Source organism: Ambystoma mexicanum, chromosome 5p, assembly GCF_040938575.1.
Source record: "Ambystoma mexicanum isolate Mex_15411 chromosome 5p, UKY_AmexF1_1, whole genome shotgun sequence".
Taxonomy (NCBI): domain Eukaryota; kingdom Metazoa; phylum Chordata; class Amphibia; order Caudata; family Ambystomatidae; genus Ambystoma; species Ambystoma mexicanum.
In genome coordinates this window covers 375517643-375661821 of record NC_090930.1, presented here as the reverse complement: position 1 = coordinate 375661821, position 144179 = coordinate 375517643, and positions in this window count along the sequence as shown.

Below are 144179 nucleotides of genomic sequence, written 5' to 3'. Positions count from 1 at the left end.
CATCCCCGGGCCATTCGTTATAACCTTTTCCCACTGTGTCATGTACCCACACAATATGGCAATTCGATATGTTATCACGATATTGGGGCAATTTTCTGCACATGTGATTAAATGGGGCATCTATTCAATAGGACGTCATTGTCCCTGCTTAATTCTTTTTATTGAAAAGTGATTACTCCTCTCCTCAATCGACTGCATTATTTACTTGCACTGTGCAGCTCACTGACTATTTACAAGTTATTTCGGCTCTGGCTCTTCTGGTTTTTCACAGCCACAAAAAACAAATAATGCTATCACATCTCACAACACAAAAATAGACTGTTGCTACTTAGAAAGCACATGCTTGCATGTCCCTCAAAGGAATTCTTCCCCAAAGAAAAATAAAATGACACAACTTTACCAATTGTCTGCACTGTGTGCAGCTCTTGTGTAACAAGGTCTGCCACTTACTATGAAACCCTCTGTTCTAACGCAGATGTGCCACCGTCCACCTGCTCCCTATTGGAACGACAGACTTAACATCTATGCCTACTACGGTCAATCGCCCATCAACCCTAATATCCTATAGACCATAAAAATAAGCCCATAAGTCCATTGCGCTTTCGTGCATGGTACACTCACATATCCTTTTAAGAGATTCTTCTCTACTCTCAACCTAGGAGTCTTCCTTTAAAGGCCAGCACTTCGTAAAAGGGAAGGGAGTGCTGGAATAGGTGGATGTTCAGGAACTCGGCATCCATGGACCTCCTCACACTAAAGCTCATTGTACTGTCCAACGGACACTGACCCACACTTTGCCGGAGCACAGCTGGAATTCCCGCACCTGGTTGATAGGCTGAGATATCTTGCTGGGGCGTCCAAAAATTAGTCATGTGTCCCCTCGAAAATTGCAAAAGAAGTCAAAATAGGAGTGCACGTCGGTGCAAGAAGTAACACTGTCGTATTCAGGGCCCCAGACACAGCTGGTAGAGCAAACAGATTGCGGAACAGATCTGCGTAAAAAGGCACTGTCAAAGAAACACCTCTAAATCGGGAACTTTTATACAATGTAGAGTAATTAACATTTGTGATCGAGCAATATGAAAAGTTCTCTCCACAAAAAGCTGATTGTATTTGCACTTTGAACCCTTATAGAAAATCATACATTGTGCTCAATTATTGGATTCATGAACCTTTGGACACCACCCTCATTTACACTGTGTGACATCATAATTCACCCCCAATTCCCACAGCACAATGTTAATTCATTTAAACATTTGAGACGATCAGAAGAGTTGTTATCAACTGTGCTGGTCACCTCATTGTGGTTCAAAAGAAGCTCTACCAAACATGTCACCATCAGATCCTTGAACCACGGACGCACTGTTACACAAATGTTGCATATCGGGGATACTATTGCTTTTGCCAGAGAAACTGTACTAAGTGGCAATTGGAAATTGCTGTTGTTCTTTCCGGCTCCATTAGAAAATCGCATTTTACAAATAATTTTGAATTATAAAATGGTCTTGCATTCATTATTCATTGGTGGACCCGTGAACTCTAATCTATGACCTCGAAAAATAACAGCCACTGCATACTTCGTTCAGCACTGGCCTAGAATCACAGACTCTGCACTACATCACCAGCCACAGCGTTATTTTCTACACACCAAAGGCTAACACACATTTTCTGCAACAGCAAACTTTTAAGGCCTACTTATAGCGTTTTGTTCTACCACTTAGTTTGATTGTACTTACCTGTGACCCTATATTTTTATTATGGGTTTTATTACAGAAGCATCAGAAGAAGCCCCCCTACCATTTTACAGTGCTACTCCAGCTGCTTAGACGTGCGTTCTTTTGTACCGCATTGAACTTGCATCTTTATTACATTATGTAGCAAAGATTTTGCGTGTCTAAACCATGTGAGCGACCGTGCTCCTTCCAAGGTCAACAAATGACTGAAAGCATCTTTGTACCTTGTGAGAGAAAACCAACATAACTTTTTGTGAAGCAATAGACAATAAAAAAATTCAATAAATTAACATAAAATGAAATAAATGTCTACTGTACCACAGAATACTGTGCAGTATCAATAAAAATGACTGAAAATTATAGACTTAAAATAATGAGAATACTTTAAATTGAATAGGAAAACAGTTAAATAACTGGAGCAGATAAACAAAACGTGATTAATGATGCAATGAGATGAAAAAAAAATTAACAAGCAAAAACATGTCTATCATGAACAATGTTCTGAAATTAAGTGTAAAATGTCAAAAAACGCACTTAGAATTCAGCTCTCTGACTGAGCACTGCCAAATGTAAACCGTTTGTCATGAAATTAAAGGTTTCAAATGCAAAAATAAAGCGGATATTGCATACTGGATGTGGATTTTAAGAAAGGATGTCTGTAGATGAAGCATGCAAGGCCAAGCATCAGTCTCTGCTATTGAATAGTTCCGAGAATGGTAACCCAATTGCATCTTTTGCATGACCACCAGTAGCAGGACATTCAATATTTCCACACAATGATATACCATGACAACTCGCAAAATCACACTCTGTACAAGCGGCTTGAATTCCAGTTTGAGCTTCATCTCGAAATGGTTTGAATCATTTGAACCAATTCAAGCCGGACTGTTTAGATTCTCTGGAACCTGATTGGAGTCACTTGGCTCATCATACTAGCAATAGTTTCAGTGAGATGGGATTATTACAGAGGACGTTTCCATGATTAATAGAATCGCACAAGCGCTGTTGGCACATACACGGCTATGCGGATAGCTTCTTACTGCTGTACTTCCAATATGTGTTCATAACTATCACAAAATGATTCCGTTTTTTTGAATTAGACAGCTCACATTTAAAATAATCCTGGCAGACGGATATGTATTGCTTGAGTTGTCATTATCAGACAATGACATCATATTGTCATATCCTAAACAATATTTAAAAAGAGCCCCATCGAAGAAGCATGGCTTTTTTGTTAAAATGAACCAGTATACATCCTACATCTGCAGCTTTAGCTCGACTGCCTACAGAATGTAGACCACATTTTCCATTATAATATGTTTCTGTATCTGCTTTTTCCTGGCGTTTCATGAATTCTGAAAATGTAAATGTTGCCACATGTATCAAAAAAATGTAGATATATCTACTCTGAAACTACTTCACACATAGTCGTAGGATGCTTTTTAACAAAATAAATTCATTTTGTCAAACAATACCATTATAAAATGTAAGTAAGTTAGAATGCCAGCATTGTTTAATCTTATTTCGCAAACACGATTCTGATTCTCCTGTTTGGTTCCTGCCTGTCTGAGGAAGTTTATTTCATGCTTCAAGGACATGTTTTCGACTGCAAGGTTACCTGGAAAAGCAAGTCTGGGTGGCCCTGTCTATCCCACTATTAAATCTGAAGTAAAATATACCCTGTCGTCCGTGAGATTAATAGTTCTGTTTTCCTGTTTTCACTATATGTGCAGAGAGTTCCCATTACTAAAACAATCTGTGAAGATCTAGGGCTCAACGGATTATCCGGTCCCAGTGCTCTGCGGCACCTTTTTAACATATGCTGAGAAAACCATGGTACAATGTATTTTCGAAATTTAGTTAAGAGTTAGGGTTGTTTGCAAACATGTCATTTCATAAAACTGCGGGCATTAATTTCAGTCTATTGAATGCAATGAAACCAATGGCATGTGTCGGTTGTAATAATAATAATAATGGTGATAATAATATTACGAATAATAATAGCACCAATAATAATAATTTCATGATTCGTGTTAATGGCAGTTTTGCTTCTATTGATCAAGGTTCTTATTTCATACCAGATCTCAGGACACGTAGTATGATAACTTATACCTCTAAGTATCCTGTTCTTAATCTGCTACACATTTCTTAACATAAACTAGTATGGCTGACACCATGTTTCATCCATGACCTTGTCCTCAAAATCTCGGAAACCATACTGTTGGAGAAAATGAGTGACTGGGGATGCCACTGCCAGTGTTTCGTAATTGTAGACACTTACCAGGGAGCAGCGCGCTTTGGTTCAAAACAGCTAATTTCAGAATACAAACCATCCAAATAGGGAATGGAAATAGCGTATACAAAAATAGCGCAGACATATTGCAGCAAGGGATTGACATCAGGGTGGATACTGCATTCCCCACACCACCTCTTTCAATCCTCCCCAACTCCAGATATTCCAACCTCTTCAGGTTTTGATGCACATTTTTGAGTAGGCGATGTTTTCTGGTGTTCTATTTTGAATGCACTTTTATAAGATGTGTTTTCTGGAAATTGTACGGAACAAGTCAGAATTGTGGATGATAATCATGTCATCAAGAATGCTACTGGAGATGAAGGCGTGCAGCATCCTTCCTCTCATCCACGTGCTATGAGAAATAGCATGGCCTTCCAAAATATGCAATGTAATTGCCAGGTTGAAATGAAGGTGGTGTCTGTACCTTTGCAATTGTATAGTTATGAATTCAATCCTTTCCACAGTACACACCTAGCTTTCAGGCAGCTGAAGTATATCATGACAGAAGATCTATAAAATATGTTGAGGTTCCACACTCTTCAGGTAAAACAAATTATATGTCACTCTACTTCAACCCACTCACTGACATTACTTTATACCACTCACACACTCCTTCTCATCCCATTCAGACACGCTACCTAAGTCCACACACCATCCTAACTTTAAAGTGCCTCTCCAACCCAACTCATTCCACTACCCCACTCACAAACCTACCTCACCCCACAAACCCATCCTACATTACCACACACACCAACCCTACTTCACAATAGTCTCTAACCTTAAGTTACCTAAATACACCGCCAATCGCAGTACCTCACACTACTCAGCCTTACCCATTATACCTCACCCCACTCAACCTTATCTACCTCATCTCACTCACCTACCCAATTTAATCTGATTCAACCACTTTACCTCAGCTTTCAGCCAACCTACCTTTCCAATAAATACAGGGTATTCTCCATGCCAGCCAACCTCACCCACCCCACATGAGCCACCCCAGCTCACCACACTCTATCCTCAGCACCTACCTCACCCAACCCTAAATCACAGTACACCTGCTTCCTCCCGTTAAAAATGTGACCAGGATGGCATTTAGTAGGAACAAAGACTGTTAAAGCAAGCCCACAATGACGCACACAAAGTACATGTGTTAGTGGTGTCTCCAAGAATGGCCCAGGACTCCAGATTTAGTTTGAATGCATATTGGAGACAGTCTTATTTAAAGGCAGTCTTATTTAAGCATAAGTCATCATTATGTAAGCACTATTTCTATATGTGAGACATAATTACCAGGTGTAAATCTGACATGACAAAGTCGCAAACAACGTTTTTGCATCATTCTTTATTTGGGGACAGGGGCTCATTGAGTTCAAACTCTCATGAAATATGCTTGCTTTAATCCAATTGAGTTGATCAGTGCACCACTCAAGTGTTGCTTTATGTATGTGCTCGAGCCCATCACCAATGCAGCACTATGGAAAGCATATCAAAGGGTTGGTGGCAGGTACAGGCCCCAGATACCTATGTTAGGATGAGAAACTGCATTTCAAATGTGGTCCCCAAATGTTTGCAACTCAATGAGGCCTCAAGGAATATGTAAATGTGACTGTATACTATCCTCTGAATGGTTATACCATTATGACTTGTTATGTTACTCACATTTTATACTGCACTAGACAGCCAAGAACACATATTACAAACAAGAATCACTTAATAAGACAGTTGGCAAGCGTTTAATTTCAAGAGTAAAAGCACAAGTGCAGCTCAGTATGATAAAATGTGAAACACTTGTGTACAGGCGCGTTACAAATGCCATATCATATCATATCAAAGCAACAAGTTGTTTACAGAGTGCCATTGAAGGAGGGAAAGGCGAAGTGACAGTCAACATTGCCAAAGACAGTTGATGGCTGTCAGTATATCACTGCTGCTGGGGTCCAGGGGAAGGAGAAGAATGTGAGGTATATGGGGAAGGTTGGTGGATGCTCTTGTGTTATAGGCCGAGGCCGAGGAGAGGTAGGTTGGGTGCAGGAAGGAAAGATTGCTGGAAGCCACTGGTATTGAAGGCCAATAGGAGGTATGTTTTCATCAATGTTTGAGAGTGCTGCTGGCCAAGAGGGCTAAAGGGAAGAGGGGTGGGCTGATCAGCAGAGAACACAGGATAGGGGCACAGATTTCACCTTTTATTCCACAAGAATGATTTCAATATTCTGGGCATCTTTATACCTTGTGTGTTAACCCTCAGAAGAACAGGAAGGCATAGTGTGTTGGCCCAGCCTCCAAATTCAATTGCTTTCACCACTGGCCATACTGCTCAATGGTGTCTAAATGTTTGGACAATATGCAGACCACGTCACCCGGGCAGTGCTTATGGATTTTAATACTCACTTGATCAACCTCTGCTAAAATGGTTTTCAGAGTGTAATCTGGCAATGGGTACCTACACTCTTCTTCCTCGAAGAAACAAAGTGGGGATGCGCTGCATGTGGGGAGTCAAATATGAAAAAAGGGGGGCAAAGGATCTGGTGGGATCTCCGTGGGTGTGGTTGAGGAGAAGGTGTAGGGTAAAACATTGAGGCAGATGAAGAGTCGGTGGAGTATAATGGTTGGACAGATGAGTATTTGGCAGGAATTCAAGTGTGGAGGTAAGAGAGGAGAAGGCAGGGAATACAAGAGTCGGAATGGCGGAGGGGAAGTAAAGTGAAACTAGGGTCTAGGGTGAAATAAAAGAAGTGTTCAGATGTAGGTTCAGAGCCCACAATGTTAGCGCAGGTATGATATATGATGTGACATTTATAACGCGCCTATACACAAGTGTTTCGAGGCACGACAAGGCAAGGGAGGGAAAACAGATGGAAGACAGAGACAACAATCCTACTAGGCCAGGTGACATTGTGATCGCGCAAGTGCAATGGAGGGGGGACGGGGAAAGTGCAGGGGGAAAAAAGGGGAAGGCAGTGCAGTACATAGGATAGCAGTAAAATAAATAAAACCAATACATGTGCAACCAGCAGGTGGTAAGTGCAGACATCAGGTGTTGTCAAGTGCTATTAGGGGCTGTAGGGATACAGAAACAGCCCCCAAGTGCAAGGGTTGCTAGGGGGGGCAGTGCAGGAGTGCAACTGGCGGGAGGGGACCAGCGCCCATGATCAGAGGGTAACCAGGTACCCAGTGCATTTTCAGTAAGAAGATCAGCAGGGGCGAGGGGGAGAGAAAGCAGAAGCAAAGAGGAAGGTCTTGAGGTGCGGCAGGAGAACCGGAGATGGTTCTCCTCAAGTTTCAGAAAGGCAGGGAGGCTGTTCCAGAGGGAGGCCCCAGCAGAAGAAAGAGATCTACCACCAACTCGCTGCTTGGAGAATCGACTAACTCTGAGGGAGTTGGAGGCGGATGAGCGAAGAGCTCGAGAAGGAAGATATTTAGGAAGAGAGAGTTGTAGGTATTGAGGCGCAAGGCCCCAGAAGGCCTTGTGAACAATGCAGAAGATTTTGAACTTAATCATCGCAGCCACTGGGAGCCAGTGCAGAGATTTCAGTCCTGGAAAGATACGATCTCTGGGCCTGAGGCCAAAGACAAGTCTTGTAGTCCTGTTTTGGATGATTTTCAGAGGGTACAGAGTAGAGGAAGGCAGATTTAGAAAGAGGCTGTTGCAGTAGTTCAGCCTGGAGAGCACCAGAGCTCTGGTTAGCCTCACAGGTGGGAGCAGGAAGAGAGCCAAGCTAGGCCAGTCAGCGAGTGACAGATAAGGAAGGGTCAGGTGTGCCGATGAGGTGAAACTCAGTCTTACTGGCATTAAGGCAGATATCATTGGCGGCACACAACTCCTGGATAGCAGACAGACAGTCAGAGATGAGAGAAATGGAAGAGGTGGCAGAGGGGAACCTGAAAATTACTTGAGTGTCATCTGCATAGCACTGAAAGTTGGGGCAGAGGGCAGCAATGCAGTGGGCAAGAAGTTCCAGGTATTGGTTGAACAGCCAGGGAGAGAGGTTAGACACCTGGGGAAAACCACAGGTAGAGATAAAGATAGAGGAGCAGAGGACCCTAGTTGGACTTGGGTGGGTCGAGATGGTTGAGCAGGATGGCATGGTGACAGTGTCAAAGGCAGAAGGGGGATCAAGCAAGATGAGGACACAGGGGGTATTGGAATCGAGGTTGAAGAGCAGGTCTTCATGGATGTTCAGGAGATTTCCGTGCTTCTGGCAGCTCTGAAGCCAGATTGATGGTCATGGAGACAACCAACAGATTCAGTATGAAGATTAAGCTGGGAGATGGCCAGCTTTTCCAGGAGTTTTCCTGACAAAGGTCCCCTAACAAGGTATCAGAATGCAGGCAGTGACGTGATGACCATGGGGAAAGTAGCAGTGCTGGCAACTTTAGGTTAGTAGCTGAGATGTGGCACAATATAATACTTAATAGTAAATGTTTTTTTTCTTTTTCATAACACAGGTAATTGTTGCACAGTAGCTTTGGTTGCACAGTAGCATTGCTTATTGCCAGTACGGTAGCACATAACATTGTATTTCTTGCATGCACTGTATGTCACAGCGAGAAAACACCACATTATCCTTTATGTAGCACATTGACCGACTTCTGGGCACGACATGCAGCATGCTGCAGAGCACCAATTGTACCACAGTTTTCCTGTACAACGGTGGCAGGAAATATACAGTGCATGGCACCACATTCCAGCATGCATCACACAACATAGAAAACACACGGCACAATGTGTGACACACCTACCCACAATCCAGCTGAAGACACCACATCTTCGAGTTACATGGCAGCTGGACAGAAGTTGCATAGCACACACCCAATAACACTTCATCATTTCACACAACTCACAGCGTTCTATATTTTCTCAGATGAGAAGCATGTGCACTTTTTGTTTTTGTTAGTTTTAAAATGCCTATTGTGAAGAACATGACACAGCATTATTGTGTCATGCCTGTATGGGTGCCATTTTCATTAGGCCTCAGTGAGAGGCATAGAGCTGCTATTATAGTGTATTAGGCCATACTTATTAGCTGAGAGCACTTGATTGAATTTCGTCTTGTCCTGAAAAAAGGCTGAGAGTTCAAGGGCAGTTGGGGAGAGGTGTGAGAATGTTGACAGATTCTTATTGCAAGGGAAGCATTTCTCAAGGGATGAGTGTCTATTCCAAAACAGCAAATGCTGCCTCATGAGTGGGAACTGGTCCTACCCCTCACTGCAAACCTTCACAAACGTTATGTATTCTTTCGCTGAGGCAGCCACAATAGGAAATGGGCTGAATAATATGGAGACATTAGCAGAAATGATGGCCAATGAGCGATGTTCAGGAGTGGACTGGTCACATGTTTTATAGAAGGCCATTCATTGCAGGGAGGGTACTAGAAGATGGTGCACCAGGGCTGACAACATGTAACAGGATAGGGAGTTACGTAGGGAGCAGGTGCAGATGGTGGGCATGGGAAATTAATAGAGGAGGTGTGTGCCAGGTTGGTTCATTGCTCTTTGGTCCATCTCAGTGGGACGTTGAGCCCCAATTGTCAGAGGTGGCATCCTCCAATTAAAATGAAGCCCTCTATCAATCCGTTTTCTAGAGAAGGGATCAGTTCATTTTCTGGCCTGCCAAGGGATGTGTGATCATGTTGGGTGGGTGGTGCTCTTTTGTGATGAAATGGTAACTGCCAATAGTTTTTTAACTATGTATAGGATTGTTTAGGGGACCACTCACAACCAGCTAATGATAATGTTAGGATGATACCTTTGTTACATTTCTTCTGCGATATTGATGATCAATTTGTGGCCATAAAATGTTCAGCCCACAAGGGGCGTGTCGAAGTAGGCTATATTCAGTTCATCTTCCTGACTGTGATGTACAAATACATTTTGTGTTTTCTCATGCATATGGTTGAGTTTCTGTTGATTGATTTTCACCTGCTTTTGGACTTGCGTTGGGAGCACTCCTAGCTCATCAAAGGTAGGGGTTCAACAATGGTAGCAGATGAGTAAAATGCTGGTGTACAATGGTTGATGGTTGAGGAGAAGGCGTTGAGGTTGCAGACGTTTGGGCACCAACATCACCCTCCTGATGTTCTTCTACAAATTCACATTCAGATGTGGGAGCATGCATACCATTACTTTCCACAATAATGTCCAAACTGTCACTGATTTTATGTACTCTGTAAGCAAGATGTAGCAAAAGGCTCCTGCCTCCTGGAGCTGAGTGTTCTTGTGTTGCCGAGTTGCCTTGCTGTGCTAGAAAACTTTTTGGTGTGGAGAAGAGGATTTTTTTTTCTGTGTATCTTGGGAGGCATGTCTCTCCCCTACCGGCATCCTCAGAACACTCAAAACAGCTCACACTCGCGGAGCGAGCAGAGTGAGCCAAGTGTTCTTGTGTTCGTGTGGCGTGTGAGTGGTGTTGGCCGCTCACCGGAACCCAGATGAAACTTACGCCAACCCCTTGTTATTTATTTTTGTTTTTTTGCAAAAGAACTTAAAAGAATATAACGTGCCTGTCCTCCTGTACCCCTACATCTGTGTCACTATGGAGAAAAGGATGAGGAGGAGGAGCGTGATCCACAGTCGCCCGCACACAAGCGGCCCTGGATTTTGAGCTGCCTGAACGGTAAGGACTTCACCACATTGTAATACTAGTCAACAGCATAGGAGATTTAACACACTGTAAATGTAATTCCACTCGCTTACATTTCAATAACCCTCACCTATTTAGAAGGGTCTAATACTCTTAGACATTGCAGGCACTGCTGGGGTGACTTCGGGCAATCCTTGCCTTTGAGCCTCATGCTGACAATCAACAAACTGCAAACGTCCTGCCAAACTATTTGCGCATATCACATCCTTAACAGTTCTGAATAGCGCAACATTCTGAGACCCTGCAGACACTTGTGAGGTAACTGTTGGCAACCAAAGCCTTTGAACCCCACAACGTCAAGTGAAGACAGAGAACAAAAGAGGACCTACTCAAACATAAAGATAAAAGGGTGGAACCCTTTACCTCCTCAAATGCTTGAACCTCTGTGGAACCACCTAAGACAAAAAAAAGTACTGAATGAGACATAGAGGCGCCCTAAGGTGATGTGCTTTATTAAACCTACATGAAGAATACGGCCGCCGCAATTGAACTGTCCGGACCCTGCACACGCCAAAGTGTAAAATCCTTCACGACGGCACACCATCCCCAAATTCCAGTGCCACCTGTATCCACGGCCGCCCAGTAGACAACCACGACTGACAGCACCAAGAATGCCAGATGGATGTCCAGAACAAAAATCGGCCATAGAAACTGAGGACCTCCACCTTGCCTCAATCCCAGATATAAGGAAATGGACATAGAGGACATGAGTAATGATGTTTTTTGGGACATGTCTACCCACTCACACTTGGAAGTAATACATTCCCCAAACAATGTGGAAGAAAACACCACATTTCAGGCACCAGATAATCACCTATCACTTTTAAACATGCCTGAAAATTCAACAAGACGACAGTAAAGGGAAATGAGGAACACAAAGAACAGTGATCACAACTAAAAACCCCTCAGGATCCACTGAACTTTGCTATCCACAGAAATTGTGTCCCAACTCTCCCGATATCACAAAACGAACCAAATGTGGCACCTTCAATCCAGAAAAATAAAGCGATCCAAGCCAAATTATAGCAAACCAATTATGATAATCTCAAAAGACTCTCGTCGGCCTTGGAATACCCCATATCTATGGGAAAAGAAATAACCAGAAAGACTGTTGTTGGACATGAAAGAAATAAAAGACATAATGTTGAATCAAGAAATACAAAATCGTATCTTCGATCTATCTGAACCTCCAAGACATCGAAACATAATGGCAAATATGACATCAATGCCATCCGCTGACAGAAGTAAACAAGCACCCCGATCTCAGAACTGCCATGGTCTAACAACACCATATATAAAGACGGAATCAAACACATCACGTCAGCAGGAGTCTGAACTGGGAAACATGAGTCCTTATTGTACCGTGCCAAATGCAAAATGTACCTGTGAGTAATCCACTCATCTGCTCAAATCAATTCCAACATCTATGTTAGTGCTCCAAAACATAATGATCACCGCATCAACTCATGCACTAATTCCATTTTTGAATTATATGAAACATTGGCTGACACTATCAAGACCAACCGACCCTTCTAGCAATGATCCACACTAAGCAAATTCAAGTTGAAACTGTTATAACTAAAACAGAATTGAGACTCGACATAGAGACAGCAACATCAAGCCATTGGCAAATGAGACTTGCAGATATTGCTAGATGCGACAGAGCAGAAAAGGCTCAAATAACAGTGACAATGTTGGAAATACTATCAGATAAACAGAAGAAAACTGCAAAATCTGGTCACAAGGAGAAGGCTGATACAAGCCAACCAACTGAAGATCACCAGTCCATTGAGACCAACTGTAACAGAAATAACAGAACAGTGCTAAAAAAACTCAGGATGCAAGTGACGAAACTATGAAGGCACAAGATATTACGGAGGCTCTGGCTCCCCTGAACAGCAAACCATACGAATATGACTCACATAATCAAATCCAGAACCCACTATGCCAAGAACAGTTTTGTGCCCAAGAAGTTCCAACGTTGCAATTGGACTGTTTAAAACAGATAGAAACATTTGCCATACATGAATGACAGAAAAATTACCAAAGAATAAAGCAGTCTGCCATCGATACTAAATTGAAGGTACCTCAGCAAAGTAAAAAGAAACAGAATGGGAAAAGAGGTTCAAGAGGTTCAAGAGTTTTTCTGCAAGATCTAACAATGACAAACAAACCAAGCACCACGACTGCAACATCTCACAAAGCCTGTGACAATAACAATCAACCATCCACAAATGAAAGGAACCACACAATTGTCTTGACATCAGAAGGCTGTGCGGACCGAGACAGACTCCTAGACATGTATGTTTACCCAGATGATAAATCAGAAACAAGGATAAATGGCAATCAAATGCTGGACAGACTGGCAAAAGACCAAACATCAGACTCTAACTCAAATGATGAGCGGACTTCGGAGAAACCGGTCATACATAAAATATCAGAGTCCACAATAATCAGCAATGGAAAAGAAGACAAAATGCCTTTAATGATCATCAATTCTGACATCCACAACAATCCAACCTTAAATCCTTCATCGGAAACCATATCAGATGACGAACTGAGAATACATATGAACAAGACTACAGCTATATTACAGACGATTCAATTCAAAATCAGTCAATGCAGCAATTGAATAACAAAATCCTCTAGAAAGTTCAATGAACAATCCACAAAGCACTGCAGATGAAAGGATACAACTACCGATTTTTATAGATCCTTGAATTACTTTGCAAAAGAATGTGATCTCTTTAGAACATACAATACCAAAGGTTGACGTCCTCGTACTCAATAGAACTAACATTATACAATTATTTCAAGCAATTTCGCAGTTAAAAAGGATACACTCTACAGATATCAATCTTGTGGAATTCACTCATGTTGAAAAAAAAAACAAGCAAATCCTTATGCATCTCACGACAGTCTATCTTTTAACAAGGGTTATGGATCAGACAGACCTTTTGAAGAAATTGAGATTCACATGTGTTGTTGTCAATAGGAGAGAAAAGAAAGGGCTCCCAAAAAGAAGGGACGAAAGCTTGCCACACAAGGAAGCGCATAGTTGTAGATCAAACCCATGAAACTCTAATTAACCATCCAATCAGGCGTGAATATGATGAATTTGATACTCAGGGCTCATTTAGTGATGAATATTCAGAATAACAATGAAATAAAAAAGGAAACCCAAATATATTCCTCTGTAGTTGGAATACTAGGGGTTGAGGTCATATGTTCCATAATGAACATAACGATCTGCAGGAACATCAAATTATATGCTTACAAAATCATGGTTATCTATTGCCCCTGTTTTTGAAGGGTACAAAGTATTCCTGAACCCCACAATAGTACAACAGAAAGGTTGTCCGGCCTCTGGACTTTTGACTTTGATCAAATTAGACGGCACATTTGAAACAATTTAATCAATGAATCCTAATCATTGGCGCAAATCACCATTGTCCAATACAAAATTGAGAATCAAACTTTTACTGGAACCCTGTCGTGATTGCACCGACCAACTTCATTGACATTGTTCTGTCTGCTATAGATGATGGTGTCCAGTCATTAATTTGAAAACAAACGGATCGAATGCAATACATTTGAGTCAAAAGGACTGAAAAAAAAAACAAATGCCTTTTTATAATGTATTTTTTTTTTTGGTTTTGGTATAGGTAAAAATAAACACCCAAAAAAATAAAAAGTGCATCTGATTTTTTTTTTCCGGTCCTTTTGTTTCGAGAGTATTGTTATTCAAACCTTTGTGTTCGTATCTTTGAGCCTAAACCATGGATGATACCCAATTACAATACAAAGAAATAGAAATGTTATTTGTGGAGACCTTAATATCCATCTTTATGCTCAGGACAGTGAGGAGCTGGACCAGATGAAACAAACCCCATGTGCCCGAATTTGGGCAGAAGAGATTGCCAAAAGACAAATCGTGCTTATAAACGAACATCACACAGAGCACCAACGTCCAAAACCAACATGGAGAGGAACTCATTTACTTGCAATACTGGATTACATCTATGCATCTGACGGTATTGTTCACAGTGATCAAAACAAAATATCAATCCAATGGAATGCGATAATAGCTCATCCATACAAAATTGAGCTGCCAAATTTGGAACTAAACAGTGGAATAACATGTCTAAGAATCTCTGAAGTAGCAAGTGATACAAAGGCGATAAAATAGACTATTAATGGATGCTGAAGCCATTCATGTACCCCAAGAAACACAAAAATCACATGTTGACACAACATAACCATGCATATTATATGCTTATTGCTTCGAAGAAAATAGAACTTCATAAGAACATGAGGAAAGAGGAAAAATCCTACTCAGTCCTTATTGAACATCAAAAAACTAAAGCAACAAAACTATAATTGGCTTAAAAGCACTAAAGGAAACAATGCTTAAAGCACTCAGGAGTTAAAATAGCAGAAATGTATGGACATAGTTAAATGAAAACACTGATCGAAATGAAAACAATTATCCAAAATGTCCCCGAAACTACATAGACAAACCACTTTTCAACAAGAGATGAAAAGCGAATTGAACAAAAACAACTGATCAAAACCGTGCAATGGACAATAACATGGGACCACACAGATATTCTTAAACATATCCAAAATCTCAATCCTTCAAGAGACCCTGGGCCCGACAGGCTCAGTAATGCACAACTCAAGAAAAGCCCCTTACCATGGGCAAACTTATGCATGGAAATGTTTACATTAATTAGCATCACTAACATGATTCCGGCCACTTGGAAAACAGCAGTTGTACCCATTTACAAACAATGAGTGGAAACTATCGCCCAAGAGCGTTATTAGACCCCCAGGGGAAAGTCTTTGCCTCCTTACTTCTGAAGAAATTCGTAGCATGGGCAAAATTGACCAGAAGTTTCGACGAGAGACAAACAGGTTTTGTTAAAAACGTAGGGACAAATATCAATCTAATCCTCTTAAGTCTCCTAAAACTGGAAGCGTATAAAGATAGAACAGTGACCCATGCAGTATTTATCTACCTCGATCTTACATTCGATGCCATCAGCAGAGCTAAATTATGGGAGAAACTAGAAAATTGGAGTTGTCCTGCGAACATCCTACCACCTACAAAAGCTCTTTATACCAATATGTCTGTCAAGATAAGGCTATCTCAAGCAGGTCACTTGACTAAAGAAATCCCAACAGCTAATGGCCTGAAGCAAGGTTGATTCTCGCAGCAGCTTTATTCAGTCTCTATATTTCCGATTTAATGGACCCCCAAAAGACTGTTCTTGCTAATACCCCCAAACTAAATAACACCCAATTTGCACATATACTCTATGCTGACAATTAAGTAATTGTCGACAAAACGCAAGTGGGACTGAAAAGAAGAATTAACACTTTAGCTTCATATATTGCTACAAACAATCTCAAAATTATTGTAAAAAAATCCAGAGTCATAACTCTGATCCATAACTCAAACCCTAAACAAAAACGCCTAACAATACTTCTTGAAGGGAAAAAACAGGAAGTAGTAAATACAATGAAATACCTAGGGGTAACGATAAACCAGTCAGAAACTGAAAAACAGTGGGTGGACGCCCTGAAAGAAAAAGCACAATTTCTCTCTCGGCAAGGATCTATATTGCATCGTAAATATGGTGTCTACTCGTTAAAACCGTTAATAGCATTCTATAAACAGAAGATTATGGCTATCATGACATATGGCCCTGAGACTATGCTAAATGCACCACAAGATATGTGGACGAGCCTAGAGAGGATAACATGGAGGAAAATACTATCTTTGCCTCCAACATACCCAGCACCATGAATACGTCACAAACTGGCACTACAATCGCTAGAAGCAGAAGAATCCTGGAAGTCCATAGCTCTATATAGAAAGACTCTTTTACAAGACCATATTCCATCTATCGACATACTTCGGCAAAAGGAAATATCAATAAAAGAAGTAGTCCTGAACCTATGGAAAGATGCCTGTCGGAACATACTGGAACGTGAAGACATTAGCACGGAGATGTTAATACGTCTGCCACAGAAAGCGAAATTAAGAATGCAAAAGGAATGATTGGAGCCAAACAATCCAACAGAATTCATAATAAAAACTGTCAATAACACTCAAGATTGATGTCAGAGTACTGAACAAACTCCCACGGTAGCTTCAGCAATTTCCAGAATGAACCATGAACCATAAGGGACACCTTCCTGAGAATGCGACTTAACATACTTCCAACTAGAGAGTTCTTGACAAAGATGAAACAGTTGCTGGAATCGCAAGCCTACTGTAGATTCTGTAAACATGAAAACCAGATAGAGACTCTATATCACATTATCATGCAATGCACTGCGCTAGTCGAGAAAAGAAATGTGTTCAGAGACATGGAGCCTCAATCAAAAATACAATACAATACCATCCGAACGAACGATGAGCCTTTATACTGGGAGGAAATGACAACCCCCTAATCTGGGGTGGACTGGCCTATAGGGAACTCTGGAGATTTCCCGGTGGGCCTCTGCACCCTGGGCCTCTTTTGTGTGGTAGTTCCAAATGTTCTCATAGGGAAAACATTGGGCTTGCTGAAAATGTGTCATATGAGGCCCCTTTGAACATTATTTCCAGGGCCTTTTTTGGTGCCCAGTAATTATTTCCAGGGCCTCTTTTAGTTCCCAGTCCACCCCTGCCCCTAATCTTCCGAGTCATTCAATTCTGGAACTCAATAATGGACTGAAATTAATTGGAAGCGTAACTAACCTCAAGGAAATGTATATATGAACTTAAAATATCCCTCCTTGTATTTAATCTTTAATGGACGAAAATGAACTAGGATCGAAAACGAACCCACAAGACAAAAGAAAGGGAATGTTAATGTAAAGTTACATTATTTTGTTGTCTTGTCTTTGTAATTTTGGAATTAAAATTTGAGTGAAAAAGCTTGTAGAAAACTGAAAAATGCAATATTTAAAAAAAAAAAAATACAATAAAAAAAGGCTCCTGCAAAGATATACCTCAGAGAGCACCCACTGCATTATGGGTGCATCCTGACACGGGTGCTGCTGGCACAGACAGATATTTGGTTGCATCCACATGTCTTTGGCCAAGAAAGGCTGGATTCCTCCTGTTGCAGTCCAGCACATTCTTCCGTGACTCATTTTCAAATTGCGAGTCTTCTCGTTGGCGAGGGGTGTCCCTTAAGAAAAACTAGAGTATATTAGTTCAGTCACATCACCTCATAACAAAATACATTGAAATTAGTTATAGAAGAAAGGACAAAAAGAGAGAGAAAGAGAGTGATGGAGAGAGCCAGAGGGACAGAGCGAGAGAGTTTAATAGAGAGAGAGGGATAGGGAGAGAGGGAAAGTCCCCTTGGGATGAAGGGAGGGGGAGGGAGACAGGGCATGCAAATGGAATTGTCAGTGGTATAATATAAAATAACATAATGAATGCATGATGCGTCCATGTTCAGTAGTATCCCAATACCTTGAGCAGCAGCAGTGTATCAGACTCTTGAATCAGCATGTAAGCTTACATTGGCCATTGTCCAGTATGCAGAGATGTATTCATGTTAATGTAGGCTTTGCCGCCTCTGAGTGTAATCGAAAGTGAGATGCACTAGAAGAGGGGACGAGATGGTTAGGCCAAAGGGAAGAATGCCTGTACATTAACTTCATTCTACTAATCTGTTTCCAGAATGAACTGAACTGTATGATGTAGTAGATCTACATGTGCATCACTTTTCTAATACTCAGAGACTGGTGGGCCACTTCTTTTGCTTTGGTTCTGGGGGAACCCAGATGTGTCATTGGTACAGCAAGTACAGGCAGTGGGTGTCTGTTTTCTATTTGGTTCTTGTTTATTGGGACAGAGGGAAGGGATTTCATTCCATTCCACCATGGCCATCATATCTAAAGAAATGCCTAATATGTAGGTGATGATGCAGGTTTGCAGCTGAGCAATGACCTTCAGCAAGTCTTTAATAAGAAAATAAGAAGTGTAATGGGCCGATTATACTCAGCCTTCTTACACATTTCAATGTTCCCACCGATCTTATCAAACAGGAACCACACCCATTAAAAAGAGGATTCTGACGCTGGTCCTGTATCTTCCTTAAACCAGCCCCTGACCTTTACTATGACACTAACCAAAACCTCTCTCATTGTACATTCATGCATGAGAGTGATGGATCGAACTAGCACCATAGGGGAGGCAAAAGATACGAAGTTACAACATAACACACCTCCCTCTTTTGACAAGACAAGGGGTGTACTCCCTGGAAATAATACAAACTGACAAGGGGTGTCCACGCTCACACCAAGGAACACAGGCATAGTGACAGTGACAGAAAACATAAGTGGCAACACCAATGCTGACCCGATAGCAACATTCACTGAAATAACACCAACATGTCCTGCTCTGCTGGCCAGGCAGACAATGCAACCTGCAGTTAAGCGTACAATTAGCCAAGCACACATACCAATCTGCTAATGAAAAGAAAATGCAGCAAAAAGATGACAAGTGGTTGTCGTGTAACAATTGTGCAGATGTAATGCTCAGCAGGTATCAATAGAATTGCTGTTAATGAATGTGCACGTCAACTTCAAAATACACATACGCAAAAATCCATATAACACTGAGTTGAATTTTTCAAATGGGGCTGGCATTATACAATCAATATACATCAACAGAGGCCTTCACAATGTAAAAACTGTAAATGCCCATTAAAATTCACGCATCTCAACAATAATTATTAAATAACACACGGCAATATAACAGTGGTTGTAGATGGAATTGGAACCTGAACTACAACCATCTGTACAACTTGAAGGGTTATGGAGCGGTATCTCACGTCATTCATAGGTATCGGAAGCCACAATCGTATTTGCTGCTATGCCCTGACTTCTAAGTTAGGCAGTTCATCTTGAGGCTACGGTCAAATCAGCTGCCGGTACTAGCTGTCACCGGATCTCGCCAGGGGGTGGCTTTGGAACACAGGACCATTTGTATATGCAAGAGCCCTGGTGCCCTGGAGTCAACAAGACATGTTTTGACTTTATGTCCTAAATTAGGACGGCATTACATGACCTCCTTTGGGAAATGGGTTAACAGATACGAGGCTATAACTGGTGAACCTTTCTGGGACTCATGCCTAAACTCTGAATCTTTGGCACTCCAGCACCCATATGCAGGCTGTGGACATATATCAAGCTCCTTCTACTCCCTGATTCAAATGTCTAAAGATTGAGTTGAGTTGTCTGTATGTCTGTTTAGCATTTCGGTTTTTTCCCATTCAGCATTATGTCACATGGCCTATCAATCATAACATCTTATGATATATCTTATGATATGTGTGTCTTCTTTTATGTTCTTATGCACTTATATTGTTTTATGTGCTTTATGTTTATATTTGTGTAAAATCCTAATTTTGGATTATACCACAATAAAGTAATTATTATTGTATAACAGTGGTTGAGAAAGGTGTGATCCCGGTGCAAAAACGGTGGAATTCTTAAGGTAAAAACCACACCACAGCATAAGAAAATCATCATATTCCGAAAAAATAACGCATCATGTAAGAAAGAGTGAAAGTAAATGGTGATGTCAATTTTAGAGCATTAAAGTGTTAGAATGGCACTTAAGGATCCCAGCATGAAAGTGTGATGTGCGTGTGTAAGAGAAGAACAGAATTGAATTTTGCAAATTTTCAAAGCAACAGACTCGAGAGAAGGAGGCGTCCCAAGCTACACCAGCAAAGTTCAAGATTGTATTGCCGGAGGTGTCCCGTCCGACAACAGTCTGGTTCAGCACACATGCACACCAGCACTTTAGAAGAACATTATGTAATTAGCAAACCACAGCAATTAGAAAGAAATGGCAGGAATTATACAGCAATTAGAAAGAAATTGCAGGAATACTAACACTGATCATTGAAATGATAAATCATCTCCCTAGCAGAACAGAAATGAGTGTCACCAAATTATAATGCCTGTAAGATGTGAACACTGTTTCACCATAACAATGGATGATAAGGCATGCTACCAGAACACAGACTTTGTAATGTCTATACCTTGTAGGAGCTGAAATTCTTCGAAATGTTAAAACTGACCCTCATCAACGCCCCAAACAGCCTGAAATTCCTCAAAGACAAGGGTGTTACAATGTGTAAATAAATAAATAAATGTGTGACCTTGAAGGCAGCTCCGTAATAACACTATAATACAATGAGAAATTCACAAAGCAGCAAATGGAGGGACAGAAGGGTGGGGACAACAATTATTTATTAACCGCAGCTATCAATTTTAAGCAACGTTGTCCGAGTGGTATTAGCAGACATTTCAAAGAAACAATAAGCCAATTTGCAACTTGCACCATACCACCATGTCCTGGTCAGCTTGCAGCAAGAATAGGACAACTACACTCAACTACACCAAAATAAAATCCCAACTAAAACTGGCCATCAATTATGAATTGGGCCCAGCATAAAATGACATTAAGGTATCCAAGAAGGCAAGAATTCTCAAAGTAAGAACTGTCAAAGCCCATGAAATATCACGCATCTCAGAAATAAGTATGACATAAGACACTGCCATAAAACAGTGAGTGAGAAAGGCGTTTGTCAAGAAATTTTGGTTCCTCCTATGACGAGCATCTTCACGGCCAGTTCAGGCTGAAGGTAAGGGAAGCCAGAACCACAGAAGTAATCTGTACAAAGGATTACCCTAGTTTGAAAGAGACATAAAGCATAGAACAAATCGTCAACGACATGTTGGCATGCGTAAAGGAATTGGATGCTAAAGAGAATTAATCATCTGTCAGTATCAACACTCTTACAACAGAGAATCATAAGAAATCATCAAAAAAGAAGTATGTGCATACATTCACAAATAAGGGAGATGAAGGGTTGGTTAAGACAGCCCAGACGAGGTCTGCTAGTGGAAAAACACCTTCCACATCTTACAGGAAGTGTTTTAGATGTGGTAGTTCATCACAGCTTGCCAACAATCTCATGTGCCCTTTTCATACAGCGAAATCTAAACACTGTGGGAGAAAGGGGCATTCTACCAAATGTTGTTGGAGCACCTCTCCAAAAGGTTTTAGAGAAATCCATGATGACTCTGATTATGAATGCATTGAGGATAGCATGTATGGTAATGAGGCCTCAGGTGCATCCTCTAAGTAGTTGGAGTTATAATTCTGATTGATTCATGTTCTGATTACACTATTATTAACATGGACACTTGGCAATGCACACTTTGAAAAATCAGCTTTAGGCCCTCACATATTAATGCCAGTGCATACGGTGGTTTCAGAATTTTAATGATAGCGTGTTTCCTGGCTACACTAGTTTGTGAGGGCAAAAGCAAAAAGGCCAGAGTATATGTGGCTGACAAAGGAGGTTGTCTCCTAGGGTGGTACCAACAGAGCGACATGGGGTGGTGGGAGCCGGTGGGCTCATCAAGTTGAGCAGGAAATCTTGATGAGCCCACCTGCTGCCACCACCCAGGATGAATCATTCTATCTTCCTAGGCTGGAACACAAGCCTTCAAATGAACACACTAAACATTCAAAGCATTCAGGGAACATTCAGTGACATCACGGCAAGACAACATCAGACATGCTCAGGCAAAGCTGCAGGATCAAACAGTGGAACAATGTTTCCCCTTCTTTTCGACCAGATGATTATTTTCTCCAGCCCACATTGATTTATAATCTTGGCCTGCCACCATTATCAACCAACATTCCTCCCCATATAAGACATAAGCCTCACTCCTTTCCTAATGTTTCCTAGCACATCACGTGCTGAGAGAACTTAGGACACCCTCAGTCATACTTGTAATGTGTCTGTTTTACCTCATCTGCCCACATTGACAAGGGGATTGATGCCTGCTTCCCATTTTCATTAGATGCAATTTCAAAATATATAATTTATAAATTGTGTTTGATGAAAATACGCTTGAAATTCTGCAAAGTGGGATTTGGGAATTTCATCATTTTGTAACTTTGCAGTCTTTCAACCTAGCCCCCTCCAAGCACATTTTGAAAATATAAGTGCACACCCCCACTCCCTATGGGTGTATCTATTTTCATTTCCGGCTCAAGGTACACTCAGGGGGTACGGCCGCACACGAGAGCCCTCCCCGGCAAAGCAAATATAGGGCGTCATGCCTCCAGTAACATAGTGTCATGCAAATTTAAGGATCGGTCTAGTCTGACCAGCGCCTATTAAAGAATCATGCTAAGCCAGGTCCGTCCCTGAAACACACTTTACTAGAACAGCAGAGGCTTAGTTCTGTTGTTTGGCAGCTACGTCAGAACAATTATCAGCCAAACAACATATCTGAGCCCCCTTGTGTTCTGCTTTTAGGATGGGAGTGTGGGGCAGGCGGTGGGGGTTGTGCACCAACAAATCTCCCACAGGGCGCTGTCAGACCTGTGGCCAGCACTGTCTATTTAGTAGCTGTGTACACCTTCTGCCTGTTTTTTTTAATACATTCTCTGCATGCAAGAGCATGAGTTTCTCAATATCACCCTTTCCCTCAGATTTGCAAAGAAGTTAAGAGGCAACAGCAACTTGCTGAATTGGCAGGAGCAGACTGTACTGGTAAGAGGCTAGAACAAGTGAATGCAGCAGCAACAAGATGGGTCCTTGTTAGATTCACTGTTGCTACTATGTATCATCATCCTTGCAGGTTCAGCTCAGAGTTGCCTCTTTTCCTTTTCTTCTCTTCCCAGTTCAGTTCTCTTTTTCTGCAAACTGGTGCCTGCAGGGGATTTACTGTTGTATTTCTATAAAGAATACAGACAGACCCCTGCTCATCTCTCCTAATAAGAGTCTTCTAAGTTGGTTTTGGAGTGCACTAATAAAAACCTGAAAACATATGGGACATATAACCTGTCCGATTTCCTCTTGCATACGCTTTCTGTTTTTATTAGTATCATTGCAATGTATCATCTAATGATATGTATAACTATTGTGATTTCATGAAGTTTGTTACTCTTCACTAATTATTATGTTTTTCATGAATTCAGCATTTCAATACCAAGAGTAACTTAGGCGTTGTTTGAATCAAATAATTTCACTGACTGTACTATTGAAACATTCTCTGTAATATAATAATATTGTTCCAAACATGTTTCTCAAAAGATGTACTTTGTTATGTTGTTATGTGTTTTAGGAACTGGGGGTTGCTGAATTATGCCCTGCCAAACTTTCCTCCCCTCTCCCTATCTGCAACTCACCCAGACCAGATTTGTGAGACTGAAATCACTGCACTGGCTCCCAGTGGCTGTGAGGATTAAGTTCAAAACACTCTGCATTGTCCACAAGGGCTTCCGGGGTCAGTCATTTCCCCAAGTAGCGAGTTGGTGGTAGATCTTTTTCTTCGGCTGGGGCCTCCCTCTGGAACAGCCTCCCTGCCTCCCTGAAACTTGAGGAGAATCATCTCTGTTTCCGGAAGCACCTCAAAACCTTTCTCTTTGTTTCTCCATTTTCTCTTCATCTCCCCTGCTGACTTCCTGGCTGATACTGAAACTGCACTGGTTACCTAGCCACCCTGTGATCTCGGGCCCAGGTCCTCTCCCCCGCCAGTCGCATACCTGCACTGCCTTCCTGGCAACCCTCACAATTGGGGACTGTTTCTGTATCCTTAAACTCCCTCTACCAGCACTTGACACCTGATGTCTGCACTTACCCTTGCACTTGCCACCTGCTGGCTATACTTTACCTGTTGTTATTTATTCTATTTTCCCATGTACCACACTGTACCACCCACACTTTACTCCTTCCCCCTTCCCATGCACTTGCGCAATCTGAATGACACCTGGCCTAGTATGATCGTTGTCTGTCTTCCCTCTGTTCCCCCTCCCTTGCCTTGTCATGCCTTGAAACACTTGTTTATAGGTGAGTTATAAATGCCATATCATATCATATCATAAAGGGTGGTAAATCTCTTACCAAGTTATGTACTTATGTTTTCTTTTTTAAATAACTTCTTTGATAAATTGCCATCTGGCAAGGGTGTAGATGCCCTGGCATTTATGATTTTTTATTGAACTAATACAATTATACAGGTATTTCCAACTCAGTAAGGCAAAACTGCTAAACATATCTTCCATTAATAAGCTCCATTCCAAAAGCATAGTCTACAACTGTGCTCTGCTGGATCGGTATCTGATCTGCAGTGTCTATTCTCCAGTGCCACAGAGCAGATCAGGGTTCACAGTTTCACCATTTGACTGCTGATGTGACGGTCAATTCTCTACAGCACAGGGGCTGGAGTTACAATATTAACCTCTTTTCCAAAAAAGGCATAACTATGAGAATGTTATACTGGTGGCACATTCCACTGTACATATACACATGAGTTTGAGGTATGATGGCTAGAATCTGTTACAATTATGCAAGTCACAACATGTGTCAGCGTGGTGAGCCCAGCTCAACTCTGGAAGTATGTCTTTGCGGCTCAAAGAAAAACTGTACAGCTGGAGACTGACTCCCTTTGTTCTTTGTGACAGCAGGTAACACCCTCCAACCAGAGGCAGCCACTCCACAGGAGCAGTCGTGGGAACAGGAATCAAAGGACACACTCATTCACAAAAAGAGTAGCCTCACACCAGGTTCTGCATACCAAAAGGGTATTTGGCTCTATTGAGAAGTGGATGGGACAGGTTTAATGTAGACAGTGTAGACACAGTGAGCTCAGTCCAGTTGGTGTAAGGTTCCATCAGCTTGCTTCTCTCTATCTCTGTCTGTCCTTCCTGTTCCCTTCACTTCCTTTAGCACGAAGTACTGTGATATCATAAAGCAAGGACCATGTGTCTCAAGATCATTGATTGGCCCCTTTAAACTGCATTTACTGTATTTCAATCACCTGTGGACCTTTGGTTTTAAATAAAGGGGACACACTCATTGACAAAATGAGTAGTCTCACACCAGGTTCTGCATACCAAAAGGGTATTTGACTCTATTGAGAAGTGGATGGGGCAGGTTTAGTGTAGACAGTGTAGACACAGGGAGCTCAGTCCAGTTGGTGGAAGGTTCCATCATTGTGTTTCTCTCTATCTCTGTCTGTCCTTCCTGTTCCCTTCACTTCCTTTAGCACAAAGCACTGTGATATCATAAAGCAAGGACCATGTGTCTCAAGAACATCTATTGGCCCCTTTAAACAGGGCTTACTGTTATCCAATCACCTATGGACCTTTGCTTTTAAATAATGGGGTCTACTACTCCTTCTTGCAATCATCTCTGGACATCAAACCTTCAAGTAGATTTTGTTAAAACCTGTTGGGTGAGCAGTGCTTTTCAAAGTCCTCCTGTTGTCAGGTGAAGACAGGTGGTCCAAGACAGAGAACACTCTGTCCCCTAGCAATGCCCAGGGCACATTGCAGTTGACTTTATGTTGCAGCCATTCCTCAACCACTGCAAGCTACACTGCTGTCCAGGACTTCACCATGCCGAATGACCTCTGAAGGTGTGTGCCAACCTTGCATGTGCTTGGGAACCTAGGATCAAGGTCTACTCTTCCGCCTGAGACTCTGGAGTGGGGATTACAGGTCCTGAGAGCCAAGAAATCCAAGATTCCTACTATTGACCCACTGCAAGCCATAATTCATTCTACACTGTTTTTGAACCAACAGCACACTCCAGAGCTTCCTTTGGCACTCAACGACTTTCGAACCTCAGTTCTGCACATTGTAACCAGTTAACAGCTGCACCAGGCAAGTTCCCCACTGCAATAGGCAAGCTAAAACATGTCTCTAACGAAGAAGCAGTGCTGCACCAGCATCATTCAAACCGCTGTTCAGACTACCTGTCTCTTCATGCCACTCCAGTAGGCGATCAAACTGACCCTGGTGATCTCCCTGAACCGCTTCCTTCGAGCACCCACATCAAACTGATGTGTATGTGTATCTTGTCACTCCCGCAGTGAAATCTCGACTGCCAAACCAAACATTCTACCCTTCATAATCCGCATTGCAACCTTCAAACCACAGCATCCTACCATTCGACCCTGCCTCACCATCTGCATGCTGCTGGTCTACAGCGACTGCAACATTTTGAACCAAATTGAACTTCAGAATAGCACAGAGAAACCCAGTTTGCCTTTCTTAAACCGTCAAGACACTGGAAAGGTATTATTGCATGATAACTGTCCCCGACCCCTAGGTCAATTTCATTGTGGTTACTGCCTTTTCTAACCCGTCTCATTACCCATACTGCTGCATCTTTCTATCCTGCTTATTGTGTGTTCTTTCTGCGAGGTTGGGTTTTTGTAGTTTTTTATATTCAGTTATTGCTATGCATGGTGTGATTAAAGTATATATCATTTTAAAGAACCTACATTATATATTATTTTATTTTGGACTGATATACTTCCCTGTTTTGGTTGCTACTTTTTCACATTCACACCCCTGTTGCAAATATAGCCTTCAATTGGCCCACGTTACCACAAAAGGCAGAGGCGGTATATCTCATAGCTCTTTCTCTTTACCTTTATGATTGGGTTCACTCTTGGTTTGTAGAAGTGTGAAAAATTAATAGCGCTTTAGCCTCTACCCATCTTTGTACTCCTGCAGGTCAGAAGCCAAATCGTCACATCATATTTGCATGTTCATCTTAGAGATCCCCTTTCCACTTTTATCCCTTCCATAGTTTAAGATTCATTATCTGCCCACTGTCATCGTCAAAAATGGAAATTCTCATTTTCCATTTTTTGAAGAAGATTGGCCTCTACTGGGGCAGTGGACGCTCCTCAGTAGGGGGCACCAGGGTGCTGCCCTATTTTCAGAGTCATCTGCGTGTTGTAAAATACATTCAATTGTTCCATAATGCGGATCCAGTATTTGCATTTGCAAAGAATCTATTAATTTTCAGATTCTTTAAAAGTGCAGCGGCTGACGGCTTTCCCAATGTTCTTGACGGCACACTCCATGGAACCGGTCCTGTAACATAGATGTCCAGGCACTGATTCATGGGCAGTCTGTGAAAATCATTAGGGAGAACTGTTCTGACGTCACAGGCTCCATCTCCTTCCATGGGCACCGGACAATCTGGTGCATAAAAAAGAGGAAGCCTCTTTATCGTTTTATCTACCTACTGTTCTCAGGCCAGGGGCAGGGGAAGAATGCTGAACACCTCTTTTAACATGATTTCTATACAGTAAAAGCTTGGGGTAAATGGTGTCGCCTATCCCTGGGCCTGTTGCAGGGACAAACGAATTGCTGGAGGAGGTTTGTGCAGGAACCAGGAGTGATAAGATGTCATCATTCTGGGAGGTCAAGTGGTCGAATGTAAAACAAATATATATGTATGTGTATTTATGTTTTTTTTGACCGAGCGTACGTGAGAACGTTTAGCGACTGAGATACAATCTGTGCACGGGTGCAGTATGTGTGTGTGTGCTTGTTTCATTGTGACTATATTTATGCCTTTTACTGCTGAATGACTTAACTAAGTGACATTGAACGAAGCAGTCATGTGCCAGCCACCAACACGGCAGGCCAATAAAAAGAGTTGATTTTCCTTTGCTTAACTTGTGACGTTGAATGTATGAGAATGGATGGGGAGCTCTAACGGTAACTTCATGTAGGGCTGCCAGAAGGCAAACACTGTATTTAAGAGGACCAGGTGGCAAAGAGGGATAGGATAATATGTTGAAGATCACAAAACTTTGATGCATTGAGAAATCCTGGATACAAATTCGGTTTGCTGGCTGTGGAACAGCTACTTAGCTACACGTTTGCATTCATTCACCAAAGTGTCCACAGAGCACAGACCACTTTTGCCATATTGACCTTGTCCCTGCATTTTGAGCCCAGAGATCCCTCTTTCACTTGGCTCCACTTCCCAGTTTGGGACTGCCTTACGGAAATTGTTGCCTGCAGAGGTATTTACTGATGGATTTTCATGAATCATGCAGAGAGACTCCAGCTCTGCCCTTGTAGTGCAATATTATGGAGATAAAAACATCAGGGCCATATATCCTTGGAGCCTTCTTCTTCATATGCTTTCTGTTTTTATTCATATCACTGCAATTTATCACCTAACAATGTCGTGTTTGTCCTTTATTTTTAGTATCCTTTTTTAGCAACCTATCCTGAACATTCAGGAGAGAAATCACCCTTTCACTTGTGTCCTCTCCAGAGCTTAGTTTTCATTATCTGTCACGCGATATTACATGTGAGACCTTACCAGAGTACAAACAATTATAAAACCAGAACTGCGAAAAACGGGCTTCTATAACGTGTTTTTCCCAAAGCTGAGCTAACTCGTGTCATAGTGTAAGCTTTTCAGAATAATTATCTGCAGCATTGCTTGTGACAGATGCAATTTAGCTGCCAATCCGTTCTCATTTTATGACCATAAGAACAATGCACACGCAGCTCTTAGGTTGCAAGGGGATCACTACAGATAGCGCATTTCGCCACTGAGCTACCTAACCATCTTTGAATTAAATTGAAATAGCAGTGCATTTACAGGGACATACATACTAACCCCTTTTCAGGATCGTTTTGCCACGGACGGTTTATCTGTGAGCTGTGTTGGTTTGGTTGGAAAAAAGCTAGGTGGCAAGAACAAGGCTGCATCTGCCAGCAAGGATTGCTGCCAGTGAAACGCCTTAGCCCTCCATCACCTGCCAGAGAGAAAAAATGCTGTACTAATCACTGCAAAATCATAGACTTTCTCCACTGAGAAAACAAATCAATGAGACAGTGAGTGTGTTCAGAGGCGTATCCAGTTGCTTAGTTGTCATCACAGTTAGTATTCATTTGTACTACTAATAATGTGATGTAATCGGATTTTAATGATGCATATATTATTATTCAAACTAATAATACGGTGCCAGACATATTGAAGAAGCTTTTGCATATCTCAGAAAAGGCCTCATACTACACAAAAAGCTTCTGTTAACGGGTTTGCACTAAACCATAATGGTAAGTAGCTTAAGATGGTGGGAGGCCATTTTGTCTATCTCTGACAATCCCTAAGGCATTCAATGGCTCAGTGATTTGTCAGGAAAAGCAGGACTGCCTGCTTACCGGTTGAAGCCTGAATGTAATTCGGGAAAAAATGTAAAAAAACGTTTACTTTCTGATTTTGAGTATGCTGATAAGGCACGCTTTGAATGTATGATTAGACAACATACTGGTAATTACCATTTCATATGATATTGTATTGTAGGTGGGGCTGATCCAGGTTACTACATTTCACTGGAGTATGAATATTATGATTGAACAGATAGCTGCAGATTCTGGCTCATTCTAGATATGCCCCTGCCTACAATACTAGTTTTAATTTCCAGGTCTGGTGCTGCGAGTATTCTAACTAATTAGAAGATGGCAGAATATCTTATAAATCATGAAGTGGATAGAGCAGTCTTGTTTGCTCCAAGAGGTAGTACTATAAATCCTACCAGAACTGTCAATAGTGTGTGAAATGTTTGTGAGGCGTCAAAGGCTTTGAAAGAGAGAAATTAATAAGTACTGGAAGAAGGCTTCTATGATCAATCATCTAGAGAACAATACAATACAATTCAAAGGGGACTGAGAGTACTGATCTTTCCTGACTTCAGACCAAGACCTTGACCAGAAATGTGAAGACAAGTTCACACATAGTTCTCAAACAATGATGCATTTACTAAGAGAACATGCCGAAAGAGAACACTCCATCATACAAACCCAAATAGATACATTGATGTATTATATATTGAAAGACTATCAGGACAAACTGAAATTAAGAAAATTCTGCCAATATTTCAGGGATGATCGCGATTATCAGGACAATCAAGTCTATACTTTTCAAGCGAAGTACAATGAGAATCGTACAAGTCTAATGAGAAGTAGCACACCATCTTCTTCACCAGGAAGTTCAGATGTAGAGTCAGAAGGATTGGATGTTAGTACAAAGTACTAGCAACAAAGGTAGACCTTAGGGAACAACCAATGCCAGGATAGTATTTTTGAGACGAAATCAGAAGATGCAAAAAAAGAATAAACAGACAATTTTAAAACATTTCAGATTTCAAGATCCTCTAGATCACAGTATTCAAACTCAAATAACTTCTTCAGAGGAAGAAGAGGAGGCAGATTTAGGGACAAGTAGTGGTCAGGATCAAACAAGAAGACTGACCCGATTAAGCACAAGGATGCAATCAAAAAAGGGACAGAACAGAACCATGTGATTAATTTGTCTGACAGAATTTTAACTGATATTGAACTATCTGTATTAAACAGGGGACTATAATTTGCACCAATGGTGGGGACCAACCTAATTTAATTTCAAATAGATCTCTATGCATTCACAAGAAAATTGAAGTTGCAAAAATATTTCCTTCATAAAATTAAGACTTTCAAGCCAACTGAGACATGCATGCATGCCCGAGAGTAGCCTGGCAATATCAGATATTGGAAACACTCATCTGTTATTATCCATAGCAACAGACACTTAGAAAACACGGAAAGAAAATGTGTGAAGACCTGGGTGTACACCATAGGAATCTTGGTATCAAGGAATTAAAAGTGAAATCGAAGTTCAATCCGCAATCACCAACAGAAAACGTTCTACAAAGCAGTGATATCAGATATACACTGAAATATGAATAGAGACAGGAATACGCATGTAACTAAAGGTCAGAATTTGACTAAGCAGAAAGGCAGTCCTTAGTGCTATTAGCAAAAGATGATCAAATTGTAATAAAAGAAGCAGATAAAGGTGGGAATGTAGTTATTGTTAACAGACAGGACTACATACATATGGCGGAACAACACTTACTAACACCAGGATGTTATACCAAGCTTATGGGAAACCCTACAAAGCAAGTAGTAAAAGAACTGTGAGAATTAAATAAGGAATGGCACAAGAAGAGTTTGTTGACTGATTATGAGAAACTCTTCCTTGTGGGACTTAACCCACAAGGAATTATGCCAGCAATGTAGTTCTTACCGAAAGTACACAAGAAATAGGAGGAGCTGCCAGAGGTTTGCCCTGTTATGAGCGGTATAGGTTGGGCCAGTGAAGACCTTTAAGAGTACATTGACAATGCTATTAAAGATCAAGTTCATATTCTTCCATCATATCTAAGAGATTAGACACAGATATTGCAAATCTTAGAGGACCTTTAATGGCAATTACAATATTTACTAGCAACCTTTGATGTGAGATCCTAATATACTTCAATTGAACAGACAATGTCTATTCAAACCATAGATTTCACAATTAAGGATTGTTCAGCATCTAACAGAGAGAACATAGATATGATTAAGAAATGTCTCCAATTTACTTTGGAACACAACAAGTTTTTATTTAATGACATAGCCATGGGGCTAAATACACCCCAATGCTAGCAAACTTGCGCATGGGCTATTTTGACAGTACATATATACCTAGCAGTAATGAACACACACTTGAGATTAAGCTTTGGAAGTGTTCCATCGATTATGTGTTTTTAATATGGAATGGCACTAAGGAGAGCTTTGAAAGATTTATGGATTATATGAACAACAATTTACAATATGGACCTTTCAGATTTAAAAATATATGTTGGCAATCAAAAATTGGAAAGCTGACAGAAAAAAAAACAATGATTTCATCAATGACATTTGTGATGTCATCTTTGATGTCCTGGGTGTTAGTCTTAGCAGTGCACAGTGGTGGCGCAAGTTATGGTCGCTTAGCTTACCATAAGTGGTGATTTTTTTTGGGTTTTACTTAGAACCATAACGTCCCTTTATTAAAGTTTTTTTCACTCAATTTCGTAGGTTTTTAGTAGCACAACTTAACCATAATGTCCCTTTAACAAAGTTTTTCTTTACTGAATTTCATAGGTTTTTAGTAGCACAACTTAACCATAACGTTCCTGTAACAAAGTTTTTTCACTGAATATAGATATATAGATAATGTAAATTTGATAAATGTTTACTAGGATGCCCTTAGTTTATATACATATAACATAGAACATAATGAACCCCCCTACCTGCGCTAGTGGGTATGATATCGGCAGACCATGCACTTGTTCGCGGACGGACTCGGACACATCAACACTATCCAAAAACTCAGGGGGTATCTTACATTGTTATAGCATTAAAAAAACACTAAACATGTTAAAAAAGCAGCACATAAATACATTACATTCAATAATAAATAAGAAGTGAAACTGTGTATGGAAGACACTAACAGTCCAATTACATTGCATATGCAACATGGTGGTGGAATATACCAAATTACAATAAATATGCCTCTAACAGAATTACCTCACATAAATTGCACAGCAAAAATCAATAGTACACCTATGCAGCAGTAACAGCAAAACTTTCTGTATTATGTACACTAAAACTAATATTTTTTCTTTTTACACAGAAATGTCCAGTACTTTGGAATGGCTGGAAGAACATTTTCCTCGGGATCAAATGAGTGAAGACAGTGATACTAATGGTAGACACTACACTTCTCTATATAAGACAATTAATAACAATTACTTTACGTGTACTTAACAATTTTATTTTTTTAACAGACCGTACAGACATTAAAAATAATATACCAAGAGAGATGTTAGAAAATCCTCTGCAGCAAATGGAGCTAAAAATGTATCTGTAAATGAAAAATGTCATTCTTTTAAAAATGTTTGTGGGCCATATAAATGAAAAATTAAATATCACTGTCCCACATGTACTTGTTCCCCCTCTCCTTGTCCCAGCCAGCTATCCCAAAACCCTCCCCAGCAAGAAAAATGTTATGATGAGACTTCAATCCCTTCCTCCCCTACCATCCATCATGCCCAAACCCCTATTTCCCCTGTATTTGTTTCAGTTTCTGCTTCCTGCCTCTTTCATATTTTTTATACTTTTATACAATAATAAAATATTAAGTGTGTTGTTAGTATATTCTTCTGTGTCTTATTTTTTAAAAGGCAATTAGGGTGTCTGCGGACAGTGCGGATGTCCGGGATGTCCTCAATCAACCAATTAAAAAAATGGGGGTGTTGCAACTGTCCGCCACACGTATGTTGCACTTTTAATTAGTTTGGGGACTGGAACACTCTTCATAGCACACCCGCCTGCATGCATAAAGCCGACCCCACACATTTGGTGTCCTATGGACAGTCATCTGATTTGCCAATGTGTCCTTGACATCATCATGTGACCGCACCCGCGCTAAGCATAACGACCACTGTTCGAGCCCCGGGACAACTAAAAAGTGTTTTTTTCAACAATCTAAGGTATTTTGCTGGGAATGTTCATTGCACATTTCCCACACTATGACTCTGGCAATCTGCATATTTTTTTGAATTTTTGGAACCCTTTCTTGGTGCTCCAAATGTCCACAGACAACCACCGTCTCCACAGACACATCAAAAAATCTGAGCGTGGGGAATTAAAATGTAAGTACTGTGCCCCATTTCCCCTTTGAGGTTGGCTCTGAAAAGAGCCTTTTTTGGGGGGGTTTTGCAGATGCTTCAGAACACCTTTTATTTTGTACTTTATTGTTTTTTCCCCTTATTTTCCTCCAAAATTTGTCACATTAGATTCTCCAAAGCAACCCTTATGTTCCAAAACAGCATGGCATTTCCCATAAAAGATAAAGACATGATATCTTCTTTAAAGTAATCAACATTACCAGAGTCAATGTTCTCATTTTTTCAAAAGAACATGCCAGCTCTAGTCATAAAAGCAAACATGCCTTGGTTGATTAAGCACTTACCAACATTTTGCTGAAGACAAAAAACAGAACTATTGACCCATATTGCCCTAGGCATCAAACCAGAAAAAAATATCTTGGCATTTGGAAGTAGTTTCATTACTGCCAGAACCAAGTTTTGCAGAACTTCCAACAAAGTAGGGGCACTGACATAACCCAAATGCAAAGCACCACAGTGCAGGACAACCATATGTGGACTGTTAACCCTAGCCATATCTTGGCAAACTCCTACCATTGCCTGTACATTGAAAGCAGGTACAGCGTGCTCCACACCACCTACACTCCTTTTACATCAAAATTCTTTCCCACATTCCTACATTTTGCACACTGCTCCAAACCATTCACAAACATATATTCAAGCACCACCACCCTGACTTTCTCCACCTCCGCCATCTTCACTACAGACAGCCTCTCTCAATATGAAGCAGAACCTCAACACCTGATTGGCTAATCCTCAAAATACACTCCAATTTCATGCTCAGAAGCCCCAGATGTGGCATGTCCTGTCTATGAACAGCCGCGCTGTCCGCGGAGCACGTAAGTAACACTGGGGTAGTCCTTCTACCCTTTTCACTTCACTCTCTGCACCATTGTATAATTATGGAAAAAGGCTTTCTAGTGTTTTATTAAATGGCACTCAGCCAGGATGAGTACAAGGATCTTTATTTCTGCACACAGATAGCCAATATCATTTGAAAGGCTCCCAGCTGAAACAACACCACTGCCTCTACAACTCTTCTTCTAATCTAGACAGCTCTCTCATTCCAGCTGGTTGCCCATTTTGTGCTATATTTCACAACAGTATTCAACTATGCACAAGTGCAGTCATATCTATCACATCTACAACTATGTACAGTGTTGTAAAGCAAGCCTTAAAACATCTCCCCCTTCCCTTCAGTCTGCAACACAAGAACACGGTCCTTCCTTGCAACCCTTACTTTATTTCAGACTCTCCCATCCCCAAGCAACACAGAATCACTCAGTACTTTAGTCATCACCTACTCAGTAATAAACTGCTAACCCAATCAAATCCTTCTGATTTATTTCCCACACCTTCACAAATACATACATTGCATACTTTCCAATACAGTTCCGGCCATTTACCCCGTAAAAATAACAAACAAAGCATACTATTATTTCTTCTATTTCCAACATCCAATAACACTGCCTTACAAAGCTCTGTGCGCTTACAATTGTACTGATTTATAAAGCACATTCAACTAAGAGATTCTAGATAAAATATACAGAATGCAAATAGGTAAATAAAAGTGCATGTACATGCTGTGCACAGTTATCAGAAAGCACTACTATTGCAAAACAAAGAAATCCATGGGCCTCATTACGAGTAGGGCGGTAAAACCACTACCGGCATGGCAGAACGAGCAGATCTGTGCTCGTATGATGCCGTAATAGCGGGTGATTACGAGTGCGCAAGCACGTGCGAACCCCCATGCCAGTAATGGCCATACCGGCATGCCACAAAAGGCCCTCCAATCCCCAGATAGATGCATCACGGGCCACGTCGATACTGCCATCGCCTAGGAGGAACCCCTATATACCGACCCGATAATACCAACATGCTAATACCGGGCTCGTAAAACCTGCTCTGTGGCAATACTCTGAGGATGTCCAAGGCTACCCGGAAGACCACCCCCCGGCAGCGGAAACAGCGTTTCTCCGACGCAGAGCTGAATATGTTGGCGGACACTCTCGCTGCACATGCAGACATCATTAAAGCAAATGATATGAAGCGTGAGGCCCAGCTCAAGAAAAAGGAAATCTGGCAGGAGGTAGCCCGCAAGGTGTCGGCTGTGGGGACCACCCCACGTACTGTCCGGGACTGCCATAAGAGGTGGGACGACCTCCACTTGAGGGTCAGATCATGTCAAGCAACAGGAGGGCGGCCATGGCGACAGGCGGGGGTCCCCACTCACCTGCAAAGATGATGCCCTGGGAGGAGACTGCTAGCAGCTTCATCGACCCTGAGTCGATTGAGGGATTTGGGAAGATGGAGATGGGTGCAGCATTATCCCCAGAAGGAGGTGAGTAACCCTGCAGATCCCTGTAGGGGAAACCATGACGTAGCATAAGTGATGTGGAAGAGAGACTAGGCAAGGCTATGCATGTCCCTACACCCACATCAACATATCCAAGTCCAGATTGCTGCCCAAACCCTGCCACACAGAAATGCATGCTGAGTGCCAATCCCATAACCAACACACGGCCAACACACCTGGACCGTGCCCATGTAACACATCACACAAACCGCAAATCAACGGCATGCCACCTGCCATGCAGTGAATGCCAATATGCCCCCTCAGAACACCAAGTGCTACACACCTGTAAGACATGAATGCATGAATGAATTAATATTGAACAGCACGATTGTATGCCTCTGGCATGTGACACCACCAATGATGACCTGCATCTCTTCTACCCCCAAGCAGCAATGAGGAAGATGCCAGTCAGGAGAACACCCCAAGGTCATCCGTGTCACACCAAAAGAAAAGGGCCACCACCACCCCCATGGCAGACAAGCAGGCCACACCCACAGGCAGTGTGCCTGTCTAAGTGGAAACACATCCACCAACACCTGCTGGCAGTGTGCCGGACACACATCAGACCCAACAGCCCACACCCACACCAGTCGGAGGGGGGTCCCTTCCTGTGCCGGCCACCACCGAGGGTGTCTTGGATGGCAATGTGGACCTTGGGGGAGTCACAGTAGTGACTAGTACACCCACCCCAAGCCCCCTGCCCACACCCCGCCCCATATGGAGCCCTCAAACACCTACAGCAGTGATGATCCCTGCCTCCATGACTCTGACCTGAAGGATTCGGACCTGTGCCCCTTCGAGGAGGACAGCACCCAGGACGCAGGCCCCGTGAGTGCACCACCCACCAGTGCACCACCCACCACTCCAGCTCCCACCACTCCAGCTCCCACCCCTCCAGCTCCCACCAACACCCTGGAGTCACGCTTGTCGAGGGTGGAGGCGCGACAGGAGGCCATCTTGGAACTCCTGTGGCAATATATTGCCGATGGTGAGGAGACAAGGAGGGGTCTTGCAATTGCCATTGTGGGGTCCACAGCGGCCATCACAGCGAACACAGCTGCCATGAATGTGTCAGCTACGCTCATGAGGGACTGTCTGGGGGCAGTAACCCAAGTCTTCACTTCCATCCTGCTCCATAGCAGCGGCCACGCCTTGGAGCAGGCGTGGAACCTGCCACGGACGCATCCTCAGTCCCTGCAAGCCCTGTGCGCCAGACCCAGAGGAGTGCACGGACTCTGAGATGCCACCCCAGACAGCAAAAAGTCCCAGAAGTAGTGTGGCCAGACAATGGGAGTGGGACACATGGTTGTGGGTGAAGGGGAGCATTTCATGGAGTACATTTGGGGTCTTTTGGGGTTTGTTGGGTGGGTTTTGGAGTTCACTGGGGGTTGGGGGGAGTGGTCACATTTTTCCCTGCATGAAGAAATACACCTGTTGTGTGCCAAGAAAATTCAATGGCTGGAGATTGTTCATTTTGTGTATATCCATTTAATGTGTGACGGTGTTCAGTGGCCAACTCCCAACAATCCCAGTATGAATGTCCACATGGACCCAGTGTGTCACTGACACATGTCTATCATAGTCCCTGTGGTTCAGAAGTATTCGTGATTCAGTGCTTGGCATACTGCATGGCCATCCCGTGCATCACGTACTGGCAGGGGGGCTACTTCACCTCCGTCTCCATCCTCATCATCCTCACCCGGTGCATGCATGTCAATGTCAGGTGGCAGTGGTACATTTCTCAGGACGCACATTTTGTGCAACATGACACAGGCCATGGTGATCTTTGCCACTTTCTCAGAACTATACAGGAGCGCCCCACCAGACCTGCTAGGCAGCGGAAACGCGCCTTCGACAGGCCAAAGGTCAGCTCAATCACAACACGGTTACGGCTGTGCACCCCCCTTTCCCACCCAGGTGGAGTATGCATCCCCCCTTTCCCACCCAGGTGGAGTATGCAACCCCCCTTTCCCACCCAGGCGGGGTATGCATCCCCATTTCCCACCCAGGTGGAGTATGCATCCCCCTTTCCCACCCAGGTGGAGTATGCATCCCTACACATCAGTACCCCAAAGCACTGCCATGGGCCAGTTGGGAAACTCACCAAGCAGCCAGGCACGTGGTCCAGCATGTCGCTCCATGTAACGGAGTAGCATGGAGTTGCACACATCATGTGTTGATCCGGGAAATCGGGTGCAGCAATGTGTGATGATCTTGCTGGAGTCACATACCATTTGCACATTGATGGAGTGGTATTGATTGCGATTGCGGTACACCGCCTCTATGGCATTGGGGACTACCAATTCCATATGGGTTCAGTCCAGGGCACCAATACTATTGGGCATGCCTGCCAAGCCTACTTTGGTGTCGGCTATCTCCTGGGCAGTCCGTGGTAGGGATATGTGGGTGCTTGCGTGCTTCAGGAGGGCATCCAGCACTTGGTTCAACATGCGTGAAAATAGTGGTTGCGAAATACCATGAAGCTGACCCACTGTGTGTTGATAGGTGCCTTTGGCCAGGAAGTGGAGCACAGACACCACCTTTAGTAGCGGGGAATGGCAGTGCATATTTCTATGAGGCTGGCAATGTCTTTGTGTATCATGTCCACTATGGTAGTGATGGTGTCCCGGTCCAACCGGTACAGGGTGTGGATCTGCTCAGGGGTTAGGTTCAATGGCCTGGGTGCGAGGGATTGGTGGCTGCCTACGAGGCACTGCTGGCTGTGCTGGTGGTAATTGCTGGGCCTGTCTCACCCTCCTTCTCCTCCTGTGTCTCCTCTGTGCTGCCTGTTGTTCCTACTGTAGTTGTTGTTGTAGTTGGTGTTGCTACTGTAGTTGTAGCAGTATAGGCATGTCCTCCAGCGCCATGGTTGCAACAGCTAGTGGTAGCATTTTGGTGTAGGAAGGAGTGTGGTGTGTGGGTGTGCTCATTTAATACTGGCTCAGCCTCCATTGACTCCACCTGTGGTGATTGTGTGCACCTGTGGCAGTTGGCTTGATTGCTGATTGCTGTTTGTGGGTGGTTCTGTGATGCCTGTATGGCCATCATCATTTAGCCCGTGATTACCGGTTTCTGAATGCCGGTATTTGCATGTCTGTGTGGGTTGTGAGGTCCTCCTATTACCGGCATGCCGGTATTTGCTCCCCAAAGGGGCGCGTGTACGCGCCCATGCCGCTATTAGAGGCACCGTTATTTAGGGTGCCGCTAATAGCGGGTTGCCGGGTCATAATACACCGGAGCGGTAAGCGATACTGGTAATCATTTACCAGCATCATTTTTCCATTACCTCCAACCTCGTAATGAGGCCCCATCTCTACATTACAACAGTGCTAATAACAGACATATTTACTAACTTCTTTCTTTCACAATTGCAGTGAAGAACACTCTCTGAAAAGCAACAGTGTCTGAAGTATGAACGAGAACTCAGAAGAAACCTACTCTTTCAATCCAAAAAAGTAAGTGCAATACTGCCATAATGTTCTAACTGTTACTCAAACACTGTAGAATTCTAGTATTTTAGAACAAACAATTGTATTAATCATGCAACATTAGATTCATTATTAGTGCTTCCCCTCACCAGCTCCATACTTTCTATTGCAATCTGAACACCAGTATAGTGACACACAAATACAAGAACAGCCTTCCCAACCTGATGTAACATCCCATTGCACAATCACACACCTCTACATACATCGTTACCATCATACTTAGACACTCATGCACAAAGCAAGCATACACTGCGCAAGATCCCAACTCACACTTTCTTCTTTTCTCCAACAGATCCCAAAGAATGCCTACCAAAAAGCAACTCCGTAGAAAGCATCGCAAAATTAAATTAAATCAAACTTAAACTCTCCAAAATAAGCATAAACCTCTAGCAGAATTAGTACAAAAAGTTTGAACAAAACAGCTAATACAGTCATTAAGCGAAAAAAAACAAGCTTCCAGAATCGAAACTTTGCCTTCTCTTTCAAAATGTAAAACAAAACAGAAAGTGATTAACAAGACTGCCGATACCACTAGTGCTAACACTGCACATATAAATCTTGATGTAGCGGCAAGTAAGCATACCAAAAAAATTATTTTGCAAAAAATGTTCTGCCACCGAGTCCTTCAGAACCTTATAAAAACAGGAGAGAAATCACGCACAACCCTTAAAACTTACCATAGAAAATTAATTCTAGAAGCTCTAATCGACAGTGAAATCCTTCTCAGAGGGAATTATTTAATTTAGTTTTAAACAGAATGAAACCACTAACAAAACTAAGTACTAAACTACACAAAAAGACTTCTCAATAAATCGAATATCAACAAAGATAACTTCACAAACATCTGTGCAAGTGAATGGAGTCACACCACAAACACATAACCATATTTCAATGAAGACGCATATAAAAAAAGCAAATAAACTCAATTGCAAAACATAACAGTGGACGAGGGTATAAAAAACTTAATAAAACCATTATGGAACATTATGGAACAAAAAATTTTGCTCACAAAAATATCCCCAGAAAACTCAGTATCACCTGTCCATTCCACTGAACCAATACATCTAGTCTACAAATCGCTGTGCAAATCAATGTGTAACATTGCTAAAATATCTTTCAAATCTTCACACCAGTTCCTCAATCAGTATGTGAAAGGCAAAGACAAATTCAAAATGAAACTACTACAAAATATGGACCCCTGTCCAGTGTGCAAATACACAGGACTACAAGGACATACATTAGTCTGCATTTCTGGACCTATTTGCAAAAGCACCGTCCATCATATCAAAACGATATCAGCACATCATTCAATGATAAGAAATCTGATCCATAAACTGTACTAAGCCAAAAGTCCTGCTTTAGCAGTAGCCAACTTAAATAACAATCTTCTAAATGGTAGAGCCAAACAACTACTCGAAGAAATAGAGCATATCCAGAGAAAATATTTTGGAATTGAAAGACACTTACAAAATGCAGTTGATTTACAACAGACTACCAACAACTGTACAGACGGCAACCTTCTATTACACACATACAAAAAAGAAATACTAAAGTTTAAAAGTACATCTGCTTGTGTGTATGTTGCTGCAGGACTTTTTTATAAAAATAGCACAAAAACTGTAGACATAACGTACAAAATAGAAGACAATGAAGATTCAAAATGGTTCCAATTAGCTCTCTATCTTATAGCAGATAACAAATACGAAATTACTGACCCCTTAATACATTGCAGTTATTGCACTGCAAAACTTGACAACAATCAAACACCTTCACATGCTATCAAAAATAACTTGGAATTATTCCCACTACCAAAACCCCTGCAACAACTAATTTTATATGAGAGTATCATAATTCAAACACTGAACCCATTTCAAGCAATAAAACACCTTAAACCAAAAACAGCACCTCTACATCCCTCTGAATTAGTGAAAGGCATTTGTGGCAAAGTAGTTTATTTGCCATTAGAACTCAAAGAAAATGCAAACACTCTGGGAGTGCAACGTCCAATAGATCGATCTTTAATTATCTTAGTAAATGGTGTAACTACAAAAGTCAAAATAATTTGGCAACAACTTGTGGAGTTACATGAAGTTAGACAAGCCCTGCATTAACTAAAAGACTACAATGAATACTACAGAGAAATTAATATTGAAGACAACCCTGAGGGAAACCACTGAAATAATTCAAGAGTCATCAGAAAATGGTCAATTTCAACTTCTAGATCCTGCTACAGAATACAGTACTTTAGACCATTATGCAATTCACCTATTACACTCTAAACACATCATAGAGGATGCACTGGAAATGTACCAAATGCGAAAAGCCAAAGGCTCTGCAATCAGCATATGGGAAAAAAGTATAGAAGCACATGCCTTTCCTCTACTCTTTCCTGCTGGAAAAGGAGGAAGGTACGATGATAGACCCACACAAATAACAGCATCAGAATAATGCTCTTTACAAATGTATTCTGATGACCCCAGATTCTGACAAAACGTGGAATACAAATTCCACTTTCTCTTTGAAAGTGAACTAGCAACTCTATGCTACGGAGTTGCACACACATTGAAATCAGGTACCCATTTTCTAAATATATCAACTATGGAATTACTACAAAAAGTGCAAGAAAAAGATGAGATTTTACAGTCAAGCATTACAAATCTTTTAGCAAACATGTATGGTAATAAAGAATACTGGTTACGACGTCACAGAGATGTACGCTGTATGATAAAAACCTTGGCCTACCCACTTGGTATGTGACATTAAATTGTGCAGAATATGCATGGGAAGATTTACACGATTTCCTATGCATAGCAAACAAAAACAAAACAAACATAGATATAAATACACCAGGAGAACTCTGATCTCTAGATTTTGTGAATATATCAAGATATTTCCACCATTGCTTCATTGCTATGCTACACTTCATTTGTAATAAAAGTGTTCCTCCCCTCGGAGAAGTGCAACACTTCTTTTGGAGAAAAGAATACCAAGCCAGAGGAGCACCAGACATCCACATGCTTTTGTGGATTAAAGATGCTCCTAAATTTGGTCAGGATATTGATGCCACTGTTTTGCAGTTCATCCAAAAATATGTCACTTGTGAAAAACCTTTAGAAACAACACATAGTGACCTTCATGTAAAAATTGTACAATTTCAAAGACACAAATGTGGGAAATATTGTTGTTACAAATATAAAAACAAAGGGAAATACTACAACAAATGCCACTTCGGTTTCCCCAGACCAGTTTCAACCACAGGTCAAGAAAACAACTTCATGTCTACAGTTAGACATAGGGCCTCATTATGAGGAAGGAGGGAGCCATGCCAATTTTAGCAGCATGGCTACCTCCATACCGGGTACCGGGTCCGGATTCTGGAATGGGCAAATACCAGGCCATTCTGACCTCGGAGGGCCCGGTATTTCCCCATTCCAGGAACCGGGACCCGGTACATCCCCTTTCCCATTTGAGCCCTCATAGGTCTCAATGGGAATGGGGAGGATGCTAACAACGGGCCCGTTAATGATGGGCCCATTGTTAGCATCCTGGTCTGCTTGGGGGGTCCCGCTAAGGACGCCTGGTTTTACCAGATGTCCTTTGCAGGACCCATGAGCAGACCTCGTAATGAGGCAGTAGAGGGATAATGGAGCCGGCAGCTCTACCGGCGCTGTGATCCCTCTACCGCCTAACGTGTAATGAGGCACATAGTGTCAAAGTTAAATCACCTAAACACACGTTTTACATAAAAAGAACAGAAGAATCAAAATACATCAATGATTACAATTCAATAATTGCCCTCCTATGGAATGCAACCATACATGCAGTACATTGCAGACAATTCCACTGCAGTTGCACGATATGTCACAGTCTACTTAAGCAAAGCAGAGAATACAGAGCTTCAGGACCTCTGTGATGACATATCAACTGACAAAACACTATCACAGAAATTGTACAGCTTAGGCATCAAAATGCTCTCTCATGGAGAATGGGGCTGCTATGAAGGTGCAGCCCATTTAACCGGTACTGCCTTGTATGGAAAATCTGACAATATAGTATGGCTAAGTCTTGTCCTGCTAAATCTAGAAAAAGAGTTCTCAAATCATATGAGGACATAGAAACAATAGCCAAAAATGATCCCAACAGCCAAGACATTTTGACTGGACACATACTTCCCAAAAAGGAGTACCACTTTGGAAACCATGTGTCTCTACCATGTAGCACAAAACTTCACATGCAAAAATAATATTAAACCAGATGAAAGAAAGGTAGATACAGAATAGCAAATTTTAAAAGCAGCTTAGTGAAACTTACCAAACATAGCTTAATTAATCGTATCAAATTGTCATTAAAAACTCCTCAACATAAAGAACTTTGTTACCTGTCCCTGCTACAACTTTTTAAACCATGGAGACAAGAAGAAAACTTACTGGATACATATGACTCCTATGAAGATGCTTTCAAAGCAAATGAAATCACTATAACAGACTTAAACTTTACACAGTACCAAACAATGTTGCACAATGAACAGCAACATGAAGAGGAACTCCAGGCCCAACTAGATGTGGACACTCCTGACAGTAGTCAACCTTCTGTAACAGGAAGTCAAGAACCACTTGGACAGCCACTACTATCAAATGAGGCAGAATTAGCCATGACAGAAGTAGAACACACCATGTGTCAGTATGAGCAATCTGCAGAAGAGTTTACTGTACTGAAACCACGACTAAACACTGAGCAGCGTAGCATTTTCCAAGAAGTAACAAAACAAATTAAACATGGTGTACAACATGAAAGTAAAAAACTGTACCTGCCAAGATTGCAAACCTATACTGCTATACATGAGTGATCAAGCTGGTTCAGGCAAAACATTCTTAATCAAAATCATCAGCAAGTTTCTCCAACAATTGACAAACAAAAAACTGTCAGCTGTTGCAACTGCCCCTACAGGTTTAGTTGCCTACAATATAGGCGGTGTCACTTTACACCGATTACTACTCTTTCCAGGCGAACACCAAAACAAATTAGACTATTACAAACTTTCTACAGAAGCTGCAATGGAACTACGCAGAGATTTCAAACAAATAAAAATACTGCTAATAGATGAGGTGAGCATGGTCTCCAACCTAATGTTGGCTTTAATTCACCTCAGACTATAAGAGGTCCTCAAAACAGATTTCGGCAATCTTCTTCAATTAACACCAGTGAAAGCTGAAACTATTTTTAAGACCTTAGGGCACAAACTTTGTCGTAAAACTCTTGGCAGCATAGGAAATGTCAACCTTTGGCAACATTTCCAATACAGAGAATTAACTGAAAATATGTGGCAGTCTGCAAACCTGACATACGCCAACATTTTAGAAAGTATTAGAGTTGGTGTACTATCTCAAGAAGCACAAACTACATTAAAGACCAGGCACATCCATGCACTCTATTGCCATAACTCATGTGCTACTGATGTCATGGAACAATTGGCACACAAAAATGTCAATTGTATGTCCTTGATGTCAACTCTTGCAACCTGTTCAAAATTGAATGAAACAATGTTAAATAAATAAATGCAACCAATAGTTCAAATTGCCTCCACAGACAAATTGGACGTACAAGGTAGGCCACTGCCCATGTGTCAACAAGTCACAACAAGGCTAAACACCTTGGGAAACTCTATCTCTAACACAGCTGGTTTAGAGAAAATATTAAAATTATCTTTAAACTGCAGAGTAATGCTTAAACATAACCTTTACATGGACAAGGACTAGTTAATGGAGCACTTGGTACAGTTGTTGCATTTCAAACATACCCGCGTGACAAAAATATTCAATTTGTCAATATTCTCTTTGACAAAATATGTGAAGTTAAAAGGATAGGAGGCTGAACTGGCCATTTCCTTCTTTTCAAAGACATGCATGTACACATAGAACAATTTTCTCTAATTGTAGCCTACGCAGTCACCATTCACAAATCACAAGGTCTTACCCTAGATAAAGCATTGATAGATAGGGGTGGCACAGTCGTTAAAGAAGGCATGGGCTATGTAGCACTATCACGTTTATGTACACTTGACTGTCTATTTCTAATCAACTTTGATGCAAGTAAAGTAAATGCTAATATTTCTTGCATTCTAGAATACAATAGACTGCGTTCACTCTACACCCCCCATCTAACACCTATCCTGTTCCGCAACAACCAAAACATTGTAAAAGAAAACTACTTCAGACTTAATCTATGCAGGATCTCACAGCAATTCCTCCAAAGAAAGTAACGAAGGTAATACTTCATCAAGGACCACAACCAAAGAAGAATCTACTGCTCAAAGTGACTCAACTACTTTAGTGACTTTAAACATAGCATGCACTATGGTGTATTGTGTGTGGTAAGTCCGTAGCCCCTTCGATGCATGGCTGGAGCCCTTACACAGAAACATATGTCCACTGGTTGAAAGGGTATGTCCACTGGTTGCAAGTAGGTGCCACATTGATGCTTTGTGTGTGTGGTTTGGCTACATTGCACACATTGTTGGTTGCATGGGTGTGGTGATTGTTAGCACATCCTACAGTTGTCGGTGTATGGGTGGAGATGCTGCAGTGAGCAGTCTTGCAGTGTGTCCACTGGGTGCACTATTGGAATAGTGTACATATGAAAGAGGTTACGGTTGAACTGGTTCTTATATGTCCTTGAGTAGTCTGCATAGCGTAGATTAGTAAGTGGTGCAGTCACGATGCAGTATTGCTTCTATGCACGTACTAAAGTTTTGGGAGCAGGACCAATGTTGTGAAGATTGTGTTGTTTGGTTGGCATTATTACAATGCTTTGTGAATGGAAGTGGTTAGTGGTGCCAAACACTGTGGTTTGTTTGTGCATTATGGTAAGTGGAACATGTGTGCTTGCATCCCTGCTTTATGGTGTGGCGGTTGGGTAGAAGTGCCGGTGCCTATGTTGCCTTTCTGAATTCTGGCACATGCCTACATGTTCGTCTACATGGCTATGTTATGTTGTGATGGGTGTGGGCAAAGCCTAGACTGTTAGGTGCACAGCCGAAGGCCGTAGGCCATGCACCCAACAGCCAAGGACTTCATCACAGCCACCACAACATAATGCAGCCATGCAGTTGTCACTTTGCATGTATTTGAAGTTGGTAACTTTTACACAATGGTTGTGGAGGACATTGTAGATTGGTAGAACAGCCGAAGTGAGCTGCTTTGCGTACATTAGCATATGGTGTACATCATTGCCCCTGTTGCACAATAGGGAGTCACATGTCACCATTTACATTTGCTATGGTTAAGCCCTTATAACACTCTTGTGTTAGGAAGTGCTTAAAGATAACAGAGCATGAAAGGACGTGCTCACCAGCACACACGTACAATATGGCTAATGTACACAACCTCCTACATACCGTTCAACACACCCAACGCAAAGTTATGCAGCCATGCAGGCAAGTATATGGCCTGGGTGAAAGCTGGCAGGCTCAACTGCACATGGGGAATGCAGTGCATATGACATGAGCATTTAAACATAGCGTGTACTATGGTGTGTTCTCTGTAGCTGGGAACGCACATGTGCCACATCCTGCTGTTTTAAGGATGGTAGGCATGGAAATGGAACTGTTGGAATTACCCAATCAAGTGTGTAGGGTTGGGTTGATAGGAAGGGGCGGTGATATTATTCCCTAAAACACATTGCAGTGAGGTTGGTAGAGATGGAGAGATGCATAGTACTGATCGTGGGCGATACCTTTGTGCAAGATCTGCACAGGTATGCCGTTGAAAGAGGCTTTGCTGCTAACTTTCAGTTAGGAGTGGAGGCTTTTTGATGCACAGTCTGTGAGTGGGATTTTGGTGCCATGGTTCTCCTTTGCACATGTGTGGCCAATGTCGGTATTGCTGATGTCATCATGCATTGTGGAGAACTACATTTGGGGTATATGTCGTGCTCACATTTGCTCCATCACCTCAAGATGTTGATGACAACAGTAATGCACATTTTTCCCAGTGCCTATGTGATTTTCTCATTCATACCGCCAAGAGGAGCATGGGACCATGCCGGTGTAATTTGTCCGCAGCCAGAGGTCGGGAGGTGTCTCATAAATAGAAGCATGTGTGACTTTATGTGCAGTGCCGGGGTGTTCTGCACCGACTATGACAGCATTGACGAGCAAAATTTGAGGTGGTTCCAAGGAAATGGCATTTCTTTGAGCTCCATTTGTAATGCTGTTTTGTTTGCCACTGTGCACAAACTGTTGCATCGAATCCTGTAGAAATGTAAGAGAAGCATTCACCTTAAGTCAGTAGAACTGTCAGGAGGAGAAGCAAACAGAAACTCATCGAAAGAGATAAAAAAACACCATTGTATGCAACCATGTACATACCAAAAACATATATGTATATCTTTTCAGACACAGTACTAAAGGCCCAACCCCATACCCTGTTTTACCCCCCCCCCCCCTTCCTAGCACAAAAACTCAGGTGATTTTCAGGATGGGAGCCATGGAAATGGGACTGTGGAGGCTAAGGCATTGCTCAATAGGCTTTGTGGTGGAGGTGTGTAAGCAAAAACTGTGGCATAGATCACCTTGTACAAAGCAGTGCAGAAGCCTATGGTGGAAGCATGCATGGCATTCTGTTTGCATGCATGCACTGTATGTACGTCTTGGAAGTAGGTAACATGCATTCAGTGGTGCTTTTGTGCAATCACTTTTGAAAATGTCATAAGTGGGATACTGCTGAAAAAAAAAAAACTATGATGTGTACAAGGTAAGAGGCAGGCATCCTGTTGTCATGAATGCAATGTGTCTATGATATGATATGATGCGAAATTGTATAATATGGCATTTATAATGCGCCTATACACTTGTTTTGCAAGGCGTACCGAGGCAAGGAAGGGGGAACAGAGCGGAGACAGTGACAACAACCTATTAGGCCAGGTGGCACTCAGATGACCCAAGTACATGGGGAGGGAAATGAGAAAGTGTAGTATATGGGAAGAAGAAAAAAATTATAAGATGTAAAAATATGGCCCGATGGTGGCAAGTGCAAGGATCAGTACAGACATCAGACGGTGGTGGAACTGTTAGGGATACAGCAAACAGTCCCCAATGCCAGAAAGGCAGTGCCAGGGTGCCAGGGTGCAACTGGCAGGGGGAGGTGGCCTTGGGTTGAGATCAGAGGGTGGCCAGGTAAGCAGTGCAGAATCAGTTTCAGGCAGTAAGTCAGAAGGGGAGAGGAGGAGCAGAAGCAGAGGCAAAGAGAAAGATTTTGAGTTACTTCCAGAACTGGCACTGGTTCTCCTCAAGTTTCAAGGAGGCAGGGAGGCAATTACAGAGGAAGGCTCCAGCCAAAGAAAGAGATGTGCCACCTAGTGGTTGCTTGCAGAAGTGAGGGACCCTGAGGGAGTAGGAGGAGGATGAAGGAAGAGCTCAAGCACGGACAAATTTAGGAAGTGACAGTTGCAGGTATTGAAGGCCCAGGGCCCAGAAGGCCTTGTGCATAATGAAGAGGGTTTTCACCTTATTCTTCGCAGGTACTGGCAGCCAGTGCAGACATTTCAGTCACAGACAGACACCATCCCTGGGCTTTAGGCCAAGAACGAGGTGCACAGTCCTCTTCTGGTTGAGTTGCAGAGGGTGGAGAGTAGAAGCAGGTCAATTTAGACTGAGGCTGTTGCAATAGTGCAGCCTAGAGAGAACCACAGCTGTGAATACAGTGAGCTTTTCAGATCTTGCTTTATTTTGCTAATATACATTCAATGCTGGTTTTGGAGCCACATTTTTATGATTTCTGTAGGACATGGGTTAGTGGGAAAAAATGTGTACTGTTGTCGGAAGGAAAGGAAAGAGTTCCTGTTTCAACATAACAATGGCTGATATGGGTAAATGGAAACGTTGCTAGCATATACAATTGAAGTGTTACTTCATGGCAGTGGATGGGAGAAAAAATCAGTAACATTTTTACAAATGTAAAGGACGCTCAGTGGCATATACTATGCGCACAGGCACTTATAATAGAATTGTACACATTCCACAGAAATAATATTTATACCTCCACTTTGTGGTGATGGGTGCTCATGTGGATGAATATTGATGCACAAATCTTGCATGCTTTCACTCAACTTTCTACTGGACGTGCTTTCAAATGACATGCTACTTGGAGGCCTAATCTGTTAATAGTACTTATGAATCGTGTATAGAAGTGACAGTTTTAGATGCCAACGTCTTGGATGCCATTGGTGGATATGTGTGTGACCATTTAACAGTACCCAATGAGGTAGTGATGGACACAAATTAATGGAAAGGGAAGAAGGACTGCTCCTGCTTTACTGGGGTGCGGCCATCACAGTACTTGGGGAAGTGCACATGCCACATTCTGCACTTCTCACCATGCTGGAACTGGCCCTGTGGGGATTGCCCAATCAGGTGCTTTAATCAGGAGAGGCAGCAATTGTTGTTTTCATTACTTTGTGTAGTGCAACTGGCAGACATGGAAAGACGCACAGTTTTCATCGTGAGTGATACCATTGTGGAAGATCTGTTCCTGTATTCCCTTCGAAAAGGCTTTTGTGGCAATTTCAATTTCAATTTGGAGGGAGCGGAGGCTTTGTGGTGCAGTGTCAATGCGTGCTGTTTTGGCTGTGTGCTTGCATAATGTCAATGTGTGGCCACTTCCGCAATTGTGCATGTTGTGGTTGTGCAATACAGAGCCTGGTTGTTGTGTTCCATGCCTTGTTCACGTGTGTACCGTCACCTGAAGAAGTTGATGAAAGCAGTGAAGCACATTTTTCCCACTGCCAAGTTGCTTTCCTCATGTATACTACCAAGAATAGTATGGGACTATTCCAATGATTGTTGTCGCCAGCCAGAGGTCAGAAGGGGTCTTATCAAAAGAAGCATGTGTGACTTCTTGAGTGCTGCTGGGATGTTCTCCTGTGAGAATGACAACATTGATTCTCGGTATATACACCATTTCAAAGCAAATGGCATATCTTTGTCGACCAGTGGCAATTATATTTGGTTTTCCAATCTACAGGCTGCACTGAAGACCCTATTGTAAGAATGTTAGCAGAACTACAAAACACAAAAAAGGTGTTCCTACAGAAGCACCTACAAAAAATAAAAAGGCTCTTTTCAGAGCCACCTCTACTAACAAGTCCCCTACCCTGGTTGCAATTTATTCCCCCACTCCCACGCACACACAGCATGCAAAGTCAGCGGACATTGTGAGAGTTGCAGGTTTGCATATGTCACATATGCCCCTTTTGCAGATGGCGGCCATAGAAATGGGCCTGTGGAGGCTACGGGATTGCTCAATAAGGTTTCTGGGTGTGGTTTGTATGCACAGACTGAGGTACACAGTGTATTTGTCGACAGAAATGCAGAAGGTGCGATTATGGCTGTGTGTTTTAGGAGCCTAGCGTATGCATTTTAGGGGAGTTCTGAATACATTGATTGAAAGTGAACGGAAAACACTGTGCAGTGGTTGCTAATTTTGCATTGTATCATGTGATTTGCACTGCTATGAAGTACCTACAATGAAGTGACTGATTTTGGTTTATCTTTGGGAGTGTTTGGTGACACACAATAATGTCGACATTACTGTTCTTCATTGTGGAGGGACGTTCAGTGCTGTTTCCGATGAAGGAGGCACTTGCCCAGGTCATGCTTCTGTTTCCGATCTCCTGCATAATTGTTTATCGCATTACGCAGAGACAGATGTGGCTGAGTTATTTTTCATTTGCTCTGGAAATGCAGAAATTGCGGTGCATTGTGAAGAAGTCTATTTCTGCCTTTTTATGACATGTGCCAATGTCGTACTTCAAAAATTGGCAATCTGAAGTTTCTCAGCACAAATAGTTTTTCCCAGACTTAGCTTTCTCTTACTATTCCTGCCCTTACAATGTCTGCATGCACTATCCGAAATGCCTTGCTGCCCTTCTTGGAAGTACAGGATGAAATTTTGTACTAGGTCTTGTGCACTTACACTTTTCAAAACGCATTGCAAAATGTAAAAACACCTCTTTTTACAGTGAGCTCTTTCTACACGATCCCACTACAGTGTTTCCAACAGTGGCACGTCTTCCTTTATTTAGGGGACATTCTGTGGAGTGTATACAGTGTGCTACGCCGTGCATCTGTCCATTGGCAATTCCATTGGTGAACTCTGATAGAAGCTTTCTTTACTTAACTTTACTCCTTTTCCAGTTGATTTCTATTTATTTTGTTCTTGTAACATATGAGACAGAAGGAACAGAAGGCAAGAGCCAGTACGGGAGGGGCAGCACCTACAGGGTTAACATTTTGGTGCTCTGAAACACCTGTGTATGAGCGCGATATAAATACAATATCATATCATATATCATATCATAGGGGATGTGCACAGAGAGGTTCATGTTGGGTGGCCCTCACTTAAATAGGCAGCAGTCATTATCATGTTCCCGGACCGACCCTTCCCAAGCACTTCCAAGTACCTTCCCTCTGTACAGTAGCGCTTCCCAGTACATGCACAATACAATGCCCTTTGCTCGGTAAGGGGGTTGTAAAGATCTGCTGCCCTACAGGAGTGTCCCTGTTGTTGGCCGCAGCAGATGTGGATAATGCTGGACATGGAATTACCCTACTGCATTTTTGGATGGGTGGTACCCTGCCCACTGGTCCCTTGTGCTTCGATTTCAGTTCTCGTCACATCCAGTACGGACAATTCATGGTACACCATTAGCAGTTGGACCAGCATTCACTGAGATGAATATATTCTGAAACACAAGCATTCTTACAACAATGAGAAATGCAGCTTCATTGCGCAGAGCAGGAAGATAATTATTATCCGGGACCCATGCGGTTACACTACTTTTCCAACCACCACTGCTATTCTTTGCGCCCTGAAGAATCTGCTGTTTCCTTACTTCTCTCTACATGCACTAGTATCTGAGTGCCCAAGCCGCACCACCTTTGCCATTTTGCAGACTCGCTACAAACTCTGCCACTTGCAGTGAAATATTTTCTCCACCTCTACGACCCGCAGGCAAACCCTTGACACTTTCCGTCACAGTGCTCTGTGCAGAGACGATGTGTCTGTTTCAAGGATCATGGAAAGGCTAGCAGCAGATCAATCAAATTAATGCAACATTTAACATACCCACCATAGACTGGAGGTTGCTGTTCCTTGTTTTCCAGTGGGCCTCATACAGTGTGGCATGCTGCAGCCACATATTGGTAGATTTGCACAGCAACTCACATAGTCGCCAGGACTACTTCAAATGCGCTACCATATGAATCCAGAGGGCTGGTGACAGGAGCGGTGTTGCCAGAACACAGAGGATTCCTACACATGCGCATTGATGTGCAATGGACAGACATGAGCTCCCACTCCTAATTCAAAGTGCATTAGAAGATGCGGCTTTACAGACAGTACTGTAGTCCTACGGATACCTGCATTGTGATCGCGAATACGCCGACCAGGTGCAGTCTTCCTAGAAAACCTCCATATTGCTTACCTGCAGTCATCTCGGACAGTAATGTGCGGCACAGACTCACCATGCATTGTTACCACAAAAAGAGAAACCACTCACACACTCACCAACACTTCATGTGTACAGCTCAATTTCCAAGACACTATTAGGAAAGGGGAAGGGGGAGCACAAGTGGATACATACACAGAAGAATTTGGACTTTCACCAAGTTTGTCATGAGGGCAGCCAGGGAATCTGTGACAAAATGTTGTTAATGGGAAATTATGGTTCAGTTGCAGTACCAAAAGCCTATTGTATTTTTGGATATGTGCCGATAGCGTAGTGGCGAACAGGGCTGGAAAACTTATTTTGGATATCTGGTGTTGGTAAGAGGGGCTCGAAAGGGTGTGGGAGTAAAAAATGGTTCATATGATGTATCTGTTTAGGTGGAAGAAGACTATGTTGTGGTCGCAGTGGCCCCAGACACTGCAGCAGTTTGCAGGTACGTCCTGAGGAAAGTAGGTTATGTGGTGACTGCAGTCAGGCTTCATTACAGTAGGGGTGTGGAATGTAGATGATATGAGGATAATTGTATAGGCTGTATTATGCTGTGGTGGTTGTGGCAAGCTGCTGGACTCTTGGGTGCATGGCCAAAGGACATGCACCCAAGAGTCTGCCCACTGGCGTGAAGTAGTGTAGTAGTATATGTACAGAAGTGGACAGGGCCTCAGGCAGGTGGCTTATGTGTGTGTTGGGTTCAGATTGTTGGGTGCATGGCTGTGTTATGGTGTTGTGATTGTGGCTAGCTACTAGAGTTTGGCCACTGGTTGAAGTTGTTAAATGCAATTAGCTGATTATAAAGAAGCATGACACCAATAATCGTATGCTCACTGTATACATTGTTGAGGCACTGTACACCTTTTCTGAACTCAGTGTAGAATAGCGTCAATAGAGTGGCATGTGGAAGTGCAGGAGAAATCTTTGTTTCATTGACTGTGATAAAAGAAAACATAACATGTTAAGGTATGTACTTGATAATCTGGTATTGCATCCCATTTAAAATATATTGCAGTACTTTGTGGACCCTCATAATTAGTACTTTTGAAGTACTATGCTTTAAACATGCGTACTGTGCAATGTGCTCAGTTCCTGCGTTTGTTTGCATAAACATTGGGCCTGTGGGGAAGAAAATCCATGCAGGATAAAAAAAAAACCTTCTACATTAATTTGTTGTTATATGCACACACTGTTTCATTGATGTCGGCACTACTTACAGGAATGTTTAAGGTGCATATGTGTGTGGTGTTGCTGTTACAAGCACAGTTGCAGTAGGAGGACTTGAAATGGTGTATGATGTTTCTTTTAGAAGTGGTGGTACTATGGTTGCAGTTAGATACCAGTTGGCTTATTCTAACTGTTTATCTGTTTCCTTGTAAGTCTCTGTTAATGTGTTTGATTGATGTTGATCTTTTCTAAGTAGTGTAGTATTGGAAACTAATATTGCAGGATTGTGGCAGCAGTTAGATACCTGTTGGTGTATTCTAAATGTTGGTAGTTTTAAAGTTGTTGAGGGTAGGTTTGAAGGACTGTGATTGCTGAAGGTTGATTTTGGCAGTTTGCCCGCTGGAAGTAATATTGTAGTAATGCGGATGCAGTAAGATACCACTTGGTTTATTCTGGTTGTTTATACTTGATAAGCGTTGAAGGGTTTCCTCAGAAGAACTTTCATTTGTGCTGGTGGATTTGTGTACAGATTGACAGTTTTGAATGGTATGTCTTCGAGCACCTTCATTGTTGTTGGCAAAGTTTAATTTTTCACTATTGTGTGCCTTTGCAGTATTATGGGCGTAGTTACATGCAGTTGCCTAGTGATTGCAGTGGTAAGTGCATTGTTAGACAGCTGTTGCCTTATTCTAACAGTTGGTTGTTTTAGAGATCATTGAGGACAGTTTGTAGACCCTCCTACTCAGTATTGTTCTTTTTAAGTAATATGGGTGAAACAATATTAGTGTGCTCTGTCCCCATTTGTTGTTTCTGTGACTATAACCATAGGGTCATTGGGGAAAAAACTCTATAGCAGCACAACTGATGTCCTCATGGGCACTTGGTGTATGCTAAATTGCTCTAGTTTCACAGGGCAGAAGGTTATTTTTCGTTTGCAGTTACCTATCTGATAGTGAGTATTGGGCAGTAGACTATGATACTTTTGTAAATCAGTGAGTACTTTTTGGTTTCAAGAATAGTAAGTAGGCATTTGCAAGATGGGCAGGTAATCTCTGCTTCAGAGTAATGGACGTATCATCACAATCAAACCACCCACATTTCATTGTAATGTATGCAGTATAGTGACCTGCAGTGGTTGTGGCACCCATGTTTTAGATTATGCCTACTGTTGTGAAGGTTTTCTTGCCCAGTGATACTTATCCATGTGTGAAGCTAGCTACTATTACGTATTGGCTGGGTGATTGTATCTGTAAGGTTGAACGATTGTCTGAATTGCAAGTAGTACATAATATGCAATGGTTTATGTATAGATATATACACAAAGCGCTCATGAGGGCCTTGTTCCTGGTCCACAATTTTTTAACTTATTATTATTATTATTATTATTATTATTATTATTATTATTATTATTATTACATGGCTGCAGAGAGTGCATGTAGGTTTCCACAGGTATGAAATCTGGAAGATTTCATTTATAGGAATGTCTTTGCTTTCCAGTACATGTAATAAGTACGTTAGAAATTATTGTAGATCTTCCTGTGTGTTTATAGTGAATCTCACCATACCTGCACAGTAATCCAATTCCTGCCCTAATCCTGAGACACCGTAAATGGTGTCAGGATTGTTTGTTGCATTCATATGAAGGAGTAGCATTTGCAAACACAACTGGTCTGCGCTGTTTAAGTAAATGTTTTCAACAATTGGTGGCAATTGCAATAGAACATTGATTGCTAAATTTGCAGAGCAATTTACACCAGTTGTTTTGGAAAATGTAAATGGAGCAAATAGTTCTGTGTCCGAGTGATTTGATGGAAGTCCACGTGCTTGTTTTGAAGAGGTACTTTTCTTTCTTTCTGTAGTTGTGTATGCATTTGCCTTTTCAGTACATACTTCTGTGGTTGTGGTAATTGATGGAGCAGCAGCTAGTTTCAATTTGTTTGATTGTAGTGTTGGGAGATTATGTATAACTTGTGTTTGGACTAGTTTTATTTTACAAAGTTTGCCTTTTGAGGCACAGGGTACATTTTCAGAAGGGGTGTGTAGAGGGCACGTAGTCTGCTCTACTCTATGATGCATGGAATGTCAGCTTTGACTTTGCTTGCATGAAAATTGAGTTGAACTAGTCCTTCAAGTGTACGTAGGCGTTACAGTGCTACATAACTCATGCCTTCTTTAAAGACTGTGCTGCCAATGTCAATCAATTCTTGATCTAGGGTTAGACCTTGCGAATTATGAATAGTGACGGCGTATTCTAGAGACAGAGAAAACAGTTCTCTGCATACATGCATGTATTTGAAAAGAAGGAATCAGGCTGTTGAGTGTCCTATCCTTTTAACTTCTGAAAGTTTGTCAAAGTAGATGTTGACAAACAGAATGTTGTTAACAGGTGGGTATGTCTGGAAGCCAACAACTGTGCCATGTGCTCCATTAAGTATCCCTTGCTCCACGTTAAGGTTACGCTTGAGCATTACTCTACAGTTTAAATACAATGTTAAAATGTTCTCCATACCAGCTGTGTTGGAGATAGAATTTTCTAAGCTATTTAATTGTGCTGTGGCTTGTTGACAGATAGGTACTGTCATACTGTTCACGTCTAGTTTGTCTGTGGAGTAAATTTGCATTAGTTGCATTTCTTTTTTCAACATTGTTTCGTTGAATTGTGCACAGTTTGCTAGGGTTGGCATTAAGGATATATATTTTACATTTCTGTTTGCTAATTGTTCCATGGCATCAGTAGCAGTTGTTTTATGCCCGTATAGCTCATGGATGTGTCTGCTGCTTAAGATAGATTGATCATCCTTAGAAAGCACACCAATTTGAATACTTTTCAAAATGTTGACATAGGTGATGTCTGCAAACTGATGCATGTTTTCAGTTAGTTCTCCGTATTGGAAATGTTGCCAGAGATTTACATTTCCTATGGTGCCAAGTGTGTTACGGCACAGTTTGTATGCTGCAGTTTTAAAAATCGTTTCACCTTTCACTGGTGTTAATTGAAGAATATCTCCGAAAACAATAATGTGTTTTCCTCTGAAAAGTTATTTGTAGTCCGTTTTGAGGTCCTATTGCAATCTGAGATGAATCAAAGCCAACATTAGGTTGGAGACCATGCTCACCTCATCTATTAGGAGCATTTTCATTTGTTTCAAAACTCTGCGTAGCTCCATAGCAGCTTCTGCTGAAAGTTTGTAGTAGTCCAATTTGTTTTGGTGTTCTACTGGAAGGAATAGCAATCAGTGTAAATTAACACCCCCTATTTTGTAGGCAGCTACATTTGTGGGGGATGTTACAACAGCTGAAAGCTTGTTGTTTGTCAATTGTTGGAGGAACTTGTTGATGACCTGTATTAAGAATGTTTTGCCTGAACCAGCTTGACCACATACAGGAGAACAGGTTTATAGTTGTGTGAGGTATAGGTTTTATTTCCGTGCTGAACTCCAAGTTCAATTAGTTTAGTTACTTTGAGGAAAATGTTATGTTGATCATTATTGAGTTGCAATTGCAGCACAGCAAAGTTTCCTTCAGATTGCCCATACTGACAAATGGTGTTTTCTACTTCATTCATGGCTAATTCAGCCACATTTAATATGAGTGGGTCTCAAAGTGGTTCTTGGCTTCCTGTAAGAGAAGGTTGACTGCTCTCAGGAGAGTCTATATTTACATGTGATTGAGGTTCTTCTTTTTGTTGACGTTCATTGCCCAACATGTTTTTGTACTGTGCAAAGTTTAAATGTTATAGTGCTTTCAGTTGCATTGAACGCATCTTCATAGGAGATATGGGTGTCCAATACATCGTCTTCTCTTCTCCATGGTTTAAAAAAGTTGCAGTAGGGACATATGGTCAAGTTTTTAATGTAGAGGGTTTTTTAATGATAGCTTCATATGATTAATGAGGCTGTGTTTGGTAAGTTAACCAGGCTGCCTTCACAACTTTCAACTATGTATTTACCTTTTTTCTCATCTGGTTTAATATTATTTGTGTATGAGAAGTTTTGGGCTATGTGGTCTAGACACATGGTTTCCAAAGTAGTACTCCTGTTTGTATGTGTCCAATAAATTGTTTTTCAAAATGTCCTGGCTGTTGGGATTGTTTTTGGCTATTGTTTCTATGTCTTGGTATGATTTGAGAACACTTTCACTGGATGTAGCAGGACCTAAACTATGTTTTCAGATTTCCCATACAAGGCTGTGTCGGTTAAATGATCTGCGGCTTCGTATCAACCATATTCCCTATGAGAGAGCATTTTTAGGCCAAAGCTGTATAATTTTTGCGACAATGTTTTGTCAGATGATCTGTCATCTCAGAGGTCTTTTAGCTCTGTTTTCTCAGCTTTGGTTTAGTAGGTGACATATCATGCAACTGCAGTGGAATTGTCTGCAATGTACTGCACATCTGTGTTTGCGTATGACATTGTGCACATCTTCCCATGCATATGCTGCACAACTTAAAGTGACACACCATGTGGGTGGGCCAAGGTTGCATAGCATACACCGTACATCTGCATGATGTCAGAACCAGTATTCTTTCATACCACACATATTTGCCAAGAGATTTGTAATACTTGACTGTAAAACTTGATCTTTCACTTGCACTTTTTGAAGTAGCTGTGTAGCAGACATGTTTAAAACATTTGGAACCTGTTTTCAATGTGTGTGTAGTTGCCTAGAGCTCTATGTCCGTAACTATATGTTACGGATATAGAGTGACCATAAAATAGAGTTGCTAGTTCACTTTCAAAGAGGAGGTGAAATATGTATTCAACATGTTGTCTGAATCTGGGGTTTTCAGAATACTTTTGTAAAGAGTGGCATTCTGATGCTGGTATTTGTGTGCATCTTTCATCATACCTTCCACTTTTTTCAGTAGGAAAGTGTAGAGGAAAGGCTTGGGCTTTGAACTTTTTCCCTGTATTCTTATTGGAGAGCCTTTGGCTTGCCACATTTCATATGTTTCTAGTGCATTGTTTATGCTGTCTTTGGAGTGCAGTGGGTATATTGTCTATTGGTATAAAATATTGGAGGCAGTAGCAGGATCTAGAAGTTCTAATTGGCCATTTGATGAGGAATCCTGGATTATTTCTGTGGTTTCTCTCAGGTTTTCTTCAATGCTTATTTATTTGTAGTATTAATGTTTCTCTTTAAGTTAATGCAGGGCTTCTCTAATTTGGTTTAAGTCTACTAGTTTCTGCCAATTTCTTTTGTCTTTTGTAGGTGCACCATTCACTAGTATAATCACAGATTGATCTATTCGCCATTGCATGCCCAGAGTATCTACATTTTCTTTACGATCTAATGGCAAATAAACTAGTTTACCCTGAATGCCTTTCAGTAATTCAGAAGAAGGCAACTTGGCTGTTTTCGGTTGAATGCATATTATTGCTTGAGATGGGTGCACTGTTTGGATTATAATGCTCTCATACAAATTAAGCTGTTGGAGTGGTTTTGGAAGTGGGAATAGGTCCAAGTTATTACTGATGGGCTGTGAGGGCATTTTGTTATTGTTACGTTTTCCAGTGCAGTATGTGCTAAGTATTTACGTGGTTAGTAATGCCGTATTTGTTTTCTGCTAAAATAAGATGGAGAGCTAATTGGAACCATTGGGATTCGTCATTGTCTTCTATTGTGTATTCTATATCCATAGTTTTGGTGTTCTTTGTATAAAAAGTTCTATGACAACAGAAACAGACTTGGTTTGGTACTTCAGCAGATTTGCTTTTAAACTGGCTATTTCTTTTTTGTACATATGTAACAGAAGGTTGGTATCTGTAAGGTTGTCGCTACTCTCTTCGACAGTTACTGGATTTTGTAAGTGCTGTTCACTTCCAAAATATTTTCTTTGGATGTGGTCTATTTCTTCAAGCAGTTATTTTGCTTTACCATGTAGGAGAATGTGATTTAAATGCCCCAGTCCTAAAGCAGGACTTTTTGCATAATAGAGTCTATGAACGAGATTTCATATAGTAGAATGGTGTGTTGCTAACATTTTGATGTGGTGGAAGGTGCTTTTACAAGCATGCCCGGAAATGTAGGCTAATGAATGTCTTCACAGTCCTGTGTATTGCGCACTGGACAGGAGTCCATGGTTTGTAATATTTTCATTTTTTTATCTGTCTTTGGCTTTTACATATTGATTGAGGAACTGCCACAAAGATTTGAAGCATTGTTTTCATTTGTTACATGGCCATTTGTAGACGGGACAGATTGTTATGGTTGAATGGAGTGTTGATTGTAAGTTTGTTGGTCATATTATTTCAATGAGTATCTCTTCTGGCATAATAGTATTGTCTACCTTTGCATACCCTAGGCCACTGATATGTGTGGCAATTGGATGTGTTTGCTCTTGTTTGTATGTCTCTTCATTGAAATATGTCTCTGTATTGGTTGTGTGAATCCACTCACCTGCACAGTCATTTTTGTTGTTTAGTAATTAATTTTGTTAGTGGTTTCATTCTGTTTAAACTTAATATAAATGATGTTCTTTTGAGGAGCATTGCACTGTCCATGAGAGCTTCCAGTATCAGTTTTCTGTGGTAAGTTTATAAATATTTGTGTTGTTTTTATAAGGTTCTGAAAGATTCTATGGTGGCATATTTTTTGTAAAATTGATTGCTTACTTGTGGCTATGTTAATGTTGATAGATGTACTGGCAGCACTACTGGCAGTTACATTCTTCTTAATACATTTAGTTTTTGTTTGACATTTTGGAAGAGAAGTCACCCTTTTTTCCTGCTACCTGGTTTTGTTTTGCTCAGTGACTCTATTAGCTGTTTTGTTTGAACATTTTGTACAAAGTCTGCTACAGGTTGATGGCCATTTGGCATGGTTTGAGATTTGTTTGCTCTATTTCTGTGTTGTGTTCTACAGAGTTTCTTTTTGGTAGGCATTGTCTTGTGTCTGTTGGAGAAAAAAGGAAAGTGTGGGTTGGAAGTTGTGCAATGTATGTGTGTGTACTGTGCATGAGCATTTGAATATGAAGGTAGGTATATGTAGAGGAATGTGAGTGTGCAAAGCGCTATTACTTTTCTTTCGAAAGGTTGCTGTGGTATGTGTTTTGCTGTGGGAAATGTTTGCCTCAGTGTGTATGACAGTGCAATGTGGTTGAAGAATTAAGGACATTATAATGTTGTTATAAAACTAGTGGGTACTAACATACCGGTGTTCTGTTGTGAATAGAAACAGTGGACCTGGCAAGGTACAATGAGTAAGGGTGATGGGAGTTGTCTGAGTTTGGATCAAATTGTCTAGGCTACAATAGAACAATACTGCATTGTGTGAGTAACAGGCAACACACTATAACGGTACAGCACTTACTTTGTTGGATGTGAAGATTTTGTTTCTCCTGGGTTTTATCTTCCAGCAGAGAGATCACTGGCTTTTATAAGGCGGTTCTTTACTGCAATTGCAAAAGAAGGACGTTAGTGGCTTTGTGTGTTAATGGTACAGTAATATCAGTAGGAGAACACATTGTGGGTCATTACGACCCTGGAGGTAGCCAGGCTGCTATTTGCGGCATGGCTACCCCCATTCCAGGTACCGGATCTGGGTTCCTGGAATGGGGAAATACCGGGCCATTCCGACCTTGGGGGCCGGTATTTCCCCATTCCAGGAACCCATCCCCATTCCCATTCGAGCCCTCATAGGGCTCAATGGGAATGGGGAGCATGCTAACAATGGGCCTGTTAATGACGGGCCTGTTAGCATGCTGACCGCTCGTGGGACCTGCTAAGGATGCCTGGTTTTACCAGGCGTCCTTAGTGGGGCCCACGAGCGGGCCTCGTAATAAGGTGATAGGGGGTTAACAGGGCCGGCAGCTCTACTGGCCCCGTTAACCCCCTACTTCCAGGGTTGTAATGACCCCCATTGTTTTAGATTCTAGGAGGATGTGTTGGCAGGAAGAGTTAGTGTGTGTGTGCGTACAATTGTACAGTACTGCATACAAGTGGGTACATGGAAGTGTTGGCATTGTTGGTATGGGGCAGTGCTACAGTGATAACTGTGGCATATGGTGCTGCATTTCTGAAGGGTGTGAGATGTTTTTGCCTTATTTGTTCTGGAAATGGATTAGTAGAAGTCATAGTATAGTGAGAAAAAGGGCAGAAATACATAAAGATTGGGAAGGAGAAGTTACTGTGTGTGGAATTGTGTTACCTTTGTGACACATGGATGTACACTACATGAATTCAGAAGTTGTTTTTCTGTTGTTTTATTTAATTATCCAAATTTATAGATAGCACTGTTTCTAATGTAGACATGCATTGCATTGCTTTCCCCCTAATGGTGGATTGGTGAATTGTGCAATGCATGTAATTGCCATGTTTTGCTAACAGACATGCAGGTTTCCTTTTGTTTGTGTGTATTGTGGGCATTTTACATAAGATCTGGCAGTTGAATGTGCCGTGCAAATGTTCCCAATGTGGTTTTTCATAAAGGAAATCACAGGCAGTGGTGCTTGAATTGAAATATATGAAATATGTGGTTTGTAGTTGTTATGCTAGTGGGCAGTACAAGAAAACCGTGAAAGCAAACAGCAGTGTAAGTAACTGTCAGTTGATTTGAGGAGATGGTGCCAATGACAGTATAATTATTGAGTAGGTTATGCAGGGCAAGCGGCAGGCGCCCTGTTTATATGCATGTAATCTATGGACTTGCAATGCTTTGATAACATACACATATATGCCATCTTCCCCGATTTAGGTGGGAGACTCACAATTTTTAGCGAAAAAAGATTGCAATAATTTTTTTACTCCCCTCTGAAATAAGTGAAACCCCATTGCATTCCTACGTTGAAATTCTTTTCTCCCTCTTTCTGGAGATGAATGTCCATCCTAGGTAGTCAAGAATGTTGGCATGTATCCATATATGCAGTGTTTATTTTCTGTGTACATTACAAAACATATGCATACCTGTAGTTTGTGTTGATGGATGTAGATTTGGATGAATCTGGAAAGTAGAAATTGTGGAGAGTTTCACAGTACTTTTGGATGCAGGTGCTTGGGAATTATACGAGACCTGTGTTATGAGTGTTGAACAGTAGATCTGCAGTGTTGTAGTGAGTTGATAGAGTTAGATGTAGAGATTTTGGATGTGATTGGTGGATGGTTGCGGGACTGTTTACCAGTAGCCAATGAGAGAGTGCTGCAAAGTGTGAAGTGGAAAGGGAAGAAGGGCTGTCCCTGTGTTATGGGATCCACGAACACCGCTGTTTGCAGAAACATGGAACTTTTGGTAGTCCTGATGTTTTGGTGGTGCTCTGTGGAGAAGAGCATTTGGGCTCCATCAGTGCCCCAAGTTTGGTTCCGGTATTGAAGTTGTACGTGGAAGAACTAAAGGTTGTTTTTCCCTACTGCAAAGGTGTTTTTTTCTGAAATATTACAAAAAGCACAATGGAACAATCCCAATTTCTTTGATCCCCAGCAAAATGTAAGAAGGTACCGTGTTAATAGATGCATGGGTGTAGTTTTGCGACATGCTGAGATTTCTGTTTTCTCCAATGAGAACATTGATTCCCTTAGTGTGCACTACTTAGCTGGAGATGGCATTTTGTTGTCCTTTCTTTGAAATGCTTATTTTTTTGGGAATCTAAGGAATGCTTTGCAGAGGTTGATGTAAGGCAGTAAGCAGGAAAAGAAGAGAGAAAAAAAAACACAAAAAATTGAAAACAAAAGGTGTTTCTTCAGTAGCACCTAAAAAAGAAAAGAAAAACGCTTTTCAGAGCCACCACAAGAATAAAAATCTCCTGCTATGGGCTAAATTTCTCTCCCTACCACCTTCAATTGGCCGATTTATCCATGAAACCTGTGGTAGGTTGTGGACCGCACATGCCTCATCCAGGACTTTTGAGGATGGCAGGTGTGGGAATGGGACTGTGGGGGATTGGTCAATAAGGTTTCCTGGGTGTTGTGTGCAAGGAGAGACTGTGACAGAAGGTGTGTTTGCTGACAGGAGTGTAGTTTGCTATGGCTATGGCTGTGTCTCTCAGGAGGCAGAGTGTGTGGATTTTGGGGGACTCTTGCATACATTGGTTGCAGGTGTATGCTGAGCAGTGTGGAGCAGGTGCATATCTTGGATTCTCTCATGTGGATGTGCACTGGTATGGAGTGCATGACATGAAATGGCTAGATTTGCTTCCCCTTTGTGCCACTTTGGTGATGCAGCATCATCCAGCCATTATTATTGTTCATTGTGGAGAGAACAGTTTAGGCCATGTTACTGGAATGTCTCTGCAGTTTGCGATGAGGGAGGCACATGGGAAATTCATGGTCATGTTCCCAAACTCTCGAGTAATTTTTTCACGCATTGCCCAGAGACAGATGTGGCTGTGCTCTTCATCATTTGGCCCGTAAATGTTGAAAGCCAGGCGCAATATCAACAAGGCTGTTTGTGAATTTCTGCAAGATATTGGTATGTCTTCCAACGACAATGAAAACATTAAATCTTGTAGAACCAACATTTTCCACAGAGAGGGACTCCATCTCACTGATGGTAGCAATCATCATTTTTTGCACAATATCCAAAATTCTTTGCAGCCATTTTTGCGAGCATAGCAAGCCTGTGTACAGTAGGTGTTTGCAGTTCAAAACCTCCAAGAACCAAAAGAAAACCCCCAAAAAAGGCTCTTTTCACAGCCACCACAGTCCCAGAAAAGAATTCAATGATTTACATGCTGCCACACCCTGCAGGCTTCAGATGTCCGCAGACTACCGTGATGTCCGTGGACTTAGCGGAATGTGCAGGGCCTGCACCATTTCATTGGCACTTTTATTTTTAAACCGTCAAAGGTGGCTCTGGAAAGAGCAGTTTTTGTGTGTTTTTTGTGTTTTGTGATTTTATTTCCGAGGGGAGGGTACCAACCACAGGGATAAGAGAGGATAGATAGAGAGAGGACGATGTTGGGTGCGCCTAATTGAGGTATGGGAAGTTTTCTTCGTGATCCCGGACTGCAGCCTCAAAACCACTCTGGAACTGCTAACCCTGCAGAGTACTGTGTTGCAGTACACACACAAAAGAGTGACCTTTGAAAGGTAAGGATGTAAGACGTTGCATATGGCCTGTGAGGCTGTTGGATGGATATGCTGCCCCACGGAAGTATCCCTTGTGGTGACAGGAGCAGATGTCGAGGGTGCTGTAGTGGAACTCGACCTACTACCCTGTTCGATGGGGATGACCTCTGAACTGCTGCTTTGTGGCTGGATCTCAGTTGTCACCGCATGGAGGTAGTCCCATAACTGTATAGTCCAGGGATGCCACGACTGAGTTCCATGTCACACTCCTTGCAGTGAACCTTGGCTGCACTAGCCTTGGGCTTATTTCCAACGGTGGTAAAGAGTTTTCACAGCCAAGACTCACGTTGGCAGGTGCTAATGGGGACTTCCACTACCTCATTCTCTTTGTCCTCTTTTTCCTCCTCTACATCGTCACACCTGTTCCCCATTCTATGCTCTTGGGGAGGTGGTGGTGTGGTCAGTGGGGCTGGGGTTGGTGCTGAGGTAGAGGCAGCAGCAGAGGTAGACATGGATGCCATTATCCAAGAAAAAGTAGCCTGGTAAACAAATGAACAGATCAATCTGCAAAACAGCAGGAACACAGCAATATGCTAAACAGCAACCTGCAGCAGTACTCCTGTAAATTTAGCAACACCAATACCAATTGCAGCCAAATGCTCTGAGCAGCAATCCAGAAGTAAAAATGCAGCATAAATCCAGCAATGGCAATGACACCAAGTGCTCTTTTGTGGAAATCCAAAAACAGAATGAGGAGCAGCACTGGGGTGTGGCCTTTTATAGGGGTGCTGGGGAGCGCTTTGCGGATAGTCGCACACTTTGCAGACACTTCAAACCCCAAGCTGGGCTCAATACATTCCAGAAAGCATCCAGATGGCTAGGTGCATAGTCTGGGACATCTGCAAGGGTGACGTGTGACAGTAAATCACATTGGATTGGCCCAAAAAGCACTTTTTGTGTTTTCGGGAGGCCAGACCCTGTTCATGAATAAGCGCCTGCGCTCAGCTTGGGTGCAGTCACATGATGACATTGCAAACATTTGCGAATGGGATGGCTGTCTGTAGGACACCTTTTGTGCGGGCTTCATTGTGCGCATGTGCATAGGTGTCCTACGGACAGGGTTGTGGTCCTCAAACTAATTAAAAGTGCAACACACATGCAGCAGATAGTTACGAACAGGCGTAGTGTTCGCAGGACCCAGGGGATGAGATGCGCATGCGCCCAGGTTTTCGCCGGACAATGGTGGGGTCCCCGAAGTAATTAAAGTACGTCACCAATTTGCAGACATGCCGCACAGGCCCGTTGTTCTTAGGACCCGGGGGGAAGTTATGCGCATGCCCCCAAGTGTCTGTCAGACAGGGCAGGGGTCCACGAACTAATTGAAAGTACACCACAACTTTGCGAACATGACAAACAGGAGCGTTGTCCGTGGGACACAGGGAATGTGATGCACATGCAACCAGGTGTCCAGAGGATAGGGAGAGGGTCTCCGAACTAATTAAAGGTACGTCACAGGTTTGGGGTCATGCAGACAGGCAGGGAGTCGTACGGACACCTCCATTTTGAATGCAGACTATGTGAACAGGTGCAGTGTCCATAGGACACCTCCATTTTGATTAAAAAGTGTATGTGAAGCAATGTGTATTAATTGTCTTACTTTTGAAACTGCACTGTGTACAATTGGAGTTAATGGGGGTCATTATGAGGTTGGAGGCAATAGAAAAACAATGCTGGTAAAGGATTACCGGCATTGCATACCGCTCTGGGCTATTCTGACCTAAAACCCCGGTATTAGAGGCACCGCTAATAAAGGTGCCTCTAATAGCGGCAAGGGAGTGGGTACGTGGCCCCGCAGGCCAGCAATACCGGCATGCCGCTAATGGGCGGACATCACAAGTCAAGCGGACATGCAAATACCGGCATCATGAAGGCGCTAATAGGGGATACCAGCATGCTGGTAATACCGGCATTGTGAACCAACCGTAAAATGCTATGTGCAGTGTTCCAATCTGCCACAGGTGCACACAATCAACACAGGTGGTGGCAATGGAGTCTGGGCCAGCACAAAAGAGCACACCCACACACCACACCCCTTCCCACACAAAAATGATTCCACTAGTAGTAGCAATACTGGGCCTGGAGGACATGCTTTCATTGCTATATCAGCAACAACAAAAACAACAGCATGCACCACAGAGGAGACACAGGAGGAGAAGGAGGGTGAGACAGGCCCAGCATGCCCCACCTTTGCAGCCAGTGGTACCACACAGGCAGCCCCCAATCCGTCGCATCAGAGCCAGTCCATTCAACCTAAACCCTGAGCAGTTCCACACCCTGTACCGTCTGGACCGGGACACCATCAACACCATCGTGGACATGATACACGGTTCAGCCTCATAGAAATACGCACCACCATCCCCCCTCTACTGAAGGTAGTGTCGGTGCTCCACTTCCTTGCAACATACACCTACCAGCACACAGTGGGGCACATGCATGGCATATCACAACCCTTATTTTCTCACATGCTGAACCAAGTGCAGGATGCCCTCCTGAAGCACACACGTGATTACATATCCCTACCATGGATTCCCCAGGACACATTTGATACAAAAGTTGCATTCTGTGCACTGGCAGGCATGCCAAATTGTATTGGTGCCCTCAACTGCACCCACGTGGAGTTGGTGGTCCCACATGCCATGGAGGTGGTGTACCATAATCGCAAGCAACAACACTCCATCAATATGCAAATGGAATGTGATCCAACCAAGATCATCACACATTGTTCTGCCTGATATACCACATAAATCCATGATTCAATGTTCCTCCGGAACTCAACAATACCACGCTAAATGGACCGACATGCTGGACGACGTGCCTGGCTGCTTGGTGAGTTGCATGGCAAGCACATGGCAGTGTAATGGAGGTAGAGATGCATATTCCACCCGGGTGGCATTGGGCGTGCAACTGGACAATGCCCATACTGAAATACACTGTACCCCAAAGCATCCCAGACTGAACTTGACACCTGAAATCAATATGAAAGACGTAAGCTGCACAACAATGACAACATGCCAGTACTGCAACCATGCCATACCCATCAACATGTACACTGCACATCATCAGACCATACCCTCTGCAACACAATGCAGCAACATGCTGTGAGTATGCCCAGTGCAAATGACCGCTGAACAGCACTACACCGGACATTCATCCATGAGTGCGCACAAATGAATCACACAAAGCCAATACACAGATAGTCACTGGCACACCACCACAGAAGCGCAGAATGCCAGCATGAGAACATCAAGCGTGGAATGGCAGATCATGATGAGACTGGTGGCAACGGTGGCAGGATCAATGCATACGATTAACTACACATCACATAGATCATAGCAACTAATGCCATATGCAACCACAGTGCATGAACACTGGCAAGGAAGTGGACACCCTGCATCAACTTGACGGTGCAACCCACACCTGTGGACCATGTGACTTCACACATTGTGGATAATTTGAATGTCTCCATTCATGCAGGGATATGTGGATGTGAACAACAAATAACTACAGGCATGTGAGTGATAAGTACAGGTGTCATTTCATGACATCAGTTACACATACCCAATGTTGCACCCATGCAGGTGATGCTGGCTATCCCTTGAAGAGGTGGCTCTTCAGCCCTGTCCAGAACCCGCAGAACAGGCACGAAGAGGACTACAATTGTGCCCATACTCGTACCCATGTGGTGATTGAGCAGACCTTTGGCCTGTTGAAGGCATGGTTTCGCTGCCTCAGCAGGTCTGGTTGTGCACTCCTATACGGGCCTGAGAAGGTGGGAAAGATCATCATGGTCTGTGCCATGCTGCACAACATGTGCACCTGGAGAAACGTACCACTGCCACCTGACATTGACCATCATGTACTGGGTGAGGATGAGGAAGAGGAAGAAGATGGGGTTGCACGTCAGACAGGTGGCGTTGCACAGGAGCGACGTGCTGTGCACCATTATGTGATAGACCAATATTACTATGACACATGGATGCAGAGGGTGCCATGGAGGTGGGACTCAGGGCACTTGGTGTGGGGGGGGACATGGACACTGTACACTGTTAACCAATAAAGCACACATACCCAATAACCAATGTCCAGTCATGTGATTTTTCTTGACACAACGGGTGTATTAAACATGAACTATATACATATATGGGCCTCCATGGCATCTACTATGCGGTTAAGGACCTGCCTCACAGCAGCCAACTCATTGCAGATGCGAGTTGTACTTGCCTCTATCGCTACTTTAAGGGCCACAGTGTGTTGGCGGCACTCCTGCCTTGCCAGGGCACCTTCGGTCACGTGCTGTCCAACCAGCGCTGTGAGCTCCTCCTGGCGCTGTTCTATGAGTGCCATTCTCAGCTCTCTGTCCCTGACACGAATGGAGGTTGATGCAGCATGCAGCAAGGGTCCCACACCATGTGTGCTCTCTGTGGGGCTCAAGTTCCCTGGCCATGACTCCCCTCCAGACTGCTCATGGCTGCTGGTGTTGGGTGTGCTGTTTGGGGTGAGGTGGGGTGACAGCTGCAGCCTGTGGTCCAGATGTTTGGCTGTGTACCTCATCGTCTGTCAGGGGGGCAGTAGCAGCTGATTAATCTACCACTGGCTCCTGTGTGGCAGTCCAGGTTTGGCTGTTCCTCTTGATGTTGAAGGCCTGTTGCCTCCTACCATGGCCTTCTTACTGGGTGTTGTGGCCTACATAGCGGAGTCCTGTCCCTTGCTGTCCGATTGTGAGCCTGTGGGGGACAGGGAGAGGGACAGCATCAGTGATGGTTCTACATCCATCATGGCATATATTGGTATTGATGTAGTTCTACACATTTTAGGGGATTTGGTTTGGAGTTGTGACATACAGGTTGCTTGCCATATGGGTAGGTCATGCAGGCATATGTCTGGGTCACACATGTATGAGGTGGTGTATGCTGTGAGACATGCCTTGCAGTTGTGCAGTGTGACACATGATGTTTACATGCTTGTGGGGTGTGTGTCAGGTATGCTTTGAGGTGCTGGATGCATGTGGATGTGATGGTCTTGGGGACAGCCAATAGGCAGGGTTGTGTACATGTGTGTGTGATGGCCCATGCAATGGCTCATTCACTGTCACATTTGTAGGACATCATCATGCTTTGCATTACAGTGGTTTGTGTGGACACTCAACTACATCTACTGATGACGGCACTCCCCGCTCTTTTTCTCCCACTCCCTCAATTGACTCCATCCCAATTATCCTGGCACATGTTTCCTCCCAGTGAGCGCTTGCGCACATCTTTCACGGTGTGGGGGGGTGGTACCGACGGCACTGACTTTATGTGCGACCTACTCCCAGATCTCCTTCTTCCTCATAATGGCAGATCGAGTCATATCTGCCGCAAACACAACATCCCCATTTTCTGCAAAAGTGTCTGTGAGCATGTTTAGCTCATCCTCTGAAAAAGATGTTGTGGTATGTGAAGTTGGGGCTGCTGTGGTGATGATGCAGGTCCTGTGTATGGAGGATTGCAATGGATTGTGTTTTTCAAGATGGCCGCTGTGTTCTTTCCCATTCCTGTGCGATGACGCTACTTCCGGTTCTGCTTATTTACGGGCACTGCTAATAGCGGTCACTGCTATTAGCGGTGCCTGCTAATGCTGTATCCATTGATACCGGTAGTGCTGTCAGCGCTTTCCATGATGCCGCTAAGGTCCATTTTTTGGACTTTTCGGCATGGCGGAAAGTTTGTTACCAGCATGGCGCAATGCTCGTGCCCGCAAACTCATAATAGCCCTCTATTAGCGGGCTCTTTACTACACGGACACGGTATTTGCTCCATGCCAGTAAGGACAGTTACTTACCTCCAAACTCGTAATTCGGCCCAATGTCTTCACTCTTTGATGTCATCGGTGTTAGTTTTAGCAGAGCATGGTGGTGGCACAAGTAATGGTTGCTTAGCGTACCATAACTGGTGAATTTCTGGGGTTTTTCGGTTTTACTTGTAATCATAATATGCATAGGTTGTTATTTCAGTAAAACTTACTACAACATACCTTCAACCAAAGTTTTTGCACTGAATTTGATAGGTTGTTATTAGGGCAACTGAACCATAAGGTCCCTTTAACAAAGTTTTTTCACTGAATTTGATAGGTTTTTATTGGTACAACTCAACCACAACGTCCCTTTAACAACATTTTTTCACTGAATTTGATAGGTTTTTACAAGTGCAACTTGACCACAGCGTCCTTTTATCAAAGTCTTTTCACAGATATATAGTAGTTATGCTAGTAATTATGAGGTACCACTTGAATGTGTTGGTGCACTGAAGTTGAATTCATTGAGAAAATATGTCCAAAGTATGCTGCCCTAAATTTGAATCACAGGTATTACAAGCCTTTTGGAGTTTTGTCATTTTCAATGGATCAAATACTGATTGTTGTTAATTTAATAACTACAAATAATCTATCAGTAAAATATGAGTTAATAATAGGGGAAATGATATTAGTTAATTTTCCATTTAGCTGAAATTGACTGTTCAACGGATATGATCCTAATTGCTGGGCAACCGTGTGATTTTAGATTACTCAGACTCGAGGGGACGATTTTTGTATGGAAGTGGCTTCTAAAATATTGACAGTAATAATATGATTAGTGTGAGAACTAATATTATTGATACCTGGGACCAAATATTTAGACCTTCAATTATTATGCAACATTATTTAATTTGTGCCATTGCGGCAAAAATTGGGAGGGAACTGGTTATACGTTCTTCACTAGTCAGAATTTCAGAAAGGTTCAACATACACTGCAACCACACTCAATATTTTTAATTGAGGGACTTAATGAAGCAGGAAGACTCTGTCTATTATAACGAAGTACAATAGGGCAATAACATGAAATTAAAATTTTAAAAAATGATACTAAATGGCAATTAGCCAATGTTTATATTTTTTCTAGATGCGGACATGAAATCATGCGTCACGTATGCGTCACGTCAGCTGCAGGATATGTTAATCAAAACAAAAAGGAGCCCGGGAGCAAAAGCATTCGGGTGCCAGACAAGGGCAGGGCTTTTCTGACTATGGAAACCCAAATTAATTGAAAAACATAGTAGCAATAGGTGAGCTACCTTACATTTGAATTTTATTGAACTTTTTCGAATCACTCAAAAACAAGTTCTGCTCGAGAGCGGGTAGTGAATGCATACTGTAATGTATTACTTGCAGGCTGAAGAGACTAAAGGAAGGCCACACACAGAATAGCAATTGACAGTATTTTAATCTAGTTGTGGGATAACTATAGCGTTTTGAACATTTCCATTATGGTGCATCCCACATAGAAACTAGTGAGACATTTAATAAAAACGTATTATTCATCCAATTTCAGTTTAAAGGACATTGAGGACCATGAGGATAGGGCATTGACCACTTTTAATGTGGAGGGACAATGGTGCCATTTGGAGAGGCACTATTCAAGTAGGACCCTGTGTTGCGATGGAAATTAGTATATCCCATCCCCCTAGGCGCTTTAAGGTGAGGCAATTTCCATATGAAATAGTGTAGCATTCAAAGGGGGAGAGAATCACACTATGAAACATGCTGCAGATATAATATAGTACAAACAGCAGATCCATAACCTTAGAAGGCACATAATAATAATGGCAGAGGCACCGGCCTGCATGGTCGTGCTGCACCATTCGAGTTCCATGGAAAGATTTAACTAGGCCCAAAATCATTAAGGCAGAATGAGTCTGCACCACCGGATGTTCACTTCCCTCTTGTCCCTTCACTGTTGCAAACATTTAGTATCAGTAGGTGGATTGCGCCCTGCCAGGCCATGACACAACCCCAGATTGCCCATTTTGCCCATTCATCAAACCCAGGCTGCCAGCAGGCCTCTAACCCCCAAACAGTCAACCCAGAGCCAAAGTCTACACCACTGACCCAACCCCCACACACATGCATTCCATAATTGGGAGCGACCCCTCTAGCTCCTAGCATAAACCAAGTAATCATAAACGATCTAAGCATGCACAACTTTTTCACCCCTCAGCATAAAATACACCCTTTGTAACACGAGGTACAGGAAGGGACACCTTATAGATCAAAACAAAGGTGGAACCCTTGAGTGTGAGAGGTGCAGTATCAACAAAACCTAGAATGTGTGGGTCAGTATCTTAACTTATGGGTACTTGTAAACCACGGCGTTCTCCTGAAGGCATAATGGCGCTACAACTGCAGAGGAGGAGGCGGACCAGGGGACTAAAGTGTATTTAGAAAAGAAAGTTCTTGCGAGCCCCCCAAAATTGGAAGGTGGGCCTCAATGTTATGCGAAGGGAAGAGAGTTCCACGCTTTAGCCACAGCCACAGAGAAGGCACGTCTGCCAACCTGTGATAGAGTATAACCCTAGGAGGGTGAACATTTTTTAAACATTGGGAGCTAAGAGACCTATAGGGTTTGGAAGGGAAATCTTCATCTGAAGATATTCAGCTCCAGTTTTGTAAAAGGCTCTATGGACCAGACACAGTGACTTAAATTTAATACGCTGTTCGACTGGAAGTCAATGAAGCTGGCACAAAAGCTGTGTCATATGAGCACCAAAGGGGGGTGGAGAATTGCTCTAGATACCATATTCTGCAGCAGCTGCAGAGGATGGAGCAAATACTGCGGAAGAGCCAAGTACAAAGCGTTGAAATAATCAATGTTACTGATGACCAGGGATGATGCCACCGGGGCATGGAATTTAGAAGAAAAACAGGGAAGGACTTTCCGAAGGGACCGCAGTTTGAAATGACCCTTCTGACAGGAAACAGAGACCTGCTTAGCCATAGATAATGAGGCTGACATGTGTATACCTAGATCCTTCACTGATGCAATGTGGGAGGAAAGGGACCAAGGCTCATGGGCCAGAACTCAGGGGTCCAGAATAGAGAGGGAGTGGCTGTGCCAACCACCAATACCTCAGTTTTCTTACCATTTAATTTGAGCAAATGCAGGGCCATTCAATCGCCAACTGCCTTTAGGCAACTCCTCAAATGACCAGCCACCTCAGGCTGGGTTAATTCGAGATGCACAATAATTTGCGTGTCATCGGCAGAGAAGAAGCACAAGAAGCAGTATGCATGAATTATAGTAAGAAGGGGCTGAAAATACATATTAAGCAAAGTAGGAGAGAGTGAGGAGACATGAGAACATCCACTTAACACTGGAACAGTGGGTGAATAGAAAGGAAGCAAAGAAACCGATTGCGAGCGCCCTGCCAAAAAAGAGGAAAACCAAGCCAAGACTTGACCGGAGAGACCAGCCGAAGAAAGACAGGTGACCAAGATAGGCTGTTCGACGTTGTCAAACCCTGCCAACAGATCTAACAGAATCAAAGCCCCAAAAACCTGATTGAAAAAGATCATAGAAACCAGAAGATTCCAAGAAAAGAACTGAGGAGAGGAGAAACCAAAGACTCAAGCAGTTTCATTAGAAAATGAAGGAGAGAGATAGGGTGAAGGAGTTAGTATGACTGTATTTACTCCTCCCTTCCCCTTGGCAGCAATCACCCAAGCATCCCAAGGTGCATGCCACAGTGATGTAGTAGTAGGCTCCGTATACTCGCATAGTTTTTACAATGTTACTTATGAGAGACCTGACCTTCACTCCTCAGCGAGATAAGCCAAGCTGAACCACGTGGAGTCTGACAGGTGGCGAAGAAACCAACCAATTGTAACTTGCCCTATGGAGCAGGACCTTGTATATGTGTGTACCAATCAGTTGTGCAGGTTTATACCCTATATGTGATGTCTTCTGTGATGCTGTGGCCGCTTAAAAGTTACCAACATTCAGTCTGAAGGCAGAAGGTTCTTGAGCATCAGAGTCCTTTGCTGATATTTTGTTTTCTGTACAATTAAACCTTGTTATCCTTGCAAGCTATCTCCTGGCTTATTTCCCTAGAGGTCTGTATTCATTCTGGAGTGTGCATAAACAGGGACTTGCCTTCAACTGCCACATCTGAGGCAATATGCCTGAAAGCATGATTTGTCCCAGACTCTCAGAACAGGTGCAAAGTGATTGTTGGTGCATGATGTCAAATAATGTTAAGTCTGTTAGGAGCACATGAGACTGGTATTTTTGGTCTAGCAGAAGGAGTAGGACACCATAAATTTGCATGACTCACGCAGCGGTGAGGGGATATGGTTATTCTCATGAGTATCCAGCAATGGATTTATTGTAGACCACTATAGCAAAATTGAGTTTAATATTAGTCTCCGATTTTGGAAAATGAGAACAAAATAGAACAGTGTTCCTTAGTGTTATTGGTGTCATATTAGAGTTGCAGCTAGCAGATATCTAGTATGTGTATACAGAAAGATTGGTGATTTATTTTACAATTGCATTCATGTATATAATTTTCCATTTTCTTTCTCTCTTTTTTCTCTTTGTTAATCTGTGAGATCGGTGTAATCTCTTCACCCCATTTGTTCTCTCCTTAATTTCACGTACATTAAATTGTATTTGACTTGTTTTGTTGGATGGTTAATATGTTAAAATAGATTGTATTGAAGAATTGTCAGCCCATGGTTTGCCTTGACAAAGACCACTTAGGTTGAAACACGTGTCGGCAAGGGAATCTTTTGTACTAATGTTGAGAATAAATATTGAGACTGCAAATATTTACAAACTTGAATTCTTTTAAGAGTAAATGATGATAAAATCTTTGGACTTTCTGGACTCTTTGTCACTTAAACAGAACTCAAGTGCAGTATGCTCAATTCAATTTAGATGAGCGCAAGTTATTCTGGTACACTTTATTCATAATTTTATATTGTATTTGTTCATATATTATTGCTTCATTATCATACATGTGTAATATGCGTGTTGCACCTTAACACACATTACAGGGGAGTACTCCATTTGATGAGTGCAAGGTATCCTACTGCCTTTTTTATGGTGCTCTTTCAAGACAGTGCCTGATTTTAAGCATTCTATAGAAAGGAAGACAGGGTTCAGTCTTAGATGGGACCAAGGACGAATGTCAAGTAATGGTTTTAAAAAGCCACAATGACCTCATAAAACTATTTGCTTTCCCCCTTAGCCAAGATACCTGCTGCACTTCTTATCCGATGGATGAAAAACCTGGAAGAACGTCCTTTCACTAGAATGCTGGGAGAGGTAGACACATTGATAATAACCATGCATGAATAAAACACAGATACTGAATTTACACTCATCCAGTGTAATCTGATAACCATGCAAGAAGAACAAACAGACACTGAATGTACACACACACACAGTGTAATCTGTGAAAGAGACGTCTATACAATACCACAGTGGCACTTATATATTAATTGATTCAGATAAAGTAATTGATCTTTTTTACCTGAAGAAACTGAACTAATTTATGGAGAGCAAACCATCCTTCTCTTGAATCTACTGGTTTTCTGAATTGTGTCTTGTTGATAAGCATGATATGCTGATATCATTCCTCTTTTCAGAGTTAATCATACTTGTGTTCACAAATAGGTCTGCAACAAAATCAATTGCATACATTTGGATTGTTATGCTAGATGCCTAGTGAAAATACCATGTGGACCGTGGGGCCCCAAGTGCCTCGCAGACACACATACGTTGATTGTGTGTGTGTGAGGCACTAGGGGACCATGGGACAGGCATGATGTTTGTGTTACTGGGCATCTATGATAGATGTCTAGTAAAAAAAGTCAGTGGGTTTAATATTCAGCTCAAATGTTCTTCATGTGTGGCAACATCTGTCCTATTTGTCTGGTGCTGTCTCTCATGGCAGCAAGTAACAACCTGCATCTCACAGATACTCCATTTTTGTGATAAATTAAACAACACACCAGTCTCCATGTATCTTTGTTTTTTTCCTCAGAGATCCCTTTTCCCTGCCCAGTCAGAAGGGGTTATACTAAGGAGCAGGTGTTGTTCCTCGGGAGCAAATGTATTTTTCTTTCCTTTTGTGTTTAAGAAGAAAAAACAAGACATTTGATTTTCCTGTGTATTCTTTGCCATGAGCCTTAACTGAAACGTACGACCCTCTGGTTTCTATATTGGGTACTCGAGTCTTCAGGTGTGAGGATGCTGGGATGTTCACCTCCTCTTTTTTTGGGGTGAGAAATTGAAAACCTTCCCTCCTCTCTCTTAATCTTGGAGTTGAAAGAAAGTCCAAATTACTTACTGAGAGAGGAGTAGAAGATTGGGTTAGAATAACATCTTGACTTTTTTATAATATGCATACATTTTGGCCTTTACCAGTTTTTAGCTGCATCGACTGTATGTCATATACACTAATCAGCCAATATCCATGGGCTTTAGCACAATACTCGCCAGTGTCCTCAATCTATCGCTGTGCCCACTATATATTCTAATATATAAATGGGCCTCACTAGCCTTGGCCTTTGACTATGAGCAAAGTTATTTATTGCCTCTTATCTATTTATTAGTATTTATATTTACTCCGCACTTTCCACCCCCCAGGTACTTTTCCCCTTTCCCTTTCCCATGCACTTGCAGTTCTCAATGTCACTGGGCCTATTAAGATCGTTGTTTGTTCTCCCCTGTTCCCCTCCCTTTCTTTGTCGCACTCTGAAACACTTGTGTACGAGTGCGATACAAATAACATATCATATCATAGCAGTTTGTACATCTTTTGGACATGACCAACGTATATTTTAAAATACTAACATGCCATAAGCGATGGACTTCGAAAGTGCCCACTGTGTATTATAGAACCCTAAACAGCCCCTATCTATGGCCTTCGGCCATGCCCACTGTATATTATAAACAATAATACGCCACTGACCATGGTCTTCAACACAATACTAGCCAGTGGCTTCAGACTTTGGCCGTGCCAACAGTATATTCTAAAATGTAATGCTCACTAGCTATGGCTTTTACCTATGGCCACTGACTACAGCTTTCAATGTTGCACACTGTATATTTTAAAACAGTGACTGGCCACTAGGCATGGCTTTTAACCATGCATATCAGTATTTTGAAACACTAACTCACCGCAAACTATTGTGTTTGGTGATGGCCAGTGACCACAGACTTTGTCATGGCCAAGTCCATGGCCTACATCTTTATTTAAAAAAATCAAAGTTTCCATGAGCTATTTTATAAATTATGTTATGTCTAATTCCATTACTGATGTAATCAGTTATATTCCATGTCATTAGAATTGTCACCAGAGATGGCATCCATCATGTGATTTGTAATGTCATCAGTGTTCTCCTACAACATGTAATTAGTGATGTCATCAGTGATGTGATCTGTGATGGCATTATTGTGATCATAGACTGCACAACAGGGGCACACAGTTAAGGTGGCTTTAGCTCAATTGTAAGGGCACTGTTGTCTTAAGTACTCACCTTAATGTCCCTGCTATTAAAGTAATTTGTTTCCCCTAGTATTTCAAGGATTTTGTTATTACATAGATTTTTTGCACACATGGCCACCGACCATAACCGACTGCGCTGACAACTATATCTTTTAGAACACTACCAGACACTAACCTTCAGCCATGTCCAGTATGCACGACCCTGTCTATTTTAGAACTCTACCAGACCAGTATCCATGGCCTTCATCCATGTCCGGTGAACATGGCCACTCATTATTTTAAAACACTTGCAACCCATCACTCAAAGATGTTCATCAATCACAAACTCATTTTTACCTGTTTTGACAGTTGTATTGTTATATATAAAATATTGCATACTTTGAAAACTCACAAAGTTTTTAGGCAATGCACAGTGAGATACATTATTTTCCTGAGGCTCTCACATTTTGGTTAAACATTGTACTAGAAGTCCCCTGTGTTATGGCTGTCTCTTGGTGACTGTTGTGCTGTTAAACTAGAAATGTTGCACTGAGATTTCTATGTAAGCAAAATAGAGCAGAATCACAAAGACACAGAAATCTGTGGTGTGGACATTCATCAGTGTCTATCAAGAAGCCTCAATGACATAGGCTCACTGGCAAACGTTCATTTATGGGATCAAATCATTGTTCACTGCTCACTGCATTGCAAGCAGGCATCTTTGAGCAAAATGGAGCAAAATAATTGTTGGTTTCATGTGGGTGCCAAACAAATTCTCATGGCACTTTCCTGACTCACCCTCAATCCAGAAAGGTCTCTCCCTAATCTATCCTTTGATACCATTTGGATTAATTGTGGAACTCTTGTACAGAGCAGTTTCTGAACAATGCCCACAATTGCAAATCTTCAACAGATCCTCATGTTGCTCCAAACAAGGGTCAATATTTCTCTCTCCACATGAAAGCAAAGCGCTGGGGAAAGTTTTGGTATGTAATTCCATCCCCTAGGCCCAACCGCTACCCAGCATTGGGGTCAAAGGCAAGGCAAATATTTCTTCTCTCGACGTTCATGCAAACAGCTCTCAAAACAGACTTATGGAAAACATTTCCCATTTCGGAAACAGAGCAAGAAAACATCTCCATGTGCAGGGATGTCTACGAGGCACATCTCCTTCAACCTGGAAATAAGTCAGCGAGCAAGCTTCTCCTCTGTGTACTTCTCAAAGCAGAACAGATATCTTGTTCAAACTTCCAGGCCTCAAAGTCATTCCACAGATTCTGCTGCTTTTTGGCAACATAGCTTGGTACGGATGTTCAGTTGTCATAGCCAGTCTGTACCCCAATCACTCTGGATCAGTCTGCTTCAACAGGTCAGTCTTCCCTGCATCAGATGTAACTCAAGAAATCAAGAAAAAAAGTGCAGTATCAATATTTTGGCATATATTGGTAAAACTCTTCTCAAACAAGGCAAAGCTATTCATTTCTCATTACACTGCTCTTGACAATGCATACTAGATGTAACGTGTTCTAGTCTCTCAGAGACAGCAATGCTAAAATGTCAGTGTCTGGCCGTTCCCATTCAGTGTATAGTAGCTCAGGAACTGACTAAGGTCTGTCATAATTCAAGCATATATACAAACACAACAAATCTCTTGACATAATTCGAAATCACCAAGATTGCATACAACTTTGTGTGGTGCTGCAATGTGACAAAAGCATCCTCTATCAATGCTGAGGCAACATGCATTCTCTCTAAATCAATCTCTATGGCCATTCTCATACCCTCCTGCTTCAACAACAAGAAAACTCCATAGGTATCCTCTTCATTCAAAGAAACTTTCTCTCCTGCATCTGTCATTTCCTTCAGTAAACTAACAGTGCCATTCTGGATCACTAGTAACAATGTACAATTTTGTGGCAACTCTAATCTATTAACCTGTACTCTAAGCCTTCTACTAAATGCTAGTACTGTCAGTGTATCCTCGAGGCATTCTAGCATAGGTCAGTGCATCCTGCACAACAAAGCATATTCCCTGTCCAGAATTCATGTTCAATGTGTATTCTAAATACATTTCAAAACTGTCAGGCAAAACGTTGTCACCCTTTCTATAAACTGGAAAAATTGTGCTATTACAATTGATGTCATATTTTCAATGTTTCACCTCTCCCCATCAAATCAGAATGCAATGCTAATTACTGCTGTGTAGAAGCATTTCTCTGCTGGAACATTGTCAAGTATACATCATCAGAACTGCACTGAAGCATTGTGTACATTTTTCTCAACACATTCACTCCTAACAAGTTCTCTCCATAATGGCATGTCTGCAAGTGGCATTTCTCTGCAAAGGCACCAACAGTAATGGGTACTTATTCTGACATAGGACATATTTCTGGCATACAAATATCTCTGACAGAAACATTATGTTGCCCTAAAATGGCAATATCTGTCAGGGTACTGCCAATGGAACATTCTTGTGACATAGCATCTATCACACTTGAGTCTGCCCTAAGTAACTTTTTCTCCTGGGTCACCCCTATTCCATGCACTGAGTGGTGCACTGATTCTGGGACTACTTCCCAATTCTCTAAAATACTCCTCAGTCTATCCCTTATTTCTCTAAGTCCACCAAGGTACAGACTCACTATTTCATTATTTTCTAACCCTCTGGGTTTATTCTCAAACGAAGCCTCAGAAACTGTGTGAGCTTCCAAACAAACTTCAGGCATTATTTAACAAGACATTCTAGTCTGGCAAATATGTGGGCACATTTGAAATTAACTCCAAACAAAGGTGGAGTTCAACAACTTTGGATTTCAAACGAAGTCAGACAACTAGGTCCTGCAGAGCATCCTCACCAAATTCCAAAGATTCCAAAAGAGAGTTGCGATCTCCCATCAAAGACGAACTCTGCGATTTCAGTGTCTCGCAATCTCTCCTTGTCCAAACAAAGATGCAAACAGCAAACAGCATCAGTTATCACAGCTGCAACCCACCACTTCAAACGCTTGCTTTAGATGTCTCAGTCCTGTGGATTGGAATCGACAGCTGCTGGCAAGTCCTACTTGGCTGTCAGAGATCTTCTATCCCATCCACGTCCTCGATCGTCTTTCCGGAGTGACCCTCTGCAGGTGCCATTTGTGAAACTAGAAATGTTACACTGTGATTTCTATGTAAACAAAATAGAGCAGAATCACAAAGACACAGAAATAGGTTTATTTCAAAGCATAACACATTTTATTTTGTGCATTGCAAAATGTCACTAATCACTATACAAGCAAGCAATCAGCACTCTCTATCCCATGAGTGCTTTTAGCTACCCCAACCCTCCCCGCTTCTCTCTAGCAATGCTCACTCCCACACAGCCAGTTCTCTAGGAATGTGCTTTGAGTCTGTCACCAAGCTTCCCTCTAGCTAGATTTCTCTAATTCCAGCCACACACTCCTACTCTCCTACTCATGAGCCTAATGAGTCTTACAAACCCAACAAACCTACTGAACCTAAGGAACAGAACAGGCCTGGTTATACATTACAATGACAGTCATTGTGCAATTATGTGTGTAGAAATCATCCAATTTCAAAACTGCGTGCATACTATGTTATGTGTGTACTACATACATTTCATCCAGCAAGCATATATTGGAACATATTGACATGACATGTCTCTGATTCTAAGAACAGAACAAGCTATCACTAACATTCTTTCTTGCCTTGATACTGTCTCATTTGCAAAACCCAAAACAAAGCATTGGCCACACTCTGAAAGGTTGTTTCTCTGTGCCACGGAGTAGCTGACTGTCTGCCAAAGGGCAGTTCTTATGAAAACATCTTATACTGTGTGTTCAGCTGCAAAAACTATTCCCTCTCCGTGTTCAGAATAGAGCATAATCGTATGGACAGAAACACAAAGCGGATCTCTAGCGCCTAAAAGCACACTATATTGTGCTACAAATGACAAGTGTACATAATTACATGGCTCTCAGCAAATATGGAACCATATTAGCTTAGAGCAAAACTATAGTATCAAACATAGACTATTCTAGATGAATTCAAAATGAATGCATGTATGAATGAATGATTAATGAATGGATTAGGCCAAGCTAAACAAATCATAGAAAAATCCAGATTGACAGTGCTATACTGTACATCCCCAACTAATCACATTTAAGCACCACTGAAAAAGTAAAGAAATGACCAACTGCAAGAATAACATATCCCCAGGTACTTTTGCCCCCATAGCGAAAATCAAAGCTGGCACCTATGATTGTATGCACAGATAAGGAAAAAAGACGTAGGAACTGGGAAGGGAAAACACTAGGATTCATACACATATCAACAGGTTAAGAAGAAAAAGAACATTTATTTATTTTTACATTTTAAATTTTATACTTTTTCGTTTGAAAGATTGGATAGAGGCAGAATGGACTGAGGTTAGGTTTTAGGTAGTGGAAAATAACTATTAATTGTATTGGAACTCTATGGCACAGATGATAAAAACTGCTGCACTACTCTTGCTCCATGTGCTTTTAACTTATGTTTCACATGAGCCTTCCGATGCAATTCATCCACTTCATCCCAATGTACGCAGACAAGATGTTGAATAAACGCTGAGGCTCCCAAACTGTTTGAAGGTGCCCTCTGCAAAACCTTACCACCTACATTGTGTGTTTCCTATTGTAAGCTATGGCAGACGGCAGCATCCAATATAGCATCCCAAACCTTTGCAACCTATAATTTGATTCAGCACCTCATTCAGTTCCATGACAACAATGTGGAGGAACCCTATAGGAAGGCTAATTTCCATCAAAATGTTCAAACCCATGGCCTACAATCTGCTGTAGGAAATCACATCTGCATTACTCCCTTCCACTTCTATTGCTTCCTCTGCTCCAGCCACCCCCACTCAACCTCCTCCCATCAGACCAATAACCAATTTGCACAAATTCAAAATAATGCGCTTGAAACATGACAACTACATCATGGTGTGAAATCACACCCTACATAGTTACACAAGAACTATTTTACAACACCAAAGCAATTGCTGCCACTACAAATATAATTAAAAAAAAAAAACAGTGACCATTTGTTGATCCCCTTATTTTATGAAACTAAAAACAGAACTAAACTCATGAAAAGAGTAGGCACAACAAACCCATACTTCAAATATTATTTTTGGACTTAAATCACATTGCTGAACCCATGGTGCACATACATTTATTGGGGCAATTTGCACCAGAAAAAACTTTCCATTTCTTTTTTAGGTAATAGGAATTTGTACAACTAATACCATTCATATATTATTTTATTCATGAAATTAAGCACTAGGTTTCACAAAACAGCAAACAAATGAAGATAATTATTTTCTCTTAAAGACAACCACACTCTAAACCACTTCAGAAAAAATAGTCTTTTTAAAGCACACACATTTTCAAATTACCCCAAAAAGCACTTTAATACACACCATAACTGATTATGAAAGCATTGTAAAATCACAAAGCCCCATTATTAACATATCATCAAATACAACTTTCAAGAAATCAATGACAAACAACTGATTATATTTTGTCACAGGTAACATGAACTGCAAAGTGTGAGTTCTGCCGTCAAAATGAGAAAAGTAGACAAAATCGTGGGTTTCAAAGTTTACAAAATGAAAAGCCGAAAAAGAGGGCTATACTGTAAAAAATGAATAAAATGGCCAACACATACTCACTGCACCCTAACACAATGATGTACACTTGTAGGACATTAACACTAGCCAATTAGAAACAACAAAGCACATACAAAACTCTTGTCAGCATCTCTAGTAGCCACGACTATTCAACGTGGTTAAAAATCTTTCTTGTAACCGCGTCTACATGTGAATTCTCTACAAACTGAAAAGCAAACCAAGCCAACCTTCAAAACTTCATATAAGAAAAGGAAACAACTAAGCTCACAAACTAACACACATAGATAAAATTCTGACCTGTATCATCCACATAAAAATATGATTATTTTTATTAAATATAAACTCCTCTTAGTCGGCTCCAAGGAAACCCTCAACAAACTTAATCTCTGGGGGTATACCTCAACCCCACACTCTCCATGACATGCCAAGTAAGCGCCATTGCCTCCTCTGCTTCATTCACAACGAAATTGATCAATGCAGTTAAACCCTACCTGTCTACGCAGAACTGTCAATAGCCAGAGCCACCATTGGGGCAAAACTTGATGACTGCAACATTCTTTTTGCAGGCACAGCTGCCAACAACCTCAACAGACTGTACATTATTCAAAATAATGTGCTCAGAGTGCCCTCAACAAACCCAAAAGGGAGCATATCTCCCATGATAGGCGTGCTGCACACTGGCTCCCTGTTAAAGAACGCATCATATTCAAGACTTTAGCCATTACCCACAAGTGCCTCTCTCCCCTCTTATATGGCACAAAAAGTAGTCAGAGCCTGCTCATCCAGACCCAAACGATCACACTATGCCAGCCAGCTGAACATCCCCACCTTCAAAATAGCCAAAGCGGGCAGCTCCAGCTGCCCATTCGAAGCACCAAAACAATGGAATGCCCTCCCAAATACCCTGAGGAATAAGACCTTGCTCATATCCTTCCGCAAAGTCCTCAAAATGAGGCTCTTTAACTAGTCCAGACTACACCCCTAGGAACACCCAGATATTTATATGGTTCTCCTATAACGTCGGAACCGTAAAACCCCCCACCAAATGTAACACTGCATGTTTAACCACCACCTGTATGGTACTGTTGCAGAATAACCTACAGCCTTTGGCCAGGGACAGTGATTGTTCACCCCCGAAGTCAGTGTAACTATAAAAACAACTTTTAAAAAGAAATAAAATGCAGTCACCCCAAAATGTATAGCAGTGAGCTATGGAACTACTTTTACACGCAGGTATATGTAGTCCTTCATAGCCTCGGATATAGCCATGAATATCGGAAAAATGGCTGGAAAAAGAAATGCTTTCCTGCCCCCCAGGTCATCACCAGGTGCCCCGCACATCTGTGCCAGCTGCCCCAACTACCCAGATGGCCTCCTCGCCACCCCTGCCCTTTCCCCCAAAACACATGCTGTTTCTGTGATGCATTTTGCTTTGAGATATTGGCTATTCGAGGTGATAGTCGAGGCTCCAGAAGGTTTTGTGTTGCAAACTCACACCCAAGACCCCTTCCAACTCCAACATTTTACATGCATCCCTCCAGCCACCCCTCCTACCTGATAACATTTGCATGTTTTTGGACCTACGAATAGCTTTTTTCCTGCGTTTGCTTTTTACATATCCTCGGCTATAGCGGCAGATATCTCTTGCATCGGGACAAAAATAAGATAGCAGTCATTTCATTTCTAAAAACACCCGGTTTTGCGTAAATTCCCAAGATAATAGCTATGTATTTTTGAGAAGGGGCACCCCTTCTTCGTCAAATACTGAAATAACGAATGCATGGAATACCCCCAAACCATTCTCGGATCGTGAATCAACACTTCGTGTCCCCAGTGTTTCAGACCTGGTACAAATCCATCCAGTGGTTTGGGCTGTGCGCTTTAGCAAAGATTGACCTTGTTTGTGTATGAGGAAATGAATGGTAAGTAGGCCACACTTTTGGGGAAAAAAATATTTTGTCTTCTTAATAATTTTTTCAATTTCTAACTAATCTTTATGAAACCTTGCAGTCTGGGGGTGGGCAGGGGAAGGTGGTATGAGTCCCTAATCACTGTTGAAATTTCTGTCAAATCTGTTACTCAAATCAAAAGTTATTAACAATAGAATTTTGAATTCCTATGAGAGTCCTTCTCACCTTAACAATACGGTGTCTATCAGGAGGAAGATATGATGAATGATCCACACAAATGACTGCATCAGAATATCACTCTTTATGAATGTATTCTGAAGACCTCAGATTCAGACAAAATGTATAATACATTTTCCACCTCCTGTTCGAAAATGAACTAGCGACTGTATGTTAAGGAGTTGCACACACTTTAAAAACAGGCTCTAATTTTTAAACATGTCTGCTACCCAGCCAGGTATCACAAATCTCTTGGCAAAAATGTGTTGTACAAAAGAATACTGGTTCCAATTTCATGCTGATGGATGTTGTATGCTAAGGAGCCTAGGCCCACCCTCAAGGTTTGTTACTTTAAGTAAATGGTGCAGAATGCACATGGGATGACTTGCAACACTTCATACATACAGCAAACCAAAATAAAGAGGGAATAGACACAAAAAACACCAGTAGATCTTTATTCTCTTGACCCTGTCAATGTATCAAGGTACGTTCACCATCACTTCATCTGCAATAAAACGAACCCTCCACTCAGTGAAGTAGAACACTTCTTTTGGAGAAAAGAATATTAATCCAGAGGAGCACCACACATTGACATGCTTTAAAAAGTATGGCTTGTTGTTTCATTTATATGCAGATGATACACAGCTAGATATAGAACTCCAGGATAGTCAGGATGCCTTTGAATGAATAAATCGATGCATGGAAGAACTGGATGACTGATAACCAGCTTCAGTTAAACGCAGCAAAAACAGAAATTATACTGTTTGATACAAAGGGCCTTATTACGACCCTGGCGGAGTGGGTTTACGCCAGCGTTATTCGCGGCGGACCCGTCCGCCCTACTACGAGTTCCCGTAGCGCCATGGAGCGTTTTCCGCCTGGTTTTTCCGGGCGGAGAAATCCATGGCGCTACGGGACCTTGTTGTTAATTACGCCACCGTATTTTACGGTGGCGCAATTAACGCCTTCCCCACTCCCATTATACCCTATGGGGCAAAAATGGGAATGGGGAAGGGTAAAATGGGGAATGGGGATTTACCGCCCCGCCAAGGTCGGAATGGGGCGGTAAATCCGCCAACCCCCATGGCGCTATCGGCAGCTTTCCGCCGTGCTCCATGGTGCATATTGCGCCACGATTTCCGCCAGGGTCGTAATGAGGGCCAAAGAGTAGAATGAAACAGGAAAGACAAAATTCCCCACCATTGATTTTAGGTGAACAATTGCAGTATGCCAAAAGAGTAAAAAACCTAGGCTGCTGGTGGCAGGAGAATCTGAGAGTGAGAGTCAGGTGGGAGCGAAGGTAAAAACAGTCCATTTTGCATTGCGCTCACTACAGAGTATATTACCCTATATTCCAATGGAAGACAGGGCGGCTGTGTTGGGGGCAATAACTAACCCCCACTTGGACTACTGCAACAGTTTGTTAGCGGGAATCCCCAATAAAAACAAATACACAGACTGCAGAGAGCACATAATGCAGCAATTAGCGTAATTGGGAACAATAGGAAACGGGATCATGTTTTATCAATGCAGAGATCCATCCACTGGTTGAGGGTGGAGGATAGAATTAAGTTCAAGACAGCATGCCAAGTTTTCCAATGTTTGAAGGGGTTGGCAGCCGCGTATTTGGCTGATAAGATAACACCATATCACCCCAAAAGGAACTTAAGTTCAGAGGATAAATTCCTGATTTGTACTCCACAAACTGAATTTGCATCAAGTGGAGACAGAATTTTGGAGCCTTTGGCCCCAAAGTTTGAAATGAACTCCCATTGGAAATTAGAACGTGTGAAACTTTGGACATCTTTAGGAAGAAATTGAAAATGTTCCTGTCTAAATAAAGGAGGAAAATGACTGAATTTATTGCTAGTTCGTTCTTCCTGTTGTTCAATCATAATCTTAGTTGTCATCTGCGCCCAAATACGGTTCACTCTGTCTGGTACGCGTTTAAATTCATCAAAATCAAAATCAAGATAGAAGATGCTCCCAAGTTTTGCCATGACAGTGATGCCACTGTTTTACAGTTTATTGAAAAATACATTACCTGCAACATCCCTTCAGAAACCACACATAAAGAAAATGTGTACCAAAATCTTACACTTCAAAAAACATAAGTGTGGTATATTCAGCTTACAAAGATATAAAAACAAAGGTAAATAATATACAAAATGTCACTTTGGCTTCCCTAGTTTGGGCAAAAGGACTACTAAACAGTTTGATGTCTTCTGTTAGACACAGTGTAAAAGGCAAATCCCCTAAAAGCACATACAACATTAAAAGGGACAAAGCATACAAGTATGTCAATGGTTACAATGCAATCATTGCCCTCTTGTGGACATTGCAGATTATTTCACTGCGGTCGCAAGATATATCACAGCCTATCATTACAAAGCTGAGAAAACAGAGCTAATCGACCTCTGGGATGACATATCATCTAACAAAGCATTGTCACAAAAACTGTACAACTTCAGTATAAAATGCTCTCATATAGGGATAGTGGGTGCTACAAAGCTGCCGAGAAGCTTAACAGGTACAGCCCCATATGGAACATCTGAACACATTCTTTAACACCCTTTCCTTCTCTGCCCACATCTCTGAGGTCTCCAAAAAGTCAAATTTTCTACTGCACCTCCTCAGAGGTACTCTGCCTTTTCTCTCCTTCCCCAAGAAGCTTGTGGTATCCCAAGCTCTGGTTCTCTCTAGGCTAGACTATTGTAACCGCCTCTTTCTAAATCTACCTGCCTCTACCCTCTGTCCTCTGCAACTAATCCAGAACAGGACTGTGAGACTTGTCCTTGGCCTCAAGCCCTGGGATCGTATCTCTTCAGCTCTGAAATCTCTCCATTGGCTCCCAGTGGATGCATGGATTAAATTTAAAACCCTCTGCATTGTCCACAAGGCTTTCTGAGGCCTGGGTCCAAAATAAACAATACAAACAGATGTTGGACAATGAACGTCAACAAAAGGAAGAAATTAAAGCTCTTCAAGATAAGGACACTCCTAAGGGCAGTCAACCTCCTCTTAGAGAAGCCAATAACCACTTGGAGAACCACTCATTCTAAATGAAGCAGAAATAGCCATGACTGACTAAGAAAATACCATGTATCAATCTAAACAATCTGAAGCAGACTTGTCCGTGTTCAAATCACAGCTAAATGATGAATACCTCATCATGTATCTAGAAGTCACGAAAGAAATTAAAAATGGTTTTAAACATGAAACAAAATGTTGTAGCTGTACAATTTATAAAAATCGGCTTCTGTATTTAAGTGGGGAAGCTGGATCTGGTAAAATGTTCTTAATTAAAATAATTAGCAGATCTCTACAAAACTTAACAAACAACCTTTCAGCTGTTGTTACAGCCCCCAAACGTTTAGCTGCCTACAACATAGGACTACGGCTACTGCCATTAGAACATCAAAACAATTTACAATACTATGAATTATCTGCAGAATCTGCCACTGAAGTATGGAGAATTCTGAAGCAAATGAACATGTTCCTGATAGATGAAGTAAGCATGGTTTCCAACCTCATCTTGGCTTTAATTAATCTCAGAATGCAAGAAGTCCTATAAACCGACTACAAAAAACTGTTTGGAGGAAAACACATTATTGTTTTTGGAGACCACCTACAGTTAACACCAGTAACAGGTCAACCTTTTTCTAAATATTAGGACACAAATAATGTCGTAACACACTCAGAAGCATTGGCAATGTAAATCTCTGGCAACATTTTTGCTACAGAGAACTAACTCAAAACATGCTTCACTCTGCAGATCTCACCTGTGGTAACATTTTCAAAAGCATTAGAACTAGTCTGCTTACTAAAGATTCAAAATGCTTCTTAAATAATAGACTAATCCATGAACTATATGGGCAAAACACATCTGCTCCTGAGGAAGAGGTTTTTGGTCATTGCCAACCTAATAAACTCCAAAATTAAATTGGTGGGTAAGGTAGTGGTTGTAGATCTTTGGTCCAAGAACACATGTAGTACATGTAGAAACTCGGTCTGGGGGATGGAGGTGTACAGCGCCTCTACATCGAGAGTAGCTAAAATGCAAGGCCCCTCTACAGTGATGGCCTTTAACATGTTCAAAGCACCTTTGGTATCATTGATGTAGGCGGTCATGCGCATGACAAAAGGTTTAAAACAATTGGCCATAAACCGTGACAATAGAACAAGTAGAGAGTCCCACATTGATACAGTCTTCTATGAGGGTGTGTGTGGTTTTTATGCACCTTAGGATGAATGTAGAAGGAGGCTATCTTAAAATGCATCTTATTGAAGAAATGCTTTTCATCTGTACAGATCCAACCTTCTTCTTCAGCATGTCACGTTAAACTGCTGATTTCCTCTTGTGGACTCTCTGTGAGGTAGGAAATCAGTTTCCTGTATGCAGCATTGTTGGACAGGAGACAGAAACGTTTGGTGTTGTAATCAATGGTATTTTGGACCACTATCCCCCCACCCTTGTCTGCCGGATTTATGATGAGGGCTAAGGTGGAACTCAGTAATTTCAGTGCTTCTCTTCCATCTCTGATGAGGTTGTCGCTGTAAATGTTTTTTTTAATAATCTCCAACACTTTCTTGGTGACTATGTTTTCAAAGGTCTCAAATTCTGATGCTATTGTGTGTGGAGGGGAACTGAAGTTAGACTTCATCTTAAGGCCGGTGGTGTTGGGGATATGAGGTTGTTCTCCATTGTCATTGTTCTTTTGATGTTTGGGTAGATCAATCCCCCCAAAAATGTGAGCATGGTATTCCTAAAAAATCTTTTCAGTTCTATTTCTGTCTTGAACTGATTGGCTTTAACTGCTGGTACGAAGGATAACCCTTCCCCAGGAGGCTCTTCTCAATTTTCATGATGGGATGTGTTGATGAATCGAAAATGGGAATCCTGTCCGAGATCATTGATTCGAGTACCACTGACTTGTTCTCATCCGCTGCCCTGTTAACAGGGAATCTCCTTCTGCTGCAGCCTAGTTTGGTTCTCTTGTTGAAAGAACTGTTACTGGGCGATACCACTGTTGCTCGAGGAAGCCTTTCCTCTCTGATCACTGTCTCTGGAAGATGCTGAGCTGTCTGAGAAGGTGACAAACCTGTTTTATCTGTTATATGCTCCCTATTGTCTTTGGTCAGAGTAGAAACCATCCTGCAACAAAGAGTATGTTTTTTCTATACTTTAATCTTGTAAGTCCTTCTTTAATTTCAGCACTTTTTTATCCACTGTGATTTGTTTGAACTTTGCAATTTTGGCCTCTAATTTTTCCAGCTTCTTCTTGGTGTCTTGTATAGTCAGGTTCTCCAAAACATGTTTCTCAAGGTCCACCAATTGTTCGCCTTGGATAATGCACTCTTCTTCTCCTGTGTCTATCACTAGGATCAACCTATTATAGTTTCACTTGTTACCCACTCCACTGAAATTGAGTTTGAATTTTATATTGCCAATAAATACCCGTGGTATTTTCTTCACCTGAAGGCCCTCCAGGATGATGCCGGCCTTCAAGTATTTTAACATGAACTTGCGATGCATCTCTGTTCAAAAAGGTTTTTTCTTCTTTTGATTGATCATTTCCAACTCATCATACGATAAACCAAGGGTAATTGGTCCCTAGACATTCCGGAAGAAATGTCAGTGCACCCATGAGTCTCTGATAATGTTCCTCAGTGAAGGATACAATGTTTATGTTCTTCATTTTATTTCTTGTGGAGACTAATATGCTGTGCTAAACAACAGAAATATTATAGGGCACCTGGCAATTCCCTGATCTGTCCAGGTGAAGTATATGTCTATATATATAACAAGAGATCACTCTTCCATCACACCATATACCTCTATGGCTATAGCCTTACCACCCTGAAATATCTAATTTAATTTTTTCCATGTTTTAGTAACATTTTACATAGTGAAGCAATATGAAACAGCAACTGTCTGGAGCAAGTTCAAAACATCACTTTTAATCTTTTGATAGACTGTAGCCGTGGTGTACTACACTAAGTAACACTGAGCAACATGCTATGTCCGAAATATCCCTTCCGAATTTCTTCCATGTTTTAGCAATGTTGTACATAGTGAAGCAATATGAAACAAAACTGTGTTGTATATGATTCAATCTTCACATTATTTTGCCATGCTGGAGCCATGTTGTACTTAGTAGTGCAAAACGCCATGCACACTGAGCTCATATATATCATAGTCTAGATGACATATACTCAAGAATGTGTTTAATCTTGGACAGTATGCCTCCATATGTGCTAGAACAGGGCTTTACTCAGGTTCCCCATTGTTAAAAAACCTACAGCCCACACACACTGGTGGGCTCCAGACACAGTACAAGATGGCCACCATGGAAATGGCTGCTACTTGACGAGTGGGTCTCAATGACGACCATATACATACATTCCATATATACATTCCGCCACACAGCACGGTTCACTTCCCCTTACAGTTGAGCACAATGCTGGCGGATGGATCACGTATTTAATAGATGTACAGATTAGATGTGGGTTTTACTTTATATATTGATGCAGCACATTTTTCTCCAAAACCCACCCCTCTTTGCTCTAGAGGGTACATGATCAAGGATTTGGGATTCTGGGTGCAAGGAACCATGATATACCCATGCTTATTCCGTTACCCCTGACTACACGCTCCGCACATAGTGTGCCTTCACTCCTGGCTGTATGTTCCTGTCCCGATCCTCTGTCGGTGCAGCATAGTGTCACTCAATATTTATCTGAGTATGCCCCATACAACGCACTCCACCAGCAAGGACACAAGAGCACTGAGCATGGTTTGGCAGACTTAGCCACTGGATTTCTTTCATATGTAGTGTATCCCATCAGGCACACTATGCAAGATTGGGTGGCCTCAAACACGACTGTATTAGGATCACACCCCCTAGTGTCCACCATATTAGGGCTCCAGGCATACTTCTCATGCTTCAATTTTTCTTAATTACAGGCAGCCGGACAGTCATAGTCTTTACCTCGGGGTAAGTGCCACCTTTCATTACTATTCCCATATAGGCACTGTGTCCCCAGGGATGGTCTTTCATAGATTCACATATTATTACCCATCAGGTACGTGAAAACCCTGTAACTGGCAGGCGGTCTCGATGACTCATGCAGCAACTGTCACCCACTTCAGGTAATTAATCACCGCTTCTATGCCTTTTATATCTTTCGAAGGCAACATTGACAACTGAAACTGTCCTATACAAAGTCCTCCTGAATATCTCTGTTAAGTGCATACATTTACAGTGTACAGTAAGTTACCCCGAGCAATATTCAGAAGAAATGTATGAGCTTGTCTGTTTTTTTTATTTTTTTTTTAAATGCACCTGGATATAAACCCAATCAACTCACAGATTCATATCTGTCCTTTTTTTAGATTCTGGTAACAGGATAACCCATCAAATGAGTTATCATTGCAACCAAAGGTCCCGGTGAAGGCTGATGTACTTTAGAGCACACTCTCTCTGCTAGAAAAGCCGAAACATAGTTATTTCGACAACCCAACAATACCACAGTGTCTAGCCATTACATTTTTCAAACAGCTGATTTATGCAGCCTGCACATCTGAGTAAGGCCCCATGATAATGCAAAGGGGTCATTTTACAGTCATATGCGTTAAATGTCTGTATATATCTAATGTATGTGTATGTTCTTCTGTGCCGTACCTCTGATATACTGTATTTCATTTTACTTCAGTATTATCACTTTTACTTTTATCCATATGGTAAATTAAATCACACTGTATGCAGGTTTGCCCTGATCCACTTTTCATATTACACGGCCACGGTAGTGGCCGTTTAGTTATGGTTAAGTAGCTAATCCCATAGGAAGAGCACTTTTTGGCCAGCTTATAACTTTGCTGTCCCTGGACGAATCTACACCAAACTTTGCAAAAGAAGTATATGGCCCACTCTGAATTTTTTTGCAAAGTTTGGTGAGGTTTGGTCTAGGGTAGAAAGGTTATAGGGGGTCCCAGAATTTCTTTTTTTAGCCCAAACCACTGGATGGATGTTCACCAAATTTGTGGCAGGAGCAGCAGCTTGGTCCCGAAAGCGTGCTTTTGTAAATTTGGTGCAAATCCGTCCAGTAGTTTTTTTTTTAAAACGACCAAAAAGTAGGTCACAATGAATTTGTGATATCTATGTCCGTGGACACACTTCCCTGTTCGCTCCCTGATTGGCTAATCGGCTTGCGTCATATCCATGAACATATGACGTGTCCGCTGATTGGATGGTGAAGCGCGTGGAGTGCATCAGATTTTTGGGAACGCCCGCCATCTTGTGTCCACGGACATCTGCAGACAATGCAGTGACAAATGGTGGAGAAATACATTTTTGGCAAGTGTGTTGGCGTGTAAGACTGTTTTGGGAGGGTGGGGGAGTAAGAAATGGGTCAAATATTGTATCTATTTAGGTGGCAGGCACCCCTGGTGTGTTCGTTGAGTCCGCGGACAGATGTGCTGTCCTCGATGTCCGTAATCGACCCAAATGGGGGTGTCCTAAGGACACTATATCTGTCCGGGATGTCCGGGATGTCCGTAATTAAATGAAAATGGAGGTGTCCTAAGGACACTATACTTGTCTGTACTGTTCGCATGCAAGTTGAAACTGTTCTAAGAACACACACGGTGTCCGGGATGTCTGTAATTAAACGAAAATGGAGGTGTCCTAAGGACACTATTCCTGTCCATATTGTTTGCATGCAAGTTGAAACTGTTCTAAGAACACACACAGTGTCCGGGATGTCCAAAATTGGGCAAGCGGGGGTGTCCTAAGGACACTATTCCTGTCGGTACTGTTCGCAGGCAAGTTTAAACTGTTCTAAGAACACACACAGTGTCCGGGATGTCCGTAATTAAACGAAAAGGGAGGTGTCCTAAGGACACTATACCTGTCCGTACTGTTCGCATGCAAGTTGAAACTGTTCTAAGAATCTAAGAACACACACGGTGTCCGTGGACATAAAAATTGCCCATATGACATAGTTAAAATGTTTGATTCTATGGGTGTGATCTATGGGTGTGATATGCTGTGGTGGTTGTGGCCAGGGCCTAGAGTCTTGGGTGCATGTGGTGGTTGTGGTGAGGTTATTAAATCTTGGGTTCATGGCTGAAGGTCATACACCCAAGACAAAAGTTCAAGACCAAAGTTATAAGTACCGAAGTTATAAGCTAGCATGGGTGTGATATGTTGCGCTGGTTGTGGCCAGGGCCTACCCAAGACCGAAGTTATAAGTACCAAAGTTATAAGCTACCATGGATGTGATATGCTGTGGTGGTTGTGGCTAGGTCCTAGAGTCTTGGGTGCATGGCCCATGCACCAAGACCGAAGTTATATGCACTGTTGCTTCAATGGATGTGTTATGGAGTAGTATTTATGAGTTGTACTTATTGTAATATACTTACTGTTTGGTTTGCTAACTGGAGTACATATATTCTTTGTCAATTTCTGTGATAAAAGAAAAGATCATGTTATTATTGATAGTTTGTAAGGACTTATAGCATTGAATAATAGACATTGTTTATTCATTTTGACCCTCATATTTAGTAGATTACAAACCAGTTTCTGTTTGTTTTTCAAATCATTGGGTCTGTGGGAAAAGAAATCCATGTCGGATTAAAAAAAACATTTTTTTTCATATGCTACAGTCTATTTGTTTGTTTGTTTTCAGAGTTCACTTGTTGTGGCTAATGTTCTATCTGTTGGCTTGTTGCATATTTTTGGATCAGTTAGATACCTTTTGGCTTATTCTAACAGTTTATAGTTTTTTAATTTAAGTTTTGTTAATATTTAAGTACAGATTAGTTATTACATTTTGGTTTTAAGAAGATTAAATTAGTGTTTGTAAGCTTTGTTGGTAATCTCTGCTTTAGAGTAATGGCACTATTGTTACATTTGAAACATCCATATTTCTTTTTAAGATATGCAGTGTAGTGAACTGCATTGGTTGTGGCTCCTTTGTGGTAGATAAACCCTTTTTTTGTTATGCTACAGTCTATTTGTTTGTTTGTTTTCAGAGTTCACTTGTTGTTTCTGGCTAATGTTGTATCTGTTGGCTTGTTGCATATTTATGGAGCAGTTAGATACCTGTTGGAGTATTCTAACTGTCTATTTATTGTTATTATTTAGTGGTATTCATTTATCTGTTTGGTTGTTGCAAAATCTTGGGGCAGTTAGATACCTGTTGGCGTATTCTAACTGTTTTTTCTTGTTATAATTTAGTGGGATTTATTTATCTGTTTAGTTGTTAGAGAATCTTGGGGCAGTTAGATACCTGTTGCCGTATTCTAACAGTTTATAGTTTTTTAATTGAAGTTTTGTTAATATTTAAGTACAGATTAGTTATTACATTTTGGTTTTAAGAAGATTAAATTAGTGTTTGTAAGCTTTGTTGGTAATCTCTGCTTTAGAGTAATGGCACTATTGTTACATTTGAAACATCCATATTTCTTTTTAAGATATGCAGTGTAGTGAACTGCATTGGTTGTGGCTCCTTTGTGGTAGATAAACCCTTTTTTTGTTATGCTACAGTCTATTTGTTTGTTTGTTTTCAGAGTTCACTTGTTGTTTCTGGCTAATGTTGTATCTGTTGGCTTGTTGCATATTTATGGAGCAGTTAGATACCTGTTGGAGTATTCTAACTGTCTATTTATTGTTATTATTTAGTGGTATTCATTTATCTGTTTGGTTGTTGCAAAATCTTGGGGCAGTTAGATACCTGTTGGCGTATTCTAACTGTTTTTTCTTGTTATAATTTAGTGGGATTTATTTATCTGTTTAGTTGTTAGAGAATCTTGGGGCAGTTAGATACCTGTTGCCGTATTCTAACAGTTTATAGTTTTTTAATTGAAGTTTTGTTAATGTCTAAGTACAGATTAGTTATATTTTGGTTTTAAAAAGATTAAATTAGCGTTTGTAAGATTTTTTGCTAATCTCTGCTTTAGAGTAATGGTAATATCGTTACATTCGAAAAATCCACATTTCTTTTTAATATATGCAGTGTAGTGACCTGCACTGGTTGTGGCTCCTGCGTGGTAGATTATACCTATTGTTGTGAAGGTTTTCTTACCAAGTGATACTTGACCATGTGTGAATCCAGTCAGCTTGCATTTGTTTTTGTTACCATCTGCATTGTAATGTAGAAGCATTAGTAGTATGTGTTTACTATGTGTTTGTATTAGTAAGGCTGAGCGATTATCTGAATTGCAGGTAGTACATAATCTACCATGGTTTGCATTTTGTACAAGTTGCTGAAATGGAACAGATTCACAATTAGGTATGGATACATACATAAAGCGATCTGTTCCTGTGTCACATTGTTGCAGAGAATGCATGTATGTTTCCACATGTATGAAATCTGGAATATGTTATTTGTAGGTATGTTTTTGTTTTCAAGTACTTGTAGTAAGTACATTAGAAATTCTTCTGGATCTTCTTGTGATTTTATAGTGAATTTCACCATTCCAGCACAGTAGCCCAATTCTTGTCTTATTCCATGAACACTATACATGTTGTCAGGATTGTTTGTTGCGTTTCTATGAAGTACTAACATTTGCAAACACAATTGTTCTGTACTGTGTGTACAGTCTATTGTATTCTAAAATGCAAGGAATATCAGTGTTTACTTTACTTGCATGAAAATTCATTAGAAATAGACCGTCAAGTGTACGTAAGCGTGATAGTGCTACGTAGCTCATGCCTTCTTTAAAGAGTGTGTTACCAATATCTCTCAATGCTTTGTATAGGGTAAAACCTTGGGATTTATGAAGGGTTACTGCGTATGCTAGATTTAGAGAAAATTGGTATTTAGTCTTGTTGTGGCTTGTTGACATATGGGTAGTGTCATACCATGTACGTCCAGTTTGTCTGTTGCGGAAATTTCAATTATTGGTTGCATTTATTTTTTCAACATTGTTTCCCTGAATTTGGAACAGCTTGCAAGAGTTGGCATTAAGGACATACTGTTGCTTAGCTGACATATTTTGAAAGTGGCTTCCTGATTTTAATGTGTGTGCAATTACGTAACATAGAGTTGCTAGTTCACTTTCAAAGAGTAGGTGGAATATGTATTCCACCTTTTGTCTAAATCTGGGATCTTCAGAATACATTCATTATGAGCAGTATTCTGATGCTGTTATCCGAGTGGGTCTATCATCGTACCTTCCTCCTTTTCCAGTAGGAAAGAGTAGAGGAAAAGCATGCGCTTCTACACTTTTTTCCCATATGCTGATTGGTGATCCTTTTGTTTGTTGCATTTGGTACATTTTTAGTGCATCTTTTATGGTGTCATTAGAGTGTAATGGATGAATTGTATAATGGTCTAAAATATTGGATACTGTAGCAGGATCTAGAAGTTCAAATTGACCAGTTTCTGGTTTCTCTTGAATTATTTCAGTTGTTTCCCTTAAGTTTTCTTCAATACTTATTTCTTTTTAGTATTCATTATTGTCTTTTAGATGTTGCAAGGCTTGTCTAACTTTATGTAAGTCTACCAGTTGTTGCCAACTATTTTTGTCTTTTGTAGGTACACCATTTACTAAGACAATTAAATATTGCTCCATTGGATGTTGCACTCCCAGAGTGTGCACATTTTCGTTTAGATCTAATTGTAAATATACTACTTTGCCTCAAATGCCTTTCACCAATTCAGAGGGAGGTAATTTTGCTGTTTTTGGTTGAAGGCGTATTATTGCTTGAAATGGGTGCACTGTTTGAATTATTATGCTCTCATATAAATTGAGTTGTTGCAAGGGTTTTGGTAGAGGGAATAATTCCAAATTATTTGTGATAGCATGTGAAGGAGTTTGATTGTTGTCAAGTTTTGTAGTGCAGTAACTGCAAAGTGTCAAGGGGTTAGTTATTTCATAATTGTTTTCTGCTATAAGGTAGAGAGCTAATTCAAACCATTTGGAATCTTCATTGTCTTCTATTTTGTATGTTATGTCTATAGATTTTGTGTTACTTTTATAAAAATTCTGCAGCAACACACACACACATAGTTTGGTACTTCAGCGGATGTACTTTTGAATTTTAGTATTTCCTTTTTGTATGTGTGTAGGAGAAGGTTGCCATGTGCAGAATTGTTGCTAGTCTGTTGTAAAGCTATTGCATTTTTTGTCACTTCCAAAATATTTACTCTGGATATGGTTGATTTCTTCGAGTAGGTCTTTGGCTGTACCATGTAGAAGAGTGTTATTTAAATTGGCTGGTGCTAAAGCAGGACTTTTAGCATAGTGCAGTTAATAGACTAGATTTCTTATAGTTGAATGATGCGTTGATATCATTTTGATATGATGGAAGGTGCTTTTGCAAATAGGTCCTGAAATGCAGGCCAATGAATGTCCTTACAGTCCTGTGTATTTGCGCACTGGACAGGTATCCATATTTTGCAGCAGTTTTAATTTGATTTTGTCTTTGCCTTTCACATATTGATTGAGGAACTGGCGTAAAGATTTGAAAGATTTTTTGTCAATGTTACACATTGACATGCATGACCATTTGTATACTGGACGTTCTGGTTCACTCGAATGGAGAATTGATTCTGAGTTTTCTGGGGATATTTTTGTAAGCAGTATTTCTTGTTCCCTTATGGTATTATTAAGTTTTTCATAACCTTGTCCACTGCTATGGATGGCAATTGTGTTTGTTTGATTTTATTTGTATGCTTCTTCATTGAAATATAGTTCTGTGCTTGTGGTTTGACTCCATTCACCTCCACAGATATTTAAGAAGTTATTTTTGTTGACATTCTGTTTATTGAGAAGCCTTTTTACTAATTTAGTACTTAGTTTTGTTAGTGGTTTCATTCTGTTTAACACTAAAATAAATAACTTTCTCTTGAGTAGGATTGCACTGTCTATCAAACTTCTAAGATTAATTTTCTACAGTAGTTTTTAAGGGTTGTGCATGATTTGTCTCCTGTTTGCATAAGATTCTGATGGTTACTTCCTACTATATCAGGATTCATAGGAGCAGTTTTAGCAGTAGTGGTAGCTGTATTTCTGTTAATCATGTTCTGCTTTCTTTTACATTTTGATAGAGGAGGCAAAGTTTCTGTACTGGAAGATTGTTTAGTTTTGCTAAATGACTGTATTAGTTGTTTTGTTTGAACTTTCTGTACAAATTCTGCTAGAGATGGATGCTTATTTTGGACATTTTTATTTTCATTTGCTCTATTTCTGCGTTGCTTTCTACGGACTTGCTTTCTGGTAGGCATTCTGTGGGGTCTGTTGAAACAAACAAATAGAAGGTATGGGTTGGGCTGTTGTGCAATGTATGTGTGCTGTATGCATGAGTGTTTGAGTATGATGGTATCTGGTGGTGCATGATTGTGCATTGGGCAGCTACAATTATTTGGAAAGGCTATTCTTCTATTTGTCAGTTATTATACTGTGGTTCAGATGACAGTAGTAAGTGAGCTAGTGGTGAAGATAAGCACAAATAGTAAATCAAATGGTATACAATTAAAGCCATTCTTTGTTTTGTAATACTAATATTCTAGGGGCTGAGTTATGTTATTTGTACTCTGAAAAACAGGGATTTGTGTGCCATTCTGTGTGCTAATCCCTGTTTAATAAATGGTGATTGTGGGTAGAATGGTACACAAATCTTTGTTTTTCTGGTGCACAAATTACATGAATCACACACACAGTGTGCCTGAGTAATATATTTTAATAACAAGATGATACATATAACAATTAACATAATAACAGTAACAGTGGAAGCAATTTAAAATTGAGAATTAGACCAAGAAAACAGTAAGTAGACCAATTAAACTGAAGGGGAGAAGGAGAGTAGCGCAGTAGAAGTGAGAGAGAGGGAAGGGTGGGGAAGAGGAGGAGGACAGAAATGGATGGGGTTAAAGGTGATAATGGGGGAGAGGGAAATGGAGGGAGATGATTACGGAGATAAGGCAAGGGGCGAGGGGGCAAGACGGTGGGAGGGGTTTCATGTTGGGGAATGGAGAAGGAGAGATATGAGGAAAGTGTAGAATGAGGGAAAGGTAGAAATAGAGCAGAGTGAAAGAGGTAAGGAGTTCCAGTGCAGGGGGCTAGGAGATGGAAGGAGCAGAAACAGGATGTTGCACAAGGGGAAGGATGAAAAGTGAGAAGAAAATGGTCAGCAGAGTTTAGGGAGTGGGAGGGAGTGTAGAAAGAGAGGAGAGAAGAGAGATAAGGGGAGCAGAATTGTGGAGAGATTTACAGACTAGGCAGAGAAGCTAAGGTAGTATATTACTTACTCTTTTTTTGTGGAATGAGCAGTTTTCTTTGTAGTTGGTGTTTGTAGTTCAGATGTTGCTGTTTTCCAGGAGATTGGTCTTCACTGCAATTGTAAAAGAAAGAAGTCAGTAATGTTGTGTGTTTATAGCAGTGATGTTAATTGAAAGATTCATTTTTATGTCTAATAGTATTCCTGTTTGATTTCTGAACATTGTGTATGCATGCAGTTTGATTTGACTATGTGCATACTTTATATTTTATTTATATTATATTAGTTCAACATGTTTTGTACATGAGTAGAATATTAAGTGTATGAAATTCACTTGGTTGTTTATAGCTGTCTTATAGAATGTTAGGAGAAAGAAGAAATAATGTTATATTTATTTTGCAATTTTGGTAAATGGTAGAAACTGTATTTGTGAAGCTGTGGGGAATAAAGTAGAAGGATGTGATTTACAGATAGTGGTGTTATTACAGCTGGGAGCTTTTCAATGATAGTGTCTATGTGTGTGAGTGTATGAAGATGCATGGAATTTTACTGGCTGTGTGTAATTTTATGATACACTACTAAGTGTTTTTCCACCATTATATTGTTATTTATTCCATCTTCTAATATTATAATTTTTTAGATAGGTGTGTGTGTAAAAGAAAAATAGATAGCAGACAGGTTTGGAAGTGGTAGTTGATTTTAGCGGATGGAAAAAATGACAATAAGTTCATTTTATAGGCTATACAGGTTAAGTCGCAGTTAGTCTGTTTATATTCATTTATAAGAGTTGTACATGTAATGTGCAGAAAATATGAATGCCTGTAGTTTGTATTCATACATGCATTTATGCATGCAGCTGCAAGTAGAAATCTTGAAGACTTGTACAGTAGTTTTTGTAGTAGGTGCTTTCCAATGATATCAGAGTGATCTACAGTACATTTGAAGTGATGAACTATGATGATAAAGTTAGATGTAGAGGTCTTGGATGTGATTGGTGGATGGTTGTGTGACTGGTTAGCTGTATCCAATGAGGGAATGGCACTGAGAGTGAAGTGGAAATGGTAGAAGGGCTCTCCAAGTTACGATATGTCCGCAGACATGGCGGTAGTCCGCGGACATCATGTATTACATACAGGAATTTTGGGGTGGAGAGGCATGTAAATGAGAATGAGCAGAGCAATGGATTGGTCAGTACATTTTAGTGGGTGTGTTGTGTAATGAGAGAGTTTGTCAGAAATTCTTTTTCCTGAGAGAAGAACAGTTAGCTATGGCTGCGTGTTTCAGAAAACAGATTGTCTGGATTTTGGGAGACTCATGGATATATTGGTTGGAGGTGCATGCACAACGCTGTGGAGTAGCTGCAGATCTTGGATTCCCTCATGTGGATCTGCACTGGCATGGAGTGCGTGGAATGAAGTGGCTGGACTTGGTACCTCTATGTGCTAGTTTCGGAGACAGAGCTTCATCCAGACATAATTATAATTCATTATGGAGGGAACAGTTTAGGACACGTGTCAGGAATTTCTTTGTAATTTGCGATGACAGAATGACTTGGGAAGGTCATGGGCATGTTTCCAAGTTCCCAAGTAATATTTTCTCGTATTGTGCAGAGACAAATGTTGCTGCGTTATTCTTCATTTGGCCCACAAATGGAGAAAGCAAGGTGGAATGTTAATAAGGCTGTTTGTGCCTTTCTGGGAGATGTTAGCATGTCCTCTTTTCACAATGAAAATATTATGTTTCGTAGCACATGAATTTTTCGCAGAGATGGAGTCCATTTTACTTATGCTGGTAATCAGATTTTTCTGAGAAATGTACAAAATGCATTGCATCATTTTGTGGAATTAAAGCCATCCATTTTGTAGTAGGTGTTGACTATTCAAGTTTTTCAAACACAAAAAACACCACCAAAAGGCTCTTTTCAGAGCCACCACTTCCTCTCAGAGAAAAGTGCAAGCCACTCCAATGATTTTGATAGGGCAGCACCCCAAAATTTTAGATGTCCACGGACTGTCCGTGGGCTTCGAAAAAATGTACAGGACCCTGCACTATTTATTTGTCACTTCTATTTTTAAACTGTGAAAGGACCCTTTTTTTGGGATTTTGTTGTTTTACATTTTTTTGGGTTTTTTACACATGACACACTAGGAGAGGAGGGGAAAGGAGGCTAAGGGGGTTACCAACCACAGGGATAAGAAAGGGTGGGTAGAGAGAGGAAGATGTATGGTGGTCCTTACTTAGGTAGGACCGTAGTCTCGAAAGCACTTTGAAGTCTCTCCCCCCTGCAGAGTACTGCGTCGCAGTACATACACAAAACTGTGACCCTCGAAAGGTAAGGGTCATCAGTATTGTGAATGGCCTGTGAGGCAGCTGGAGGGATGCGCTCTCCCACAGGAGTGTCTCTTGTGGTGAGAGGAGTGGAAACGGAGGACCTTGCAAATGGCCCCACCGTGGAACGACCTTAGGTGTCGCTTCATAGTTGTACCAAAGCTGTACGAACCAAGCCTCAGTGACTCAGCACCATTTTGCACTGATTGCAGTTGACTTTGATCGCACACACCTTGGGTATGGTAAATAACCGCCACACCCAAGACTCACGGCGAGTGCTGGTAGTAGGGACTTCCACTACCTCATCCTCATCATCCTCTTCTTCCTCCTCTACATCCTCACGCCTGGTCCCCTCTTCAGGCCCTTGGGGAGGTGGTGGTGGAGGGGGGGGGTGCTGCTGTGGCAGATGTAGCACCAGGTGGAAGTAGAGGAGCCATGGATGCCATCAGGTTTCAGCAAAATCTGGAAGATTGGCAGCCAAAGTACACAGTGTTGTGTCAGATAGCCAGAAACACAATGAGGATGAGCTCTGGGGTGTGGCCTTTTATAGGGGTGTGGGTGAGCGCTTCACAGACACCCGCGCTGTCTGTGGACAGATCAAACACCCCCAAAAAGGCTCAAATAGTTCCAAAAAGTATGTAGAAAGTCAGGGTCATTGTCTGGGACATGTGCTATGGTGGATTTTTACTATAAAATATTGTGGATTGCCTGAAAAGGTACTTTTAAAATGTTTGGGGACCTGGAAAGTGTCTGCAATTCAGGACATATGCTCAACGTGGGTGCGGTCACATGATGGTGCTGCGAACATATCCACGAAGGGAACGGGTGTTCGCAGCACACCAAATGCACGGGAACGGCTGTGACCATGCGTGCGGGTGTTCTACAGACAGTGTTCGGTTCCTGAAACTAATTAAAAGTGCGACACAAGTGAGACGAACAGTTATGGACAGGCGCGATGTTCGGAGAACTTACGGGTCTGGTGCGCATGAGCATAGATGTTCTTCAGGCAGTACGGACAGGTATAGTGTCCTTAGAGCACCCCCATTTTGCATATGCGGACATCCCAGACACCATGTTTGTTCTCAGAACAGTTTCAATCTGTCTGCAAACAGTACGGACAGGTATTGTGTTCTTAGAACACCTCCATTTTCGTTTTATTAAGGACATCCCGGACACCGCGTGTGTTCATAGAACAGTTTCAACTTGCCTGCGAACAGTTAAGTGTACATAAAGTAATGCTTATTAATTTGGTTATGTAGAGAAGTGTCTACCATTAGTATCACTATCTTCAGACATTTCCTCACGTGGGAAATTCTCCTCAAGCCACTCCAAAGTTCTGGACATTTCTGTGAGAAAAAAACAAAAATATATTACTTTTATTGTAAATAAAACGGATATTTTAGAAATATATAATAAAAATGCAGTACACTTACTAGCTTCTGGTAAGTTGTGTTCTTACTGGTTTGTAGATCTGCTGTTGCTCCTAGTTGTGCAGTTTCTGTGAGGTAATTATGTTGGAAGCCTATCTATCTTCTTTTGGTATTTTCTATTTTAGTACATATCATATTTAAATGGATGGTTGATATGTTAGATATATAGGTTCCACTTCGTATTTATTACTACATATAATGTGTTTGTGTGCTGGTTTTTGAACTTGTGCACTGTTCATATGGCACGATATAACAATTTAAGATACCCCCTGAGTTTTTGGGTAGTGTTGCTGTTGTCCGCGTCCATCCACAGACATACGCACAGTCCGCAGACATCAAAAACACTAGCTGGGAGTTCAGTATGTTCTATGTTACATGTATATAAAGTCAGGGATATTATGGTTAAGTTGTGCTACTAAAAACCTATGAAATTTAGTGAAAAAACTTTGTTAAAGGGACCTTATGGTTCCAAGTAAAACCAAAAAAACCCTGAAATTTGACAGTTATGGTAAACTAAGCAACCATAACTCGTGCCACCACTGTGCACTGCTGTCACGGCTCGCTCCCTTCGCTCCCATTCCCGCCACTTAGGGGCATGTTTTGGGGTTTATTCCCTACTGGACATTTCCTTCGAACCCGATGCTACAGTGTTCTGATGAATTGGGAGCGTTAAAACCTTATATTCCAAGTTACTTCCCTTCCGGATCCATTCCAAGTTTTTGGCAGCCAGCATGTTACTTAAATCAAATGACTATGCTTCCCAGAATGCCTTGGCTCACTGGTTCACCTCCTGCTTCCCAGAATGCCTGGCTAACTGCTTCATCTCCTCTCTGGCAGCCAGCATGCTATTTAAATCAAATGACTATGCTTCCCAGAATGCCTTGGCTCACTGCTTCACCTCCTGCTTCCCAGAATGCCTGGCTCACTGCTTCATCTCCTCCCTTGCAGCACAAGGCTGGGTGGAGGATAGGCAACACCTGTGGCTGCAGGTGCAGCAGGCGGCACGCCTGAGGGGTGTGCTCGTTTAGCAGCTTTAAAAGCCTCAGTTTGCTTCAGTCCGGCGCTGGTCATTGTAGCAGTGTTCCTGTTGTGACTAGTCTCCTGTTCCTTGTTCCTGGTTTCTGTGCCTTGTACCTAGTTCCAGTTCCTAGCTTTTGTGCCCAGTTCTTAGCTCCTGTATCTTGTTCCTCTGTCCTGGATTTCGGATTAATGTGCTAATTGATTTATGCTTTCTGAATTTCCCTTTCTGTCTTCCTCTGTCTGCAGACAGCCTTTCTCTGTGCTTAACTCTTAGATGCAGCCCAGGTTGCCGGTGCGTTCTGTCTCTTTATGCTGTCCTGGTTACTGAAAAGCTTGATGCATTAATCTTACTTTAATAGTATTTGTTTACTGCCTTTTTTCCTTGGTTGGGTGGGAAAGGTTTCCTTTTGTAATAGCGTTTCCCCTGCTCCTGATCCTACTTTATTCAGATTCCATTCCATATTTTCCATTGCACTTCTGCATTTACTTTCCATCGAATATTAGGTGTGGGTGTTGTTGTAACATGTTCCAGTGTGTATCCCCTTTTGTTTTCCTCACAAGTTAACATCACAATTCATACTTGCCCCTGACTAGGGTTTTATGTATTTTGTTCTCTTTAACCCTTTGCTTTTACAGCCTTCTGGGTTCCTGTTTGATCTACAGGGTTCGTGAAATTACTGACATTCTAGTGGTCTTTCCGGTCCTCGAGAGTACTGTTTGAATGTTCCTTATTCAGTATTTTACAGAGTGTCAGTTCACAGAATCTGTCCTTGCTTGCCCGCTACGTGGGTTTAGCGCTGTCAGTATCTGTAAGAGCATAGTGAGCAAAGAGTTTGCTGACTTTCCTTTCAGTTATAAGGAGGTCTTAAGTGCTTACCCCACATTCCTTTTTCATATATTGGTAAATACTTTATTTGCACTCCTGGGTTTATACATACAAGAGTCTTGGGTATTTTATGCACGTTGTTAGATCCAAAGTTGTTCACTGTGCAATTCTGTGCACTTTTCCCCTTGCCATAGTCAAGGCCTTCTTCCTTTCTTAACAACTGCTAAGACTAACACCTTGGACATCAAAGATGACATCACAAATGTCATTGATGACATCACTGATGACATCACATGTGCATTTACCTTTCATGAACAGTCTGTACAAGGGATTCTTATGGTAATGTTAATAAAAAAGTGTCAAGGATCATTGGAATAAATATCATGAGGTACGTAGTATATTAGGTAATGCATTAATCCAAATAGCATTGTATTATGAAGTTTTTTCCAATATAGTAAGGTACACATGTAGTAACATAGGCATAGTGTGCAGTAGACATGATGGAGATGCAATATTAATAATCGTGCCATGTTAAATACTAAAATTATAAATGCTTTCTTATTAGAGTATTGCATACTGTGAAATATTTAATAAGTACCTAATCAATCCCACTTACTACATTATTGCATTACTGCACACAAAAGAAAAACAGACAACAACACATACAAGTAGAACATATAATCAACCTATGAGAACTGATTGAAATGATATGTCATACAAATAGAACTACATGGGTGAGTACAACCATTTGGCTAATGTACTTACAGAACCCTATTTTGGGATGGTGACTGTACTAAAAGAATACAGTAAAAACTCATGAACGTTTTTGATTTGCTTTAGTTTTTTCTCTCCCATGCTTCCTGTTTTCTCCCTATTTGCATTCTCACACTACTTTTGAATCCTACCCTACATCAATCCCGTATTTTCTGTCTAACACACACTACTACCGACATATGTAGAATACTTTAGTATATGTCCAGTTTTGAGAATGCATAAGGCTGAAACATGTGTTAACCAGAGGTCACAGTTGAAATAAATGTACCTGGCGCTACTAGTTACGTAGCAAGTAATTGATTTTTTATTACCGAATGCAACTAAGTAACCATACAAAGTACCATCCTATTTTATATTGTCACAAAGAAAAAAATACATATTACATAAGCATTACCCTCAAATGTAATACAATAATAAATACCATATACACTTCAATTATATGATTCCACCACATTACAAATACTGTATACTCCCCCTACAGTACCTATAATTAGTATGCACATATTACTATAGTATTTGTGGCCAGTGACCACATTCTGACCCACAAATCCGGCCACTTGCCAGAACCACCACAATATAATTGAACCATATAACAAGTATGTATAATACACCTGCAAATAACAAGACCCACCTAGAACCCCCTGCAATCTAAATGATGTCTGCAGACAGCAAAATTGACTGCTGAATCGGTGTCACATTCATACCCTTTTTTCACCTATAAAAACAGCTCTATTCAACTTTATTGAACTCTGTCACCCTTTCGAGGCCCTCTTTCAGCCACCAAATAACCCCAAATTCATTTTTCAGACCTTTTTCTCACCAAGCTCTCCGTGGTCAGTGGCAGCAATCCACAAATCCAACATGGCGACCGTCTCAAAAATTCTGACACACCTCAAGTCTTTCACCATCTAATCAGCGGACACGTATGATGTCTGCAAACATCATGCTGTTCTCCAATTGGATCAAACAAAAAGAGAGATGGAGGGATATAGAATTCACAAGCATACCCTCGAACTAAAGGCATCCACCCTTAACACTTTGAAACACAAAGCTTGTGATTATAATTGCTACCTTATCTAGGAGAATTCTCTTCCAATACCATGTTCACTTATGGTGTTGAGGCAAACCATTGCATAGAAACAAGTTTATAATAAAATACACATAATTTATTTTTCAAATGCTTACAAATGTTAAGAACACCATAAAGTGTCTATTCAGTCTCCTACATTAAAGATCAAGGAGAGACATTCACTGCGGTATATGCATGAGCTTTCCCCCTTCAACAGGTAAGAATGTTAATTCAATTACTTGTTAGTTAAAGTGTCTTGTGCTGTGCTGATGTTCACACTGGGCCATACCTCATTAAACACATCTCACTCGATCTCATTCCATTCACTCTCTCTTCATTCACTTTCATAATCTCACTCCACAACCACAAATTATGCCTGACATGTTTCTTTCCGATCTTGGTGTCTTGTATCAAATACTCGTAAATTCTTCAGGGGCTTGTGTACGGGGTTATTAAGGCATGCATTCCATCTTAGTAAACGTAAAAAACATAAAACCTGAAGGTTTCTATTAAAAGCAATTCCTTTGCAATATTCTTTTCAGAGTTGCAGCTGTATTCTCAATCCATGGGCTGGTAATGCCCTTTGGTCAGTTTACCCGGAAGAAAGTCTCCACCTATCAAGGAGGAGTAAACAGACAATAGGGGTATCAGTAACCTACTCAATGTTGCTCAGCTCTCTGGCAACTGTTGATCAGTAACAGAAATCTTGGCCTAAAGTCTATTGACATAATGTTACAGTAAAACATACATCTGTGCATTTTGAACAGGTCCTACAGTATCTGTTCTTCCAACTCATTTTTCATTTTCTGAGCTATTCTAGTACCCACAAACGGGTGGGCCTATACTCTCATAGTGATTCATTATTGATTCAGCGTGCTGCTGTGGTCCACTCACCATTTGTTATACTGTGTGTAGATTGCCGCATGTCTTTTAATTCTCGGCACTGTGTGTTGATGATCAGAAAAAGAGGGAGCCGTCTCACATCAATCGGGAGAGGAATTGCTGTCCGCTAAAGAGGAAAAAGGGGGACCCATTAAATATTCATTCACAAGTCCTCATGTCGTTTTCATTCAACTAGCCTCTTATGGGCTTACCCAAATGGGCGAGTCCCTATGCCTAAGTCTTCAAGATGACGTGGAATCTCACTTTCTTTTCTCTTAAGTTCCTGTGTTTCTATTATCAAGCAGGGAAGGGTCCGTGTATCACTAAAAGAGGAAGTCCAAGCACCAAGTTATTCATTGCTTATAGCCTATGTTTCAATACATTATTTGCTACGGCTAATAAATATAGCTCTATCTGCCTTGCCTCCATACATTTTAGGTCTCGTTTCCTTTTCTTTCTCAAATCGGGCGATTGAATTCACAGCTGTGTTGGTTGGCCGTGTCTGGTTCTGGGAGCTGAATTAGATTTCAGACTGTGACCATGGAACCCGTCCTGCTTTTCCCGACCGTCTAGTCTGTTCTCCAATTGAACCAGGAAATTAGTCAGTGGACAGGTCCCACATATCACTAATTTTGTTTTAACTACTTTTTGACCATTTAAAAAAAAATAAAATACTGGATGGATTTACACCAAATTTGCAAAAGCACATTTTTGGAGCCAAGCTACCACTTCTGGCGCAGGTTTGGTAAATATCCATCCAGCAGTTTGGGCTATAGGCGCGAACAACATTGTTTTTCCATTGTGTCTAGGAGGTTTTAAAAATTGTTGGGACACCCCTATAATTTGGCTACCCGGACGAAATTGCATCAAAATTTGTAGAATCATTCTGAGGGGCCACATACTATTTTTGCAAAGTTTTGTGATGATTCATCCAAGGGGGAAAAGTTATAAAGTGCCCAAAAAGTGCTCTATCTATGAGTTGAGCAACCTAACTTAACCATAGCTTAACCATAACTACGGGACTGCTACCACAGTCCCTGTAATATATGTATATATATATTTGTACATAAATATGTGAATCTATAAAATAACTATACAAACCACGCAATTGTAGCCTGCTCTGAGGCCTGAGCAACAATATTTTTCAACATGTTTCAGTTCATAACCCTTTGTTACAGAACCTTCATCGAGTATATAAAACCTTTCCAACCACATGTAAACACAAAATGATTCAAAGAAACATCCATCCTCATAAACTATGGGCATTCCTTGGCAAGTGTTTTCATAATATACCATTTTACAAGAAGCTTGATATGCCTCAATATGCCTTCATATTAATGGTTGTTTTGAGTTCTTCCTCATCTGGAAAGTTCTCTTTGGCACATTGATGAAGATCGGCTAATCAGACTCCTTTTATTTTGACAATATCTGATTTCTACAGGGTAAACATGCATTGAAAAAGTCCAGGAAGCAAGTTAGAGGAATTCCGAGCCCTTATTCAGTCACGTGAAAATATTGTAAAGGCTACTAGAGGTCTAAATTTGTATATGTTCCCCATGGATTAACGGACAGTAGTTTTTAATCGCCATATCATTGTAAGGAGTGATTTTTCACATTCATTAACTTCTAGGGCAAAAACCAAGTTGTGAACTGGCTATATGGAATGTACAGTAAGTTCACAGCCTTGTCTTAAAAATCAGAGTCTGCTATCTGTGACTCAACATATATTGTGGATGATAACATTCATGCCCCCTAACCAGTGACCAAGTTCAAGGCCAGAATAACTTCAGAGCCTAAGGTTGCAGGTTAGTGTAGTGGCACAACAGCTCCTCTCTAATGCTATGGTATGTTTGAATGATGTCAAGAATGCTGTTCTATTCTATGAATTCAGTTGCTTGGTAACACGGATCAGTGACATATTCTGCTCTGCAGCATTTGTAAGATCTCCAATCGGAGCCATCTCATCTTGTCCTTTAACACAACTTTCACAATTATCTGCAACAGAGCACTGCTTAATATATCAACTGGCTCGATGATTTTCAATTTTACATTTTTTTCTAATTTTATGTACACTAAATTATAATAATGACCTGATAACGAAAATTAATGTTGTAATTTACCGACATGGAAATATCTTGGAACTCTATCTGTGAACACAGACACTGGATGGGAGCCACTGCCAAACATCCATTAGGGATTTCATTGGTAACAAGAGAAAATGTGTTGTCTTTGGGGGAGTAATGTTAACAATCCCTTTCATGGGACAAGAGATTGAAGGATTTAGTCTAATAGAGGCTGGCACGAGAGGGGAGGGTCAAGCTCATCAGTTCCTGGCCCATTTGCATCCACTAAGTTTGGTCCCTCTGAAGATGGGTGGCGTAAAGTCAAGTGTGAATGCTCTACTCCACTCTAGGAGCATACAGAGGCAAAATGTGCAAGATTTCAAGCACTTACTGCATTTGCAGCTGGTGGTCAAGGTAGCATGAGATAAAGGAAAAGGTGTGTACACCCTCCCCAGCCATCCTGTAATTAATAATGAACAAGAACAGTAATTCATGTGTTGTCAGAGAAGGGGCACAAGGAGTGTACACAGTACTGTACCTTAATATGGAGAACTGGAAAATCATGTTTTTTTCCTGTTTTTCTCAGATTATGGCCCTCACCACGAGTTGGGCAGCATTCCCAGCGTAATATCTGCAGAGCGCTATTTGAATTAAAACCACGATGTGTAGCATAAGCAATGCCAGTTCAAGTGTTGGCATGTATGCGCACACGGCCTTGGCATTAACGCAAATATCGTCCATCGGAAAAAGTGTCTGTGAACCCGAAAAAAACAGCACACATTGTGCTACCGTAGAGCTATAATGCTATTAGCGTGCACTAGTTGCACACACTAATAGCGCCCCAGGAAATGCGTCACCGCCGGAACGGAATTAAAGCGGCAGCCATTTTGGAAATCACAATCCACTGAAAATCGTAACCCCTGTAAGCCTACCACTCTTGGAAAGCCTGAAATATGTCACAGGAGCGTACCCGGGGCAAGACAGCCTTGGACAGGGTCAGAAAACACAGGTTCTCTGACCAAGAACTTGCTATACGTGTGGAGGAGTTCATGGGCCATCATGAAGTGCTGTAAAGGCCACAGCAGCGCAAGACAAGAGCACATCGGCAAACCCAGATATGGAGACAAGTGAGCCAGAAGGTGACAGTGGTAGGCTGTGTGCTCAGGGATGGGGAGGACTGCCAGAAGTGGGTAAGCAACTTGCAGGTCCCTGTCCATGGGCCCCTAGCCCAGCACAGGAGTGAGAGCATGGGACCTGGAGGAGGGCCAGCCCCATCACCACCGCAGCTGACCCAATGGGAGGAGCAGATGACGTCCCTAATAGATATGGGCATAAATGAGGGCGTTGGAGGAGTGGAGGCTGGCACCGGTACCCAGAAGGTTGAAGGTGAGATCCCCCCCTTTCAAAATGCATAATTCTGTCAGGCCCACACCTCCAAACCCAGTGTTAAATAATGTGTTTGCAATGTGTGTGATGCACCGCAGCCACCCATGAGTGCTCCCTTGTACAACCGCACCATAGAGCCCACAGGTATCATTCCTATCCTGAAGTACCTCCAATTTATCAATGTTAGCCCCGAGGCAAACAGATCCATGGTCAGGCCACAGCAATTTGATATGTATGTGTTTATCAAAGCTCCCCTAATGTACAGCACCATGGGTGCTATGCATTCACAACAGACATCTGAAGATGACAAACCAGCATGTCCCAGCAGTGTCCCTCCACTGTAGCATGTTCCAGCAATCACAACATAGTGAACACAAAATATTTAATGGCCAAGCATGATATAAAATATGTTGTAACCCACTGTAAAACATGAAATGCATGATACAAATGTAAGCTGCCCTGTCCTCATACCACACCCTATGTACCCTACAGGCACGCAGATATCATCACAGGGCAATGTGGATGCGAAAGAAGCAGGCACATCCAGCCGCGTACACAGACGTGCATCGACCAGCAGATGAGGAGCAGGTGCAATTAGATCTGGGGCACCTGGCCTAAGCCCCCCACCTCGGACCTTCCAGGTTGCAGTTATTTTTCCCAATTTAGCAAGCCCCACCTACCTGCTGCCTTCCTGGTTGCTGCTCTTTTTCCTTACTTAAGGAGCCTGCCAGCCTCTTTTCCTTTGCAGATGGGGAGCAGGTGCAAGTGGATCTGGGTCACCTGGCTTAAGCCCTGCCCGCCTGGCACCTTCCAGGTTGCAGCTCTTTTTCCCCACTCAGCAAGCCCCGCCCATGTGGTGCCTTCCTGGTTGCCTCTCTTTTTTCCTACTTAAGGAGCCCGCCAGCCTCTTTTCCTTTGCAGATGGGGAGCAGCCAACCACCATATTAGCCCAGCCTCTTTCTTCCTGCTCTTAATTCTTAGATCAAGGGTGTCTCTCGCCTGGGTATCCGAAGCGAGGGAGTGACAAAGAAAAGGACTATTCCGGTTTTTACCTGTTCAGACCATAAGGGCCCAGGGCCCAAGCCCCTGCTCAACCAGCAGGTAGGCATGCACCAACATGTGTTTACTGCCTCTGTCCCCATGGGCCATCCCCACTCCCTCTGGTCCCACTGTGATGTTCCCTTGTGCCCTCCGCCTTTCTCGCACACAGGTTTTGCCTGCTTTGCTTGATTCTTCTACCCTGTTCCCCCTACCTCCAACCTATTTCTGCAGGAGTCTGTCCTGATACATTCTGGTTTCACCATCACTGTCTTGTGGCCAATGCTGGATTTGACTTTTATGGACTTCATTGATTCACAGTGTGTCCCCCTTACTCAACTCTCATGCTTGACTTCCTTTGTATCTTGTACTCATTGTGGCCCTGAATCATGCTGTTCCCATCTTCATCTTGTATCCTGGCTTGTAACATTATGTGTTACTACTGACTTCTGCAATTGTATTAACTCTCTCCTCTTGCTTTTCCACTGTTTTTGACTGCTTACTCTCTATTATCTCCTCCTCTCCCTTTTTCCCTTTTCCTCTCTCCTACCCTCTCTCCTCGCCTCGTCCTCTTACTTTGTTCTATGCACCTACTCTATCAGAATTGTCCCTAGACCTAGTATGATAGCAACCTTGTCCGTCCCCATCCCCTCCCCCTCCCCTTACTTGTTTTTTTCACCCCCCACCCTGCCTCCAGCACTATCTGCTATGTCATCAGGCCTTCACTTGTTTTGTTCCTCCCCTCCCTTTCTGCACCCCTCTTGCTCACCTTTTGTTTTTCTCTGGCTCTACCAGAAATGTTGCCAGGCCTATAACGGTAGTCGCCTGACTGTTTCTATTTCCTTCCTACTCTCTACTCCCTTCCTTATCATGTCTTAGGTCTTGCTTTGAAATGTCGTTAGGCCGAGTACAATAGTTAATTTCATATCCTTACTGTTCATGGCCTGTAAGAATGTCATTGTATTTTTCCTTGTTCCCTCCCTTGCCTTGAAGCGCTTTGAAACACATTGTGTATAGGCGTGATATAAATAAACTATCATATCAGATTAGCATCACCACCCTGCAAAGGGACCGGCCTGAGAAGTCAAGGTGCAGGACATATCCCAGGTCACCCCAACGCAGCCCAGTCAGACCGGCTCAACATCCACCAGGCCGAAAGGTATCACTGCCTCAAACGCCGGACGCCACCAGGGGTTTGCAGGATGTGAAGGTAGCCACCAGTGGAACAAACTCGTATGAGGACCACACATCCACTGAGGAACAACATGCTGCACTGGTGTTCTCACCGAGCCAGAGTCGCACTCAGCAGATGGACACACCCCAAGGGACCCTGGAGCAGGTGCCAGTGGAACCCGCACACCATTGCCTCATGTGGACACCCCTTCTTATGGCACCCCTGAAGGCAGCCCCTCCAAGCGTGGCAGCCCCACCAGACAGGCCGCCTTGTCCATCGACAGCTCCCCTACCACCCTGCACAGACCTGTCATTTCAAGAAACACCACACCTGACAGACCCAGAGTCCCTGGAGCTGCTATCATGGGATGGCTTGACGTCATTGAGGAACGGCAGCATAAAACCGAGGAGCAATCCCATCTATATCCACGACACCCAAAGAGGGATCCCTGGAGAGTTTGCCCTGGCAATGTTCCCTGTGCAATTTCCCATGCCTCTTACCAGAGGGACCCAGACGCGGGAAGCAACCACGACCTTCATAGGTGGACATAGCACAGTTGGGCTGAGGTTGGGCCACATGAACACAACAGCACTGTTTTGGGGTGCTTCAGGGGGGAGGGGGGATTGTGTGCTGGGGTGTTTCTGGGGGGAGGGGGTTTTGGTCCACCAAAAATAAATCTGGGTCATACTGCATAGGAAGCTTGGTCATTCTTGATTTTGTTAAAGTGCTCTTTATTTTACAAGTGATATTTGTGACAGGTACCCATCCACCAGATCAAAAATAATTGTAAATTAACGCCAACCTCTGGCCAACCTCCCCTCCCTCACCCCATCCCTGTCTACAAGTACATGTTCATCGTCTCTCCCATCCGCAGGTGGTTGGCCATCAGCATCCGGGGGCAGTGGCACATACCTGCGGCAGCAGATGTTGTGCAGCATGCCACAGAGGAGTAGGATTTTGCCCACTTTCTCTGGTGCATATATCAGTGCCCCTCCTGTGTGGTCTAGGCACCAGAAACGTGCTTTCAGCAATCCAAACACCATTTCCACACAGATGTGTGAACACCTATGGGCAATGTTATATGCCAGCTCTGCTGGAGTTTGTGGATTACGCACAGGGGTCATGAGCTATGTGTACTGCGGGTATCCAGAATCACCTGCAGGGGACAAAACTTGTACATTAGGCCTAGGTTGGTTATGTGGATGTACAAGGATTGCATTTCAGTTCACTGAGTACTATGGTCATGTATGTGTACTACAGGTACATGCTATCTGTTTTCAATATTGGTATACATCCTACATCTTTAGGGACATGCATGTGTTGAGCTATACATCCATTCTGTGTCAATGAGTTTGGTGTTATGTGACACGTTGGAATTATATGAAGTAGGTGTCAATGTACATGCAGCAGTGTATCGAATACTATGTCAATGGATATGTGTGTGACAGTCATGCCGGGCAAGCATGGTCATGTGTACATTTAGCATTTCCATCTGATGTCTTCATGTGCACCATGTGTGGTCTGCAATGTGCACCATTTGCCTTATGGGAAACTCACTTCATGCACCACCACCTGTGTCTCATTGCAACAGTGGTGCATCACTTACTTCAGGATGCAGGTCCCGTCATAGCTGCCTGTTCACGTACTGTATTGTTAGGTGATGCATTGTGGCTGTCCCTATGGCTGGTGTTGCGTTTGATACTTTGCACATTGATCAACATTTGGTCAGGCATATCAAAGGCCATTCAGGGGTAACTATCTCAGGGATGTTCATGGTTGTAACTTCACCTGCCTATCTACAGTGGTTTTGTCGATTTGTTTTCCATTGGGCTCAAATGGCACTCCTGTGTGGTGTGCAGGGTGAAATTGTTCTTGGGTGTCAGGGTGAGTAGCTGCACTGTAAGACAGCCAAGATGTATTGTGGTTGTTGTATTTACATATGTGATTGTGCATTCACATGTGTGGGGCATTCACCTCCTGTGTGTTGTGCTGTGGGGAACATATGCAATGGTCCTTGTGTGACACATGCATGGAAATGATGCTGTGCCAGTCCTGGCTGTGTCTCCTGGTGGCATGCAAGGATGACTGTGTGTCTGACCCCCAAATCACATTCGATGAACGTTGGCATGCAATTCATGCAGGAATTCTACTCACCCAAAATCCATGTGCATTGGCCTTGGTGCCTCTCCATGTAGGCTGGCAAGGTACTGTTTCCCAGCAGCATGCAGTCGTGGGTAGAATATGGATAGCGGGCGCAGAAGTGGCTGAAAGTCAGGTCAGGGCTACAGGTCATTTGCACTTTGATGGAATGGAAACTCTTCCGGTTCCTGTAGGCTGCCTCATGGTACCGGGGTGCTACAAGGGCAACATGTGTGCAGTCTAGGGCTGAAATGGGCAATGGTTTGGAACTGTGCCTTCACTTGGTAGACCTGTGCCTGTATTGCCGGCAATGCATAGTGCTCATTGACATGGAGCAGCAGTGCATCCAGCACTTGTCTCAGCATGGCACTGAAGGAGGACCAGTCCATACAATGCATCTTGGAAACTGTGTTGGAAGCTGCCAGTTCCGAGGTACTGTAGGATGGACATAAGCTTCACAAGTGGGGGCACAGTGGTACTGATGGATATCCGCCTGGCTATGTCACCCTGGATTGTGTCCAGCAACTGGGTGATCGTTGCGTTGTCCAGCCTATACTCAGACACCAACTTCCCATCAGACAGGGCCCAGTGGGTTGGCCTGACCCTGGGGATGGCTGGCCGCCTTGCTGGCGCTTGTCTCCTCCTCATCCTTCACCCCGCCTGTGCTCCCAGGGCCCTGGGATGGTTTTCAGGCCTCCGTAGCTCCAGGCGCAGCATGTGCATGTCCACAGCAAGGCTCACTGCTCCACATGCAAACATGATGTTGGGACGGGTATTTGTGCCATGGGTGGGTCCTTTGAAAGGCCTCTTGTGTGCATTGTTTCCGCCTGGGCCCTTATTGGTGTCTCCTCCCTCCTCTTAATGGCTAAATTATTTTGGAGAGGGTGTGTGGGCCATGGGTGGGTCTTTTGAAGGCCTCTTTTGTGCATTGTTTCCACCTGGTCCCTTATTGCTATCTCCTCGCAGCTATTAATGGCTAAATGGTGTTGGGGAGGGTGTGCAGGCCATGTTGTGTCTTTTGTAGGCCTCTTGTGTGCATTGTTTCCACTTGGGCCCTTATTGCTGCCTCATGTGTTCTTTTATCTCCAGCATTTGGCCGTGGGTATTTTCAGCGGCATTAATGCCGGATTTCTGGCGGTATGTGCGCCAATGCTGTACTTGAGATAGGTCTCTAATAGCGCATTTGGTTGCTGGCGCTATTACAGCCGGCCCTATCACAGCCACCTGTTTTTTCAGCCGGCTTTTATAGCGCCGCAGATTTTACAGTCATGAGCCGGCGGAGCGGTTTTGCCAGCGCTAATACCGTTACCACCGTATTTACAGGTTACTGCCCAACTCGTGATGACCCTGTATTTGTACTGTCATCATTATTTTATATATCAGCCCAAACACAATAACACCTTTTTCATTGTGACTGATTTCTAGTGGCCAGGGCTGACATATTCTGGTAGAACACCTGCTGTCCATGACGATACTCTGAAATAAACCTTGTGACAGCTATATGATTACTGAAAAAATGACAATGAATACCTCTGACTCACTCCTGAATTAGGGATGCTTTTAGTAAGATTTGTTGTCAATTGACCCAATATACTTCATCAGTGGGGACTATCTGATGGGAAAATAGATATTACCAACTTAAAGCTGTCATGGGTTTTCGAGCCATAACTAGAGGCAACATATTATCTCACAATGATGACTACTCTTGTTAATTAGAATGCCAAATATAAATAACTTCATATAGTGCTCTCTAAAATTAAACGTGGCCATTTATATGTTTTCTCTAAAACATCCTTCATAACGACTTACTCTCTGTCAAAATACCTTAGAGGAATTCGTCCTTACTTAACATAGTACAGTGTTTCTGTAACATGCGCATAGCTTTGGACCTGTTAATTATAGACGTAAATGGAATGTATTCTCTGATATGGTGTTCAGAAACTCTTTCTTTTCATTCTATATGGAGATGTAAATTTATTTCTGGAAACTGCAACAGGAAACATACCATTGTTGTTCTTACTAAATGCAATTAGGCAATAAAACAATATCTAGAAATGGGCCTGTACAAATGTTCTAAAAATTGATTTGCAGCAGTAAACAAAACCTTAAGAGATGATTTGTCACTACTGTGAATATCTGATAAGTTTTAAGACCATTACAAATCCCCAAATAACTCGGGACTGGCATCTGGGTCTCTAAGCAATGATTTGTTACAAAATCTGGACCACTTAATCTCGTGTTGATTAAATGATGTATTTGTCAGATTCATCTAGCCAATTGATTTGTCAAGTCAATCAGAGGCCAGAAATCACTTGAAGGAAGTGTGTGCCCCTAAAAATGCCCTGCTCAATTCCTACGTGGTTTAGCTAGTGTGTGGGGAAATATGTTATAAAGCAGGCAAACCCTGGTATTTGGAGGGGTTCCTTCAACATTTGAGCAGTATTTTAGGAGTTTGGAAGGGTGAGGTGTGTTTGTTATTTTCCCTTTGAAAAGTAGCAACTTTTCAACACCTCTTGTCTCTTCCAAATTGCCTAAGTGGTTGTTCAGTGTGTGTATCTCGTTTGTTTTGCAAGAACGAAGAAGGTTGGACTTTTTCTCTACTATCATTCCACTTTCATAAAATATAAAAACACATTTTCACTAACTTATTTGTTTTACCAAGACATTAAAAAACACAGAAATATAAATGCCCCTGTGTGTTTGTTGTGCAATGTGTTTCTGTATTGTATTGTTTTATATTGTCGTAGTTGCATTTATACATTGTATTTGTAGATTGTTAAATGGAATTGAAGGTTACAAAATGCAGTCATAGCTTGTAGTTGTAAAATTATTTTATTTGGTCTTTTATTTGCTCACTTGTTTGTCAACTTGCAGTTGTGCTGGTTTTCACAATTCTCAGGTCCACATGTTCAAGTTCACACATACATCGTTTTGGGCTTTTGTGGCACTTGTAATGGTGCACTGGCTGCATTGCTTTGATATGAGTAAGTAGAGGTCTGGTGGTGGAAGAAGAGCTACATGTATACCCACATAAAGAGCAGATATCATATATGATTAATGTGGATAGGGTAACATCGTATGCATCGTGGGTGCTGATTTGTGGCACCGCTGATCCTCAGAGTCAGTTGGGAAGGCATTGTTAATGTTAATGTTAAACAATATTTGTACCGCACAATATCACCACTGGAGTGGTCCCCTGGAGCACTGGTGGATCTGAAAAAGGAAAGGGTGTGGGGTGAGTTACTAGGACTGAGTGGAAAAAGTGCAAGAGAGCAGTGATGTGCTGTTGGCAGCTTCAGTTCGGTTAGCACCGTTCGCTGAGTTTAGGTGTGCTTTTTGGTCGGTAGCGTTCTGTTGTGTGAAGCTATGTGTGATTTGTTTTGTTGTTGGGGTGTAGTGAAGTGTGTACAGTTTGCTGTGCTTTAGGGTTGTGATTGTGTTTGGTAGAGTTTGAGAGGTGTATGTAGGGCGGTGAGATTGTTAGTGGGTTAGTTATTGGCCTTGCTATCTAGATGTAATACGTGCTGATTCCCAAGTTCTTTCTAAATGTGGCTCGTGAATATCTCCATATTTCTATCCAGATGCGGCACCAGCCAACACTCAATCCTGGTCTATTGCGACTCAAGCCAACATTCACAATTATATCCAAATGCGGCACTGGCCATGATTCACTATCTTGTCTAGCTGTCACGCAAGCCAGCATTCACAATTCTATCCGAATGTGGCACTGGCATCATTCACAATCCCATCTAGATGTGATGCAGGCTAATATTCACAAATTCTATCTTAATGTGGCAATGGCTGACATTCACAATCCAGTCTAGATGTGACATGAGCTAATATTCACAGTTATAGCTAAATGTGGCATTGGCTAACATTCACAATCCGGTCTAGAAGCGACACAAGCCAACATTTTCAATCCTGTCTAGATGTGAGGCAGGCTAATATTGACAGCTATATCTAAATGTGGCATTGGCTAACATTCACAATACTGTCTAGAGGTGACACAAGCCAACATTTTCAATCCTGTCTAGATGTGAGGCAGGCTAATATTGACAGCTATATCTAAATGTGGCATTGGCTAACATTCACAATACTGTCTAGAGGTGACACAAGCCAACATTTACAATCCTGTCTAGATATGACACAGGCTACTATTGACAGCTATATCTAAATGTGGAATTGTCTAACATTTACAATCCTGTCTAGATGTGATGCAGGTTAATATTGACAGCTATATCTAAATGTGGCATTGGCTAACATTTACTATCTTGCCTAGATGTGATGCACGCTAATATTCACAGTTATATCTAAATGTGGCATTGGCTAACATTCACAATCCTGTCTAGAAGCGATGCAAGCCAACATTTACAAACCTGTCTAGATGCAACACAAGCTAATATTCACAATTCTATCTAAATGTGGTACAGGCTAATATTCACAATCCTGTCTAGTTGTGACGCAGGCTAATATTCAGAAATGCTATCTAAATGTGGCAGTGGCTGACATTCACAATCCTGTCTAGATGTGACACAGGTTAATATTGACAGTTATATCTAAATGTGGCATTGGCTAACATTTACAATCCTGTCTAGGTGTGACACAGGCTAATATTGACAGTTATATCTAAATGTGGCATTGGCAAACATTTACAATCCTGTCTAGATGTGACGCAGGCTTACATTGACAATTATATCTTAATTTGGGATTGGCTAACATTTACAATCCTGTCCAGATGTGACGCAGGCTAACATTTACAATTCTATCTAATTGTTAAGCTGGTTAGTATTGATATCCTGGCCTGCTATGTTCTGAGGGTAGGTTGAGTGGCACGGCTTCCGGAGTAGAGTGATTGCTCTACTCCCCACCCAGGCCACACATACCTTGATGGTTGCTGCTGGATGACGGCTGGCCGCTGGCCTCCCCTGCTGACACCTGCAGACACAGTTTGGAGCTGCCAAAGTAGGAGCCACCCTTTGCCTTGGGGCCCTTAGCCAGAGGGGCTGCGATGGGCAGAGGTTTGTCCTAGCAGTGTGATAGTTATGGGACCTTTGCCCAATCAGGGGAGGGGGAAGGGATGGGAGACAGGATGAGGAAGGGAAAACACTCAGGCAGCGACCCGGAGATCGTGCGGGGCACCTAAATACTTTTCAAAAGCCAAAAATGGCCGGGATCACAACGGGCACGACACTCACATGCACCAGGGAAATGAAAATTATCAGTTGGGTGCCATAATGGCAACAAAACATGTAATCCAGCTGACATGGACCTTGGCCCAATCAGGGGAGGGGGAGGAATGGGAAGCAGGATGAGAAAGGGAAAATACATGGGCAGTCACCCGGAGAGCATGCAGGAAATGGGGAGCCTAAATACTTTTCAAAAGCCAAAATGGCCAGGACCACAAGGGGCACCACAATCACCTGCTCCAGAGAAATGAAAATGGTCAAGTGGGTGTCATAGATGGCAACAAAACCTCTCGTGAGCAAGCACGGACCTTGTACCAATCAGGGGAGGGGGAGGGACAGGAGGCATGATGAGGAAGGGAAAACACACAGGCAGCGGCCTGAAGAGCATGGAGGGGATGCGGTAATCTAAATCATTTTCAAAAGCCAAAAATGGCTGGGACACCAACGGGCATGACACTCACTTGCACCAGGGAAACAAAAATGGTCAAGTGGGTGTTGTAGATGGCAACAAACCTCCCCTGCAGCTAGCACAGACCTTGGCTCAATCAGGGGAGGGGGAAGGATGGGAGGCGGGATGAGGAAGGTAAAACACACGGGCAGTGACCCGGAGACTGTGCAGGGGTTGGGGAGCCTTAATCATTTTCAAAATCCAAAATTGCCCGTGACCACAACAGGCACAACACTCACCTGCACCAAGGAAATAAAAATGGTCATGTGAGAGTTCAGAGGATTGTGAGAGGAAGGCAGCCATTGGAGGAGGCTTGCAGGCAAAGACAAATAGAAAATCCAGGGATGTAGGTCTTAATGCGAACACCTTCATTGCGGTGAGTGTATCTCTGAGATGCCCCCATTGAAACAATAGGGGAAAATGCAGGCATGCTCATCATGCGGAAAGTGGGGGTCGCAGCAAGCACCCAGAGAAGAGGCTTGGTTTGGATTCTGACCTCATGGTGGGCATAGAGAAGGAGTTATCTCCACTCAGTCAGTCCAGGGTGCTGCTACAGATGAGGGGCAGGAATATCAGAATGAGCTCAAGGGGAAAACCAGCATGCTGAGGTGCAGCAGCAGAAGTGTGAACCATTTGAAGTGGAGGAGGAGGAACAGGACGAGCAGGTCATGGATAAATCTGTTTCTCCACACATAACTCATGGGGTCCTGGGGATGGGACATGTTTGCCCTTCCAACTGGGAAGATCATCAGTGGAAAGGAACAGAGATCTGCTGCATAGTGGTGATGATAAATCATGCTGTCACCCGACCCATCCCCTTCAACAGATGCAAGGAGGATGTTCCTAGAATCATAGGGACACAGCAAAGGACAGATGCAGCTTGAGGCCTGCCATAGCAAAGCCCCAGCACACATCCAGCTTGCCCAATCGCTGTCAGTGGCAATGCAAATTGTAACTGCAGGAGTGGTGCACCACCACTAACTGTAAATGTTATTGGACAGGACCCCTGGAATGAAATCATACAGCATGGGGGCACCTACTGCATTGATTTGGGCTGCCCTTCATGGCAGGGTAGCAGGAAAATATAGGGGTTGTGGACAGGCTATTGAGGCATATTGAGAAACACCCCCTCCCTCCTGTATATTGTTGTGAAACAAAAAGGAAAGAAGCATGTATGGCCAATGTGTAGCCTCACAAGTGGGTGCCCCATCCATGATAAAGACAGCAGTCTGTGGGATTGCTAGAGATCTTTATTGGTTTGTGCGCCTTAGTGCGTGATCTTCATCATCTTCATTATCTGATCTGATGTGTTTGCTATAGCTATCTGTCATATAGTCTTCTTCAATGACATTACTGTTCATTTTTACAATTGAAAATTGGTCTACAGGTGGTGCTGTGTGGCTTCTCCTCCACTTAGAGACAATTTCCCCAGCTGCACTAAAACTCTTCTAACAGGGGCAGCTAAGCAATTCTACAGCAGATTGCACATATTCAGCTGGCCAAGTGTACTGCTGTACCAACATGGTAACAGGTAATCATCCCATTCCATTAGAGACATTTCCTCCTGTAGATAGTTATTGAGCATCTTTGCAGGTAATAGTCCGCTCTCTGTTCCGGATGACTAATCTTTATTCTAGATGCCTACATTATTGAGAAGGGCATCAGAGGGATGAGACATCATATTCCTAGGTATAAAAACAATACTTTTGTCGCCAGCTCATGGCACTGTAGATAGAAGAGACAATGCCAAATAGAATAACAAATCGGTCAACTAATAAAAAAGCTGGGATGCAACAACAAATACCCAAGAACATAAGGAAAGGCACTGCAAAGTAATAGCCTCCAGATGAAGACTTACAGGGGAAATTGGACATGCAGCTTTCCCACTTTTTTCAATACCCCTTCCAGATAATCGAGTTTGGTGATTTCCAAATCACATTTCAAATGTTTCATATTCCCTATTAAGAGTGTAATAATTGTATTGGAAAAAGAGTAAATGGCTAAGCAGGTGGAACATTGGTCTACAAAGGATATAGGTAGGGAAAGAGCAATTGAGAGTGAGAGTGACTGATATAGAAAAAGAAAGCAGAGGCAGCTTTAGGAAGAGTGAGTGGCCCACGAAATGGAATTAAAAATGTCTGCCCTCATCGGTCTTTAGGACATATATGAGAGTGATTAAAGACGTATATTGATGATATCACTACAACTATTATTGTTATCATTAGTAGTAGTAGTAGTGGTAGTAGTATTATTGCTATTAATTAATATTTCCCAAAACCTTGTCCAGATTTGTCACAGCATGGCCAGTGAACTGCTGCCCATATGTCTGCATACATGGCACATTGATTCATTTCAAACGTCAAGAACATGTCAAAAGAAAATTAAAATGTGCCAGCCCAAAGATTAGCTCACTGATCTGAAACAGTATCAATGTTCAGAAGGTGAATTAAGTGCCCCTGTGAATGACCTAATGTAACTCCTTACAAACCCTAAGCATTCAGATCCCCAACAATCCCCATTGTGAGACTTCGTCTTGTAGTGTCCTAGCAATCTTCTATGTAATTAGTTGACATGTGCAGACACAATACAGTTCCCACCTTAATGAGACCTTTGTCTACAAAAAGGCTCTGACCAATTATTTACTGTGATGTTACACACAATGTACTTAACACCTCAACACATCTCAGAGTCACACTGCATGACAACCAGTTGTCATGACAGAAAGGGAGGTCTCTAAATGCTATGAATATCTGTCACTCTTAGAATCATGTATTTACAACCACAAACTGAAAGTCAACTTCATGTCTAACAGTCACTGCCACATCCTGTGATGGTTATACTACAAGAAGCAGCTGATACCGCATGACAGAAATACCAGAACTGCACTGGGAAACCACAGACCACCATGGACACACAATCACCACATCCAGCACAATGCTGCTATGCTCCCTAACATCACAAGCATCAACATCACTGAAACTGACAACATCACATAGTTCAACATCAGCACTGCAGCAATGGCCATCATCAACAGAACCTCAACATCAGCCTTCATCTCTCCCTGCAGAAGCAGCTACAGCAGGTTTTGAAATAATAAGACACAGTCATGCACCATTGAGGAAGCCATCAGCCACTGTAATGCCACCCAAACCTACCCTCTTCCTTGTACACCCTCCTTTGCCAAGTCACTTGCAGATTCTGATAAAATAAATGAGCATTCTGCAAGTTGTTGGAATGAGCGTTTAGGGAGGAATGTGGAGGAGAAAGGAGGAAACAGCTTTGTGTATTCTATCAAGGGGGGCAATCATGTCAGGATCAAGATGAAAATGATGGTGATCAGGATGATGGGAATGTTCATATAGGTACTGCTTTTACAAGTACCTACTATCACTACCCAGCATCAACACTAGCAGGGGCCAGGGTTGCAAAGTGTTCAGCTCTTGCACACCTTATACCTAATTGCCAATGACAAGCAGTGCTGGAGAAGCTGCGGTAGAAGGAATAGTACATGACACCTAAGGACAGCTGGCAACACAAACAGCAGAGGAACTCTGTAGCATTCATAAGACAACAGAACAATTGGAGAAGATGGTTGAGGCGATGGCCAGGCAGTATTTGTATGGAATTCAAGAACAAGGATATCAATTTTGATTAGAAATTACTTATAATAACACGTTTAGATATGGTGTAGGCATTTGCGCAAAGGGCACCTGGACAATAAAATCAACTAATTAAGTACTGTATAAATTTACAAAATGACATTATTAAGTTTCACTGGATAGGGTGGTGGGGTCAGGTAGGAAGGATGGGGGAGAGGGCAGGGCTAGCACCATCTTTAGCAAGTAAGTGAAGATTATGCTTAGCTTTAAAGAGATCTACAGTTGGTTTGGCTGTGTATATGATGGGCATGGAGTCCAAGTGAAGCAGGTTGAGCAAAGAACAAGGAGGGAAGTAAGTGGATGCAGATGGTGGGCATGGAATAGTGAGGCTGTTTGCTGAGGGGGATCAGAGGGAACAGGATGGTGAGTAGAAGGAGATACATTCAGATAAGTTACTGAAGAGCAGGACCATTGATAAATTTGTAGACTGGAAAAAAGTAATTGAACGTGGAAAAGGTGTGCATGGAGAGCCAACCAACATGTCAGTACATAGACATGGGGAGATCGTGGTATTTTGCGGAGAGTGTGGGTAGCAAAGCGGTGGACACTCTCCAGAGAGAGGAGTAGAGTTGAAAGCGAAGGAGTAGGCACAAGCAGCAGCCATGTTTGCTGAACAAAAGTGTGGGGATTAGAGTTTTTAGAGAACTCTTAGTAAGAAATGTATTGATTGTAAAAATGCTGTGAATGTTAATATGAGCCACAGAAGTTGTAGTAGTAATGATTTGTTTCATTCAGAGGTTCCTTACAAAGAGAAGCCCAAGTTTAAAAGAACAGGCTGCATGACTCAGTGCTCACTACTCTCTGAATATAGAGTCTGTGGAAAGTCATGGATGCAATGAGAAAGGGTTTCCATATCCTCCCTGTCATGCCTCCAAGTGTTGGTGCTCCTTCGGATAGAGGTTCACCAAGAAAAGTATGTGCTTACGGCCTGATGCTCTATCATGGGGAACTCTATCACCAGAAGTTCAATTGTACATGGACTTCTGGTATCCTAACTAAATTGTGCATCTCTGGGTAAGCAGGAGTTCACAGGCAGCTTTACAATCTCAAAATGAGACAGGTTCTTCAGAAAGCACTTCATGCCGTTTTCCTTTTATTCGGCATCAACCAAATACTACAAGCACATTTTATTTCGTTCAGATTCTGCACGTGGAATAACATCATGTGTTATCCTGTTGACAATGAAGCTGTCCATAACAACAGGCAGCATTCAGATTACCACCTGTTTTCATCATTGCCACAAAAAGCATAATGAGGGATGGGGTGACATAAGGAATTTCAAGAGTAATTCCTGTAACATTTGCTTTACTTCAGGTGTAGAGATAGGTTAGATTGTACAGTGTGCAAAGGTAGCGGGCGCCCCTCTCTCGACAGAACAAGGCCTGATAACCTGTTCAGTGGTTATTAACCACTTGAGAGTTCGCAGCCACTGCTTTTACTCACTGTGCCTTTGACAGATGGGAAATATCCATTTGCATATCAGTCTTTGTCCTGCCCAGGGGCAGTCCAGCACCGAAATGCAATGGCAATTCCAACCTGAACGAGAGTACCACCAGCAACCCCATACACGTGTTTCACCCTTGTTGGGGATCATCAGTGAGGTGAAGCTGATGCCTCTCTAAGCACAGTGAGAGGGAGACCACGTCTGGTTGCCCCCAGGAGACCTAGGGTTACCAATCCCAGGTTCCTTGAAATTTAGTTTGCAAAGGTAGCGGGCGCCCCTCTCTCGACAGAACAAGGCCTGATAACCTGTTCAGTGGTTATTAACCACTTGAGAGTTCGCAGCCACTGCTTTTACTCACTGTGCCTTTGACAGATGGGAAATATCCATTTGCATATCAGTCTTTGTCCTGCCCAGGGGCAGTCCAGCACCGAAATGCAATGGCAATTCCAACCTGAACGAGAGTACCACCAGCAACCCCATACACGTGTTTCACCCTTGTTGGGGATCATAAGTGAGGTGAAGCTGATGCCTCTCTAAGCACAGTGAGAGGGAGACCACGTCTGGTTGCCCCCAGGAGACCTAGGGTTACCAATCCCAGGTTCCTTGAAATTTAGTTTGCAAAGGTAGCGGGCGCCCCTCTCTCGACAGAACAAGGCCTGATAACCTGTTCAGTGGTTATTAACCACTTGAGAGTTCGCAGCCACTGCTTTTACTCACTGTGCCTTTGACATTTCCCATCTGTGAAGGTACAGTGAGCAAAAAGCGATGGCTGCGAACTCTCAATGTGGTTAATAACCACTGAACAGGTTATCATGCCTTGTTCTTTCGAGAGAGGGGCGCCTGCTACCTTTTTTGTATTGTTGAAAGGAACTTGGGGTTGGTCACCCTAGGTTACCTGGGGGCAACCAGACGTGGACTCCCTGCTCACTGTGCTTAGAGAGGCTCAGCTTCACCTCACTGATGATGCCCAACAAGGCTGAAACACGTGTATGGGGTTGCTGATGGTACTCTTGTTCAGAGAGGAATTGCCATAGCATTTCGGTGCTGGACTGCCCTTGTGGGCGGGACAAAGACTGATATGCAAATGGATATTTCCCATCTGTGAAGGTACAGTGAGCAAAAAGCGATGGCTGCGAACTCTCAATGTGGTTAATAACCACTGAACAGGTTATCATGCCTTGTTCTTTCGAGAGAGGGGCGCCTGCTACCTTTTTTGTATTGTTGAAAGGAACTTGGGGTTGGTCACCCTAGGTTACCTGGGGGCAACCAGACGTGGACTCCCTGCTCACTGTGCTTAGAGAGGCTCAGCTTCACCTCACTGATGATGCCCAACAAGGCTGAAACACGTGTATGGGGTTGCTGATGGTACTCTTGTTCAGAGAGGAATTGCCATAGCATTTTGGTGCTGGACTGCCCTTGTGGGCGGGACAAAGACTGATATGCAAATGGATATTTCCCATCTGTGAAGGTACAGTGAGCAAAAAGCGATGGCTGCGAACTCTCAATGTGGTTAATAACCACTGAACAGGTTATCATGCCTTGTTCTTTCGAGAGAGGGGCGCCTGCTACCTTTTTTGTATTGTTGAAAGGAACTTGGGGTTGGTCACCCTAGGTTACCTGGGGGCAACCAGACGTGGACTCCCTGCTCACTGTGCTTATAGAGGCTCAGCTTCACCTCACTGATGATGCCCAACAAGGCTGAAACACGTGTATGGGGTTGCTGATGGTACTCTTGTTCAGAGAGGAATTGCCATAGCATTTCGGTGCTGGACTGCCCTTGTGGGCGGGACAAAGACTGATATGCAAATGGATATTTCCCATCTGTGAAGGTACAGTGAGCAAAAAGCGATGGCTGCGAACTCTCAATGTGGTTAATAACCACTGAACAGGTTATCATGCCTTGTTCTTTCGAGAGAGGGGCGCCTGCTACCTTTTTTGTATTGTTGAAAGGAACTTGGGGTTGGTCACCCTAGGTTACCTGGGGGCAACCAGACGTGGACTCCCTGCTCACTGTGCTTAGAGAGGCTCAGCTTCACCTCACTGATGATGCCCAACAAGGCTGAAACACGTGTATGGGGTTGCTGATGGTACTCTTGTTCAGAGAGGAATTGCCATAGCATTTCGGTGCTGGACTGCCCTTGTGGGCGGGACAAAGACTGATATGCAAATGGATATTTCCCATCTGTGAAGGTACAGTGAGCAAAAAGCGATGGCTGCGAACTCTCAATGTGGTTAATAACCACTGAACAGGTTATCATGCCTTGTTCTTTCGAGAGAGGGGCGCCTGCTACCTTTATTGTATTGTTGAAAGGAACTTGGGGTTGGTCACCCTAGGTTACCTGGGGGCAACCAGACGTGGACTCCCTGCTCACTGTGCTTAGAGAGGCTCAGCTTCACCTCACTGATGATGCCCAACAAGGCTGAAACACGTGTATGGGGTTGCTGATGGTACTCTTGTTCAGAGAGGAATTGCCATAGCATTTCGGTGCTGGACTGCCCTTGTGGGCGGGACAAAGACTGATATGCAAATGGATATTTTCCATCTGTGAAGGTACAGTGAGCAAAAAGCGATGGCTGCGAACTCTCAATGTGGTTAATAACCACTGAACAGGTTATCATGCCTTGTTCTTTCGAGAGAGGGGCGCCTGCTACCTTTTTTGTGTAGATTGTACAGTGGTTACTGATATTTTATTTTGGGTATTGCGAATATCAGTTTTAGCTAAAGCAACAACCCCCTTTTTAAGGTAGAAGGCCATTGTAGCTTTGCAATCCAAAGTGAAGTGATCATATCTAGAATCTTAGGTAGCGGTGAGTCATGAATGGGGTTAGTATGGTTTTGCATGCTGTGTTGGACATAGGTGATGGATTGAAACTGTGAGAGAATGTGTGTCATGAAATGCTACTGAGTGAAGGATGTTCAGAGCCTTGTTTTAGGTCTCAAAGTAGTATTGGACACATGCCTCATGACCTACCTTCTCCTTCTACAAGGAGCAAACCGACTTTCATATTCGGGACACGTTGCGTTTGATGTGCTGTTATGCTATATTGCATTTTGCTATGTTTAGTATGCTACATTGTGAAATATTGTGTGTATGTGCCCATGCAATGTGATCATTTGTGGTTGTTTATTCAGTTTGTTTTGCATTGCAATGTTATGCTTTGTAAGCATAGCACAACGTACCAAATCTATCTTATGTTATGCCATGATACGTTATGTTGGTGTGTTATGTTAGCGTGTTCTGTCATGTTATTTCTCACTATGCCAAGTTGCTATGTCTAAATAATGCAAGACTAGGAATAAAAGCTTATCTTTTCCTCCATGTATTATCAGTGCCCTCTGAAAAGGGACTGGGCCTGTTGGGGGGCGGTCCTGAGCCCCCACAGCGTGCCCGCAAGCCCCCACCTGAAAGGACACACACTGACACAGCCTTTCGGTTCGGGATTCCCGGTCGCTCTGCTCGCGGCCGGGAACGCCCCTTTATTTATATTCAGGGCGGCGGCATGCAACGTCACGCCGCCGCGTAGGCCCGTCATTATGGGCAGTGCCACACTCCTCCTTTTTCGGGAGGAACCACAACAACTGCAATTTTAACTTTAATAACTTCTAACACACACACACACTACAAATACTACTGCACACCCAAAACCCCTTTATTGTCAACCACCCAGATCCCTTCATCACAGTTTACTAGCTAATTGTCCAAGAACATACTCGCTGAGGTAAGCAGGTTTCCCTCACCCAGCCCTCTGGGGGTACCTCCTGCCTACCTCCGGCCCGTGACGTCCTTCTGCCGCGGCTCCCCGGATTGGGGAGTCTGGGACATCCTCACGGAGATCTCCGTCATCGGGGTCCTCTGGTGGGTCAGGTTCAGGTGGCGTTTCAGTCCGTGGATCACCCAGCTTCTTGAAGAAGCTCACATTCCGGGTGACGGCAGATCGTCCATCCGAGGCCGTCACCTTGGATCCCTTGACTGCCACAACATCCAATGGCTCGGGTTCATAGGGGAGTGAGAGTTTCCCATGGGGGTGTCGGTTGCGGATGAGAACTTTGTCTCCCGGCTCAAGCCGTTGAGGCCGGAGACCCCTTCGCAGGTTCTCTTGGTCAATTCTCACTCGCCTTTCCGCTTGAACCCGCTGGTTATCAATCACTCCAGGCTCCTTCTCCCCGACCTTGGGTAGTAGGCCCCGGGGGTATCTCTTGAACAGTGCTTCTGTGGGAGCCACTCCAGTGGAGGCATGCGGGGTGGTGTGATACACCTGCAGGAATTGATACAGGGCCCGTTGGAGGGGCTGATCCTGTCCCTGAGCGATTCGGAATGTCTTGTTAAGAGTCCGCATTAGTCTCTCCGCATCGCCATTGGCTCGGGGCCACAGCGGTGACACCTTCCTGTGCTGCACCCGGCAGCTCTCCATGAGCTCGGAGAACCGCTCACTTTGGAAAGGAGCCCCATTGTCTGAGCACAGAGTGTGGGGAAACCCGTGGGCTGCAAAGATCTTCTCCACCGCCACCACCACATGCTCAAACGCCACGGATTCGACGAACTCCACCTCTGGATATCTAGAGTGCTCATCGACAATTACCAGGAAGTGGGTGCCCACCGACGTCGAGCCAAAGTCTGCGTGGACAACCTCCCAAGGCCGTGTGCCTCGGGGCATCGCTTCTATCGCCGGCTCCCGTTGCAGAGGAGAGGCTGCCTGACACCACACGCATGCCGCCACAAAGTCATCAACCCTCTTCTCTAGTTCAGGAAACCAGACCTTCAACCGGAGCCGCACCTTGGTCTTGGCTGCGCCTTGATGTCCGTGGTGGGCCAAAGTGATGACCTCCTTCACTCGTGAAAGTGGGACGACAATCCGGTCACCCCGGAGCAGCAGGCCCGACTCCGAAAACGACAACTCGTCCTTCACTTTCCACAGCTGTTCAAGTGTTGTTCTGGCCTCTTGTGTTCGCCCGGCCACAGCATCGAGGATGGACTTCCAGGAGCTGTGTTGCATCGAGTGCCTCAATATTTGAAAACACTTGTCTTGGGCCACCGTGGCCTCCAGCTCCGCCAGTGGCATCGCGTTTGGTGTGGCCGCCTCCACCACCATCCGCACATGGCTGTCAGCCTCTTCTTCACAGGTATCATGCCCCTCTCCCCCGCACATCCCCGGGTGACGGGAGAGGTAGTCTGCTGCATTGTTGGCCCCTGGCCTGTACACTAAGGTAACGGAGTACTCAAGGAGGGCGAGCATCCACCTCTCGATCCTGGCCGGGGGTTTTGACGATGACCCGACCAGGATTGGAAGCAACGGTTTGTGATCGGTTACCACCGTCACCAGACCACCCAAGACATAGAGTCGAAAATGTCTGCAGCCCCACAGCACTGCGAGTGCCTCCCGCTCAATCTGGGAGTACCTCTGTTCAGTCTCTGAGAGTGCCTTGCTGGCGTATGCCAAGGGGCGGACTCTCCCATTGCGATCCACTTGAGTTAGCACGGTCCCCATGCCAAACGGGCTTGCATCAACAACGATCTCTGATTCTAGGGCCGGATCGAAGAATGCCATGGTATCTTCCGTTGTGAGGGCAGCCTTAATGTCCTCGAAAGCGGCCTGCTCAAGTGGGCCCCAGTGCCACGTTGACTCCTTCTTCGTCAACGCCCGGAGTGGTTCAGATCTTGAGGCGAGGTTTTGGATGAACCGCCCACAGTAGGTCACCATCCCCAGGAAGCTCCTCACATCAGACACAGATTAGGGAGGTTGCGCCGATTTGATGCCCTGGACCTTTCTTGGGTCGGGCGACACCCCTCCCTCCTTGAACATAAAACCGAAGAATTCAATGGAGGTGCGCATGAATTCGCATTTTTCCTTATGAAGTGTAAAGCCCAGTGACTGGAGCCGTTCCAGAGTCTTTCCTAGCCTCCTCATATGGTCCACCTCCGTTTTTGCGAACACCAGAATGTCATCGCTGATGTTGAGGACGCCCTCCAGATCTGCTAGGGCACTCCTAATGATGTTCTGGAACACCTCGGCGGCAGATGACACTCCAAAGCTCAGCCTCTTATATCAGTACTATCCCCGGTGGGTGGTAAATGTTGTTATGTACCTGGATTCAGGGCGGAGAACGACCTGGTGATAACCTGCTCGGAGGTCCAGTTTAGAAAAGAACCGAGCCCCTTGTGCTTCAGCAATTATGTCGTCGATCGTGGGTGTGAGATGCCGCTCCCTCTTTATTGCCTTGTTAGGGAGCCTCATGTCCACACAGATGCGGACCGAATCAGGTTGCTTAGGTTTTCTGGCCACCACGATCGGAGACACCCAGGGGGTTGGGCCTTCCACCTTTTTGATGATATCCAGGTTTACTAAACTGTCCAGCTCTTTGTCCACCTGCTCCCTTAGATGAAACGGTACCCTGCGGTGTTTCAGGGCAATAGGTTGCACCGACTCATCAATGTGAAGCCAAACCAGTTCACCCGTCATCTTTCCGATCCCACTGAAGAGTGTTGCATGCTTGTCTAGGAGATCATTAATGTCCTCAATGTAGACTGAATAGGCGAAACTGACAATTCCCAGGGCCTCGGCAGCTGCACAGCTGAGCAGGGTGTTGTTGCTCACAGGAGTTACATAGAAACGAGCCTTGATCTGTGAGCCGTCATGTCCAACACTGGCTATAAAAGGACCGTCTAGTGGTATCGGTTCCAGACCTCCGAACGCAAATATGCGAGCCTTCGGTGTGACCAGACCTGGGAGGGGTTTAAGAGCGTCATAATGTCCTTTGGCCATTACATTGACTGAGGCCCCCGTATCCATGAGCACCGGGACTGGGGAGTGGTTGACCTCTACCACACATCTCGGCTGCCTCCGACTCTTTCTTTTCAGGATTTCCACGCTCGAGACAAAGAAGATGTTCTCCTCCTCTTCCTCCTCGGCACCCTCTGCCTGGGGATCCACTTCGCCCTGATCTACCTGGGCCACATTCGGCAGCGGGTTCTGGCGCGGATTCCACGTCCGTGCCTGGCCTCTCGGCACCATCACCGGCAGGGCTGCCCGGCATACTCTTGAAAAGTGATCGGCTAGTCCACACCTGCCACAGGTCTTTCCCACCGCCGGACACTCTGTCATGTGAGGAAGGTCGTACCCGCATTTCTGGCACGATTCCCCGGCTCTGCCTGCCCTGTCAGGGGGTCCTCCACCAGGGCGTCTCATGCCTCTGCCACCTCGCCACACGACGCACACCTCCTCCAACCTCACTGATCGGGATCCTTCCTCCATCTTATTGGCCCGAGCCTCCGCCACCTCATGGCAACGGCCGAGCTCCAGTATGCGGGGCAGAGTGATGCCTGGCTCTCTCAGGACCTGCCTCCTGAGTTTGCCAGAGGAGCATGCCTGGATCAACATTGTGCGCATCATGTCTTCCGCGTCCATCCACGCACATCCTAGGGAGAGGCGGCGCAGGCGACCATAGAAGGTGTCCAGTGTCTCATCATCCTTCTGTTTGGCTGACAGCATAACAAACCTCTCATAGTCCACATTGGCAAGGGGGAGAAAATGTGCAAGGAGTGCCGCCTTGGCCGCGTCATAAGAGGTATCGGCAGGTGTGAGGGATTCAAATATTTCCTGGACTGCAGGCCCTACGGAGTACAGCATGGTGGCCACTCTGCTGTCATCGTCCGTCACCTGTGAGGCCCTGAAATACATATCAAGGCGACTCATCCATCTCCTCCACCGGGGGCCCATGCTCGAAGGTGGCCCCGATGTGTCAAATTCCGGAATGGGCTGCAAAGCGGCGTGGGCCGCAGGTGCTCTTGCCTGAGCCATGATTAGGGGTCCAGGTTGGGCAGCTGGCAGCGCTGCTGGAGGTCCTTGCGGGGGCAACTGTGGAGCCGGTACTGGCTGTTGCATTGGAACTACTGGAGGCTGCCCAGCCTGCTGTGGAAGTGGTGCAGCCACGGCCCTGTCATCTGAATCTTCAGAGTCAACCATAGGTCTGAGCGCACAGGCACCCCCACCAGTTGTCCTGGGGGGCCGCAACTCAGCCACCCCTCACCATCCACAGTGTGAATGTCTATAACAGTCAAATCCGATACCAGATGCACACCACGAGCCTCACAGCTCACCTGGGACGGCCACCAGCTCCAAGGACCAGGAATAAGGCGTGCTGGTATGAATGTCTCTCAATCACAGCCTTCTCTGATGATGAAGAGGATGAAGAAGAGACCACAGCCACTTGATGATGAAGGGGACGAAGAAAAATGCTGTCTCCATCCAATGTCACCCACCGGTGTATAGGTGTTCCAAAAATTAAGCCATCAGCATGGAGTAGGCTAAGCAGGCCCAGCCATGTTAGCCCTTCTCCTGGCTTTCACTCGACGTAGTAGCACCAAAACTACATGAAAATCCACACTCCAACCATGGGCGTGCAGATCATGCTGCCTGCAAGCAGAATTTCCAAAAATTTGGCCCTCATTCAATTCCCCCTCCAAACCGGAGCTCGGAGAACATCCGCGGCCTACAAGACAAAATGGCCGCCAGCCGCATGTACGAGCCGCAGCCACGGCGTAAGATGGAACATCAAGGTGTTCCGTTCGTGTAGAAAAATTCGGAAGCCTTCACTGTCGGGCCCGGGCATCCGCACTCACTCGTCGCCACTGTTGGGGGGCGGTCCTGAGCCCCCACAGCGTGCCCGCAAGCCCCCACCCGAAAGGACACACACTGACACAGCCTTTCGGTTTGGGCTTCCCGGTCGCTCTGCTCGCGGCCAGGAACGCCCCTTTATTTATATTCAGGGCGGTGGCGTGCAACGTCACGCCGCCGCGTTGGCCCGTCATTACGGGCAGCGCCACAGGGCCCATCCAGTCAGAGAATAATGAGTCAGTTACTCCTACTCAACCAAAGCAAACTGTGCCCATCGGGTGATAAGACCATCAACATGAAGCGAAAACGTTGTACTCTGACACCATACACATGGCCAACACGTGGTTTTCCACAGGCTGAAGGTGACATCTAGCACTCCACAAAACATCCAATTAAAGATAATGTACTTCTTGATGATGAATGAAATTTTCAACAACAATGCATTTCTCAAAACAATGCTGTAAAATGTTAGTTAAAAGGAAGGTGATCCTTCTAAATCGGTTTATCACTTAAACTGGAATGCAAAAAAGTCAAAATTCTAATGTTCGACAGAAACCTGGCTCTCATGAAATTATGTTCTCGGTTAAACACTGCCTCTAAAACAATAACGTTACTAGATAAATCATATGTGTAAATTGTACTTCGTTCATACTTGCTTACGTGCTTCGATCCTACTTAGCACAGACTCTTGTGCATAGTAATTGCATAATGATGTGATAACTGTAGACAGTGTAACATTTGTTGAAGGAATTCTTGTGATGAAATGGGTACTGTTCTGCAGGAGTGCAGGGATGACATGTGGTTTCTAAATGTTTTACGAGCTCCACACTACTAATAAACCAGCAGTCAATGGTACACCCCCTTGCCCTCTTTAAGGTAGCATGGACATGGGGCGGGCTATACACTTCAAAAGGGATATGAACCAGTAATGAGCTATCAAAAACAATGGCACTGTGGTACCAAAATCAAATACATGTTTGTCAAGGTTCTATAAAGATTGTTTTTAAAAACTGTAATCAAATATACAAGGACAGACACAATAATAGAAACTCTAACAAGCCACTCCTGTAATGGACTACACAGAATATGCAGACTTGTGGTTGAAAGGGGCTCTCTAGGTATGAAGACAGGAGTATGCAGGCAATTGTATTTGCAATATTGCAGTTTAAGTATATGCCTTTTAGAAAGTTAAGGCGCTGGGTCTTAATTGTCACTGTGGACATTGGAACAAGTCCAAGGGGACAAAACCTTAATAGATCTATGTATGTATACTGGGGCTCAACAGCATTGAGCCAGGATTCTTGACACTTCTGTTGCATAACATAGGTTTGGGGTGGCCAAGCATATAGAACAGAATTCAGGATCATAGTGCAATTCAGCAGGCAGCAACAACACTTGGCTTGAAGAAGCTTAGGGCAGGCAGGTCATTTTAGATTTGGAGTAGCATACAAGCACTCGACGATGTTTGAAATTACAGAAAGCCCTGAAGGCAGATTCTTTTTTACTCAGGATCCTTTGAGGATCTGTCCATGGTCTCTTAGTAAAAGTGAGTCCTTTGCCTGCCCTTCACAGCAAGGTAGGTTACCAGAAACCCTTGCAAGGTTTACCACTTTAGCAACTAGAAGTTCCATTGTCCAAGCAGCAGGGCAGCCATTATCAGCAGTAGGCTCTTGGTATCCTGGGAGGCCCTGTCAAGGGTCTCTGAGGAAAGAAAAGTCCCTCTTCTGTTTCCCCAGCCACGTAGGTTGTCAGGGACACTTGCAGGGTACCACTTCAGCAGACAAGGTCCTGCATACCAGTGTCCAGGAAGCAGGCTGGTGTTGTCCAACAGCACCCCACTTCAAATATTATTTTGAAGTGGTTATGGGGAGGGTCTGATTCCCTCCTTGGGAAGCTTTATTTTCACATCAACGGACTTTGGGCAGACTGTACTCCAATAAAGTTCCAACATAACATGTCTTCCTCTTGAGACTGGCAATGAATTACCTAAGGGGTGGGCTTTTACCCCCTTAACTGTCATTTTGCCATAGCAGATTGGGCCACATGTGTCCTTTTGTAGGGGACCAGGGCTTCCTTCCATGACAGGAGTTTATTGTATCCCATCAAGCTACAACTGCATGTGCAGCCAGACGTATCTCCATCCCACTCGCAAAACGTCTTAAAATATATCATAACATGCATTTTAAAAGTAGCATTCCCTCGTTTTTCAATAGTGTCTTCATGGTATTGAAGGCTCAGTTCTCTCACACCCCTTTAACTGAAGAATTTAACTGAAGCCCAGACAAAATAGACAGGTAGACGCTAGGAAATGAAGATAAACTCCAGAATGATTCCCACTTCCTCCATCTCAATTGACACCCTATAAAGTTCCAGACAGGCCTCAGGAGGTTCCAGACAGCCTGGTCCGGGTATTTGCTGTCAGAGGAGCCACAATAAACTGTTTACCTTCATATATGAGTGTCTGGAGTGCCTCTTAGCTTTATTACTTATGGGACATGGATGTCCATGGTTTCTCTGGGCCTAGGTGTAGAGTATTTAATCTGCTTTGTAATGGGAATTGCCAGAGCTCAGTACAATGCATTTTCGTATAAGGGGGAGGCACTACATGCTGTCCTATATCAAATTGCTCTTATTTGGGCAGCCCAGAGTATTGAAGCATAGCATTCACACCTTGGGAAGGTGATTCAACCAGCCGCCATTTAAGGGGTAAATATACAAATTTATGGGGAGAGGCTCTAGGACACAGCCCCGACAGACCTGCTTCTGAACTCTAAAATTAGATGTAAGTTCTCCATAAGATACAAATATTGCATTGTCAGTTGTACTGTAGTGGAGTGATTTATATTGATAGTACATCCTTAGGGGTATCATGTTTGTATTATGTGACCCAAAGGATAGAGAGTTCACTGAACCCTTCCGGTTTCAACATTCCTGTCTCCCTCTTCTACTTGTTCCTCTGCCATGTCTTCCATTTTTGTTTGTTTACTCAATTCTCTGAAAGTTCTCTTCTTCCTTAGTTCCGACAGGTGACTCCAACTGCTGCACCATCGGATCCCCTTTGATCTGCTCTCATTGCCTTGGGCCATACTCTTGTACTTAATTATTTGATCTCCCTCTTCAAATGCCCCTACTTTTTCAAGCATGCTATTATTTTTCCTGTTCTTAGAAAACCCTTCTCTTGATTCCTCTCTAATGTCCAATGTTTATCCTATGTCACTCCTTCCATTTCTTTAGACGCGTTTGTTAAGGTCTGTCTACTCTCATCTATCTTGATCTCTGGAATCAAACTCTTTTCTACCTCTTTTACAATCAGGGTTTTGTCCCGCTCATTTTAGCAAACTGCTCTTCTCAATGTCACACATTTTCTTACTTCATCTTTTCTGAAGTTATCTTCTTCCCTTATTCTTTGTGACTTTTCTGTATTTTTTGACATAATGAATCATTCTATTCTTTGCTATTCTCGTTTCTCTCTTGGTATTTGTGGATCTGTTCTGTCTGTGTCGAATCCAATGTCTTGAGCTGTTGAATCTTCCTGCTGTTTATGCTTTTTTAGATCCTGCAAAGCTCTATTCTTGGCTCTGTGCTTTTTATTCTGTGCTATGTTCCTTTGCCTGCTATTATTCAGTCTTTTGGCTTTCATTTTCATTTTATTTTCTGCTGATATCCAGATTCTTTTCTCCTTTTCTGATCAACTTCTTCCTTATTTTCGGACCCTCTACATACTTTTAATCTGTCAATACTTGGCACTTCTTGCCCACCGCATTGCCACGCTCTGCCCCAAATTCCAGTGCTATGCGAATGACACTCGGCTAATTTTCAGGCTACCTGAGCCACCTCTTCTCTCTCTCTCATCTCTGACTGTCTGTCCACCATCCAGGAGTGGTGAGCCGCCAATGATCTCTGCCTTAATGCCAGTAAGACCGAGATTCTCCTCATCAGCACACCCATTCCCTCCTTTCCTGTCACTCTCTCGCCGGCCTCTCTTGGCCCTCTTCCTGCTCCCACCTGTGAGGCTAAAAACCGCAGGGGCATCTTTGACTCTACACTCTCCTTCTCTCCTCACATCTCTGATGTCTCTAAGAAGTCACACTACCAGCTGCACCTCCTCAGAGATATTCTTCCTTTCCTCTCCTTCCCACAGAAGCCCACTGTCTCCAGAGCTCTGGTTCTCTCTAGGCTCGACTATTGCAACAGCCTCTTTCTAAATCTTCCTGCTTCTACTCTCCACCCTCTGCAACTTATCCAAAACAGGACTGCAAGACCTCAAGCCACATATTGTATCTCTCCAGGACTGAAATATTTGCACTGGGTCCCAGTGGCCGTGAGGATTAAGATCAAAACTCTCTGCATCATCCACAAGGCCTTCTGGGGCCTGGGGCCTCAATACCTTCAACTCTCTCTTCCTAAATATCTTCCTTCTTGTGTTCTTTGCTCATCCGCCTCTAACTCTTTCAGGGTCAGTCGCTTCGCCAAGCAATGACTTGGTGTTTGATCTCTTTCTTCGGCTGGGGCCTCCCTCTGGTAAAGCCTCCCCACCTCTCTGAAACTTGAGGAGAACCATCTCCGGTTCCGAAAGCACCTCAAAACCTTTATCTTTTCTTCTGCTTTTTCTCATCCTCTCCCCTGCTGACTTCCTGTATGAAACCGAAACTGCACTGGTTACCTGGCCACCCACTGATCTCGGGCCCAGGTCCCCTGCCCTGCCAGTCACACACCTGCACTGCCTCCCTGGCAACCCCCGCACTTCGGGACTGTTTTCTGTATCCCTTCAGTCTCACTACCGGCACTTGACACGTGTTGCCTGTACTTACCCTTGCCACCTGCTGGCCATACTTCTACTCATTGTTATTTAGTCTTTTATCCCATGTACTGCACTCTCCCCCTTCGCCCTTCCCATGCACTTGCACAATCTGATTAACACCTGGCCTAGTAGGATTGTTGTTTGTCTTCCATCTGTTCCCCCTCCCTTGCCTCGTCGGGCCTTGAAACACTTGTGTATAGGTGCGTTATAAATGCCATATCATATCATATCATACTTCTCATTACCTTCATCCTAATCCGTCAAAAACAATGATGATCTTCTTTCCAGCTTCACCTCTTTATGCTTGTCCTCCTCCATCTTCTATTGCTTTCGTTCCTGTATCCCTTATTTTCTCCCCAACCAGGTGTTATCTGGTCATTTTATCTTCCACACATTCCTTTGTTAACTACATCTACTCTCTAGCACCCATTTCTTGTGTTTAACTTCATAATATTTGAACAATGTGTCAATATTTTACTGTTTCTGCCTTGAAAGATTTTGTTCTTACTGTTTTCGCTTGACTTGATTGCTAATCTTCTCTTTCAGTAGCAATCCCTGATGTGTGCTCATCAATTGATTTTTTATTCTGATATTCTATTCCTTTAGTTTCTTTGTGCCCATTCTCACGTGTCTGCCCCTCTTGAAGCATGTTTATGGCTTTCATTCCCTGCCTGTTTGAAGTTCCTTCTCGTGTGTATTGTCTTAGAGTGTGATGATGGTCTCACTCCTTCTAACCATTCATCCTTGGTATCCATCTTCACCCTCACTTGTAATATCTGATGTACCGCTCTCTTCCGATTTGCTGTTTTGCACCCTTCACGTGTGCAATCTCGTTTCAATTCAATTGAGCTCACTATCCTTACAATTTGAAATGTTATTCCTTTTTCGTTCTCCTCTCAAATCACATTTTCGTTCTAATTCTTAAATGTATTTGCTACTTCATGTGTGCTATCTTCTTGTTTGCCCATTAATATGTTACATTTATTGTAAGTCATGTGTACAGTGCTTTGGTGAAAGTGCTTTATGAATGAAAATAAATAATTGACAATTCTTTAAATATTAAGCCCATACATGCTTGCAAAACTGACAGTTTTGAGGGTCGCACCACCTCAAAACATGCCCCTTGTAAGCCACAAAATACAAGTTTTCCAATTCTGACATGTATATGTAGACCGGTATATGAATTATATTTGCAATGTGCTGAGCACCCCCTCACCACATTCAATGTTTATGTCCAATAGAAACAGTCCTGAAAACGTTTTGTGGCCAATTCATTCTTTTAAGGTGGAAGTAAAATATGTGCAGGCTAATCTAGTTCCTAACACTGCAAGTACTGTTTTTGTAGGAATACCACCAGAAGTATTTCTCTACTGAGCTCGAAATTGGGTGGATGGTACAAATTGTGGAATCTGACAAATATCACTGCTTTTACTGTTATTACCCAACTTGCAATGATCCTCTTTGACAGTAATCCTCCCATGTAACCACTAGAAAACACAGCATGCACCCCATTCATTATTATTATTATTATTATTATTATTATTATTTTTTACTGTCACTCCGTGAACTAATTTTCATAGGAATGGTTTGGACTACAACTCCTCACAGCCCTCTCCAACATACACAATGGTGAGAGATCATGGGAGTTGTAGTCTAAAACATCCGCGGTGGAACCAGAGGTCGAAAACCCCTCCGGCTTGTACCATAGAAAAGGAATTTTGGCATTACTGTGTATTGGGGGGTAGGCGGTTTTGGGGCTGATTGATGTGGCTGATGGAAAACCTTCATGTACTTATTGTCATGTCTACCTGAAAGTTTAATGCATACTCATTAAACGGCTTTTACTGATCTTTTCCTAAGACAGATGCATATCTATGTGTCATACTTGACAATGAGAAAGTGTGTTTTGGTTAGATTTAGCATATTTGCAATGAAACACATTATGCGAAAGTGTTGAGCCAGTGCATAGCCCCTCG